Here is a 128,579-nt window from a genome sequence, read left to right as displayed (position 1 = left end):
CCCTGCTGCTTCATCCCAAGGCAGACTAGGCACCTGCTTAGGGCACCAATAAGGGGGGGGGGACACCCCCCAAAAAAGTGGGAGAAGCTCAGCATTAGTGAAGGAATCCTGAATTTTGCAATGAAAAGATCTGGGGCGGGGAAGCTATTTTAATTTCAGCATACATAAGAGTATTGGGTTTGTCGAAAATTTTTATTTTGAATTAAGGACATGTGGGGGTGGGGTTGCCCCCCCCTCTCCTCCGTTCATCTGGCCTGAGTTCCACATCCTCCCCTGATGAGCACTGCCTCCCTGGCACCTCCACCTGCACCTCCTTTCCCAACCAGTCCACCCTCAGCCCTGCACCAGCGGTCTTCCTGAAAAACATCTGCGGGTGGCCATTTGCAGCTGGAAGATCCCGGGACCTCCCTTTTTCCCCGGGGTGCAGCTCAAATGGGTTATTAGAGGCTGCTTGACCCCCCACCCTGCTCCAAGCACGCTCCTGCTCAGCAGCTCCCTTCCCACTCTCCAGGCACAGCAGGGGTGTTCCCAATTCTGGACCATCATCCAATCAATGCACATTTTATTGAGGGCCTACCGTGCGCCTGGAAGTGGGCCAGGAGCTACGATAAGCAGAGATGAGGAAGGCACAGCCCTGTCTTCCTGGCCCCCGTGGCCGCTGTCTCGGCCTCTCTCTGTGCCTGGAAAGCCTTCTCTCTCCTCCGCCTGGAAAATGCTCAGCCTTCATCATCCAGCTCCAAAGTCACCTCATCCTCCAGCCTGGCCAGCTGTCACAGGCAGAGCCCGTCCCGCCCCACTTGAGCTCCTCTGACACCTGGCTCTAATGACCTCTTGCTGGATCTGTGAACTCACGAACTGCGAGCACCTGGAGGCAGGGGTGCATCACCCCGTAAGTCCCTGACCCAGTACCAGCACGTAATAGGTGCTCATTAAATTTTTACTGAATAAACATATATATTGAACACCTACTTTGTGCAAGATGCTGTTTCATGTGTGTTGATTTACACGTAAATGAGATTTCAAACTCTTCAAAGGCAAGGGATGCTCTTATATCACCCATGGAACCCCAAGGTGTCTAAGCCTCCTGCTGAGAGCATAATTGGCTGTAGGACACATTTTGGTGAGTTGACTTGATAGATATGAACTCACCGGAGTGACTCACCCTACCCTCAGACACTCGCATTTCAAGTATGACTTCTTCAGATGATGATTTCAGTTCATCATATTTTGAGAAACAGAATAAATATTCAAAAAGCCCTACTCAGTTTACTCAGTCAATAGCAGAGTGTTTGTTTGTGGTTAAAGCAGATTATGGAACAATTGCAAATTTGGCAGAGGGGACAGTATCCCAGAGGGCACGAGGATCTGGAATTTGTCAAGTAATAATCATCTGGGACTTCAGAAGCATGAATTTTCTAGTAAGGTCAACCCTAGAAGGGTCCATATAATTAGCCTGACTTTAGTAAAGCAGGGGTGCCTCTTTGTAATGAGGGAGGTGAGGCTAAAGAAAAATGAGCACGTGGAAAGCTGTCTAAGGTTTGGGGGCAGTATAGCTTAATAATAGCATTGAGGTATGTCAGACCTGTGTGTGAATCAAGTGCCTATGAGCAATTTTCTTAACTTTTCTGATCATTGGTTTCCTCACTTGTAAAATTGAATAGTAATACCTACCTCAGGGTTATTACAAGGACAAAATAAGATAATGGGTATTTTTAAAAGTGCTTACTACAGTACCTGGCATGTACTGTGTGCTCAGTAAATAGTAACTGCTAAATATAACCTGGTCACACATTGGTTTTTTTGACCATATGTATTTAAAATAAGCAAGCTATAATATAAACTATGGAATATAGATAAAAATATAACTATAATAATATTGTTTCATCAATTGTAACAAAGGTACCACATTGATGCAAAATGTTAATACAGGGGAACCTGTGTGTGTATGTGGGAGGGTTATATGAGAACTCTACTTTCTGCATGATTTTTCTGTACACCTGCAACTGCCCTAATAAAAAAAAAAATATTTTGATCGGTAAGTCAACCTGAGAGACAAAACTTTCCCCTGGGCTCTAGACATTTCTAATACCTCAGGGTTCTGTGTGACCTGTTAGCTTCACGGGTAAGACAGGAAGAAGAAAAGTAACATTTATTGAATGCCTACTGTGTGGGAGCCTTGAGGTGCACTACTGTTCTTTAATCCTCAATTCTGTCTTGTAAGAGGTTTAAGAACCCATCCAGAAAAGAGGTCATGGCTCAACCGATAGAGTGTTCGCCTACTGTATGGAGGGTCCAGGGTTCGATACCCAGGGCCTCCTGACCCGTGTGGAGCTGGCCCACATGCAGTGCTGATGCACGCAAGGAGTGCCATACCACGCAGGGGTGTCCCCCACATAGGGGAGATCCACACACAAGGAGTGCGCCCTGCAAGGAGAGCTGCCCCGCGTGAAAAAAGCGCAGCCCACCCAGGAGTGGTGCCATACACACGGAGAGCTGACGCAACAAGATGATGCAACGAAAAGAGACGTGGTTTCCCAGTGCCACCGATAGTACAAGCCGGCACAGAAAAACACACAGTGAGTTGACACAGAGCAGACAGCAGGGGGGAAGGGGAGAGAAATAAATAAAATAAATCTTAAAAAAAAAAAAAAGAATAGCCAAAAGATGGAAACAACCCAAAGTATCCATCAATAGATGAATGGATAAACAAAATGTGGTATATACATATAATGGGTTATTACATAGCTGTCAAAAGGAATGAAGTGATAGATGCTAGATGAAAGAAAGAGGAAAGATACAGCTAATATGGCAAAAAGTTGGTAGATCTGGGTATCTGTTGGGGGAGTGTATTGGATTTCTTTGTATGGGTTTTGTATTATTTTTGCAATGTCCAGTAAGTTTGAGATTATTCTGAAATAAAATGTTTAAAGAAAAAAAATAAATTTTAATTTTTTATGAAAAGGAATGAAGTTCTGATATATGCTACAACATGGATGAACTTTAAAGTCATGTCAAGTGAAATATGCTAGACCCCAAAGGACAAGTATTCTGTGATTACACTTATTTGAAATATCTAGAATAAGCAAATTCATATAGACAGGGAGTAAGTTAGAGGTTACCAGGGGCCAGAAGGGGGAAAGGGGAGTTATTGCTTAATACGTAGAGTTTCTGTTTGCAGTGATGAAAATGTTTTGGTAATGGATGGTGGCGATGGTAGCACAACATTGTGAGTGTAATTAATATCACTGGACTGTACACTCAAAAATTATTAAAGTGGGCAATTTTGTGTAATACACGTTACCACATACACACACACACTGACAGTGGCAAATGCTGTTGAGGATGTAGAGAAAATGGATCCCTCATTCATTGCTGGCAGAAATGTAAAATGATACAGTCACTCTGGAAATTAAGTTTGGCAGTTTCTTAAAAAGTTAAAACATACTCACCATGCAACGAGCAAGCATACTTCTGAGCATTTATCTTAGAGAAATGAAAACACACACAAACTTGTACATGATTGTTCATAGAAGCTTTATTTGTAATAGCCCTGTATTAGTCAGGGTTCTCTAGGGAAACAGAACTGGCAGGAGATATCTGTAAACAGTACAAGATTTTATAAAATTCTCTGATGCAACCATGGGGATGCACAAGTCCAAATTCCACAGGCAAGATGCCAACCAGGGGCTCCAATGAAAGTCTAGATGAGTTCCCAGGAGACGCTGGCTGTCCATAGTAGAGATGGAAATTCTCTCAATGCTGAAATCACTTCCCCTTTTCAATTGATTGAAGATGTAATCAGCTCACTTGTGATTAAAGTCCATGGATAGTGCTTTCATTACAATTAGCCCAGTGCTTGCTTGACCAAACAACTGGGCACAATTACCTGGCTGAGTTGACACAAGCCCCAATCTGAAAACAACCCAAATGTCCATCAATGGGTGAATGGGTAAACAAAATGTGCTACATTCACACTCAACAACAAAAAAGGAACTATTGCTACACACAACAACTTGGATGGATCTTAAGGGCGCTAGGCTGAATGAAAAAGGCCAACCAGCCAGCCTCAAAAGAGTTTTATATATATGATTCCATTTTTATCAAATCTTCAAATGTCAAAATCTTAGAAATGGAGGACAGATCAGTGGTTGCCAGAAGCTAGGGAAATCAGGGGAGGATGTGGCTACAAAGGAGTAGGATGAGGGAGTTCCTTTGTGGTGAAGGCACAGTTCTATATCTCCACTGCGTGGTTTATACAAATCTATACATGTGCTAAAATGCCATAAAGCTATATACAAAGATTCACCCCCAAATGACTGCATGCAAAAACAGTGAAATCCAAATAAAGTCTATAGTCTAATTAGTTGGGGGTTCTTAATGTTGGAGTTTTGATGTTGGAGTTTGATGCTGAAGTCTTAAGCTGGCACCCTGGGAAGTAATCACACAGAAGAAAGAGAAGCAAGCCCCAGGAGGAGAGGAATGCTGAACCCAGAGAGAAGCAAGACCCCGGAAGGGAGCAACCCAGGAAGCCTGAACCCTCGCAGATGTTGGCAGCCATTTTACCCCAACACGTGAAAATAGACTTTGGTGAGGGAAGTAATTTTTATGCTTTATGACCTAGTATCTGTAAGCTTCTACCCCAAATAAATACCCTTTATAAAAACCAAGCAATTTCTGGTAGTTGCATCAGCACCCCTTTGACTGACTAATACGGTTCTCAAAAAACATTATTAAACAAATAAAAGACTTAGAAGAATGAGAAGAAGAGGAAAAGGAGAGGTTTACCTTACCAAAACTTAAGACCTACAATAATTTTAAAGAATAATATCAGCACAGGGGTAGATAAACAGACTAGTAAAACAGAGGAGAAAGTTTAGAAATACACCCGCATACAAATGGAAGCTTGTTACATATTTGAAGAAACCTTATCAATCAGTGAGGAAAGGAGAGACAATTATTCAAATAACTGTGCTTAAAGAATGAGTTGTTGGGAACCAGATGTGGCTCAAGCGGTTGGGCCCCCATCTACCAAATGGAGGGTCCTGGGTTCCATTCCTGGGGCCTCCTGGTGAAAAGCAAGCTGGCCCACGCAGTGTGGAGAGCTGGCACAACAAGATGATGCAACAAAAAGAGACACAGAAAAGAGACAGTGAGAGACACAACAAACCAGGGAGCTGAGTTGGCTTGGGCAATTGAATGCCTCTCTTCCATATCAGAAAGTTCCAGGATCAGTTCCTGGTGCCTCCTAAAGAGAAGACAAAACTAGAAGAGAAGACAAGCAGACACAGAAGAAAGTGCAGCGAATGGACACAGAGAGCAGACAGTGAGTGCAGGGGGTGGGGAGTGGGGAGTGGGGAGTTGAGAGTTGGGGGAGGCGATAAATAAATCTTTTAAAAAAAAGAAGAATGAGCTGTTTACATAAGAAAAAAAATTAGATCCTGTATCAGTTGGGTTTGCATTCAGCTACAAGCCACAAAAAGTGGCCTACCAAAATGGCTTTTTTTTTTTTCCAGTTAAAAGTTTAATAGTGAGAGTTTATTAGATTACCGGGTTCAGACATGGTCTGATAAAATAGTATTGCATGCATATATACCTGAAAATGGAAAAAACTCATTAGTCATTTTTTTTAAAAATTCAGAGTTCTATTATTCTCCTGAAATGTCTATAAATCAATATTTACTAAAACTTTGGTTTGGCTTTTGTTCTTTTGAAATATATACTTAAATATATATTGAAAGCAAGCATTTTGCTATTTTTACGTATATCATTCACTAACTATTTAAGTGCCTACTGCTATATTAGCTACTTTAGGGAAAGCATAAAAATTTAGGTCTGCATTCCTGAAGGAATTATTTAATAATAAATAATACATACACAAAAGCCCAAAGAATAAAAAAAGGCAGTGTAAGCAAGCAGGAAAATGCTTCACATAATTCACAAAGTAAAACATGTATATACATATGTGTATATGCACACACACAAAAAAAACAAAGTTAAGGAAGATAGTAAAATTCATTTAATAAGCATGGCTTATATAAACAATTTGTCATAAATGTTTCATTTTAAGGGGCTACATGAAAAATCACAGTATACACAGACTGGAAGCAAAATTTTGAGACAAAAACAGCCCAGAGATGTTCATGTGTCAGAACACCAACCTTTCCAAATCTTAAGGTTTGGGGAAAAAATCTGGTTCATTTTTTATTAAAAACACATACTCTATCCATGTGATTTTTGACTATTCTTTCTTCTCACCAAAATACCTAATTTCCTACAAATTCCAATAAATTTCTAAATTAATTGTGCTTGGTTTAAACTTTCCAAGAAATGGTTTACCTATTGCCATAAAAATGGAATAAAAAATACGTCTAGGTAATATTTAATCCTAAAGAGAACAATGGATTTCGTTGGGATTCTAGACAATGATATGTATTGAAGCGATCACACATTCTCTACCATTTTCTTGGGTGCAATTTGGAAGTAACCTGCCTTTTAGTAGCCTATAATGTACATAATGGTTGTAATTCAAGTGAGCGACATCACTACAAAATTATCTAACACAAACACGTTGCTGCAACGTTACCATAGTTACTACCAGGTCAAACGTCTCAGGAAAATAGAACCACTAAACTGTTCGACTTGCACAAATTCTGCGCTCGATTGGTTATGAGCCTTTGTTTTCTTCCTTTTCAGGGTCTTCAGATTGATCTGAAATTTTCAGATTGGCTAGATAAAAATAATTTTAAAAATGGACAAAATGAAAACGAGTACACAAATTAAAAGAAACAAGAAAGAAGTCGCAAGGTAGGCTGGTACAGTTGGGCCAATAAAATCATTACCATTTCAGCGTCTTTCAGACTGGCCTCCACAATCCTTCACTTGCAGCTTCTGTCTTCACGCTTGTCACGTCAGGGTGGCATGTCAGCCTCATGTTCAGTTTTCAGAAAAGAGGAAATAGAAGGAAATAAGGAAGGTGGACGAGAAGACACCTCTTTCAGGAAGGCCAGTATTCTCCCCCGAAATCCCTGGTAGTCTTCTGCTCACCTCTCATTGGGCAAAACGAGGTCACATGACCACCTCTGGCTGCCAGGGTCTCCAGGAAAGTAAGTATAGTGCTGAGCTGAGTTGAAACAACTTGGTGTGCTGTTAGCAAGAAGGGTAGTCTGCCGTGCTACGGCACATACATTGAAAATGAGATTTTCTTTATGATATCAGAGTAGGGAAGATTTCTTAAAGATGCAAAAAATGCATGTCCTGGTTTGTCCTTTGTGGACCCCAGAAAATTATGGTCTTAAGCTAATCCATTCCTGTGCCTGTAAACAAAGTGCAGATGGGGCCTTTTGATTAGATTCAGTTAAAGCACTTTTAATTAGATTGATTTTGATGGATCACTTTAGGGCCTTTGATTGGACTACGTCAGTGAGGCGTGCCCCAGGCTGGGTCTCCGCCCACTTGCTGGGGTCTTATACGAACCGAGAACTGGAAGCAGAAGCACACAGGCACAGAGGAGGGGCCACAGTTTTGACCCTGCCACGTCAGAGAGAGGACGCCAGACATCAGTCACCATCTTGTCTTGCCACATGGCAGGACTCCAGGATCTGCTAGCGGCTGACCTGTGCTGAAACAGGATCTGTGATGATACCTTGATGTGGACATTTTCACAGCCTTGGAACTGTAAGTTTTTACCCTAATAATCCCCATTATAAAGCCAACACATTTCTAGTATTTTTGCATCAGCAGCCTTAGAAACTAAAACAGTACACAAGTAACAGGTAGATAAATTTGACATTAAAATTTTAAACTTCTATATGTCAAAAATACTATAAACAGGGGTAATAATTGTTTCAGGCAAGAGCCATCAATAGTTGCTGAAACTAGTGGATGAAAGTTTGATGAATAACAGATCTACAGAGTCACAAAGTATCTGGCTTTAGTATAATATTTGGATGTTATACTAAATGAAAGAATTGGAAATATTTAGCCAAGGAAGAGACAAGAAGGGCCATAATAGTTTTTAAATATTGTATATGCTGTCATATGGTGATCTCAAGAAAAGATAGAAATTGCAAAAATTCTTATTTTGGCCCAATAAGAGGAAGAATTTTTTTTAGACTACAGCAACAATAAAACAAAAGGTTAAAGAAATTTTTCAGTTATCCCCAGATTCTAGGAATTTTAACATTTATTTATTCTAGGATTCTAAGATTATCATTCTATTATTCTGAGGTCCTAGGACTCCAAATAAATTCTACCATTCTAAGATTTTACCATTCTTTTATTCTTTGATTCCAAAACTCAAAGATTTCATGTTTTTGCTTTGCTATAAAACCTGTTTCTGTGTATCCTGGTTTGAGTCTTCTGTGGACCCCTAGAAAATTATGTTCTTAAACTAACCCATTCCTATGCATGTGAACCTATTCTATGTAGGACCTTTTGGTTAGATTCAAAGGATTAGATGGCGTTTGATTAGATTTCTTTAGGTAAAGGCCTTCGATTAGATTGTGGGGCCCAGGGTGGGATCTAATTCTTTTCCTAGAGTCTCATATAAATGGAACACAGAGAAAGAGAGCTGCCATTTTTACCCCACCATGTGAGAGAGGACTCCAGGATCACCTACAACCACAGAGAGACAGAAAGCCCAAGAGACTGAGGGAGAGGCCAGAGGCTGGAACCAGTGGAGCAGCCGAAGCTGAAGCAAAGAGACCCCAAGAGACACGTGGCAGAGCACGATGGCGGCCCTCTCGTCTCTCCCGCTCCTCTGGGCCCACTTCTTCCCACTTCAAGCTCCTCGGTAGACCCAGCTTCTAGCATTTTGCCCCATCAACTGTAATATTTCTGGTAGGTTTTTGAGAAATACCTTCTGATATATTAGGGAAGTTCTGATTTTGTAAGAGATTTCTTGTTTTTTTAATTAATGGATGTTAGCTTTTATCATGTTTTTCGAATTGCATCTCTTTAGATGATCATGTGATGCTTCTCTTTAATCTGTGTATAGAATTACAACTATAGATTTTCTGTTATTAAACCATTATTCTGCCACACTAATGAAAGAAGTCGTTGATGTGCGAGGAGTGGGGGGTATGGGGAGTGGGGTATATGGGAACCCATTATATTTTTAAACATAACATTTTGTGTGATCTATGTATCCCTAAAAAATTAATTAATTAATTAATTAATTAAATGGTTAAAAAATATTCATTCCTGGGATACATACTACTTAGTATTTATATTAATTAATATTTATAATAATTATAATTATACTAATAGTTTTGTTATTTTAATGTACATTTCTGGGTTCTATTAGGTAACATTTTGTTTAGGATTTTTGTTTTAAAGATTTATTCTATTTATTTCTCTCCCTTTCCCCCCAATTGTCTGCTCTCTGTGTCCATTCGCTGTGTGTTCTTCTGCGTCTGCTTGCATTGTCAGGTGGCACTGGGAAACTGTCTCTTTTTGTTGTGTCATATTGCTGCATCAGCTCTCCATGTGTGCGGCACCACTCCTGAGTGGGCTGCGCTTTTTTCACATGGGGTGGCTCTCCTTGTGGGGCGCACTACTTGTGTGTGGCACTCCCCTACAGGGGGGCATCCCTGCGTGGCACAGCTCTCCTTATGTGCAGCAGCACTGTGCTTAGGCCAGCTCATCACATGGGCCAGGAGGCCCTGGGTTTCGAATCCTGGACCTTCCATACGGTAAGCAGATGCTCTATCAGTTGAGCTACATCTGCTTCCCTGTTTAGGATTTTTATATCTATGATTGACCTGTAGTTTTTTCTTCCTCATATCCTTGTCTTTTTTGGATACAACTGTTATATTAGCTTAATAAATTGAGAAAGGATGTTTTCTCTTTTTTCCATTCTATGGAATAATTTATATAATATAGAGATTATCTGTTTCTTGAAAGTTTTGTGGGACTCACATGTAAAGTCAAATGAACCAGGTGTTTTATTTTGTCTTGTTCTGTTTTCCTTTGTAGGCACCTTTTTAATTACTGGCTCAACTTATTGCACTAGTCAGATTTTCTGTTCCTTCTTAAATTAGTTTTTTTTTAATTGTCTTTTTTTAAAAGTTAATAGATCACATAAAAAATTACATTAAAAAACATGAGAGGTTCCCATATACCCCACTCCCTCCCCCTTAAATCAGTTTTAAGATTTCCACTGCCCTGCCCGCTAGCAGGAATATTGTGTTTCTCCTAGGTGTTTTAGGTACCTACCGTTGCATAAAAATTTACCCCATAAACTTGGCAACTTTAAACAGCAATAAACATTTATTATCTCACATGGTTTCTGTGGGTCAGGAATTCAGGCATGGCTTAGCCAGGACTATCTGGTTTGACGTATTGCATTAAGTTGCAATTAAGATATCAGCCGGGCCTGCAGTCCCCTGAAAGTTTGACTGGGGCCATAGGATCCACTTCTAATCTGATTCACTCACGTGGCTGATGGAAGGAGGCCTCAGTTCCTAACAATGTGGACCTCTCCCATCTTATACGATATTATTTTCCATTATTTTAATTCCACCATTTTAATACTGCTCACATTAGTTTAGGCATGGCAAGAATCACATATTCAAGCAACTAACATACTGAAACAGAGACCGCCCAGAGCAATGGCTCAAACAAGAGAGAAATATATTTCTATCTCACAAAGCAGTTGAGAAGTAGTCAGGTGGTCCAAGGCTGATAGAAAGCTCTGCCCCATAGGGTCATCCAAGATAGGTTTCTTCTTTCTCGTTTGGCTACTCTCCCCTTCCCAAGTTAAATCCTAGCACCAGAACAATCTTTACAACCATATCACACTCTTAAGAACCATCTTAACCACCCAGATGATAGCTCAACTCTACCAGGTCCACATTCTCCCCTGTGGGAAGGGAGAAAGATGAAGTTGAAACCAAGCACCTTCTTTTAAGGAAGTGACCTGTAAGTGGATATGGTCGCTTTTTGCTGCAAGGGAGGTGGAGAAATCTCTGGCTGAATGACCAAGAACTCAGCTAAAACATGAGGGCTTCTGTTACTAAAGGGAAGAAGGAGAGAATGGATTTTGGGTTACAAATTGCCATCTTCCATGGACACCATCAGGGTTCTGCGTCCTCTTTTGCTTTTCTCTGTGTTTGTTTTATCCTCAGGCAGACCTTTCCCATTGATGGCAAAAATGTTCACTGACATCTTATGGTCTCCCAGTTTAGCAATTTCAGTAAAAAAAGAAAGTGGCTCTTTCCAGCAAAGGATGAAGATTCCCTCTAATTGAGCCAACATGGACCACATGCCCATCCCTAAACTAGTCACTTGGGCTGGGGGATGCAGTGCTCTGGCCATCCAGGTGTGGGTAATACAGTTGCCCCTTACAGATGGGTGGGGTGGGATCAACCTCCCCCAAAGCCATGTGATCTAAAAGTAGGAGAGTAGTGGTCCCCAAAAGTAAAACTGTGAGGTGCTGTTATCACCAGAATGGATGCTGAGCAAGCCAAACACCGGATAACCATTAGACTTCTCTCTCCCATCAGGCCATAGGATGGTTCAAGGAGAATATACAATTGAATGTGCTTTAAAACCCCAAACGAACAAATGTGAAAGGTAATGTTGACAATGAAGTCTCTCCCTTTTACCCTCTCTCGCCAGGAGAACTTCTACTCATCTCTCAAGGCCACATTTAATGTCACTTCTTCCTTGAAGCCCTTCCTGACTTCTCCATGAAATGAATCATCCATTCGCTGTTAAATTGCTATGCTGATCGTATTGTCTGGAAATTATGTTTCTGTGTCTGTCTCTCAGTCCTCCCATATCACCCCCTCCAACTGAGGGCTCCTCCAGAGCTGGGATCCCCCTGTGTCGCACAGTGCCCAAGGCACAGGAAGCTAAACGTGCCTTGAGAAAGAGGACTATAGTCTCACTGACTTTCAGTGCAGACATCCCCCCTCCAAGTTCTAGTCTGTTTTTTTATCTTTGGAAATGATTATTGAAAAGACATTAGCCAAACCCCAGGGAGTTCTGCAAGACTCGGGGGAGGAAAGATCAGACCAGATTAGGATGTTTATAGAAATGTATCTCCTAACGACGGAAAAACAATGCCAAGCATTATTTTATTTGTGGAACTTAAATCAAATCACCAAGATACAAAGTCCCAAATAGAAGGAAGTACAGCAGATAATTGGATAATCAGAGCTGTCTTCTGATCCTATTTGGTGCTGGGGTTAAAAAAAAAAAAAAGCTATGTGTTGTTTTTATTGTTTTAGAAGGTACGGGGGATTTAACCAGGACCTTGTACATGGGAAGAAGGCGCTCAACCACTGAGCTACATCTGCTCCCTGAAAAGCTACATTTTGTAATCAGTTTCCAATCTAAACACATAAATGACATTTTCCTCCAGAAACACCAACACCCCTGGCTTAAATGATGCTGAAAACTCTGCCTTTACAGGAGAGGAACAGAGCTAAAGGCCAGTGAATGTAGCTGGGGGTAAAAGGTGGAGAATGGTGCAGGGGACATAAAGGGAGGGATGTCAAGGAGAGACTGAGAGGTGCTTAGAGGAACAGAAGGGCTTCCTGGAGGAGGTGTCTATGTGGCCTGCTTGGGACGCTCCATCTATGGGTCTCTTCGGTGGGTCCTAGGAATAATAGCTACCATTTATTGAGCCATTATTAGATGCCAAATATTGTGGTAAGCACTTGTATTAATCTGCCAAAGGGGTGCTGGTGCAAAGTACCAGAACTCCGCTGGCTTTTGTAAAGGGTCTTTATTTGGGGTAAAAGCTTAGTTACAAGGCCTCAAAGAGTCCAACTCAGGTGGTTTTTTACCAAAGTCATTTGCCACGTGTTGAAGCAAGATGGCCGCTGATCTCTGCCTGGTGTCTCCTTCCTGGGCTTCCTCTTCCTCTTGAGGCTCCAGGGTCCAGCTTCTTTCCCATCTCCGCTGTAGGCTGGCAGAGGGCTTTCCCTCGGGACTTCCTCTTTCTCAGCTGCAAACTATCAGGTGAATGGCTCATCTTTCCCCAGGGCTCTAGAATCAAAAGTGACAGAGGGAAACGAACTTGGCCCAGTGGTTAGGGCGTCCGTCTACCACATGGGAGGTCTGAGGTTCAAACCCCAGGCCTCCTTGACCCGTGTGGAGCTGGCCCACGCGCAGTGCTGATGAGTGCAAGGAGTGCCCTGCCAAGCAGGGGTGCCCCCGCATAGGGGAGCCCCACGTGCAAGGAGTGCACCCGTAAGGAGAGCCCCCCAGCGTGAAAGAAAGTGCAGCCTGCCCAGGAATGGCGCCGCCCACACTGCCCATGCCGCTGACGACAACAGAAGCGGACAAAGAAACAAGACACAGCAAATAGACACAGAGAACAGACAACCGGGGAGGGGGGAATAAAATAAAATAATAAAATAAAATAAATCTTAAAAAAAAAAAAAAAGTGGCAGAGCTCTCTCTCTTCCCGTGTGCCTTCCTGAGTGAATGTCCATTTACATCAGCCCTTCAAGGGGGTAGGGACTCAACCTGAGTTACCCCTTACTGAATCAGAAACCCTAAATTGGTTTTATCAAGTAAACTTAATCAGAAGCCCCCCACTGATTTTAATACAATCAAAGGATATCACACCCAGAGGAACAGATTAGCTTACAATCTTTCTCTTTTGGGGATTCATAAAATAATCCCAAACTATCACAGCACTGTTCATGCATTATCTCATTTTAATTTTAAGAACAATCTGCCAAGTTGAGAACTGGTACCCCCATTTACAGATGAGGAAACTAAAGATCAGAAAGCCATAGTGATGGCCATACAGCTAAAGGAGTGAGTACGAAAGCCAGAATTTGAATCACTGTGGATTTGCTTCGACGCAAAGCTTCTGATTTGGGTCTTTTTTTTAATTGCTGTTGTTTAAAAATTTATTTTTTATTTACTTCTTCCCCTTCCCCACCCCACCCCAGTTGTCTGTTCTCTGTGTCCATTTGCTGTGTGTTCTTCTGTGTCTGCTTGTATTCTTGTCAGTGGCACCGGGAATCTGTGTCTCCTTTTGTTGCATCATCTTGCTGTGTCAGGTCTCCATGTGTGTGGCACCACTCCTGGGCAGGCTGCACTTTCTTTTGTGCTGAGCGTCTCTCCTTACGGGGCGAACTCCTTGCGCGTGGGCTCCCCTACACGGGGGACACCCCTGCGTGGCATGGCACTCCTTGCATGCATCAGCACTGCACACGGGCCAGCTCGCCACACAGGTTAGGAGGCCCGGGGTTTGAACCTTCCATGTGGTAGGTGGATGCTCTAACCATTAAGCCAAGTCTGCTTCCCTGATTTGAGTCTAACTTTTCTCATAAAACCACTTTGTGGTAGCTATTATTTCCTTCATTCTACAGATGAGGAGACCCAGCGATGACCGAGCTTGCCCAAATGACACAGACAGTGCCACAGCCACAGGAAACATCAGATCTGTCTGACTCCGAAATCTATTCAGTCTCTCAGGCAGAGGAAGAGTAGAGCCAAGGGTGGGAATGCCAGGAAGTTCCCGCAGGACAGCCTGAACCTGTCCTAGGGCATGTGTCCCTGTCTCCCACCCACAACCAACTGCCCTGCCTGGGTTCCTCTCAAGAATCTTCTGTCTTTTTTATTGAACCTATAGTTGGCACTGGAGTTGGTAGGTTTATGTCCAAAAGACTTGAATCTCTGGGCTGTCCATGTGCCAGCTGGGCCCCGAGCCTCAGCAGAGTTGCAACACCTACTCTCCAGTTCACTGAACTCACCCAGGACAACTAACAAGGAGGTGAGGATGCACAGCCACCACACCAAGGACCCGAGAGAGTCTACAACTGAAGGCAAGAGAGCCCATCCATCAGCCATATGGGATTGAAACCCCCTCTCAATTAGAGGGGGAGTGGGCATCACCATCCCAGAATCCTCAGGATTGGGGAATAAAATATGGACTAGAGTGGACTTACTGGTATTTTACTATAGACATATTGTGATTCTAGCAATAGAAGAAATTCTATCACTGATGTGGAGACAGTGGCCACTGGAGTTGCTGAAGTCAGGGAAAGGGAAAAAGAGATGTAATATGCGGGCATTTCGGGGGCTTAAAATTATCCTGAATGACATTGCAAAGACAGATACAGGCCATTATATATCCTGCCATAACCTGCAGAATGGACTGGGAGAGAACTATAATCCATGCTATAGGGCAATGCTCCGAAATGTGTTCATCAATTGCAATGAATGTACCACACTAATGAAAGAAGTTGTTACTGTGGGAAAAGTGGGAGGTGTGGGGAGTGGGGCACATGGGAATCCCCTATATTTTTTTACATAACATTTTATGTAATCTAAGTATCTTTTAAAAATAAATTTAAAACATATTTTTTTAAAAAGACTCTTCTTTTCATCACCTCTCCTCCAGTGTGGCCCCTGGGCTGAACAGGGACTGGGGCTTGGCAAGATGGCCTAAGAGACCCCTTCCCCCTGGAAAAGATGCACCCAGGGCACTACAACTTTCACGCAACAACTGGCAAGCGCTTGTATCAGGAACCAGCCAAACTGGGTTCAAATCCAGGCCTATGACGGGCCAATTATAGCAGTTCCCTTTTTAAAAACTCTATTCTGGGACAGGCATTTCACTAGAGGTTTCCTCCATAGTCTGGCATTTAATCCCAATGATTGGCCCTATTTTACAAGAGAGGCGCCTGAGGCTCCCGGAGGCGAAGTGATGAACACAAGAACAGCAAATCAGAACGAATCTGGGATTTGAACGCCCCAAGGCCTCAGATCCTGCTGTTGCCTAGGAGCTGAGGAAGGAGGAGTGTTGGGGAGGAGTAAGGAGGGGAAAGAAAGAGGAGGAGCTCCCAGCAGCGAGAGCCGACGACAGCAGGTGATTTTTTTCTGCAGCGCGCATTCTCCCAGCATCTTCCCTGGATTTTGTTTCCCCCTGCTGAGCGGCAGGAAAGGGTGGGGCCGCTTCCCTGCAGCAGAGGCAGCGGCGGCCGCGGCTTGCAGCATCACCGAGGGCAGCGGCGGCAGCAGCAATGCTGGGTCTCCGCTGGAGGTGACCGCCTCCGAGCCCTGCTGGGTGGCTGGCTACTCCCGGCCGCCAGCGGGAAGGAGAACCGAGTCCAGTTCGGATCCTGCGGCCACACCGTCCGACCCCTCCTCTGCGCCATGGCTTAGGCCCGCAGCCACCTCGCCTCGCATCGCCTCTCTCCGCCCGGGTCTGCGCCGCGCCGCAGCCGCAGGGAGGGGCGCGTCCCAGACGCCCTAGCCGGGTTCCCTCCGGGACGCGGTGCCTCCAGCCCCAGCGCTACCCCCGGCAGACTGCGCTCCCGAGACCTCTGCAGGGGGCTCCCAGAGGCGCTTGTAGCCGGCAATCGAGGGACTTTACAGACTATCGCAGCGACAGCTTTGCCGGCCGGACCTTGGAGGTTAAGCCCTCTCCCCGGGTGCTCGCTGAGGGAGGAGAGCAAAGCAGCTCCGGCTGACCAGGGGCGGGGAAACGGTGTAGACCAGATTAGATGGTCGGGAGCTAGGGGGCTGAAGGAAGAGTAGAGACTTGCTTTAGAACCTCGGAAAGAAAGAGCGAAAGAGCGAGCTCCAGCTCTGCAGCCAGCATCATGGCGTGGCCGTGCATCACTCGGGCCTGCTGCATCGCCCGCTTCTGGAATCAGCTGGACAAGGCGGACATCGCCGTGCCGCTGGTTTTCACCAAGTACTCGGAGGCCACCGAGCACCCCGGCGCCCCGCCGCAGCCGCCACCCCCGCAGCCGCAGCAGCAGGCGCAGCCGGCGCACGCGCCCCCCTCGGCGCGCGCGGGCGCCATAGAGACGCAGCCGGCGCACGGTGAGTTGGATGCAGTTGCCCGGGCAACAGGGCCGGCTCCCGGGCCCAGCAGCGAGCGCCGGGCCGCGGCGGCCCCGGGCCGGAGCGGCCCCAGCTCTGGCCCTGGCTCCGGCGCGGGCCCCGCGGACTCGGTGATGCGCCAGGACTACCGCGCCTGGAAGGTGCAGCGGCCCGAGCCGAGCTGCCGGCCGCGCAGCGAGTACCAGCCGTCGGACGCGCCCTTCGAGCGCGAGACCCAGTACCAGAAGGACTTCCGCGCCTGGCCCCTGCCGCGCCGCGGGGACCACCCGTGGATCCCCAAGCCGGTGCAGATCCCCTCGTCCTCCCAGACTCCGGCACCCATTCTCGGGGCGCCCAAGCGCCGTCCGCACAGCCATGAGGGCTGGCCGGTGCAGGCCGCCGCTGAGGCCTCGGAGCAGGAGGCGACCCCTAGGGGAGCAGGTGTCCTTGCAGCTGGAAAGGAGTCCGGGGCGGACGAGCGCGACACACGCAAGAAAGCCGGACCCACCTGGATGGTGCGTCGCGGCGAGGGCCAGGGGGCACCCATCCTCGGGGCGCCCAAGAGCCTCCCACAGAGCCAAGAGAGTTGGCCGGTGCAGGCCGCTACTGAGGCCACGGAGCAGGAGGCGGCCCCTAGGGGAGCAGGTGTCCTTGCAGCTGGAAAGGAGTCCGGGGCGGATGAGCGCGACACACGCAAGAAAGCGGGGCCCGCTTGGATGGCGCGTCGCGCCGAGGGCCAGGGGGCACCCATCCTCGGGGCGCCCCAGAGCCGCCCGCAAGGCCAAGAGAGTTGGACGGTGCAGGCCGCCACTGAGGCCTCGGAGCAGGAGGCGGCCCCTGGCGGGGCGGGTGTCCCTGCGGCCGGAAAGGCTTCCGGTGCCGAAGAGCGAGACATACGCAAGAAGGCCGGGGCGGCCTGGATGTTGCGTCGCGCGGAGGGGCAGGGGCTGGAGCAGACGCCACTGCCCGCCGCCCAGGTCCCGGCCCAGGCCGCGGGTCCTGAAGGTGGCAAGGGGCGGGCGGCGGCGGATGCCCTCAACAGGCAAATCCGCGAGGAGGTGGCGAGTGCGGCTGGCAGCTCCTACAGGTGAGACGCGGGCCGCACCCACAGCGTGGCTGGGCACTCTTACTCTCTCCCCACGACGGCCCAGGGCTCGTTCACCCCATCGCAGGCCTGCGTTCAGCCTCCGCGCCCATCTCAGACCGCACCCCCTCCCCACCCCCACCGAAGGCATCCTCCCATTGCTTCTCTTCTGCCCTTGCTCTGGGACAGCTTCTAATATTATCCTTCCCGGCGCGCCCAGGTCCTTCGCTTCACCACTTGAGCCACCTTTTGCCACCCCTGCCTCACCTTAGATCCCTGCTTGCCCAACCTTTCCCAATTTCTTCACAGGCTGCACTTCTCTCCCGCCCCACCCAGCTCACCTGCTGCATTAGCCTGGATGCTGCTGCACCTTGCTGGCTTGGCTGCTGCCCCCCCCCCCACCTTGGCACCTTCCCACAGGGTCCCCATCCTCCCAGAAGAATTCTTTCCCAGTGGCTTCTCCCCTCTTCCCTAGCCCAGCTCACGGGGCCCTTCATCCTTCCCTCCCATCTCTCAGCACCACACCCTTTACTAGAATTCCCGCAGGGCCCTGGCAGATCACCCTCCTCCTTCTACCACTAGGGCTTTGAAGTGATTCTTTCTGCCTCTTAAAAGAGCTATAACACATCGGACCTTTCTGGGCCTCAGGGTTTCACCTGTAAAATGAAGTTGGTAATTGGTATCTGTTAGGATTACTCACTTTACTGATTTAACATTAAATATTCAACATATTTTTTAGCACTGTATGCCAAGCACTGTGCTAATGTTGTGAAGATTAAATAAATTGATTTAGGAGGAAAGTTGTGCCTCCTAGGTGCTTAGTATGTTTTGGTTCCGCTTGATCTTCTACATGATGCCTTATTCTAATTTTCACTTCCTAGATACCTCCAGCCTTCTCCCCTATTGATGCACTTCCTTTCTCTTCTTGTGCTCCAGATGCATTCTCATTGTCCTTCCATCAAAAAGCCTTTCTTTAGTACATTCACATTCCTTGTAAATGGATGCCTTCAAGCATGGAACGCCTCTTCTCTTTCTCTCCCCCTCCCTCCCTCCCCCCCCCCCCCCAACTTTCTAGAATTCTCCTGCTGCAACCTCAGCCCTTCTAGCCGGCTTTCTCACCTTTCTTCCAACCAATGTGGATTTCTGAATATGTAGTATTCTATCTTGCCCTTACGTTTCAGCCCAAATCAGTTACTAACAGATGACAGTTGAACATGTGAAACACTGAGCTTGGGGTTTCTGAAGAGGCAGATAAACATGGTGTGTTATTGAGAGGGAGGCGTTCAAGATGAGGCTTATGGAGTCCCTTGTCATTGCCACAGCCAGTTGCCTCCTTCCTGCAGGAGGGTGTGGCAGGAAGCACTGCAGAGAACAAGCCCTTTGCCAAGATCCTATATGTAGTCTTGTGGCATGCTGATGCCATTTCCAGCGAACATGATAAACATCCCCTCATAAGCTGAAGAAAGACTAGCATATACAGAATCCTCATTTGTTAAGACAAAATCTACCCACCCGCTCCCTAGTTTTGACCTGGAAAGCATTTCCAAGTGAGAAGAGGCAGCTAATCAATTGGCCCCTATTCCGTCTTCCTGAATTCCACCTCCCACTTGGCATCTCTCTTGGTTTATTCTATCACAACCACACTGGTCCCCCAGGAGTATACCACTTCCTTATAAAGCTCTGGGTCGAGCAAGAATATATATTCCTTTCCTTGGCTCATAGCCATGAGGAAGTGGTGGAGTTCTTTGGTTTTGGTTTTTGTTTTTTTCTACAATATATATTATCAATGAAGTATCAAAAAGATAAGAAAGGGGGGGCATAGAAAAATAAAGACAAGATGTAGTTTTCTGATTCTGTCACGGCTTTCTTATCTACAGGGCCCTACTTCACTCCCCTGAGAATCCTAAAGCTGGCCCAACATTACAGATTCCTGGCCTGGCCTCTTCCTTTCCATTTCCCTGTGGCAGGTTGTAGCCTACCACCTGAGGTCAGGAGCTACCTCTCCTCACCTCCATATGGTCAGTGCCAAATAAGGGAGACCACTGATTCTCCAGCCTCCTTGTTTAGTCCCACTTGGGTTATGTTTCCAAGCTGGCAGCACTAGCTTTGTCTATGGATGATGGTCCATGCAATCAGGGAACGACCGCAGCCTTCTGATGCTACCCACTCCAAATATTTGGGGTTGTACCTTTGTTCTGTGTAGTCTCTCCCCCCCCCCAAAAAAAAAAACAGCACCTTAACTATGCAGTAAGCATGCCAGAGCTTCATGCAAGAATTACACATATCCTGGGAGTAACTGGATGGGGGAGTGGGGGAGTGAAGGATACTATACTCCCTTGGCTGACGAGAATGATTATTTTTAGTGGCCATTAGAATTCCATCAACCTGTCAAGAAAAATCTCTAAGGCCTCAAAAAAATGATTTTTTTAAAATTTGGAGTCTTCTGTAAAATTTAATTATGCATGATTTTGGGGCCAGGGATGCCATTTTGCTGTATAATCAGGAAGGTTTTGAAACATTAAAAGAATGAGTGTTGTCAAGAGATGTCAATTTCTGTAATGGACAAAGTGCATGATAAATTTTATGTGAAATTTAACATTATTTTTTGTTACAGAAGAAAAATTAACTGATAGTTGGAAAATGCACTTTGGGTAAAATTAGGTATGAAGAAATCAGATATTTTATGACTTAAATATACCACAAAAGAAAAAATGCCTGGAAATTATGGGCTTATTTGGAACATTGATTTCCCTTCCCTATTGTAACATCATTCCCCTTGCTACAATTCTAGGTAATTCCTTAATTTGAGTATGATTCATGTCTTCTATAGGTGAGCCTTACATGCCAAGTAGGGCTCATTTCAATGATAATTTGATTTCCAAGCCCTTCCCTTATTTCACTCTATATAAATGATGGTACATTTACACCACAGTGATGGGTATATCTCATGGGCTTTACAAATGACATCTGTCACATGACATTAATCTGAGCTGTTTGCTTAAAATAGAGGAAGGACAAACATATTGGTATATAATGTAAAATATACATTCAGTATCCAGAGTCACATATATGCTAATTTGTTTTCCCCTACAATGTACAGTTGGTAGACAATATTAAATGTCCTTTGATGCTTTGGTTTTGAGAAACCTTCCCTATTCAACAGTTCATCTAATTTATAACCCATCCATGTTAGTCTGAGATTTTTGCATTCAAGTGGCATCTGGGATATACTTTGGAATTATTCACACTCATAAAGCTGATTAATTTTTAATACATTCATTTTACATAGATGATTTAAAATTGAAAGTCATGTCTTTGATCCTTTTTTTTTTTTAATGTTAAGGATGGGTTTCACTGGGTAGCCATTTGCAACTTTAGACCTGGCGTTTTCAATTAGAAAACAGATGAGTTACAAGGATGGTATTAAAATCCCCCTCCCAGTCAACCCCATTGCCCTGGCCATCAGTTAATAGGGATAGATAGGGTAGCAGGTGCTCCCCATAGAAATGCTAATGATAAACTTTTCCTGGAAGAAATCAGCTGAGGCACCAGGAGGTAGAATTAATAAACCAGAGGCAAAATACTTGAAAAATGATCACGGTGACAAGGAAAACAAAGAAAAGGAGCTTTCATGTCCGCCCCACGGCCTTTCACAAAGGATAGAGAAAGGCTCATCTGACATTGCTCGTGCTGTGCAGAGCCAGCCCCCTGAATTTCCCTGCATTTCTTCTCGGGTAAGTGCCAGCAGTACCTCAAGACCTCTGGTGGCGACTGAATCTTCAGTGATTCCTTCAGAGGTTCTGCCACTCAAAATTTATTTTCCTCCTAGTCCCCCTTTACATTGGTGCTCTCATCATTGACTGCTTGATTATAAAATACTCTTGTACATATTTTAATTTCCTAGGCTGCTGTAACAAATGACCACAAACTGCCTCTCTTAAACAACTGAAATGTATTCTCTCACAGCTTTAGAGCTAGAAGTCTGGAATCATGGTGTGGGCTGGGTTGGCTCCTTCTAGGGGCTCCACGCCTCTCTCCTGGCCTCTGGTGTTTCTTGGCTTGTAGCTGCAGCGCCCCAGTTTCTGCCTCCATCTTCACAGCCTTCTTTCCCTGAGTGTCTGTGACTCCAATTCTCCCTCCTCCTTGTAAGGACACCAGTCATTGGATTTATAACCCAGTGTGACCTCAATATATCTGCAAAGACCCTATTTCCAAATAACATTGACAGGTTAGAATTGGAACACATCTTTTTGGGAGGACACAGTTCAACTCAAATAGAGCAGAGGCTCCATTGTGTTCGTTTCTGTACCTCTCACAGCCAGCAGTGTACATAGGTGCCACATAGATTTGTTGAATGCAGTGGAATTTTTAGGATTTGGTGAATGTTTAGGCAATTACCAATTATTAATATCATTCCATTTCATTTAGTTGAATTTATTTCAGAAAATGACTACAGAGCCCTTCTAATACATCAGACAGGATTCTAGTGATACCAAATGAGTAAGTTATAATCCTTATGTAAGGAAATTGTGTCTCCCTTAATCAAAATAAAGCCCAAAACCTCGAGGATAGCACTAGAAGTAAATGTTCAAATGCGGAAGGGTAGCATAAACTTGCAGCCCTGACTCTAGCTGCACCTTCACCTAGAGCAGTGGTCCTCAGCCTTGGCTGCACATTGGAATCACTGGAGAGCTTTAAAAATGCAAAGCCTAGATTACTAGCCCAGAAAATCCTACTTAATTGGTCTGGGCAACTGGATATTTTAAAACTGTCCCAGGTGATTCTTATGTGCAACTCTGGTTAAGACCTACTTCCCTAACCTACAGGTTCTTAAATTTTAGGGCACAAAAAGAATCACCTGGAAAGCATCCAAAATGCAGATTCTTGGACCACCTCCTCAGACATATACTGATTCTCTGCATTTACAATGGAACCTAAGAACCCACATTTTTTTTTTAGGAGGTACTAGGGATTGAACCCTGGACCTTGTACATGGGAGCAGACGCTCAACCACTTGAGCTACATCCGCTCCTCAAGAATCTACATTTTAACAAGTGCTCCGCGTAGTTTTGATGCCGGTAAACTTCAGGCTATACTTGGAGCAACACCTGTCAGAGAGCTTTATCATTTTAAGGTGTTGAATTTTCCCATATACAAACATGGTACAGCTTGTCACTTATTTCAATTTTTTATGTCCTTCTCTTATGTTTTGTTTCTCCATGAAAGTCTTTTATATCTCTTATAGTTTTCCAGTTTTGTTTTCTATATTTAAATCTTTAATAATCTAATGATATTATCTTTATGGTGCGGAATGAGGTAGGGATCTAATTTTCTTTTTCCTCTTAAGGAAAGCCATTTATCTCAATAACCCTTCAGAAAAGTTCAGTTTTTGTCCCTACTAATTTATAACATCTCCTCTGCATATAAAGTTCTCTTCTATGCTTGGGTATGTGTCTGGGCTTTCTCTTCTATTCCACTGGACTGAGATAAATGCCACACTATTTACTTTTCCTATTTCTATGGTATCTTATAACTATGGTTCTATTGTGAAGAGTATATTTTACCACATTTTATAATTTGTCATTGCTGATATACTTAAAATTTTTTTAAACTTTCATTTTAAAATATATAAGCTTATAGGAAAGTTGCAAAAATAATCCAAAAATAAATACAGATAACTTCAATATACCTCCTACCCAGATACTCAGATTTATCAACTTTTAACGTATTCCCAGATTTGTTATGTTATTCTATTAATCTCTTTTTCTGTTTGTCTATCAATTTTCTAAACATTTCAGAGTGGGTTGCATATGTCATGCTCCTTTACCACTTAATATTTCCATGTATATAACTAGTAACAAGGACATTCCCTTATATAACTACATTAAGTACAATTATCAAGTTCAAGAAATTTAACATTGGTATAAAGCATACAGTCTGTGTTATGGTTTTTTCAGTTGTCCCAATAATGTCTTTTGGGGTGTTTTCTCCATTACTAGGTCCAGTCTAGGATCATGCATTACATTTAATTGTCATTATCTCTTTAGTCTCTCTCTATTTTTTAAATGATCGTAACATATATACAACATAAAATTTCCCATCTCAGCCATTCCCAAACATGAAATTCAGTGGCATTAATCACATTCACTATCCATTACCAAAACTTTTCCATCACCCCAGAGACCCTGTACTCTTTATGTATTAACTCCCCATTCTCCCTCTCCCACACCCCTGGTAACCTCTATTCTGCTCTCTGTCTTTATGAAGTTGCATGTTCTAGTTATTTCTTACTAGTGGAATCATACAATAGCTGTCCTTTTGTGTCTGGCTTATTTCACTCAACAGGATGTCTTCAAGGTTCATCCATGTTTTTTATTTTTTTTTAATCAATTTATTTATTTCTCTCCCCTACCCCCTCCCCAACCGTTGTCTGCTCTGTGTCCATTCACTGTGTGTTCTTCTGTGTCCCCTTGCATTCTTGTCACATGGTACTGGGAAATTGTGTCGCTTTTTTTGTTGTGTCATCTTGCTGCATCAGCTCTCTGTACGGTGCTACTCCTAGGCAGGCTGCGCTTTTTTCACGCGGGGCGACTTTCCATGTGGGGTGCACTCCTTGCGTGTCCCCCTATGTGGGGGACATCCCTGCATGGCATGGCACTCCTTGCACGTGGCAGTATTGCGTGTGGGCCAGCTCACCACACGGGTCAGGAGGCCCTGGGCACCAAACCCTGGACCTCCTATATGGTAGGCGGATGCTCTTATCAATTGAGCCACAACTGCTTCCCCATCAGTGTTGTTGTATGTATCATAATGTCATTCCTTTTTACAACTGAATAATATTTTATTGTATGCATATACCACAGTTTGTTTATCCATTCATCTGTTGGTGGGCACTTGGGGTCATTTCCATCTTTTGGCTAGTGTGAATAATGCTACCCTGAACATTTGTGAACAAATATTTGTTTGCGTCCCTGTTTTCAGTTTCTTTGGCTGTATTTATGAGTGGAATTTCCAGATCATATGATAGTTCTTTAACTTTCCACAGTGGATACTCCATCTAATACTCCCTCCAGCATGAAGGTTCCAGTTTCTCCTTATCCTCTTCAACACTTGTTACTTTTGTTTTTTGTTTTGTTTTTTTAAATAATAGCTATTTTTGTGGGTATCAAATAGTATCTCATTGTGGTTTTGATTTGCACTTCCTTAATGGTTAATGATGTTGAGCATCTTTGCATGTGTTTATCAGATATTTGTATATCTTCTTTGGAAAATTGTTCAAGTCCTTTGCCCATATTTTAATTAGGTTGTTGGTCTTTTTATTGTTGGGTTGTTGGTGTTCTTTATATATTCTGGACATTAAACCCCTATCAGATACATGACTTGTAACTATCTTCTCCCATTCTGTGGGTGCTTTTTCATTTTCTTGATAATTTCCTTTGATGTACAAAAGTTTTAAATTGTGATGAAGTCAGATTTATCTATGGTTTCTATTTTTTGCTTGTGCTGTTGGTGTCATACCTAGATTCCATTCCCAAATACAAGATCATAAAGATTTGCCCCTATGTCACCTTCTAAGAGTTTTATGGTTTTGGCTTTATATTTAGGTCTTAGATCCATTTTGAGTTAATTTTGGTCTATGGTATGACCTAAGGGTTCAAAACCTTTGCACGTGGCTATCCACTTCTCCCAATACTGTTAGTTGGGAAAACTGGATATTTCCCAATACCCAGTTGCATAGGCTCGAAACCCTTGTCAAAAATCAGTTGGCCATTGTTTTAGTTTGCGAAAAGCTGCTGGGAGCAATATACCCGAAATGGGCTGACTTTTACAGTGAGGATTTATTCAGTTAAAAACTTGAAATTCTGAAGCAGAGAAAGTATCCAAATCAAGGCATCATCAGGAGATCCTTTCTTCCCCAGCTGCTGCTGTGGGCAGTGAGCACGTTGCAGCATCTGCTCATCTCTCCCCTCTCCTCGAGGCCGGGGTGCTTTCAGCTGGCTAAAGGGGCTTCCTGTCAGCTTCTGTGTTCTGTTGATTTCAGCTTCTGACTCCAAGGGCCTCTTCTCTCAGGCTCACGGCTCCTCTCTATCTCTTTAGGTTTTTCTATGCCTGTGGCTTTTTATATCTCCTTTTATAAAGGATTCCAGTAAGAGGATTAAGACCCACCCTGAGGCATACAATCTAATCAGAGGCCCTTAAATGGGGTAATTTAATCAAAAGTTCCTACCTACAATAGATTTTCATGCACAGGAATGAATTAGCCCTAAGGACATGATTTGCTGGGGTCCACAAATGCTTCAAACTGCCATAACCATAGATGTGTGGGTCCATTTTTGGACTTTCAGTTCTACTCCATTAGTCTATATGTCTATCCTTATGCCAGTACCACACTGTTTTGATTACTGTAGCTTTGTAGTAAGTTTTAAAATCAGGACCGATGAGTCCTCCATTTTGTTCTTTTTCAAAATTGTTTTGGCTATTCAGGGCCCCATGCCCTTCCATATGAATTTGATGGTTCATTTTTTCCACTTCTGCCAAAAAGACTTCTGGAATTTTGAAAGGTATTGCACTGAATCCACGTATTGTATTGGGTAATACTGACATCGTAACAATATTAACTCTTCCAATCCATGAACATGGTGTGTCTTTCCATTCATTTAGGTCTTCTTTAATTCCTTGGAGAATATTTTGTAGTTTTCAGTGTACAAGTCTTTTACCTCATTTGTTAAATTTATTTCCAGATATTTTATTTTTAAATGCTATTAAAACTGTAACCATTTTAATTTACACTTCAGATTGTTCTTTACTAGTGTATAGGAGCACAACTGATTTTTGTGTGTTGAACTTGTATCCTGCCACTTTGCTGTACTAGCTTATTAGTTCTAAATAGTTTTATTGTGGGTTCCTTTGGATTTTCTGTATTTAAGACCTTAATCATCTGAAAACAGAGATCATTTTGTTTCTTCCTTTCCAATTTGGATACCTTTTATATCTTTTTCTTGACAATTTCTCTGGTTAGAAATTCTAGTATAATATTGAAAAGCATTTGTGAAAACAGACATCCTTGTTTTGTTCCTGATATTAGAGGTAAAGTTTTCAGTCTTTCACTATTAGGTATGGTGTTAGCTGTGGGTTTTCATAAATGGCTGTATTTTGATGAAGTAGTTCCTTTCTATTACTATTTTCTAAGTGTTTTAATCATGGTGGGGTGTTGAATTTTGTCAAATGTCTTTTCTGTGTTAGTCTTTTCAAACAATCCAATTTTTATTTTATTAATCATCTTTTTTTTTTTCAGTAAATTTTGCTCTTATTTTTACTCTTCCTTTTCTTTTTCTGATCTGAGAGGTAGATATAGGGCAGGTTATAAGAACAGCATTGTATTCCTGGGTAAGGAGTTTGAATTTTCTTCTAGAGACAATTATGAGTCACTGACCAAAGATAAGCAGGGGAGAAATAATTAAATTTTGTAAAGCTCCCACTGGCTAACTGCCCTGGGGAGGCTGGAAAAAGTAGGGTTAATTAGTAGGCTATGGAAATAATCCAGAAAGAATGATGAAGACTGGACTATAGCAGTAACTGTAGGATTGGAGCCTCATGACTCATTATAGATACAAAATAACAGATTTTTAAAAAATAACATACTTCTTTTATTTATTTTTTTTTTAAAGATTTATTTTTTATTTGTTTCTCTCCCCTCCCCGCCCCTACCCCAGTTGTCTGTTCTCTGTGTCCATTTGCTTTGTGTTCTTTTGTCCGCTTCTGTTGTTGTCAGCGGCATGGGAATCTGTGTCTCTTTTTTTGTTGTGTCATCTTGCTGCGTCAGCTCTCCGTGTGTGTGGCGCCATTCTTAGGCAGGTTGCACTTTCTTTCGCGCTGGGCAGCTCTCCTTACGGGGCACACTCCTTGCGCGTGGGGCTCCCCTACACGGGGACACCCCTGCATGGCACAGCACTCCCTGCGCGCATCAGCACTGCACGTGGGCCAGCTCCACACAGGTCAAGGAGGCCCGGGGTTTGAACTGCGGACCTCCCATGTGGTAGACGGACACCCTAACCCCTGGGCCAAGTCCGCTGCCCAAAACAACAGATCTTAATGACCAGTTGTATTAGTCAGCTGAAGGGGGTGATGATGCAGTGTGCCAGAAATCTGTTGGCCTTTTTAAAGGGTATTTATTTGGGGTAAAAGCTTACAGTTACAAGGCCTTAAAGAGTCCAACTCAAGGTTGCTTTCTCACCAAAGTCAGTTGCCATGTGTTGAAGCAAGATGGCCGCTGATCTCTGCCTGGTGTCTCCTTCCTGGGCTTCCTCTTCCTCTTGAGGCTCCAGGGCCCAGCTTCTTCCCCATCTCATCTGTAGGCTGGCAGAGGGCTTGTCCCTCAGGACTTCCTCCCTCTCAGCTACAACCTGTCAGGCAAATGGCTCATCTCTCCCCAAGATCAAAAAGTGACAGAGCGCTCTCTCTTCCCGTGTGTCTTCTTGAGTGAGCGTCCATTTACATCAGCCCACCAAGGGGGTGGGGACTCAACCTGAGTTACCCCTTACTGACATAACCCAATCAGAAGCCCTAAATTGACTTTATCAAGTAAACTTAATCAGAGGGCCCACTGAATTTAATACAATCAAAGGGTATCACACCCAGAGGAATAGATTCATTTAAATCTCTTCTCTTGGGGATATATAAAATAATCTCAAACTGTCATACTGATTGAGATGCAAGAAAGAGGATATAATCCATGATGACTGGTATTTCTGGTTTGGTTAACTTAATGGTGCAGTCATTGGAACAGGGAATGTAGAGGAGAAAGAAAGTCAGGGGTAGGGAAGCAGATTTGGCTCAACTGATAGAGCATCTGCCTATCACACACAAGGTCCAGGGTTCAAACCCAGGGCCTCCTAACCCATGCGGTGAGCTGGCCCACGCATAGTGCTGGTGTGTGCAAGGAGTGCTGTGCCACGCAGGGGTGTCCCCCATATAGGGAAGCCCCATATGCAAGGAGTGCACCTCATAAGGAGAGCCATTGCACATGAGAAAAGCACAGCCTGCCCAGGAGTGGCGTTGCACACACGGAGAGCTGACGCAGCAAGGTGATGCAACAAAAAGCGACACAGATTCCCAGTGCTGCTAACAAGAATCCAAGTGTACACAGAAGAACACACACAGCGTTGGGGGGGAGAGAGAAACAAATTAAAACTAAATAAATAAATAAATCTTTTCAGAAAAACACACGTCAGGGGTACAAACTGGGCTTCTTTTTTAATATCTAGAATTTGAATTGCCTGTGAGATATCCAACTAGAGTCTTCAAGGGTCAGTTGAGTAAATGCATCTGAAGTTGAAAAGAGAAGTCTGGGTTGGAAATATGGATTTGAAACCATTAGCTTATGGGTATGGAAGGGGAGGAAGGAGATGTGGTTCAAGTGATAGGGCTTCCGCCTACCATATGGGAGGACCCGGGTTGGATCCCTGGGTCTCCTGGTGAAAAAGAAGAGAAAGCATGTCTGCATGGCGAGCCAGTGCCTGTGTGGTGAGCTGAGTGCCCACACGACGAGAGTGACTGCACAGTGAGCTAGTACCTGGGCAAGTGAATCACACAGCAAGATGATGACACAACAAAAGAGAGACAAAGGGGAGAGGTCCCCAGGATTGAATCCCACTGAATCCTAGAGGAGAAAAAAAATGAGAAGAGAAGACCAAAAAGAGAAATAGATACAGAAGATCACACGGTGAATGGATACAGGCAGCAAAAACAGCAGGGTGGGTAGAAGGGGAGGGGAAGGGGGGGGGGGAATAAAATTAATAAATAAATAAAAATAATAATTAAAAAAAAAAAAAGACCATGGGAGGAAGTGAATTCATCCCTGACAAGGGAGTAGAAAAAATTAGCCACCAGAGCATGGATACCTGGCAGATACAAGTATTTGGTACTGGCGGCAAAAGGATATCCATGAAAAAGATGAAGAATCGGCCAGAGAGAAGAAAAGAAAATCAGGAGAACAATTTGCCATGAAAACCACATTGCATGCCTTACTCAGCAATGCTTTATTTATTCCTATTTGGAAATTTCTACTGAGGGCCTACTTGTACAAGGCATTTTGCTAGATCATGGGTCGACCCTGTGGGTTAACTCTCAGAGATATAAAGGTGTCTGAGACTAACCCCCAAAGAGGAGATAAGAGTTGATATACACTATTAACTTTTGGTTGCTCTTCCAGGCGTCTAATGCATATATGAACTTAAAAATAAAAGCAAGCAGCAATAGTTCTAAATCTATTATCACTAAGAATCACTCGATATCCCAGACACAAAACATACCATAATCCAACAAATGTCATTAGGATTAGGGGGCCATCTCTCTATCAAGGCAGCTGTGGCTTTAGAAATTGTATCAGTTCTATGAATGTAAACAGGGGCTTCTAAAGCTGAATTGTCAACTGCAAGATGGACCTGAATCAGCAAACTAAACACTCTCTTGATGGTTACTGAAGATACCCCGTTTTCCCATTAGAAATAATAATAGTGGTCAATTGAGTGCCTCCCTTGTGCCAGACAGTCTGCTAGAAACCTTAGATGCATTTTCTCCTGTAGTTGTCACAATAGCCCTACAAGAACAATGAAACTGCTTCCCTGTTAGAGCTTAGGACCCACAAGGCCTCTGGTTTACCTTTAGGTTTTAAGACTAAAATGTAGACTTTGTTTAATGCCAGTCTCTCTTCACTGGGCACTTCCTCCATCTCTCCTCTACTCATTAACTTGTACCATCTCAACTCAGTTTCAACACAGCAAACATTTATAAATGCCTCTTATATGTCGGGCCTTGAACTAAGTCCTAGGATTTCAAAGTGGTCTTTGCTCTTGAGAGGTGGGTAAATTAACTGAGAAGGAGCACAAAGGAATCTTCTGAGCTTATGTTTATTGGGCGGAGATAACGAGTAAACAAACAAATGTGCTGAAAAGTTATAGGTGCCTTGATTAAAAAAAAAAAAGTCTGTGCGTATATGGTAGGGCACAGAGGAAAGAAAAGGTTTATCAGCAAAGGTTCGGTGGAGAAGCTAACCAGTAGACTGAGTCTTGAAAGATGAGGTGGCAGCAAATGGAGAAGGAATCAACATGAGTAAAAGCACAGGAATAGGGAGCAGACACAGCTCAGTGGTTGAGCACCTGTTTCCCATATATGAGGTCCCAGGTTCAATACCCAGTACTCCCCAAAAAAAAAAAAAAAGTACAGGAAGAGAAATATTCTGTGTGGCAGAATTTCAGAAGGCTCATTGAAAGTGGGTAGAATGGTGAAAGGTAGATTGAGTAGGTAACTGAGGTCAGCTTCTTTATTCTATAGACAAAGAAAGGAAAGAAGCAGGATTAGGTTTTGAACTTTAGAAAGAAGTTTTGGCTTTTGCACTTTGGCAGTGGTGGGAAGGACAGATTGGAGGGGATTAGGCTGGGAGCATGGAGCCTAGAGAGGGAGCTGTAGTCTAGGTTAGATAGTATGAAAAACTCTGGCAGGGAAAAATGGAAACAAATGATGACGCCGTAGAATAAAATAATGTAGTGGCTGACTGGAAGTAGGCAGAAAGGGAGCGGGAAGGCTCTAGGATGTTTCCCAGATTTCTGCTTTGGGTGGCTGGGAGAACAATGGTGTCATTCATTGAACTAGAAACCACAGTTTTGGACAAGTTGAGTTTGAGGTGTCTTTGGAAGATCTACATGGACAGGTTTAGTGGAGAATGAAAATGGAAACTCACACTGTTGGTAAGGTTGTAAATTGGTATTATCACTTTATAACACACCTAGCATTATAAACAAGTTAAATATATGTTTACCCTATGACCCAGCAATTTCACCCTTGAGTATATACCCAGAAGAAGTGAGTACAGAAAACTTGTACAGGAATGTTTTAGCAGCTTTATTTATAATAACTAAAAACAGCCCAAATGTCCAACAATAGGATAGATAAATTATGGTATATTTCTACAGCAGGATATTATATAGGAGGGTATGGTGAGCAGAATAGAACTTCAAAGATATCCATGTCCTAGTTTGTTGAACTTACATGGCAAAGGGGGCTTTGCAGGTGTGATCAAGTTACAGATCCTGAGATGGGGAGATTATCCTGGATTATCCAGGTGAGCCCAGTGTAATCAGAAGTGTTCTTATAAGTGAAAGAAGAAGGCAGAAGGGGCAATGTCAGAGTGATGTAGCATGAAAAAGACTCAACTGGTCATTGCTGACTTTGAAGATGGAAGGTGGCCATGAGCCAAGGAATGCAGGTAGCTTCTAAGAAGCCAGAAAAGGCAGATGCTCCTCTAGAACCTTCAGAAGGAACAAAGCCCTGATGACATGTTGGTTTTAGCCAGTAAATCCATTTCAGACTTCTGATCTACAGAAATGTCAGATAATAAATTTGTGTTTTAAACCATTAAGCTTGTGGTAACTTGTTATAGCAGCAATAGGAAACTTTTTCTTTTTAAAGATTTATTTATTTATTTCTCTCCCCTTCCCCACCCCCTGCCCCTGTTGTCTGCTCTCTGTGTCCATTTGCTGTGTGTTCTTCTGTGTCCGCTTGTATTCTCACCAGGCGGCACTGGGGATCTATGTCTCTTTTTTGTTGTGCCATCTTGTTGCATCAGCTCTCTGTGTGTGTGGCACCACTCCTGGGCGGGCTGTGGTTTCACTCAGGGCAGCTATCTGTGCGCAGGGGCCACTTCTTGTGCAGGGAGCACCCTTACGCAGAGGCATGCTTGCATGGGCTGGCACTCCTTGCACACTGCGCACTGCGTGTGGGCCAGCTCACCACATGAGCCAGGAGGCCCTGGGTTTGAACCCTTGGACCTCCTATATGGTAGGCAGACACTCTATCTGTTGAGCCACATCTGCTTCCCAGCAATAGGAAACAAATACACAGCTTTTCTCAATTTTAGCACTATTGACATTTTGGACTGCATAATTCTCTGTTGTAAGGGGCTGTCCTGTGCCTTGTAGGATGTTTAGCAGCATCCCTGGCCTCTGCTCACCCCATGCCAGTATCATCCCCTTTCCCTAATCATGAGAATTAAAAGTGCTTTCAGACATTGCCAAACACTCCCTGGGAGGGGGTGGGGGGGGACAAAATTACCACTGATTAAGAGTCACTGATCTATAGCAATGAAAAAGAGTAAAATACTGCTATACCCAACAACATAGGTGGATCTCATAGACATGAAGATGAGTGAAAGAAACCAGACACTTACAGAATTATTCCATTTATATGAAGTTCAAGAATTGGCAAAAGTAACTGATGGTGAAGAAAGCCAGATGCTCTCCGGGCATGGGGTGGGTAAATGAACCAAGAAGGAGCACAGAGGAACCTACTGAGGTGTTGGAAATGTCCTGTCTGTGTGGTGTTACATGGGTGTATGTGCAGGAACAAGTGAGATCTATGTGCTTTATTCTAAGTATGTTCTACCTCCACAAAATGCAGACACAACACAAACTAACTAAATGGAGATGTAGGTTTGATGCTCAGAAAAAAGGCAGAACAATAAAGAGAGAAACAGGCAGCATCAGCCTGTCCGTGGAAGTCAAACGGCAGCGTTGGGGAGTAAAGAGGTGAGAAGGAAAGCGTCTGAGGCCAGCGCGCAGGTGGCACTGACACTTAATGGTGGGCGGCGGACGGCCTGTGGAGTCCCTGCCTCCTCCCCGCCCGCTCCCCGCCCGCCGGCCAGCGCTGGGCCCTTCTGTGGGACCAACCTCCACCTCTGCTGCCTCCGCTGTGTGTTACACACAGCTCTCCTCGGGTAGGTTCCTAGGTAATGCTCCTCGCCTTCCCTCCCTTGTCCTACCCTAGGCCATCGCACTGTGTGTTTTTCAGCCGGAACGAGGAGGCCTCTGCAGGACCGAGCCTGCTCTAACCTCTCTCCACGTGCTCCAGCTAAATCACAAGCTGGGCCCTGACAAGCCCCCCAGTTAAGTAACCATTGCTGCGGGAGCGGGTGTGGCTCGAGCGACTGAGAGGTCCCGGGTTGGGTTCCTTTTTGTGGGAATACTGTGCCCAGCCTCAAGCCACAGGCCCCACCACACATCCCTCCCTGAAAGACTGCCTCCTCCCCTGCGCTGCTCCCTGTGGCCACTGTCCTTTTCACGCAGGGACTTCAAAAAGTTGGCCCACATTGTGGCATGTCCTAAAGTGCATTTTGGCAATCCTCTTAGCCCCTAAGGATTGTTCAGTATTAAACCATAGTAATTAGGCAAATGGTAGACAATGGCTGAACGCAAAAGAGCAGATTAGAGAGGACAGAGACATGACCGAGTTTCAGCCTCGTGTGTGTAAGAGGGCTTACTCTGTGCCAACTGCATTCACATGTCTTTTAATTTAGACTTCATAATGACCTTTGAGGTAAACATCTCTGTGCTTCAAGATGAAAATGGAGTCAGGAAGGACTGGGGACTGAGGTCACGCAACCAGTACGTAGCCAAACCTGTTCTCCTCATTCCAGCTCACAGCCTTGTCTTGCTTGTATAGCTCTAGTAGACCCCTTGACCTGCCAGTCCCTGGGAGCGCTGCTGTGCCCACTTTGTGCCCATGCCACTCTCCTTCATCAGCCTTGTTTCTGCAGTGGAGGAGGCTGTGGGGGGTCTCCCTACTTCTTGCCCTGAATTCTCCAGGGATCCCCTTTCCGCCCTAGGGCAGGAGTTCTTAACAAGGGGTCCATGAGCTTGAATTGAAATTCAGATAAACATTATTCTTGTGGGACGTGTTGGTGCAGGTGTGGTCTATTTATTAAATAACACAGTGTAGTGTGGACTTGGTAAGGGGTCCATGGTTTTCACCTGACTGGCACAGGGGTCCTTGGAACAAAGAAGGTTAAGAACTCCTGCTCTAGGGCAAGGCCCAAACAAGTGGGCCTGCAGTGCAGGCTTTCCAGGCCTGACCCGTCCGTGTGCTTCCTGCACACACCTGATGCTTTCTCCCGAGGTTCTCAGTCCTGGCTGCACATTAAAATCACAGGGAGCCTCAGCAGGGGCCCAGCCAAAGGAATATTTCAAAGACTCTCGACCTTTTATGTTTTTTAATGTAACGTTTTATGTCATCTATTTATCTCTTTTTAAAAAGACAATAATTAATTAATTAAAAGGCTCTCCACGTGCTCCAGCTAAATTATAAGTTGGGCCCCAACAAGCTCCACAGTTAGATAACCATTACTGCAGGGAGCAGATGTGGCTCGAGCGATGGAGAGGTCCCAGGTTCAGTTCCTGGTATCTCCTGAAAAAACAAAAACAAGCAACAAGCAAAACAAATGGAAAAAGCAACTCAGGGAAGCCAGTGTAGCTCATGGGCCGAGTGCCGGCTTCCCACATGCAAGGTCCCAGATTCAATCCCCAGCCCTCGTACCTCAAAAAAAAATTAAATTAAATTAAAAAATAAAATAACCATTGCTGGACTTTGCTCACAGTTTTCTCTCCTGCCTCCTTTCATCTTTCTAACTCCTTCCTATCCTTCATGGTGTTTAGTCAATTGTTAAAGAGGCTTATCCTATAAAAGCAGGGAATTAGGTTGGATTTATTTGATCATAATACTAAAATAATAGTGCATTGGGTTTAATATTTTTATTCCAACTTCAATGCAGCATCTTAAGAGCATGCAAAGGCTGGGAATCTGGGCCATGGGCTATGTATTAGTTAGCCAAAGGGGTGCTGATGCAAAATACTGGAAATCAGTTGGTTTTTATAAAGGGTATTTATTTGGGGTAGGAGCTCACAGTCACAAGGCCCTGAAGAGTCCAACTCAAGGTACCATAAGAGGTACTTTCTCACCCAGAGTCTATTGCCACATGTTGACACAAGGTGGCGGGTGACGTCTGCAAGGGGTCAGCCTTCCTCCTCCTCCCAAGGCTCCATGGGCCCAGCTTCTTCCAATCTCAGCCACAGGCTGGGACAAGTCTTGTCTCTCTCTCGGGGCTCGTTTCTGTCTGGGCTCAGCTGTTCTCTCTCCACAAGGCCCGCTATGGACTATCAGGCTAAATCTTGTCTCTCTTCCCGGGGCCTCTGCCATGTCTAACGGAGCCTTCTCTCCTTCCTCACGTATCTGCTTCGCTGTGTGTTCTCTTCCTGGGGCTCCAATATCAAAACTCCACTAACTCCTCTGCTGTGTTGTGTTCTCTGTGAGTCCCCACCCACCAAGGGATGTTGACTAGGACTCAGCATCCTACTGACATGGCCCAATCAAAGCCTTAATCATAATTTAATCAAGTAAAAGTGAAACCTTTGAATCCAATCCAATATAATGTGCCCAGAGGAACAGACCAGTTTACAAACATAATCCAGTATCTATTTTTGAAGTTCATAAACAATATCAAACTGCCACAGGCTACAAGAGTGCGAGATGAAGAGCACATGTCCCTGCTCACAGGAGGTTACTCTTTTGTGAGGGAGATGACATGGATGTGTCTATAGTACCAGATAGCCCTCGGGGGTTTAAAATCAGGGGTCAGAGCTTTCTAGGGACATAACAGGGGCTGGTCAATCCTGTTGGAAGATTCACAAAAGGGAGGTTGTCTGGCTCCTGGGAGGTGTCCTGGTGTCCTGCAAAGAGCAAGGCCTTGGTGACCATTAATACCAGGTTTGAGGGAGCAGATGTGGCTCAAGCAGTTGAGCACCGGCTTCCCACATGGGCTGTCCCAGGTTCAATCCCTGGTGTCTCCTAAAAACAACAACAACAAAAAACAAACAACAAGCAAACAAATGAAAGAACCAACTCAGGGGAGGTGATGTGGCTCAGTGGTTGAATACCAGCTTCCCATATATGAAGTCCGAGTCCCGGTTCCTCAAAAACAAAACCAAAATAAAGCAAACCCTGGGTTTGAATCATGTCCCAAATTTGAAAGCTCGGTGACCTTGAGAAAGCCTTAAATTTTTTTCATCAATAAAATGGGATAATTACACAATAACTGCACAGAGTCATGATGAACATGGAAGGAGATAGTGCTTGTGTACAGTACAGTGCCTGCCATGGCAAGTGCTAGCTCCTTGTGTTATCATTTACATAATAGAACATGAACAGGTTACCAATCAAAGTCTTTCATTTATTCATTCTGGAAATAAATATAAATAATATATCACATCTTGTATCAGACACTATGATAGGACCTGGGAATATAGAAATGAATTAGACATAGTATCTGCCATAAAGGAGCTCCTTGTCTAGTGAGAGAGGCATATTTTTTTAAAAATTACATTGAGAGCTTTAGTTTGCCAAAGGACTGCCAATGCAAAGTACCAGAAATCTGTTGACTTCTATAAAGAGAATTTATTTGGGGTAAAAGCTTACAGTTACAAGGCCTTGAAAAGTCCAAACAGAAGCACCATCGGAGATGCTTTCTCACAAAAGCCAGCTACTGTTGATCCTGGTGTATTGCCGGGAGGTGAAGCAAGATGGCCACTGATGTCTGCCCAGGTTTCAGGCTTCCCCTCTGGGCTCACCCTTTCCTCTTGAGTTGCTCCCTGCATCCAGACTCTTGGGGCTTAGTGCTTAGGCAATACTCTCTCTCACATGGGAGGATCAAACATGGTGACTTCCTTTCCCTGGCTGTCCCTGTGAGTCTTTATCAGACCTGGCAAGGGGGCAGGAACTCAACCTGAGTCATGCCTCACTGACCTAGTCCAATCAAAAGCCCTAAAGCAATCTTATCAAGTAGTCTAATCAAAGGTCCCCAACCAAATTTAATGCAATCAAAGGGTATCACACACAGAGGAAGAGATTAGTTTACAAGCATAATGTTTCTCTTTTTCAGATTCATAAAGTAATCTCAAACTACCACACAGAGTAAATGCAATAACAGAAATATGCACAAAGTATTGAGGGGATGCAGAGAAAAGGGAAATCTATCTCGGCCTTTGTGGGGTTGATTAGAGGAGTTGTACCCACGCAATGTGTCCAAAGCACAGGAGTCAGTTCCATTGGGAATGGAAAAGATTAGAAACTGTATTATTTCTTCCCAGAGGTTTTTAGCAATGAAATAAGAATGCAGTAGCTCTTTCAAGAGTATAGTACTTATAACTTCAACTCTCAGATGTCTAGCTCTATTTGGTGCTTTGGGTTCAAATCCTGCTCACCATTTATTAATTATATGACTTTGGGTAAGTGGCTTAACTTTTTTCTCTGGTAAAATAAAACCAATCATACCTACCTTGCAAGGTTGTTGGAAGAGTTAACATTTCATGAAGCGAGAAACCCTTTTACCTGCCTTATTTGCCATTTTTTTAAAAAAAAGGTTTATTTATTTTTCCCTATCTCCTCGTTGTTTGCACTTGCTGTACCTGTTCGTCTTCCTTATTTTCTTTAGGAAACACTAGGAACTGAACCTGGGACCTCCAATGTGGGAGGAAGGCACCTAATCATTTGAGCCACCTCCATTCCCTGCTTTGTCGAGTCTCTCATTGTTTTTCTTCTTGTGTCTTGTGTTATGTCACCTTGTTGTGTCAGCTTGCCACACCGGCCCACCGCGCCAGCTCACTGTCTTCTTCAGGAAGCACCAGGAATCAAACCAGGGACCTCCCATGTGGTAGGGAAGACCCCAACTGCTTGAGCCACATCCACTTCCCTGCCTTATTTACCTTTGTACCCCCAGCACCTAGCCTAGTGCCTGGTATCTAGTAGACTTTTAATAGATATTAACTGAACAATGAATGAATGATATATGTACAGTACTCAGCATAGTGCCTAACCCACAGTAAGTGCATAATAAATAGCAGCTGTTCTCATCATTATCTCCAGTGACCATTTAGTACTACTTGGCTATTAGAAAGAGGCACTTTTGGCCTTCTGTGTATACACATTCTGAATTTCTAGGGAAAAAAAAGCATGAAATGCTCAGCAAGCCTCTCTGAGTCACTGCATTATTATCTGTCCATGCAAATATGAATTAAGTGGAGAGGTCAGTTCCTGCCACTTCGTATTCACAAAAACATTGCATGCATAAAATGAAAAACATAAAATTCAAATCTTAATGAAAATAGAAAAGAATGATTATTAACAAGTTTAAATTTGCTCTGAAAATGAATTTGGGGGTGTTTCTGTAGAAAGTGACGTTACCTAAACCTTACCATCTCGACTTTTAATTATCTAGGTGCTACCAGTCAAGAATGGATTGATTGCATACAAACTCTGGGTAGAATATTCCCCTTGGACTGCAATGACTTTGTAGCCAAGTATGTATGCCTCTCTGTTGGTATTATGCCAACATCTCCAGAAGCACCCAGGGACCTCAATAACTCCTCCCGAATATTTGCTACATTTTATATGACTTTGCAGGGCTATTTGTGAACAGGAAAGTCTGGCTTGAGCTCCCTGAGGTCAGAGCCTGAACCTTGTACTTTTACCCCCTTCTCTGGGCCTGTCCCTCAGGGGAGCTTAATCAATGTTTGTAGAATGACTCTCTCAGCAAGTGAACAGATTTGTTACCATTCTTCTCAGAGCATCCCGGTAACCAGTTTCTCCTAGTGTCTTAGTGAAATTGGACAAAATATGTAATCCAGATTCTGCGATTCCCCTTAGAAGCCATAGGAAGAAGGAAAATGAAGAGTTATGGATGTAATACCAGTGGGAGAGAAATGTAAAAGTGGGGGTTAAGGATTAGGAATGGAAATAAGCGTATTTAAAAGTATTTCTGTCCATATCCAACAGGACATCAAATAGCCTGATGTCTCAAGAAAATAATATCATCAAAGTTTCTAAGGATGAATTTGCAGTGCAATTCCTAAATACTACTGAAGAAGGTGCTTCAATACATAATTCTCCATCTCTTTAACCTACCATAATCTTGGTTTGAAAAGGATGCTCCTTTCTGTGGGCAAATGCTTAAATCACTGGTAGGATTAAAAGCCAGACAATCAATTGAGAGTTTAGGCCACCCCCAACAGGAGTCAAGGTAGTTTTTCATTATTCATTCTTGCATTTCCTCTCTGCACATCATTGAATTACTCATCCATTAAATGTGGGACACTTGTAGTCTGGGAGGGCAGACAGCCATGGATGTGATCTAACTACAACAGAGCGAGTTCAGTGCTAAAGGACGCCGTGTGCTTTTTGAACAGAGCAACACTGTCAGTCCTGGCCTGAAGGATCAGGGAAGACTTCCGAGGGGAGAGTAGCATATGAGGTAGACCTTGAAAGGTGAGTCTGATTTCAGTAGGCAGAGCAGTCAGGCCGTGAGGAGGTGGCACCTTCCAGGCAGAAGGAGAGCTAGACGTGAATTTGGAGAAGCACGCTGAGAGGTGACGGGTGTTCCAGGTCTGAGGCGTGATACGGCGGGAGACAGGTCAGGAAAGGTAGCTTCAGTCTTGACCAGGGCCTGGCAAACTGTTTTTTGTAATGGGACAGACAGTAGGTATTTTAGGCTTTAATGGCCAAGAGGAAAAACTGAGAATATGATATAGGTACTTAAATATAACAAGAAAGAAAACAAATGTCAAGAAAAATTTTATTACCAAAATTTGAAACATTATAATAATTCAATACAGTCTTTTGTAATACAAGTTTACTAATGAGAAGAATGGAATTTTTAAAGAGAAGAGCATTTTGCTGAACTGGGAGTCAAAGTTAGGGTTCACTTTCATGGAATCAGTTGCAAATATCCATCTATAAAAATCATTCTTACGATGCCACTGCCCGCGCCACACAGGTCGGTGGCAGGGCATAGGACAGCAGGGCAGAGGCATGCCATCAGGCGGGGAGGCCCAGCCGCCAACTGCGGCAGCTCCCCGCGCGGGTGGCCATCAGCGGCGCTCCCACCGCAGCTGTGTCAGCTTGTTAGGCTACCATCTCCACCAACCTGGCTACTGGAATCCCCAGGAGTAAAGTGAAATGCTCAAGGCTCTCCAGCCCAGACGATGGCTACATTGACCTTCAGTTTAAGAAAAGCCCTCCTCGGCTCCCCTCTAAGGCCCTTGCGCTTGCCGCCGTGCTGTTTTCAGTTGGCGCCTTGCTCGCCATGATAGGCTCCTCCTGCGGCGGGCGCCATCACAGAGAGGAGGCAGACCTGGCCGTTCCTGTCCTGATCGCTGGCATCCAGGCATTCCTGCCCAGTTTTGGCCACCTGCACATCGCCTACTGTCCAAAGGCTACCAGGGATGCTCCCACAGTGACATTCCAGACTTTGATGATCAGCACCCACCTCAGCCCAGAGAAGAGCCACAGACGGGCCTGAGCCAGCTTTACGACCTTGGGCAGGAACTCTGGCTAAGGTCTAAGGAATCCTGCAGCGTGCAGGCGTTTCACAAAACTGTGGCCACATTTCATGGGTCCATCCCAAAGACGTTCACCGAGCTTACAGTCAGCCAACGAGGGCATGCTTAATTTTTCATCTCCTGGCCCTGGCAAAAGCTCCTGACAAGTTTTTCCACTTGAATTGTATCATGAAAGAATAGCAATATTAATTGTATAAGGGAGCAGGAAGTGATTCTATAGTGGAAAATGTTGTCCCACCACTTTTTGGAGTTGAGTATTTAATTTAAATAGTCCTCATTGTCAACTTGCTCTTGTGACAAATGGAAAAATGCAGTATATATCATTTCTTATTACCAAGTCATTTATTTTGAAAATGTCTAAGTACCTTATCTCCTACACTTATCTCTAACTTTGGATTCTAAGGAGGACCTTGGTAAAATTGAATATTAATGCTGGTGTATCTGTAAAATATTTATTTGCTTTCTTATTGACAACAACTAGGAAATTTTAAAACCTCAGAGCAGGTTTTCAAAATGTAAACACTTTTTTCCTCCATCAATCCTTGGCCAGCTCTGATCAGTTCACCATATCATTTGGGTCAGCATATGATTTAGGTCATTCTGTCCTTTTGTAGATCAAGTTGTTCTTTATATCATGCCTCTGAGGATTGGATTTTTTTGGTTGTTTCATAATGAAAAATGTAGATAAGTAATTTTAGTTTTACAACCCCATTGTTAGCAACTTGTATTATTATGGCATTCTGCTGAAGATCAAAAGACTGGGCCTGGATCACTAGAGGACTAGACTGGCTTAGCGTGATTCTGTCTCCTTGCTTGAAAAAGTGGTTTATATTCAAAAGGAATTAAAACGGCTAAATAAGGAGCAGACGTGACTCAAGCAGTTGAGCACTACCTCACACATGGGAAGTTCCTGGTACCTCCTAAAGAAGATAAACAAATGAGCAGACAGTGAGCAAAAAACAAATGAGCAGGGAGCGGATGTGGCTCAAGCAGTTGAGCGCCCTTCTCCCATATGGGAAGTCCTGGGTTTGGTTCCTGATGCCTCCTAAATAAAAAAAAAAGCAGACAACAAGTGCAAATGAGCAAAAATAATGAGCAAACAGACAAGGGAATCATCTTGGGGTGGGGGAATGGCAAAATAAAATCATTCTTAGTTCATGGGTGAACAAAAGTAGGTAGAGGGTCATGTTTGGCTCATAGGCTATAGTTTGCCCATCCTTGATGTATATTCTCAAGGATAGAACACTGTGTTACCAAGTTTCAGACTCTGTATTCAAGTAGTGACTGCCTGAGCACGCCTTATTAAGCGTATCACTTATTCTTCCCAAGTGACAGTCAAGCTCTTGTTTCCTTACAACTGAAAAGCAACAGGAAGCTGATGTATGTGTGAGAGTCTCTTTGTCTTCATATGTAATGGATAACCAATCCATCTCCCATAGTAACCCAGAATATAAGATACAAGAGTCACCATTGTGAAATAATATTAGTCTCTGGTTGCTATGACCGTTTTGTGTGGGGTTCCTCTTGGAGCCAAAGCAAGGCTTTTATAAAAGATATGTATGTACTTGGGCAATTGCATTCCAGTGTTTCCCAAAGTATAGCTCAAATACTGTTAGAGGTATAGGAGATGTTTTTAAGTAAAGACAAACAGAACATTAAATAACATGAAAATATGAATATGTCATGGGAAAGCGATTCCCTTTTCTAATTTCTTTTACTCTTCTGATGACAGCAGAAGAAAGTCTCAGTTTGTTGTAAGCATGCCCTTAAAGACCCACAAACAAAAAAAGAAAAAGACAAGGAAAGTGTAGACTCATAGAGACAGAAAGTAGAGTTCAGGTTACAGGGGCATGGTGAAGGGGGAACAGAGAGTTAATGCAAAATTGGTATAGAGTTTCTGTTTGTGGGGAAGGGAGAGTTCTGGTAATGAATGGTGATGAGGATAGAGTAATATTGTAGATGTGTTAATTCCACTGATTGTTATGCTTGGGAGTGGTTGAGATGGGAAAGTTTATGTTGTACATATGTTTCCACAATTTTTTAAAAAAGAGCAACTAAAGAAAGAGACATGACAATTAAATGCAATACATGATCCTGGACTGGAACTAAATAATGGAAGTGAAAATGCTCGAAAGGATATTATCAGAGGAGTGGAGGTAGTTCAGTGATTGAGTGCCTCCTTCCCATGTACAAGGTCCCTGATTCAACACCTAGTACCTCCTAAAAATAAAAAATAAAGGATATTATTGGGACATATGAAAACTTGGAGTTATAGAATATAACCTTTATACCTGTGTTAAATTTCTTGAACTTGATACCTGTACTTGAGATAGTTACATAAGTGAACATCCTTTTTCTTAGGAAATGTACATTGAAGTATCAAAGATTCAAGGAGCATGTTGTATATAATTTACTCTCAAATGTTTAGAAAATAGGTAAGTAGGTAGGTAGATGGATATGGCAAATGTGGCAGAATGTTAAAATTGGTGGGTCTGGATATCTGGGAGGGGAGGGACTATGTTTTATGAGTTTTGGATTATTTTTGCAACTGTTCTGTAAGTTTGAAATTATTGCAAAATAAAAAGTTTAAGGAAAAATAGATAAGGAGCAAATGGTATTAAAAGATACACAGGGAAATGATCAACTTACCTAGGATCCAGCACCTGAGAATAGCACAGAGGAGAGCTCTACCATAAGGGGATTGTTACGACTCCTCAAAGAAGCCTGATCCAGAATTTCTCCAGAGTCTGCCAAAGGCAGGCTGTGAATTGGACAGAGGCTTGGTGACTCTAGCTGCTGGGAATCTAATCTAACACTACCATTCTCTGGAGAACATTTTAGCACATCATGATAGTCCTAATAAAAACTGCATTTGTGAGAAGGTGACACTTTAAAAGTGTCATAATCTCTATTTAAATGGAAGACTTTTGGTAGGGAATACTACGTTATTCATTCATTGAATTCATGCCACATTGGTTGAACACTTCCTATGAACAAGAAAACACTGAGCTAGACTCTGGGGATATGACTGCGAGGGCAGGGTTTGGGGCATTCTGGTTACACTGTGTCAGCTACTCTTCAATAGTAGGGAGAAATGTGGTGGTGGCGGTGCTTGAGAAGGAGAAGCAGACGGAACCGCAGAGGCATGAATGCTCTAAAATAAGAAGGGTGTAGAGGTCTTGGAGTTGGTGATGAAGGAAGGAAGAATACTAGAGGAAAAGTGACCAACACAAGGGAAATTAGTAATCCTAACTGGTGATCTGGTAGCCATGGTGCAGCAGATCATCTAAATGTCTTGGCGTCAGAAAACCTCAGTTCAAATCCCAGCTTTGCCATTTGCTAGTTGTTGTGACCCTGGTGAAGTTACTTCAAGTTTCTTCCTCCAGAAAATGGGGCAGTATTATACATGTCGTCGGTTGCATATGGGATAATGAATGTGAACATGTTTTGTAAATTGTTGGGTTCTTGCAGTGGGGGTTACTAAACACTAATATTCAGAAATGGATGTGGAGTCAGAACGCACACCAGGCTAGAAGCCAGGAGAGCAGTCGCTCAGAGAACAGGCTCCAAATCTGAATTCAGGGATTATCGCTGTGAACAAGACAATGGAGTTCATCATGGCATGAGCAGTATAATGGTAGATATCGCCTCAAGCATGCAGTCCAGCAATATTAAATACAGCTGTGATAGGGGAGCCGCTGTGGCTCGGTGGTTCAATCCCCGGCCAGGTACCTAAAAAAAAATACAGCTGTGTTAAGTTTTAGGCTAGGAGAAGTACAGGGTGCTAACAGAGCATTTAATGGGTACAACAGGCCCAACCTAGACCAGGAGTTGGAGTGGTCATCCAGGGAAGTGGCATTGGAGCAGAGCCCTGCAGGCTGAAGAGGAGCCGTGCCGCCGTCCCCTGCAAGGCGCTGCGTGACCCTGGACAAGCTTCCCTCTTCTGCTTCAGTTTCCTCCTCTCCCACCAGGGTAGTGGTGCAGTGCCCTCTAAAGCCTTTCACTGTAGTGCTAAGGTATTACTCACAGAGATTGCCCTCAGACACGCCAGGATGTGAGGCCAGACACACACCCGCATCTCCTGTGGCTTTGTGGAGGGAACACAGAGAGGTGGTGGGAGTGTGGCTGTGATCTGAAGATCCAACGGCCCTGACTGGGGCGCACATGGCCAAGGGTTCTGTTTCATCCATTTGACACTGTTCTCATTCCTTTCTAGATATCTAATGTCACTTTGCCCAAGAAATCTTCAAAGCATTTTTTTTTAGGTCTTTAAAAAATACACTATAAAGAATAGGATAACAAACGTATATTCCCACCATCCAGAATTTTTAAAACTAGCATTTTATGTTTGTTTCCAATCTTGTTCATATTGAAAAAAAAATTTTTTTTTCAGATAAAGTTCTCTTTGTGTACCAGGCGTAGACCCATTCTGCTTCTTACCCCTGGGAGGCCACCACTGTCCTGACCTTGGTGTGTATACCTCTTTACCCATGAACTATGTAAGGCATTGCTGGATATGTGTATGTGTTTACTTACATGGCATCCTACCAGATATTAATCTGTGACTTTATTTTTTTCATTCAGCATTATATATCTTGAAAAAATACACTCACACACAAATACCCATTTATATGCAGTTCATTTTTAATGACTGTATAATCTTCCTTCATATGAATATATTACCTCATTTATCTATTCTATTTCTCTATTTTTATTTAGTTTTTTTTTTTTTTTTTTAGCTGTCCTGGGTAAGTCCGATGAGGTATTGCAACTCTGCTGAAATTCAAGGCTCATATGGCACGTGGACGGACCAAAGATTCAAGCCTTTGGGATAGATATTTATAAAGTATAATGTTAATTATTAGTTAAAAGGGGCAGAAGAGTCATGTGTAGAGAACCTGTACATGAGTCTAACTCCATTACACTAGGAGCATAAATTCCAAAGTAAGACCCATTGACAGGTGCCGAATTCCTGAGCTGTCTGCCCTACTTATAGTTTCTGGATCTCTCTAGAGCCCTTAGGAGCCCTGTTATTTGAGACACTATTTACTGCGGTAGTCAATGAGATCCTACTGAGACTTGCATAAGCTTAACCTCTGAAATGACCTTCCAACTCACTTTGAAATCTCTTAGCCATAAAAACACATTTGTATTTATCATTTCCTCCCTTTTGGTCAAGGTCTTTTTCCAAATGCATTGCTACTTGTTGCTTGGTAATAATCTCTTGGTGCCAGGGAGGCTCATCCCCAGGAGTCATGTCCCACACAGGGTGGAGGTAGGGAGGTAATGCATTTATATGCTGAGTTTGGCTTAGAAACAGGACACATTTGAGCAACAAGGAGCCTTTCAGGAGGTATATATTTAGGTTTTCTGTTTTTTTACTGTATTAGCCAAAGGGTTGCTAATGTAAAATACCAGAAATTGGTTGGTTTTTATAAAGGGTATTTATTTGAGGTAGGAACTTACAGATACCAAGCCATAAAGCATGTTACTTCCCTCACCAATGTCTATTTTCACGTGTTGGAGCAAGATGGCTGCTGACGGCTGCAAGGGTTCAGGCTTCCTGGGTTCCTCTGGGCTAGGCTCCTGTTTCCTCCACAAGGTCAGCTGTAGACCATCAGGTGAACAGTTCTGTCTCTTTCCCTGGGGCTCCAGCTTAAGACTTCAGCATCAAACTCCAACATCAAAAACTCCAACATTAAGAAACCCTCAACTCTGTTCTTTGCCATAATGATGTGGCCCAATCAAAGCCCTAATCATATCTTAATCAGGGCCAGGTACAGACCAGATTACAAACATAATCCACTATCTATTTTTGGAATTCATAACCATATCAAACTGCTACACTCCACCCTCTGAATTCCAAAAAGACATTACAATATTGGAGAAAAAACCTTATATCAGTAACAATGCAAGTACTAAATCATATCACAATCATTTTAAAGAAATATAGTTTGTCTTGGGGCAAAATCCTGTCTGCTATAGACCTCTGAAATTTACAAAACAATTTATCTGTTTCCAATACACAAATGGACAAAGGATAAACATTTTCATTACAATAAGGAGAAATTGGGAGGGAAACATGAGTCAAGGGTCCTCTACAGTTCAGTAAACCTGCAGGGCATCTTTCATTCAATTGCAGTCTGAGAGTCATTCTTAAGATGATGGTTTCTTCTCTTTGGTGACTTATGGGAACCCACTCTTTCGACTGGCTTGCCCAATGGCGGTATTCTTGGTTCCACCCTCATCAAGCATCTGGGTGTCCACTAAGTTCCAGACTTCTCCCTCCAAGAGAGTTAGGGTGGTTGCCACACCTTACCCAATCTTTGGGTTAGAATCTTAACCCTCCTAGTACAGTTATGGGAAGACAACATTCCCCCTAACCTTTGGCATACAGGCTCAACCCTCTCAGAGCAATGAGTTGACCACTGGCCTTCCCTAATCTGTGGGGGACAGGTCCACCCCTCTCAGACCTGTGGGGTGCTGACCTTAACTGCCCTAATCCTTAGGGAATGTGCTCCACCCTCTCTCTACCCTGGGGTGGCAAAACTCTCCCAGAACATTGGATAGGAACATCTACCTCCTTCAACTGCTGGGACAAACTTACCCTCTCTGTACACATGGGTGGGGTTCCTCTCTTGGTCCAAGGTGATGTCCTAATTCCAGATCTCAATTTCCATGGTTTTCCTCTTGAAGTCATTTCTCCTTCAATCTCTTCTTTCCATGTCCCTTTTAGTCCAAGCTGGCAGTGGTTTTGTTCATACAGCTCTCTCAAAAACCTTGTTGGTTTAGCATGCAAGAAGCAGGGGTCCAAGCCATCAGACAGTAAGACTTTCCACAAGTCTTTCTGAGATAACTACATCTTCAATCCTGATTTACAAGTTTAGTTAAGTCCTCCAATGGGGCACTTTCTTCTGGGAGCTTGATTTCTAGAGGCTTGGAATTTCCAGAATTAGTTTCTGTTTTCTTTGTGCCTGACAGTTCAATCTTCAGTATATCTCTCTCATCTAGCATTTTGCTCTAAGCTGCAAGCAGAAGCCAGCCGCATTCTCCAGGTTTACTTTGGAAATTTCTTCAGCTAAATGCCCAGGCTCACCATTTTCAAATTCTGCCCTCCATAAAACACCAGGAGTTAATCTTGCTAAGTTCTCTGTAACTTTAAAACACGGATCGCCTTTTCTCCAGTTTCCAATAATATTTTCATTTACTTCTAAGGCATCATAAAAAGTCTCTTTAGCATCCATATTGCTATCAACAGTCTCTCAAAGCACTGTAGGTCTTTTCTTCCAAGCATCTCACAATTTCTCCAAAAAATACCCCTTACCCATTTATAAAACTATTCCAGTATTTTGGTAATTACAAAACCATTTCCCCACTCCTTGGTACCAAATTCCGTATTAGTCAGCCAAAGAGGTGTTGATGCAAAATACCAGAAATTGGTTGATTTTTACAAAGGATATTTATTTGGGGTAGGAGCTTACAGGTACCAGACCATACAGCATAAGTTACTTCCCTCACCAAAGTCTATTTTCACATATTGGAGCAAGATGACTATATTTATTTTTGGAATTCATAACCCTATCAAACTGCTACATTTACTATCACAAATAATGCTGCAGTGGATACCCTTGTACATGAATCTTCCTGTGAATATACTTGAGAGTTTTTTAAGGGAAATTGTTGGGTCTTGAGTTAGGTACATTTTAAATTTTACTAATTATTTGAAAATTGCTCCTTTTGCTGACTATATCCATTTATAATTCAGATAACAATGTAGAAAAGTATTCCTTTTTTCTTATATTGCCAGTCTTTAAAATTTTTTTGCCACTTTCATAGGGTAAAAGTGGTGTCATATTTCCCTGCTTTTCAGTGAAGTGAGAAATCTTTTAATGTGTTTATTGACAATTTACAATTCCTCTTCTGTGAATTGCATATTCATATCCTATGCCCATTATTCTGTTAGGGTGTTATCTTTATCTTATTAATCTACTGATTTATACTAATCTTTTTTTTCCTGTGGCTTGTCATTTATCTTTTGTTCACAGTGTCTTTGGTCATGCAGAAATTTTTCATTTTAAGGTATTGTTTGCTTTTATGGTTTATATTCTAATGCCTAATTTAAGAAATATTTTATTATCCCAAAATGGTTACATTCTTTTTCTATATTTTTTCTGATTATTTTGAGGTAAATTTTTCACGTTTAGGTAAATTTTATTTGTTTAGCTTTTCATTTTGAAATAATTTCAGATTTACAAAAAAGTTGCAAAAACAGTACAAAGAATTCCCATGTACCTTCCATCCACATTCCCCAAATGTTAACATCTTATATAACCACAGCACAATTATCAAGAACAGTGAATTAACATTGATACAATGCTATTATCTAATGCAGGGGTTCTTAACCAGGGGTCCATGGAAAGATTTCAGGGGTCTGTAAGCTTGAATTAATAATTCAGAGAAACATTAGCTTGTGGGGATGTGTTGGTGCAGTTGTGATATAGTTATTAAATAATAAACAGTATAGTGTGGACTTAGTAAAGGGTCCTTGGTTTTCACCTAACTGGCAAAGGGATCCAAGAAACAAAAAAGATTAAGAACTGCGATCTAATCTATCAGCCTTATTCAAATGTTAACTATTATCCCACCAATGTCCTTTTTTTTTTCTCGTCCAGGGATACATCTAAAATGACACGTTGCATTTAGTAGTTATGTCTTCTTAGTCCCTTTAATCTGGAATAGTTCCTCAGTCTTTTTTTTCCCCCAGTCTTTTTTTTTTTAAGAGAAATTGTAGGTTTATAGAAAAGTCATACAAAAGTCATACAAAAGTCCCATATACACCCCTTTACACACCTTGTTTATCCACCTTTATTACAATTGATGAAATATTATTATATTATACTCATAGTTATTATTCATAATTTTCATTAGGATTCACTGCACATGTTGCATAGGCCTATGTTGCTTTTTAAATTTTCATTCTAGTAACATATATACAACCTAAAATTTTTCCTTTCAACCACTGTGGCAGTTTGAAATTCTTTCATGAATCCCAAAAAGAGAGCTACTCCATTCCTGTGGGTGTGAGGCCTTTTGACCAGATCACATCAGTGAAGCATGACTCAAGCTGAGTCTCTGCCCCCTTGCTGGGTCTGACATAAACCCAGAGGCACAGAGACATAGACAGACACAGGAAAAGGGAGCCGCCATATTTGATCCTGCCATGTGAGAGAAAAAAATCCCAGTCTTTCCCACATCTGTGCTGCAAAGAGAAAGCCCCCAAGAGGCTCAAAGAGGCTGAGCCCACAGAGCAGCTCAAGAGGAGATGAGCCCTGCTATGTGCCTGGTTGCCCTCAGCTGAGCTCAAACCTTGGCAGACATCAGTGGCCATCTTGCTTCAACACATGGTAGCTGACTTTGGTGAGAAAGCACCTCTTATGGTACCACGATCTGGACTTTTCACGGCCTTGGAACTGTAAGCTTTTACTCCAAACAAATCCCCTTTACAAAAGTCAACCGGTTTCTTGTACTTTGCATCAATAGCCCTTTGGCAAACTAAAACAACGACATTCAAATATATACTTCAGGGAAGCGGGTGTGGCTCAACAGATAGAGCAGCCACCTACCATATAGGAGGTCCAAGGGTCCAATACCCAGGGCCTCCTGGCTCGTGTGATGAGCTGGCCCACACGTAGTGCTGCTGTGCACAAGGAGTGCTGAACCACACAGGGATGCCCCTGCATAAGGGCGCCCCCTGTGCAAGGAGTGGCCCCTGTTCAAGGAGAGCCACCCTGTGCAAAACCACAGCCCTCCCAGGAGTGGTGCCACACACACAGAGAGCTGACGCAGCAAGATGACGCAACAAAGAGACACAGATCCCCAGTGCTGCCTGATGAGAATATAAGTGGACACAGAAAAACACACAGCAAACAGACACAGAGAGCAGACAATGGGGCGGGGGGGGAGAGAAATAAATAAATAAATCTTAAAAAAAAACAAAAACAAACATATACTTCAGTTGTGTAAATTACCTTCACAATGTTGTGCTACCATCACTACCATCCATTACCCTAAATAGGAACTCTTCCCATCACCACAAACAGAAACTCTGAACCAATTAAGCATTACCTCCTCATTCCCTAATCCCACCTTGGCCCCTGGTAATCCTTACTCTAGTTTATGAATCTATGAATCTGCTCATTCTAATTATTTCATATCATGTCCTTTTGTGTCTGGCTTATTTCACTCAACATGATATCTTCAAGGTTTATCCAGGTTGTTGCATGTATCAGAACTTCATTCCTTTTTATGGCTAAATAATTTTTCATTGTGTATATATATATATTTTAAAAGATTTATTTATTTATTTATTTCTCTTCCCTTCCCCCCCCCCCCCCCGCCCCAGTTGTCTGTTCTCTGCATCTATTCGCTGTGAGTTTTTCTTTGTCCACTTCTGTTGTTGTCAGCGGCACAGGAATCTGTGTTTCTTTTCATTGCCTCATCTTGTTGTGTCAGCTCTCCGTGTGGGCAGCACCATTCCTAGGCAGGCTGAACTTTCTTTCGCGCTGGGCAGCTCTCCTTTTGGGGCGCATTCCTTGCGCGTGGGGCTCCCCTACGCGGGGGCACCCCTGTGTGGCAGGGCACTCCTTGCGCACATCAGCACTGCGCATGGGCCAGCTCCACACAGGTCAAGGAGGTCTGGGGTTTGAACCGCGGACCTCCCATGTGGTAGACGGATGCCCTAACCACTGGGCCAAGTCCGCTTCCCCATTGTGTATATTTTTATCCATTCATCTGTTGATGGACACTTGGGTTGCTTCCACCTTTTTGCTATTGTGAATAATGCTGCTATGAGCATCAGTTTTAGATTATTTTTCACATTTAAATTCTTAAGATATCTAGAATTTATTTTTGCCATGTAGTGTGAAGTACAGTTACAATTTCATGTCTTCTATGTAGAAGGTCAATCGTCTCAAATCCATTTGTTCGACAGGTAATTCTTTTCCCCTTGATTTAAAAAGTTCCTTCTAATTCCCTGGGGGTTTTTTTGGTATGTTCCCTCGTTTGTTCTCTCAATCTCTTCTGGCCTCCATTTTTGTTGTTTTTGCATTGACCTGCTTGTATATTACTAAACAAATACCACATTCTAATTATTATAACCTTATGATATGTATTTAATTTTAACAGGGAAAGTCTCTCTCTTGGTGTTCTTTTTCAGAATTGTCTTAGTCTTTCCTAGGCATTTGTCCTTCAATATTTATTTTGCTATCAGTTTTCAAGTACCATGAAAATACTATTGAGATTTTTATTGGATTTGGGTTAAATTGATAGATTAATTTGAGAATTGACTAAAATATTGTCTTTCTATACATGAACAAGATAGGTCCTTTTTTATAGGGTTTTTTTTTTGTAGGTTTTATTTTATGTCCTTAAAAAAGGTTTATTTTTTTGTTTTTTCATAAATGGTTTCTAGATTTTGTTGCTTTTGTGAGTGGGATTTTTCCTATGTTTTCTAATTAGGTTATGGTAGTATATAGGAATGGTGTTGATTGCTGTATATGGATCTATATACTTGCTGAATTCTCATCTCATATTAATTCTAACATTTTTCTTCTCTGATTCTCTTCGATTTTTTATGTATCATGATTTTCTTTTCTTCCTTTCCTGATCTTGTCTTTTATTAAATTGATTAAATTATTCTGTCTTCCATTTTTCTTTTTGGCTGGGTGGTTAGTTTTTTCGTGACTATCCCCCCCCCCCCCCACCATCATCTTTTTTTTTTTCCTTTTTAAATTTTTTATTTTAAATTCTTTCAACTTACAGGTCAATAATATAATACAATAACACAAACCTCGTTCAGAGAGCTCCAACACACTCTGTACTCCTCAAATACCCAGCTCCACCGTTTCTAACACTTTCTGTATCATTCTATCTATCCATCAGTTTATCAGTCTACCTATCCATCCGTTTATCAATCTATTTTCTGAACAATTGAAGGTACATTGTTCCTTAAACACTTAATACTGCCATGTGCATTTCCTAAGAACAAGGATATTCACTTATGTAACTATATTAAGGGCAATTATCAAGTTCAAGAAATTTAACATTGATGTGCATTTTGAAGTCCATATTCCAGTTTTTTCCTATGTCCCAATAATCCATTTGAGTCTTTTCTCCTCCCTTGGTAGATCCCATGAGTATCACATATTGCATTTAACTGTCTTTGTCTCTTTAGAAAACATGTTTTTTTGGAATACATAGTCCAAGGCACCACAGTCTGCCCTCTGGACCCCCAAAAGAGAGAGGTTCTTTCCATCTGTGAAATACATTCATTCCATCAAACATCCCAAAAGCCTTTATTCATTTTGGTAACAATGCTAAGAACTAAGTTTCATCAAAATTGTTTATGGGTATGGTCTGTCCTGGGGCACAATTCCCTGTGTCTGTGGACCTGTTAAACCCAGAGCAGAGGTAATCTGCTTCCAATATACAGTGGCATAGGATAGACGTTCCCATTCCAGAAGGGAGAAATTGGAAGGCAAACAAGAGTCATGAATCCCAAACAATCTCGTAACCCCACAGGGCAAACTCTATTAGATTTCAGAGTCTGAGAGTCATCTATGGATTGATGTTTTGTCTTCTGGGCCTGATGGAGCGGCAGCCCCACCCTTTCCAAGGGCTTGCACAGTGGCCACGCTTTCTGTGAACACTGCAGTAAAGGCCCCACCCTCTCCAAGCCTTGGGATGGTTGCCAGGCTCTCTGCAAACACTGGGATCCAGGCTCCACCTCTCCAAGCATTGGGACAGCAGCCAGGCTCTCTGCAAACCCCAGGACATAAGCCCCACACTCTCTGAGCATCAGGATGGAGGCCAGACTCTCACAGGCTCCACCATCTCCAAGCATAGAGGGGGCAGCACTCTCCCTGAAGAGTGGGCGCAAGGCCCACCCCCTCCAAGCACTGGGGCAGATGGCCTAGCCCCTCCAAGCGCAGGGGTGCACCTGCCCTTTCCACACAAATGGGTGGGTCTGCTCTCTTGGTCTGAAGCACTCTCTTCGGTCCAAACCAGAGCTTCCATGGTTCTGCCCTTGGCATCATTCTTCCTTAAATTCATCCCTTCTGGGTGAGCATCTCTGCCTGGTGGCGAGGGGCTTGGGCCACTCCCAGGGGTGGCGGCGTGGGGGCCGGAGACCCAGCAGCACCACCGAGGGGCAGGGTGCTCGGGGACCCCGTGGCCCAAGCAACCTGGTGCGTGCCCGCCTCTGGGCAGCCTCTGGGCCTGGGGCGCAGGTTGGGGTCCCCCAGTTTGGGAGAGCAGATGGTGATTCCGTCTGCCGAGCCCGACATGGACGACTACACAGTCTGAGTGTGATCGGGGACGGCTCCTTTGGCAGAGCACTTTCAGTCCAGCAGCAAAGCAGTAATCGGATGTGTGCCATGAAGGAAATAAGGCTTCCCAAGTCTGATATGCAGAATTCTAGAAAGAAGGATATTCTGCTAGCTAAAATGAAGCAGTATTGTTGCCTTTAAAGAATCATTCAAAGCTGAAGGACATCTGTATATTGTGACAGAATATTGTGGTGCAGGGGACATAATGCAAAAGATCAAACATCAGAAAGGAAAGTCATTTCCTGAAGATAGACCACTTCATAGATTTACACAAATGTGCCTTGGAGTAAACCACATTCACAAGAAATGTGCGTTACACAGAGATATCAAGTCTAAGAATATCTTCCTCACCCAAAATGGAAAGGTAAAATTAAGAGATTTTGGATCTGCACATCTTCTCTCCAACCCCATGGCATTTGCTTGTACATACATGGGAACACCTTATTAGGTACCTCCAGAAATTTGGGAAGACATGCCCTATAACAATGAAAGAGCTAACACTGAGGGTGGAGAGAGTTTCCAGAAAGGTGCATTTTGGCTTCAGAAAAGGAAGAATGTTATCCCTTAGCGTTTCTGTGCCCTGTGGTGGATACCCATCAGGAGGATGTGAGCAGAGGATGGTCTGGGTAGAAGCTGCTTGGGATGCCTTTTCTCTTTTAATATACTTCTTAATTTTTTTAAAAGGTACTTAGATTGCATGGAATGTGTTGGGGTTCCCATGTGCCCCGCTCCCTAGCCCTCCCACATTTTTCCACATTGGCAGCATCTTTCACTGGTGTGGTGCATTTGTTGCAGTTGGTGGATGCATTTTGGAGCATTGCCACTAAGCATGGATTGTGGTTTGCATTGTGGTTTACACCCTTTCCTGCACATTTTTGTGAGTTATTGTAAGATCTGTAGTGGCCTGTATCTGTCATTTTGGTGTCATTCAGGACAATTCCAGGGTCCCAAAGGTGCCCCCAGATTACACCTTTTTTTCCCTCTCCCTCCCAACCTCAGGTGGCCACTGCCTCCACATTTACGAAAAACGTTCTTCCATTCCTAGAGTCAAAATGAGTCTATAGTAGAGTGACAGTGAGCCTACTCTAGTCCATCATTCATTTCCCAATGCAGGGGATTCTGGGATGGTGATGCCCAGTCCGCCTGTAATTGAGAAGAGGCTTGGATCCCATGGGGTAGATGGATGGGACTATCTTGCTTGCAGTTGCAGACTCTCTCTGTCCCTTGGGATGGTCATTGTCCATCATCATCTCCTTGTTAGTTGTCCCGTGTGGGTACAGTGAATTGGAGAGTAGGTGTTGCAAATCTGTTGAGATTCAGGACCCAACTAGTACATGGACAGGCCAGGGATTTAAGTGTCTTGGACATAAACCTATCAACTCTAATACTAACTATGGGATCAAATGGAAGGGATGGAAGAGCCACGTGTAGAGAGACCATGGCTGGGTCCACCTCTGTCACGCTGGGGAGCATGGATTCCAAGGTAGGGCTCACTGACGGGGCACTGAGCTCCTGAGCTGTCTGCCCTGCCTATAGTGTCTGAATATCTCCTGAGCCTTCGGGAGCCCTTCTATTTGGGCAATATTTACTTTGGCACTCCATGAGGTCCTGCTGAGACATTCATAAGCATAACCTCTGGAATGGCCTCCCAACTCACTTTGAGGTCTCTTGGCCATGTGAATTCATTTGTCTTTACCCTTTCCCCCTTTTGGTCAGGGTCTTTTTCCAGTTGCATTGCTGATTGGTGTTTGGCAGTAATTACTTACTAGTACTTACTGAGGGATAACTTGGTGGTAGTCCCTTGGTGCCAGGGGGGTTCAACCCCCCAGGAGTCGTGTCCCATGCTGGGGGAAGGTAATGCATTTGTATGCTGGGTTTGGCTTGAAGAGGGTCCACATTTGAACAACAAATGAGCTCTTAGGAGGTGACTCTTGGGAACCCAATAATACTAGACTAAGTTTCAATTTCAAAAGTGAAGGTTCGTAGGTATGATCATCAGTGTCAAGGGCCGGTCAGTGGTCCATCCTCTTTCACTGGTCACTGCCCCTGTAGTTGGGGGACTCTTGCTGTCCCATTGGAGAATGTGGCAGAGGTCCCCAGGATGGGAATTTGATATTCTTAGGGTTATTGTGTGACTCTCCACCCACTGTGGCAATGCTCCATGAGTACTTGAACACATTCATATGACTTAACAGTATGCCCCAGGTGGGCCACTGCCCAAGCTTTATGATGCCCCCATGCCGGTGATCTTCCCCTGCCACAGTTGTAGTCCTTCTGTGGACCACAGCTTCTTCAAAATTGAAGCCAACAAAAGAACTGAGTGCTATTGGTAGGAAAACGTTATAGTAGTGATAATTATAAAAATAACAAATAAAATACAAAATTTTTTAAAAGTTTGAAATAATAAAAAATATAAAATTTAAAAAAAAATTTTGTCCCTTCTCTGTCCCTTTCAGTTCAGGTTGGAGCAGTCCTGCTTGTACAAATTTCACAAAAACCTTGTCAGTTTGGCATGTAGTTCACAAGGGTCCCAGCCATTAGACAATAGATCTTCCCAAAGATCCTTCCTGCATAACTGCATTTCCAATCCTGACTTCCACTGAAATGGCTGGTTCTGTGTTTGGTTAAACCCTCACATGGAGCCCTCTTCTCTGGGGACTTGCTTTCCAGAAGCTCAGGGAGTCCCTGACAGAGCTACTTCTGGCCCTAGTCTCAGAACACACTGTCTGGATAGGCTCAGAATTTTCCAGTCAATCTGTGGTTTCTTTATGTTAAGAGTTTGATTCTCAGCTTATCTCTTTCCTCTCTCATTTCACTAAAATCTGCAAGGAGGAACCAGGCTGCACCTTTCAATCTTAGATTGGAAATCTCCTCAGCTACATATCCAAGTTCATTGCTTTTGAGTTCTGCCTTCCATTCAACATCAGAACTCCATTTCACCAAGTTCTCTGCCACTTTAAAATAAGGGCTGCCTTTCCTCCAATTTCAGATAAAACATTCATTTCCTTCTATGGTCTCATTAAAAGTACCTTTAGTGTATATATATATATATATACACTATATATATATACAGTCTCTTCAAAGCAATCTAGGCTTTTTCTAACAAGCAACTCACAATTCTTGTAGCCTCTGCCCATTACCCAATTCCAAAGCCCTTTCCACATTTTTGGATATTGGCAATAGCAGCACCCCAGTTTATGGTACCAAAAACTGTTTTAGTTTCCTGGCTCTAAATCAAATACCAGGCAATGGGTTGGCTTAAACAATAGGACTTTTTCTGGTTCATGGTTATGAGGCTAGGAGAATTTCAAAATCAAGGCATCATCAAGGTGATGATTTCTCCCAGAACTGTGGTGCTCTGGTGCCGGCTGCTGGCGATCCTTGGTCCTTGGCTTCTCTGTCACATCGCAGCCTCTCTGGATGTCACTGGGTTCCATTACTTCTGTTTCTTCCCCTGGTCTTTTCTCTATTTCTGTGGCCTTCCCTATATGGCCCTTAGCAATAGGATTAAGACCCATCCTGATTCATTTGGGCCACCCCTTAACGGAATTAAATACACGCCATCAAAAGATTGTCTTTACAGTGGCTTCACACCCACAGGAACATGCATGTTTAAGAACATGCTTCTCTGGGGCACATAGTTCAAGCTTCCAAAATGCCCTTCAGTTTTTGTCAATTGGCCTATACTAGTGCTTTCATTCAGAACTTACTCATATGATGAGTTTAGAGAATAGCTCCAGGCCGGAGTGTAGGGGCCTCCCTGATTCTTTCTGCACATGTAGTTTGTCTTGGGCATGTTCATGTACATGTGGCCCGAGGAATTCCCTTTTTTTTTAGGAGGTACTGGGAATTGAACCTGGGACCTCCTACATGACAGGCAGGCTCTCAACCACTAAGCTACATCTGCTCCCAAGAAATTCCATTTTTATATGGATAAGAATGCCCCTTCTCCCTAGGAAACCATCTCTGCATAGCCCGGGCACTGCCCTGTGCTCTATTTCCTACAGCCAGCAGTCCTTTGTTGCAGGCAACCACTGGCTGCTCTCCCACCACATGGAGAACAGCTCTGTGAGCCGGCCTCTATGTGCGGGGCACCTCCGGGGACAGGGAGTCCCTCAGGCCGTCACCAGCCAGACTGGGCCAGGCGAGCATGCCCCCAGTACGTGCGTGAGGTTACAGGGCCTGGGTACTGGGCTGAGAGCAGGGCTCCGTGCTGGGCCAGTGAGGAGTGGGGGAGCCCAAAGCCTTTAAGAAGCCTTTTTCTTGATTCAGCACCTGTTACTGAGGTCCTTTAACTCTTTTCTGGAGCTTTGAGAAAGACGTTTCTGCCAGTTCTCACTGAATGTTCAAAGGGTGTGGTGGGATGGAGCCCTGACACGTCTCCCTCTGCCCTCTTGATTGGGGCAGGACCGATCCTGATTTTTCAGTCTGTGTATAGGTATATTTTTTATCTGTCCAGTTAATCAAGCCCTACCTCTGCTCTCCACTCCCAACTTCCATGCTTTTGTCTTATATTTTAGCTCAGCTTTGCTTTCTAAATCCTCCAAATTAGAACTAATTAGTAATTAAAATTTTATACCAAATGCTTCCTTAGATTTGTCCCCATATTTAATGTGTTGTTATTGTTTTCTCACCACTGCTTCTTGAATTCCTCTTTCCTTTTGGAAGTATGTCCCTTGTCTGAAAATATCTTTATCTTACCGCCCCCCGCCCCACCCCAACTCTTCAGTAATAGTTTAGCTGAGTAAAGAATTCTAGGTGGACGATTGTTTTCTCTTAGAAATTTGAAGATATCATTCTGTTGTGTTCTGGCCTCTGTTGCCCACGAAAAGTCTACTAGCCAAATAAGCTTTTCTACATAGTATTTCCTCTTTGTTTCATTTTAAGATTTCTAGCTTTGTCTTTGGCATTCACAGTTCAATATAATGCATCTAGGCATGGATTTATTTTTATTTATTATGCTTGGGACTCATTGTTTTCCTGAATTTGAATATTTATTACTTTTTCAATTTCAAGAATTTCTCATCCAGTATCGGAATAATTCCTCTCTCGATTTTCTCTATTCTCACCCCTGGAACTTATTTTAGACATATTCTCTTTCTTCTCATTATATTCTCCGTGTCTTTTAGCCTCTCTTTCTTATTTTTCATATCTCTTTGTGCCTCATTAAGTAATTTTCTCAATATCACTAATTTTTGCAAGTATGCAATTTATCTCACCCACTGACTTTTTACTCCTTTTTTCATAGTGTCCCATTCTTTATGATTTCATTTCCTTTGTGTCTTTAAAGACTTAAAACAAATTTATGTCTCTTTCAGGTGATTATAGTACCCCGAGTTCTTAGGATGCTAATCCTCATGGCAGATCATTTCCTTGTGTGGTGGTAATTTTTTATTGGAGATTGTTAGTGTCCCTCTAGATCTGTTGTGCTTTAGTTCCCGAGAGCTGCCTCAGCATTTCACTGGTCTGGGTCGAATTTTACCTTAATTCTCCAGCTTGCAAACTCTGCACAAAGTGGGTATGCAAATAGGGGCTGCTCATCTCATGCTTCAGGTATTGACTGATACTGCTGATTTCCCCCCCTCTGCCCCAACCCCCACCCGCAGCCCTAAACACAGACCAGCTTCCTGTCGCCTCTTTGAACCAGAAGACAGACTTCCTGTCTTCCTTATACAGTAGGGGGGCCCTGTTTCATACAGAAGTCTCAGTTCCCATTCCCCAGCCCACAGAGGCCTGGCCCTTCCCCACGCCTGGCCTGGCACCAGCACGGGGTGGGGAGGCCTGACGTTCCCTCTGGGCCACAGGAAGTCATAGCCGAGGTTCCCTTCTCTCACCCAGGGGTGCTTGGTTTTGGCTTCTGAAGGTTGGTTCCCTTTTCTCTCTTTTAGCTCACCTCAATGTAATATTTTTAAAAATCATATTTTACTAAATTTTATCCAGCATTTCTATGCGTTTTGGGGGGAGAAAGGGATTTTCTATGCAAATAATCGTATTATCGACAAATAATGACGGTGTTGTCTCTGCCTCTACAGTCTTTTCTCGTATTCCTGAATGTTCTCTTACGTCACTATAGAGGGACACCAGGGCAAAGTAGAGAAGCTCTTCCTGTAGACTCCCTCAGCGAAGCAAACTAGCGTAGTAGGAGGAACTACACAGCGGTTAGCTTTCACGCAGCCAGCCTGCACTGAATCCAGGTTCTGTGACTTAGCACCTTTGATTTTGTGCAGGTCGTTAACTTTTTTAAACCTAGTTTCCTCATTTGTAAAGTACAGATAGTAGTAGTTACCTTGAAGAATTCTTTTTAGCATTATATGCGTTACTACATATAAACTGCTTAGATTAGTACCTGACGTATAATAAAATTGCCGCAAATGTTACCATTAGCAGTGGTAGTTACTGCGATAGTGGTAATAACGATAACGCCGTGTGCATTGTAGCTGGTCGGCACAGTGCTGCCGGAGAGGTATTGCTATCTAAGCTCAGAGAGGTTCAAAAGCATGCCCAGCATCGCATCGCTAGTAACTAAAGGCATGGTTTACACCCTGCTCCATGTGCTCTGAAGCCTGCATCTTCCCCTCCCTGCACTATAGTAGTAGTTTGTACACTGTTGCAAATGCAGGTCCTGGGAGGGGTTTTTGCTAAGGCCACCTGGGAAACTGGAGGACAGAGGTTCGGGTAGAGTTGCAGCACTTCCAGAGCAGGAGGAAAGCTCCGGACAAGGTGGAATTTTGTCATGTCTTCAACCTTGAGAAAGCCCTCTAAGAAAGAGAAAATAATTTCACAGTGTGTGCCTCAAAGAACAAGAAGGCATTGTTTTCCATTGTGTTGAAATATAAACTGGTAGATGTAGCAACAGGAGCCACCTAGGAGAAGGACTGCATTTCAAATCATTCATTCATTCATTCATGCCTATAGCCAGACTACCTGGATTCAAATCCTGCCTCTGTTCCTTAACCTTGGGCAAACCCTTTAACATCTCACACTCCTCATGTGTAAAATGAGAATAATCACAATAGCATGTACCTCATAGGGTTGTTGAGGGGATTCAACAAGTCCATGTGTTTAAAGCACTTAGAAAAGTGCCTAACACAAAATGTGCTCATAAATGTTGCATTTGTTATCAATTATTTGTTTTATATATAGTCAAGGGCTTCCTCTGAGCCCCATTTCTGGGACTGCCAGAATGGATTTAGAGGTAAGTGGAAATTGCTGTGGGTGCGCAGACATGGCTGGCTCTGTCAATTGTGGGCATCAGGAAAGACTTCACAGAGGAAGGAAGGTTTGCCTTCCCCACTTGCCCAGGTCTTCACTGTGCCAAGCACCATACTAACCACTGGGGATGTGTAGGAGACAGGAAGCCCGGGGCCTGTGCTTCAAGGAGCCTTCCATTCTGCATGAAGAGACAAATAGGTAAATCAAGGATTTATAGTACAGGTTCATAATTGCATGAAAGAAAGAAGAATTGGGGTTCTGTAAGAAGACAGAGGAGGGGCACTTGCAGTGTTGTGATTGTAAATGTTTAACAACTGTCTCTCTAGGGACAAACATATGTAGATAGATATAGATATACATAAAGGTATAGATATGAAATATACCCACACCATCACTTTCTTCAAATTTAGGCAATCGACAGAATGATAAGCCTAGTGCTGATCTGTATCGTTTGCTGATTTCCACGGGGTCCACACTCCCACCATGGCAGTTCAAGCTGCCAACATGACATTACCAACCACGGAGTTGGGAGTAGCAGACCATTATGAAGCATTTCCACCCTCCAGGTTCAAGAGGCATAAATCACCCTGAGAGCATAGATAAGAGCAAAATGTAGTAAAATAATTAGGAAGGGATGAGTTTTGAGCATTCATTAGCTTTATTTTTAATTTAGTTTAATTGTAAGTTTATGTAATTTCAGCTGGCTTACAAAATTCCAGAAAATGTAGCTAATTGGCTTTCTCAAGATAGTGTGAACTGGCTCCAGCACAACCACTGACATCTAAAACAGACATGGAGAACAGAGAAAGCTTCCTGCAGGACTGATGGATTGAGCAGAAGTATGCTGGATAAATGGAGGGAGGTCTCTCAGAATGAGGGAAGGTGCATCCCGGGTCCTCCGAGGAACACGGCTGGGAGGTAGAAGAAGAGGTGAGAGAAGTAGGCCAGGGCTAGACTACGAAGAGCCTTGTGGACCCCTGTATCCTGAAAGCTAGGCAACCACTGCAGGATGGTAGTGAAGAGAACGAGGGATTGGGTTTGCAATCTAGCTCGAGCTGTCCAGGAGCCGTGCAGAGAGAGGTTTGGGGAGGCCAGGGCTGGCAGCAGAGCATGCAGTGAAGCCGGGGCCCAGTCCTCTAGGTGCCAGGTCATGGGGTGGGACGGAGAGGGGAATGCATTCCAGACACCGAAACAGCATGTGCAAAGGCTTGGAGGTGGGAGAAACCAAGCACAGGAGATGGGATAGTGTGGGATGACTGGGTGTACACCTGCCAGGGCATGGCAGGGCTGCGACGGGCAAACTGAGCCCTGTCGTTGCAGTGTCAAGGACTTCCATGTTGGAGACCATCCTCCTTGTGGGATGCACCGGCAGGAAGCGGGCCAGGGTCCTGCACTCTCCCTGCACCAAATTATTGAGTGGTTGCCCTTTCCTTTGGCCTTACCCAACTGGGCTTTTGGCAGGTAGGTGCCATATGAACCAGCCTCTGGGAGACCAGCCGCCTGGGTTCTTGCTTCTCAAAGTGTGGTCCGTGGACCAGCAGCATCAGCCCCACTTAGGGGCTTATCAGAAATGCAGAATCTGAGGTCCTGTCCCAGCCATGTTAAATCAAAATCTTCCTTTTAACAAGATCCCCCAGGTGATTCCTGGGCACACTAAAGTCTGAGAATCCCTGACTTTGGAGCAGGTTTTCTCTCAAGTGGTCCAGACCTCCTGCATGGGAATCACATGGAGTGCTTGATTACAATGCAGATTCCCGGGCCCCACCCCAAACCTTCTATTTCTAAGATGGGGTCTGGGAGCCTGACATTTGAATTGCTCCTGAGATTATGTTCGTGAACACCAGTGGTCCATACTAATTCCAGACTTGGCCCTAACAGTCATATTTGAACTGAATCAGTAAGGAAAAAATTGAATTCCTTAAACTGTACTGGTAAATTATTTCTTTCTCTTTGTATGCAAAGCATGTAGGTAATTGTCTGGCAGATAATTGGTGTTCCAAACATGTTCGCAGTTGTTGTTACGCTATTGGTTATATTTGAAACATCATGAATTCTGTGTCAAGGTCAGAACAAGTGTGTTTGTGTGTGTGTGTGTGTGGAGTAGGGGAGCCAACAGAGGATGCGGAGTGCCTCGTATCTCCCAGGAGCCCTCAGCCCGTTCCCCACCCAGCGCCGGCAGCCATCTGCTCCAAGCCGCCGCCTGTCTGGGAGTTCGGGGGTCTCCATGGCAACCATTGTGGAGGGTGCCAAGAAGACTGCGTGGCCGCCAGCCAGAGGGGAGAGTGGAAATCAGGCGGAACTGCAAGTGGCCGTGTTCAAAGGAGTGGGAGGTGGTCGGCGTGAGAGAAGGGGTGGTGTGGGCACGGGCCAGCCTGGCACCCAGAGGAAACTGCCAGACAGGCACGAGTGCCTCTGGGGGCTCTGGGCAAGCACTGGGCTCTCCCCTGCCATTCAGGCCATCTTAGGCAAGGGCCGCTTGAGGCGATTTAAACAGATATTTCTCTTGCTTGTTCTCTCTCTTGCTCGCTCACTCTCATTCCCTCTTTCCCTCCTTTCTTCCTTCCTCCTTTAATAGGAAATTTAGTAAATACAGAAAAGTGAAAAAAGAAATGTTTAATCACACCAAATCCTACCACACAGAAGCAGGCACTTAATTTTGGTGTTGGTTCATCTTTTCATCTAAGCATATTTTTAAAAGGTAGGAGCCATGCAACATTTCTAGTTCTATATCATGCTTTGTAAAAAATTCTTCTGAGTCAGGCACTTAGCTTTGAGGACAAAGCCATGGGCTCTGGAGTGGAGGGCCCTGCATTAGCATTCCACATTTGCCTGGTCAAAAATTAATGGCTGAGAACCAAATGATTAATGGCTGAGAACCGAATGACAAATTGGTCCCAAATGGATTCCTGAATGCTACTGTAACGTCTTAGCCAGCAGTGTCCCTTTCAGTCGTGTGCCACTAGTTTTTAAACTGTGTATTTCTTGAATCTTTAAGCAGCTTTTGTAAAGCCTTGTGCATAAAGGGAGAGGGCGGCTCCCAACAGGGCGAAAAGAATGGAGGTTGTTTTGCTTCGATATTTCTGCAAAGAGCATTAAGATTTAAAATGCTGTATTTCCCTGGAATGAGAGATAGCAGGGTGAGAAATGTGTACCTGGGTTATTTCTCCTAACGTAGCAGTCCAGCAACCCGAGACCTCTCGTTCCTGTTACCCCGAGGCACCTACTGCCCAGGTGGGGTGCCCCCTCCCAGCGCCAATGTGGTAGGACCATGAGCCTCACCCGCTGAAGCGTGCAAAGCTGCTGCTGAGCCCAAGCTGCCATTCCAGGCAGAGTGCTTCTCAGGTCATTCATGAGTTAGGCCAGTGCATCTTCTGACCAGCTCACCCAGTTCTAGATGAGCTTGAGCAGGACACTTCGTGGGGTGCCCGCCACCTCGAGAGCTGCAGCAAGGTAAGGGCTGGAGGTGATGCATGAGGAGAGCTTAGCAGTGACACGTAAACAAGGACTGGGAAGGGCATCTTAGCACTTGCAGATTATTCCAGGGCATGACGAACTCTACTCACATCCACTTAATGATTGCGTACTATACTGTCACATGGCTGGAGCACATTTTTTTTTTAGAGATTTATTTATTTATTTGTTTCTCTCCCCTTCACCGCCCCCACCCCAGTTGTCTGTTCTCTGTGTCTGTTTGCTGCATCTTCTTTGTCTGCTTCTGTTGTTGTCAGCGGCACAGGAATCTGTGTTTCTTCTTGTTGTGTCATCTTGTGTCAGCGGCGCTTGGTGTGTGCGGCACCATTCCTGGGCAGGCTGCACTTTCTGTCATGCTGGGCGGCTCTCCTTACAGGGCGCACACCTTGCACATGGGGCTCCCCTACGCGGGGGACACCCCTGCGTGGCATGGCACTCCTTGTGCGCATCAGCACTGCGCATGGGCAGCTCCACACGGGTCAAGGAGGGCCAGGGTTTGAACCGTGGACCTCCCATGTGGTAGACAGACGCCCTATCCACTGGGCCAAGTACACCACCATGGAGCACATTTTATTTAACTATTCCCCTATTACTGGACATTTCACTTGTTTTCGCTTTTTCACCACTGTCAATTCCAAACATCGTGATGAACATCACTTTCTTTCTCCTTCCTTCCCTCCCTCCCTCCCTTCTTTCCTTCCTTTCTCTCAAACCACTCCACTTCAAAGACATAATTTCGATCCACTGGCAGTTTGGTGATCAGAGGAGTTTTAGAAGTAATCTCTCCTGCCCTCCCAGTTTACAGATGTGAGAGTTGAGATTGACACCTGTGTTTATGATTGGCCCAGTGGCACTCAGCGCTGAGTTTCAGAGTAAGGAATTGAATCCAAGTCCTTTGGACTCCTGGTTCAGTGGCCCCTTCTCTCTCACCAAGCAACCTCCACCTCCATCGTTTTTCTTTCTTTTTTCTTTTTTTCCATATACTTCACATCCCATTACACAGAAATACTTACTCCAGAGATAACTCTTTCAGGAGACTATAAATAACTGGGTTTATTTTAATGGGTGTGTTTCTGCCCTTTTTATTTTTTCTGTCTTTTTAAATGTTTATATATGTCAACACTGTTTGTTTTCATGGCAAACTTTCAAGCAGGAAACTGCATGAATGAAAGGAGCCTGTGATAACTCAGCCATTCCATATGGTCCACCCTTCCTGTTTACACTTTTACTTGAGAAAAACAACACAAGTTTGGGAGCAGCCTGAAAAATTGTTTTAAAATGCAACTGCCCAAAGTGAACAAAATCACTCATAGAAGACTTCAGTCTTACACATGTGCCGTAAACAAGAACTACGTTTGGGCTGCCTGCCCCAGGTAGCATCTTCTGAGTGAGGCACCCATGGACAGCGGTAGCGATCTGGCCCCAAGCCCTGCCCCCTGCAGCTCTCGCTCTCCTGGGCCAGCTGCTGTGGAAGGCTGACGCCACGGGTGTTCTGGTAGGACTCGGGAAGGAAGGGAGCCCAGGAACCAAGGCCTCAGTCTTCGAGAAAGCTCGAATCACAGCTTGGCCTCTGATACAGCCATGTGATCTACTTCCTTATTCAGTCCCATGGGTTTTTATTTTTGTTTAAAAAAAAAAAAAGAACTGACAGACTAACTGAAAGTGATTTTGGCACTTTCAAGGGCGGGTATATGGATAGAAGTCATTGAATAATCGCTAAGTCTTACTTAGCTGGCCTTTCCTAATGGGGTTCTCAGCAGGGAGGTGCTGCGTGAGCTGGTGGTGACTGAGGGGGTAGGGAGACCACACTCAGCCAGCACCAGGTGCCATTTGTTTGACCTTGGTGTTGATGTCTTTAATCCTCACCGCAGACCGATGAGGTGCATTTTTCCCATTGACTTTGATAAAATGAGACTCAGATCCACGAAGCCGTTTGCAAAAGCCTTTATGGGTAGCCACGTGGGAGCGAGGATTTCAGGCCTGCTCTATTTGGTAACAGAGGCTCTTGGCTTTCCCAGTTGCTTTCCCAGCCTGACTGCCTCCAGGAAGAGACGAATCTACAGGGGGAGTTAAAAAGGCATGTTCCTTTACCTCTTAACTAATTACTCTTACAACACCCTGGTGTAAAGCTCCCATTTTATAGACGGATAACCTTTCTGTTTGCTGACTTTTACAGAGATAATTCTTGTCAGCTCTCTCAAAGAACAACCCAAATCCTGACTGCTTCGTTTGTTCTGCATTTTCCTTCCCACTCCCCTAGTAATTATACAGTAATTATTATGTTGGTAATTACCTCATTAGTAATCTGGTGTGAGAAAGCGCAATGAAAGAAAAATAAAAAGGCATCTCTTTAACAGCTATAAGATTACAAATGACAAATACGATTTTAATAGGTCTTAAACTCATAAAAAAAGGGAAATTTCTCTGCACAATATTTTGAAACGTGTCAGCATCTCTCTTTTTTTGAGCCTATCTTTTAGAGAAATTGTAGGCTTATAGAAAAATTATGCAGGAAGTACAGAGTTCCCATTTTAAAACCTCCCCCTCCAAAACACACACACAGTTTTCCCTATTATTAACATTTTGCATTAGTGTGCTACCTTTGTTACAATTAACAAACCAAGGTTATTATAATTATACTATTAACTAAAGTCCCCAGTTTACATTAGGATTCACTCTCCGAGCATATCTCTTAATCAATACATGTCTCTCTAAAGATTGAGTTTTTCTTATGGTCTGTAGAGTCCATTTCTAAGTAAGGGTGTTCTGAAAGTTCTAGTAAAGAAGAGCAGCAGTAACAATCCTGAACAGCCACATGCCCCCACCCCTTCCCTGGTCCTGGCGGAGAGGGGAGATGTGGAGAGGGCTTCATAAAACCTGGAAAAGGCATGCCCTGACAAAGAAGCTGGGGTCCCGAGGGTCGGCCCCAGCACCAGCTTCATACAGCTCTTTATTAAACCTGGGTCCGCAGCGCCTGGGCGCAGAGCCTTGTCCAGCTCTGGCCCTACGGCACGCTGCGGCACCTGGCCTGAGGGACGCTAGTGCAGGCTCCCCAGTGCAGCAGAAGTGGCTGCTCACAGCCTGGCGTCCTTGGCTGTACCCCCAAGCCCTGCCCCTCCAGTGCCCCGAGCACAGCACACACCTTGGGGTCTTTGTTGGGTTTGCTTTCACCATTCCCTGGGCCATGAAAAGCCCCATGTCTCCCATCTTTGCTAGATTCATAATCAAGGTTCAACTTGTATCCTTTTTGACATTTTTGCCACTGCCCCCCCTTCCATAAGGTAGAGTAAATCTTATCACAGATGTGCCATAGCACTTTTCGCATGCTTCCTGTGCAGCATCGTTCCTCCAGCAAGGACCTTTACTTGGAGCCTTTCTGCCAGGCCTGGTGATGGAGCGCAGCGCTCCTGCCCCCCCCCCCCCCCCCAAACACACACACTGTCAGCTCCACCCGGGCTGTTGAAGGCCTCCAGCTGGTCTCGTGGCTTCCTCCCGGCCCTGGCCATGTCTGTTCTTCATGCAGCAGCTAGAGCAAACCGAAAAGGAAAGTCAAATCATGCCCCTCAGAGTTAGATCAGGTCTGCTCGGAATCTTCCAGGGGTTCCCAGGGCACAGAACAAAACCACACCCCTCACTGTGATGTACAAGGCTCTCCCCCCATGGCTGCCCTCCCTCCTCTGATCTCGTCTCCCACTCTCCCCAGTTAGCTCCAATCCAGCTACGCCCACCTCCTGCCTCAGGGTCTTTGTGCTCTGCCTGGGGCGCTCCTCACCAGAAGTCACTTTATTCAGGTCTCTTCTCAAACTGTCACTCTATCTGAGAGGTTGTCCTTGGCCCTCAGTAGCATAGCACACATATCACACACACAAGCACTTGTGGCTCTCTGTCACCTTTACCATTCTTGTTAGAACTTGCCACCTCCTGACACTACATAACACTTATTTGTCTACTGCCCATTTCCTCTCACTGGAGGAGGGAGTAGGGACTTTATCTATTTTGTTCTCCATTGTATCCCAATCTCCTATCTACATACCAAGTTAACGTAAGTTGAATAAATGAATGAGTGAATTAATGAGCATCACTTTCTCATTTAGCAATCCCTCAATAATACTTCATGATGGAAAATCATGATTTGCTCAAGGTGTGTGCCAAAGGAGGGAGATTTAATTTCAAGTTATCTGAGGTTTTGCCTAAAGAATAAAAGGCAGATGGACCTGTTGGAAGGCTTATTGGCCTTCAGAAATTCCATGGGATGGGAATTTATGAACCAATACCAGGAAACTTGGAGAACACACCTACCGAAATAATTTCTAATGCCTTGTAAATGGTAATTCAAATGAAATACTTATGTAAGTTTACATTATAAACTATTAGGTTTTTGTAGATACCTATTGTTTTTAATAACAATATGATACTGGCAACTTTAAAATAATCGTTCTATACTGGTGCAAAAGAAAAAATGGGGCCAACGGATGTGGCTCAAGTGATTGGGTGTCTCTCTACCATATAGGAGGTCCAGGGTTCAATGTCCAGGGCCTCCTGGTGAAGGCAAAGCTGGCCCACGTGGTGAGCCTGCCTGAGTGGGGAACTGGCCCATGCAAGTGCTGGCCCATGCAGAGTGCTGGCCTGTGCAGGAGAGCTGGACCGCATGGAGAGCTGGCACAGCAAGATGACACAACAAAATGAGACACAGAGGAGAGACAATAAAAGACACAGCAGATCAGAGAGCTGAAGTGACGCAAGAGATTGAGCGCCTCTCTTCCACTCCAGAAAGTCCCAGGATCAGTTCCCAGAGCCATCTAAAGAGAAGACAGGTAGACATAGAAGAGCACACAGAGAGCAGACAATGGGGCAAGGGATAAATAAATAAATCTTTAAAAAAAGAAAAAATTGGTCTCAGAAATAAGAGGCCTGACTCCTGGTTCCAGCTGTCATGAATTTGCTTTGTGACTTTACTGCCACTCTCTTTACCTCATTTTCCCCATCTGTAAAATTAACACACTGGGTTAAATTGTCTCTGAGATGTTTGCAAGCTCTAAAACTCTAGAGCTCTGGGAAGTGTCAGGTGGATGGATGGATGGATGGATGGATGGATGGATGGATGGATGGATGGATGGATGGATGGATGGATGGATGGATGGATGGATGGATGAATAGTTGACTCAGATTTCCACATTTCCCCAGACCTAATCTCCTAGTTGGTTTTAGTCTCTTCCTACCACTCTCTTCCAAATAGGACATCCAGAAGGGCCCTACTCTTTATCTGAAAAGTGTTACATACAACGCTCAGGTCTTTGTCTCTTCTTTGAGTAGTTGCCAGTAAGAAATCAGTAGCTTATAGAATCATAAAAAGCAGAAGTGGTGACAATTGAAGGATATTTATTCTGGAAGAAAGGAAGGTGAAAGAGGGATATGTTGAGCTACATCCAGGAAACAAGAGAGCATATAAAGAAGTTCACACAGCCTGCTTGCCTGCAGCTATCTGTCTTTTTTTTTAAGATATATATTTTTTTATTTCTCTCCCTTTCCCCCCAGTTGTCTGCTTTCCATGTCCATTCGCTGAGTGTTCTTCTGTGTCCGTTTGCATTCTTGTCAGGTGGCACCAGGAATCTGTGTCTCTTTTTGTTGCGTTATCTTGCTGCGTTAGCTCTCTGTGTGTGGTGCCACTCCTGGGTGGGCTGCACTTTTTTTTGCACAGGCGGCTTTCCCTGAAGGGCATACTCCTTGAGTGTGGGGCACCCCTACGTGGGGGCGCCCCTGCATGGCAGGGCACTCCTTGCACACGGCAGCTCTGTGTGTGGTCAAGCTTACCACATGGATCAGGAGGTCCTGGGGATTGAACCCTGGACCTTTCATGTTAGGTGGACATGCTATCATTTGAACCATGTCCGCTTCCCATGTGACTTATCTGTCCTTTACATACTTTTGCACAAGATTTGCAGAGGATTACTGCGACAATGAATCTTCCCTCTGACAGATTGTAATCTCAGATAGCTAGATAAGGACAGACTCAGAAGATCATCTGAAAAAGAGATCTTGTTAGGTGATGTCCTTGGGCAAGCCTCCAGGGTTGAAATGGATGAGAACACAGGAAGCCGGCCTTGGACTCAGGCTACCTCTCACTGGCTGGGTGACTTTGGGTAAGGCACTGATAGAGTTAATAGGGTTGAATCAAGGATTAAATAAGGCTCAGTGAGGTAAAGTAACTTGTCACCAAGGTCACAGATCTAATCATTTGAACCCCAAAGCTCTAGTAGGAAATGAATATAAAGGGAATCCAAAGATACTCATAATTTTAGAATCCCTGTCCACTAAACTCGTGGACTTGAAGTAAGAAATGTCTATGTGGTCGCTCATAAAAGTAATTTCACCATTGCTTGGGATTCACTTACTAACACCACACACTTGGGTATCCATTACAGCAAAATATATCAGAAATGCCTTCGCAGGTGGTATTTGCTGGATGGAATCGAATCACTCCATCCAAGTAACATAATTGGACACTCAGTGCCTATCTCCTGGGACAGCAGCAACTATCACTTTTCATTGATCTCCTTTTAGTCTTGACCTTGATATTTCCTCCTGTCCCCCCCTAAATATATCGCAGCACCCAAGGGTAGAAGTCGGTTCTCCTGCAATTGAATTTCACTGCTCTCATATTGAGGTTTGTGTTCAGAAGCAAGCCTGTGATCTTTTAATCACCAGCCTTTGAATGTACCTCTTTTGTTCCCTCTTTTTTTCCCTTTTTTTTTTATTCCCTCCACCCCCTTCCTGTCCCCACTCTCTTCCCTTTTTACATTTGAGTTTCGTTAGCTGGGACAGCTACCTGACAGCCATCCATCCCTCTCCTTGTGAAGGTGCATGTCCTGCTGGCTTTGTGTGAAATTATCCCATCTGCAGGAGGGGCATACTAGGGGTTAGGCAAAAGGCAAAGGTCAATTGAGAAAAATGCTTCTACTGTATTTCATTAAATCCTCACCATAACTTGGTAAAGTAGATGACATTATCTGTATTTGGCAGATGAGGAAGCTGAGGCTCCGAAAGGTCAGGTGACAACTGACAAATGACATAATTAGGATTCCAGACCCAAGCTCTTTCTGATAGACCATACTTTGTTATTTTTGAAAATGAATGGAGACAGTAGAAGAGTGACCAAAAATACTTATATTACCAGGAATCCTACCAACAATTAAATTTTTACCCAGCTGTAACCCTCTTCAAAGGAACTGAAATGGGTCTCAAAACATTACACTTCTTAAATTGATCTCACTGGCACGCGCTGCATGCCGCCTTGAGCTGTTTCCTTTTCTTATCACCTATTTTCCACGTGGCCATGGTAACTCTAAAGTGATGGTTCTCAAAGTGTATTTCTCTGACCCCCGGGACTAGAATCACGCGAGGAACCTGTTAAAATGCAGGGGTGGAACTGGTGGAATTTTCACTGTTAACAAATGCCCTGGTAATGTTTGACACTCAAGTTTGAGAACAGTTATTCTGTAAAAGTGATAAATCCTTGTTATTAATGAAACACTCAAAATCACTACCTTTTTTGAAGCCTTTTTAAGTTAAGGATTTTGTCATTTAAAATGCAGTTATGGATTACTTGATATATTTTGACTTCTAATGAATAATGAGTTTAGGAAGGGTACTGGTAGGAAACTGAAACTCAGTGCTGGACTGCATTAGGTGAATTTAACTGGAACTCAGAGGAATTTGGGGGGAATTATTTTTAGGACTGAAGAGTAGGTCACAACTATACAATTCAAGTCCTGATATAAATAGTGTGAAATTTTGCCTCTTGTCTACCCTGCTGTAATAGTCTATGACATATCAAGTAAGCCTCTTTTAAATATTTAAGTAGAATATTCATAATAAATTATGTCCACACTTCTCAACAAAAGAGCCAAGACATGACAATGGAGAAAGAAAAGTCTTTCCAACATGGAAAATAATGCACCTGGATTGTTACATCATGCCATATACAAAAATTAATTCAAAATTCATCAAAGACCTAAATGTAAATGCTAAAACTATAAAAATTCTTAAATGAAAACATAAGGATAAATTTTCATGACTTTGGGTTAAGCAGTGGTTTCTTAGATAAGACACCAAAGTACAAGAAACAAAAGAAGAAAAAATACATCAAAATTAAATATATTTTGAGCTATGGGCCGTACCATCAAGAAAGTGAAAAGAAAATACATGGAGTGGGAGAAAATATTTGCAAATCATGTATCTGATCATGGACTTGTATCCAGAATATATAAAGAACTCATAACTCATTAATAAAAAGACAAAGAATCCAATTTTTAAATGGGCAAAAGATTGAATAGGCATTTCTTCAAAGAAGATAGATAAGCAGCCAATAAGCATGTGAAAAGATGCTCAAAATCTTTAGCTGTCAGGAAAATGTAGATCAGAACCACAGGGAGATTCACCACTTCACACCCACTAAGATAGCTGAAGTCAGAAAGAAAGACAATATCAAGTGCTGGTGAGAATGTGGAGAAATCAGAACCCTTGTACATTGCTGGTAGGCATGTAAAATGATATAGCTGCTGTGGAAAATGGTTTGGCAGTCCCTCAAAAAAGTTAAATGTAGAATTACCAATGACCCAGCAATTCTATTCCTAGGTGTATACTTCAAAGATTTGAAAACCAGGTGTGTTAGTCAGCCAGAAGAGGTGCTGATGCAAAGTACCAGAAATCTGTTGGCTTTTATAAAGGGTGATTATTTGGGGTAGAAGCTTACAGTCATAAGGCCCTAAGGAGTCCAACTCAAAGTTACTTCCTCACCAAAGTCTGGTGCCACATGTTGAAGCAAGATGGCGGTGATGTCTGCGAGGGTTCAGCCTTCCTCTTCCTCTTAAGGCTCCATGGGCCAAGCTTCTTTTGATCTCATCTGAGGCTGGCATATGGCTCGTCTCTCGAGGCTCAGCTGCTCTGGTCTCTTCATAAGGTCAGGTATAGACTATCAGGCTCATCTCTCTTCCCAGCTGTCTCTCTTCCTCTGGGTATCTACCCCGTGTGCGAGTCTGTTTTATCAGCCCACCAAGGGGGCTGGGACTCAGTGCTGAGTCGAACTTTAAGGACATGGTTGAATCAAAGCCCTAATCTTAATATAGTTAATCAAAGACATCTCAGCTGAACCTAATCAAAGGGTATCACACCCAGAGGAACAAACCAGTTTACAAACATAATCAAATATCTTTTTTGGAATTCATAAATAATATCAAACTGCCACCCTGGCACTCAAACAGTTGCTTCTATACCAAAATTCACAGCACCATTATCACAGTAGCTGAGAGGTGGAAACCACCCAAGTGACCATCAACAGATGACTAGATAAACAAAATGTGGGGAAAAAAATTTTTTTAAATAAAAATAAATGTTAAAAAACACAAAATGTGGTATGTCTGTGCAGTGGAATATTATATATTTTATAATATTCATAAAAATATTATAAAAAGGGATGAAAGGGAGCAGATGTAGCTCAGTGGTTGAGTGCCTGCTTCCCATGTATGAGTCCCAGGTTCAATCTCTGGTACCTTCTTAAAAAAAAAAGAGTGAAGTACTGATACATGCTACAACATGGATGAATCTCAAAAATATGCTAAGTGAAAGAAGCCAGACACAAAAGGTTACATATTGTATGATCCCGTTTATATATATATATTATTTTTGTTTCTCTTTGCAGATTTTTATTAAATTTTTTTCAAGTATGAAAGCTTTCCCAGTGATATTTCCAGATTCTGTATTTCTACCACTCTTTTTTTTTTCTTATTTTCTTTTAAATGTTACATTCAAAAAATATGAGGTCCCCATATACCCCCCATCCCACCCACCCCAACCCTCCCACATCAACAACCTCTCCTATCATCACAGCACATCCACTGCACCTGCCGAATACATTCTGGAAACATGCAGAACGGGGAAATCCATAGAAAGCAGACTAGTTGCTGTCAGGGGCTGGCTGAAGGAGGGAATGGGGAGTGAATGTGTAATGGGTACGAGGTTTCCTTTTGGGGTGATGAAAATGTTCTGGAACTAGACAGAGGTAATAGTTGCACAATATTTTGAATGTACTAAATGCAGCGAACTGTACATTTTAAATGGGTGAACTGCACAGTGTGCTTGAAAATTTTTCTGAAAAAACAAACAAGCTAGAGTCCTCCACTTCCTTCTCCACAGTCTAGGGGAGGAACAGCCATGTAAAGTTATTAGATATTCCTATGAAATGCTAGGATTTCCTCTTTGGAAACATAAATGAGGAGTCAGCCAGTCTTTCTGGCAGGATGAAGGGCTGGTCAAGAAACGCGCTGACTTTGGAGCCAGGCTGTGGGGGATCGTGGCAGACAAGGTCAGGAAGGGCCCTCGGAGCCAGGCAGGGGAGGCAGAGAGGCCGGACCCTGAGAGCCGTGGCCGCCTCCACAGGGTCCCCAAGCAGAAGGGGCTTGAGGAGATGCCCGGCACGTGCCTGGCACATGAGTGGCGCCTCAGAAAATACTTGAACAAATAAACGAGGAGGAGGTTAGGGTTAACGCGCGAAGGGCCTTGTGTGCCAAGCTGCTGGTTGCTGCTTTATCCTGCAGGCGGTGGGGCCCAGAAGCAGTGCCTCAGCCCAGCAGGCACAGGCTGGTTCTGTGACACTGGCAGGTGGATTTCAGGGAGGGGTGGGGACAGATCAGCCAGCAGACCACGACGAAGACGGTGGTTATGGTGGAGGGGCGGCGATTACGGCGACAGCAGCGCGTGCCCACAGGCAGATCTGAAACCCAGCAGCATTCTCCAAGGTAGGCTCTGGGCTTTGCTCATTCTGGATGTCTCATTGCTATGGATATTAAAAATGGATTAGCTGAAGATATTAAAATTAAACGTGTAGCTCATGAATAAGAATGGAACCGTGCTCCCTGTCAAGATTCCCCCTTACGGCTCCTTCTCTTCCCTTCTCTCCCCTCTTCTCGCCGTCAGCTGACGCTCCCCTCCCGTTATTCCCTCCCTGCTCTTTAAGATCAGCTCCCTCCAAGTCACGCCACCCTCCCCGCCTGCCCTGTCTTACAAGCTTTAACTTAGCTCTGACCTAGCCTCTCGCAGTGTGTCACTCGGTTATGGCGACTGGGGTTTATATTAAGCCTTTAATAAACAGTCAAATGAAGGCAGATATGGAATAACTTGTTTTCTTTTCAATCCCTTTGGTCTCAAAATAAAAGAACAATTTTTTGTTCACTTAGTATTTAGAGCAACGGCTTTTATCCTTTGCAGCGAAACCGTTATTAAGTGCATGAGAGTAGCGTTGATTCAGAATAATTGTGCTCCTGACACAGAACGCCAAAGAAACCCCCACCCTGGGAATCAGACAGAGACGCAGTAGAAGGAGCCAGGCGTGGGGTCCTTGTGGGTTTGGGCCCCAGCGGGGCCCCTTACCAGCCCTGTGACGTCAGCAGGTCCCCATACCTAAGTCTCCACGTGCTGGTCAGTAAAACAGGAGTAACTTCTATCTCAAAGGGGAGGTTTGAGATGAAATTAGTGTGAAACAATTAGTAAAGTTTCTTGTACACAGTAAATTTTCAATAATTGTAAATGTAACTTTTACGTTGAATAAACACAACCCATAGGGATATAACTGTAAAATGACTGTATTTTTGCTCCTCACTACCCCTTTAAATTCATTCTGTGGGACAAATTCTTCCTCTACCCTCTCATGACTTGCATGGCAATTTCCAGTAAATACAAGTCCTCCGGTCGGTCATTAAGGTGTTCAGAGCCATGTAATCGTCTACCTACTGGTCCTGCTTCGCAGTCTTGCAGCTCAGGCCTGCTCCAGAGAAGAAGGGTTGAAGTGGGCTTCTCGGCAACCCCCTTGCCCTGGCTTCTACCCTTTCCAGGGCTCATGCCCTGGGAGCGAGAGGGGGCACGGAGAGGGGAGAAGGAGAGTTCTTGCTTGGATCGCTGTGGTCACTGTCGTCGGGGCTTCTGACCAGCAGGCGCGGGCTCTTTCCCTCGCGGACGCTTTGCGGGGCTCGTTGGAGGCCCCTCACCATCGCTGTGGGTCTCGCCCTGCAGGTCCCTGATAAACACGCACCCCTCTGGCTGGCCCTGTACTCCTTCCTCAGCCCTGGGCAGCCCACAGTCCACCCAGCTTCTCTCTGTTAAGTCTTGGCCGCATCTGCCACAGGAGAAGGTGCAGCGTGTGTTCTTTGCTCTATGAGAGAACACACAGTCACCCCGACTGCTTCTCCTTCTCTTGGCTCCGTTAGCCAGCCCTTACGGCCCTTGAAATCCCCCAGGTGTGAATCAGTCCAGGTAGGAACCCACAGTATACCCCGAGGCCAGGGGTCCTTGAGCCACTCTTGACTTCAGGGGAGGGAGAAGCAGCCCCTTCACAGCACACAGCTCTCCCCAACGCCCTCTCTCTCTTTCCACAACCATCTCCAACTCCTGGCTTTTCATTAGGAGCCAAGAAACTGGCTGAGACTCTCCCTCTCCACTGAATACCCTGCATCGGGATCTTGTGCCTCACCTTGGAGCACGACCTTGTCTCAGTGCCTCCTCTGAATCCTCCCTTCCCTTTCTTTTAAGGACACAACTACAGCAGGTATTGTTCTTATTTAATCTCCTTACACTGCCCCAGGCCATCCCTTTACCACGCCCAGCCCCTCTCTGCTCCTAAGTGAAATGGAAATAACAATAACAGAGCCTACATCGCTGGGTCCCTGTGAGGATAAGTGAGATAATCTGAGAATGGACTTCATACAGTTGCTGGCACCAGGCCGCTCCTCTGAAATGTAAGCTGCTTTCGCTACCCTCACCATCATCATGATTAATCTCAAAGGAAATCCATTTCAGCAAGGAAGGATTCCGCCACCCTCCCCCACAGTTTCAGGTCCTTGGGTTACCAGCCCTCCCTCCTCTTACTGTTTGCACATGTGCACACGGCACCAGGTACAAATACAGCTGTGCAGAGGGTTTGGGGGAGGGTCTCTGTTCCTGACCCCAGTTGATGCTGGCTCTCCCACACCACAGAGGTACCCCTCTCCCTCCCCACCCACCCCATAATTGGTTCATCTCTTTACACTGTCGCTCTCGGCAACCTGATGAGGCCGGGCCTGGGGGGCCCATCTGCTGCTGGCAGTAGCCAGTCTCTCTCCAAGTCCCTGGGGCCTCCCTGATGACCACAGTTTCCTGAGCAGAAGAAAGGCACGTCCCACGGTCAGTAATCACAGGCAAGGGCTTCTTTATTCAGAGCTCATAGGCAGAGACGATTGGTTAAACCCTTGCAGGGATGCGCTGCATGTTTTCTTTCTGCTGTCAGTTGTTTCTTCTTAGGTTTTGCACAGTCTTGCTCCAAAAAAAGAGAAAAGATAAATGATGGGGTGGCGGGGCTGTTGTCAACTTGTGAAGCATTTTCTCGTGGCCTTCCCGGCTCCTCCGTCTCACTGTGGGAGCACCTCTCCTCCCACATGACTGGTGATTTTTCTGCCCGGCCCTCCTTAGCCAGCGAGCTCCTTTTCTGTTATCCCAGGAGCTAACACGGCGCCTGGCTCGTATTCCCTAAGGCCTTTACTTCTCTGAGCTGTTTCCTCACCCATAAAATGGAAAGTAAATAGTACTTCTGAGGATTAAATAAAATGAGAGTAAAGCACCTGGCACCTCACAGGTCCTCAGCAAATGGTGACCGTCTTATAATTGTTGTAGGCTCTCAGTAAATGAATTCAATAATTCCATAGCAAGAGAGCTGACGCTAAATTTGCCGTTCAAGTCAACCCTAGCGAAATCCCACGTGAATCTGCAGCTCCATTCTCTCCCTATTTCCATCTTTTCTGAGCGGCCTGCGCCACCCAACCAAAGATCATCTCGGGCCACACCATCCCATCACCCCTCTGCTCTGCTGTCTTGAGTGGCCCTTCTGCCTCCAGAGTCGAGTCTGAGCCCCCAAGCTTGGCACCCAAGACCGCACCTCTTGCCTTCTACTGCCCTTCACAGAAGTCCTCAGCTGTAAAACAAGGTGGAGAGTCCTCAGGCACCAGCTCTGCTACTCTGTGGTTGTCATGCAACCGCGTCCACTTACGAGCCTGTGGACTCCGACACAGCTCCTGTCCTCACAGAGCCTCCAATCCAGAGGAGGAGAGTCTTGTCAAGGGACAGTTGCAGCAGAGCAGGAGGCACTGTGGGAGGAGGGGCGGGAGTCCTCAGCCTCTCTGGACCAGCGATGGCCTCGCAGGGGTGTCCTTTGAGAGGGGTCAAGCAGAGAGGGTGGGGGACGGGAGAGCACGGTAGAAAGAGGCAGCAGTGTAACAGAGGCCAGCAGGTGCTCGGGGGTGTGGGTTTCGGTATCTGAGACGCTCAGGGAACGAGGGAGACCACGGGCCTGGAAAGGTGGGCTGCTGCTGGCGTGGGAGCAGAGGCTGGTTGGAACCTGGCCTTGAGCCCCCAGACATGGAGTTAGCAGAGGCCCTTCAATTGGGCCTTAGCACCTCTTCAGCCGTGACCAAGACTGGGCCTCCCCTCTGGTCGTGCAGAGTACACGTGGGACTGGCCACCAAACCTTACCAGAATATTTAAGTAAGAGCGGAAAGGTGGGTTTCGGGGGATGCTGTTTTGTGCTTGAACTGATAGAGAATACTGGGAACATGTCAGGCTTGCAGTTAGGCATTCACTCCTGACTTTGATTTCTGGTCCTTCCGCCCGACGGGGGGATTAAAGACAGCTCGTTCTTGTGAAGCAGAGCCGCTGGCACGTCCCCTCCCTTCTCTCTCCCCAATTGCTGGGTTTTCAGTCACCAGGACACCGGCCTGATGGCCTGCCCGGGGTGGCAGATAAAGCGTGCACGTCTCCAGTCCGAAGGAGGCGTCCTGTGAAACATTAATTGCCTCTCCAAAGACTAGGTGTTCGGCAGGGCTCTATTGTCCTAGCTGGGAGCTCAAGATTATTGCTCCAGAGCTCACGGCCGGGCCGGCTTGTACCTGCCCTTCCAGGCTGCCAGGGGAATGCCACCAAGGCTGCCCCCAAGCACTGCGCCTGCGTTCCTCAGCTCTCGGGGTCACTCTTCTTCCTGTGGATAGCCCTGGGCTGCTCAGAGGAGGAAGGAGGGCAGGAATTCAGCGCCTCGCCTCTCTGAGTGAAAAGCCCCACTCCCCTAAAGCCCCTCGGATTCCTCCGTGACGCCTTTGAGCGCCCCCAGCCCGTGGCCTCTTCACGCCCTTGTTCACCTCTGCTTCCTGGGTGTCGGGCGTGGCTTAGTGCCCCCACCCAGCCGAAAGTGTCTCCCAGGCACGTCCATGTCTTAGAGTAATTTAAGGGTGCTTCATAGGAGTTTGTCGAGCAGCACTCAGAGGTTCGAGGGAATGAAACGACCTTTAAAGTATTGATTGAGCCCTCCTGTGTGCACGTGTTGTGTTCAAAAGTGTTTGCTGTCTGGCTGAGTGTGAACTGGAGGGGTAGACAGGGATCTGCGGTGGAGGTGACACATGCCCTTCTAAGGAACTTGGGCCTTTTCCTGATGGCCCCATAAATTATGCTGGTTTATGTCTTCAAACTCTTTCTCTCTACTGTCTTCTTTGCCTATATCTGAGTTATGTCATGAAGTAAGCAGCTTCCCCAGTGGGAACAGGAAAAGAAAGAAAAAGCTCCAAGCAGAGGACAGGCCCACGCAGAGACACAGATCAATGACGTGCTAGAAGCTTTGGCAGGGCAGGTGATGGAGCTGGAGATGGAGAGCTGGACAGACCTGCGCTCAGTCTGGCCCTGCCACTGACTGACCAAGAATTACCAAGTAAATTCTTGCACTTCACTTGGTCTCAGGGGTCCAGCCTTGCACTGAGGGCTCAAGGGAGAATGCTGGGGTTTAATGTATACCCAGGGGATCTGAATCTCTGGACTGACCATGTGATAGCCAGGCCCTGAGCCTCAACAGACTTGCAACTCCTACCCTCTGGTTTATTGGACTTACCCCACTCAGCTAACATGGAGGTGAAGAAGGTCAACCACCACACCAGGCAGCCAAGAGTGCCTACAACTGAAAGCAGGAGGATTGCATCCAGCATCTATGTGGAATCTAAGCCCCCTCTTAATATAGATGTGGAGTGGACACAACCATTCCAAGGTCCACAGGATGGAGGAATAGAGTATGGATTAGAGTGGACTTACTGATATTCTATTCATGAACTATTGTGATTAGTATTCGAAGAAAATGTGGCATTGGTGTGGAGAAAGTGGCCATGGTGGCTGCTGGGGGTAGGGAGTGGGAGGAAGAGAAGTGAGGTGGGGGCGTTTTTGGGACTTGGAGTTGTCCTGGGTGGTGCTGCGGGGACAGTTACTGGACATTGTATGTCCTCCCATGGCCCACTGGGTGGACTGTGGGTGAGTGTGGGCTATGATGTGGACCATTGACCATGAGGTGCAGTGGTACTCAGAGATGTATTCACCAAATGCAATGAATGTCTCATGATGATGGAGGAGGTTGTTGTTATGGGGGGAGGAGTGGGGTGAGGGGATGGGGGGTATATAGGGACCTCATATTTTTTTAATGTAACATTAAAAAAATAGAGACAAAAAAAAAAAAGAAACAAGTAAAAAAAAAGAGAGAGAGAGAGAGAATGTGTATAAGTGCTCCCCATTCCCCTTGAACAGGGAGGAAATAGGGAAGGCAGGATGGCCTTTCTGTTGCCCTTAGCAGTTGGCTCTAGAGATGTCAGTCACCCCAAATCACTGTCACTCTGGTTGCTGGCCCAGGCAAATAACGAACATGACCGAGTTTCATGGTGTAGCTTCCCAGAGAGCTTCTAAATCTCGTTTTTGAAGAAGCCCCTAGGGAGTTCATATGAAAACAGTCTCACGTTTTGTCAGTCTCTGACACCTCAAACCATGTCTACTGCTTCTCTTTGAGCAATCGCATTGCTGCAAGACTTGCTGGAGATAAAATTACAGTGTATAAAAGAGAAGTTAGTTGTGCATGAGCAAATGAAGCCCATAATCCCCTACCAGACTGCCCACCCCCTTACAGCCAGGCTGAATTTTCTCTGACACCCCAGAGCTCCCATCCTCAGATGAGAAAGAGCTCCAGCAGCCTAAGGTAGAAGTTAACAAGTATCACTTCCAATAAATCATTAGCAACAAGAAACAAAAGTGACATTAGATGCAGCAAACAGTGGCATCATGGGGATCACCTATTTAATATTTTTACATTCAACATTATTTAACAATTTCTGGGATTTAGTCATGCCCCAGCAATTGTCAGACTTAAAATTTATTCATAGTTCTTTTAAAAAGGAGTAATTTGCAGCTTTCAGAAATAATGATCAAAAGTTTGTAATAACATGAGAAAGTTCATTCTTGCCCAGTTATTTCTTTATGACAAGTTCCTAGAAGTAGAATTGCTAAATCAAAGAATAGCAGTCTTAAAGACTTCATTCATTAATTCTTGTATTTAACAAATATTCACTGACCATCTAGTGTGTCAGACACTCTGCTGGGCCCTGGAGTTACAGGGGTACCCCGGGTGTGGGACCACATTACACTCCCCCCTACCCCATCTCTTCCAAAAGTGGACACTATGTGCTTTTTCCACTTTGCCAGCCTATTTGAAAGTAGTAATATATTACCAGTGGCATAATGATTTAAAGGTAAACAATGAATACATAAATTTGCAAAGAAGAAAATATATTTATATGATTGCAAAATGGGGAGGGACTTTTACAGTATTACCTCTTCAAGAGCAGACACAATAAAGATTGACAGATTTTGCCACATACAAATTTTAAGTATATGTACTTTTTTATATCTATCTTCATACACAGAGATATAAAGCAAAAAAAAAAAACACGGAGAAACAGTTGCTGAGAGTTACCTTTTATTTTCATTTCCAATTCTTACAGAGAATCCTTACAAATTAATAAGAAAAAGAAATATGGACAGTCGATATCATTGTTATATGTTACTTTTATAACTGAAAAAGAAAAGAAAAAAAGATTGTTCATTTACTCAGCACCTCTGAGTGCATGCTGAAATGTGCCAGCCTCCAAACTAGACACCAGGGCCCAGAGATGGGCCAGCAGTGACTTTTACCCTCCTGGGCCTCACAGTTCAATAGGGGAGAAGGACTTGGAAACAAAAAAACTAATAGCACAATGTAAAGGAAAAGAAGCTGGTTCAAGGAAGTTCACCGATCACCTCCCTGGAAGGGAATGAGTGTTAGGGATTTTTTAACAGCTTTGTTGAGGTATCATTTATATAACATAAAGTTCATCCCTTTTAATTGTACAGTTCAATGAGCTTTCGTAGCTTTATACGGTTGTGCAACCTCAGTCCACGAGTAAACTGCTCCATCACCCTGAAAAGTTCCTTGTTTGTTTGCAGGCAATCCTCCCCTTCCCAGGCACAGGCAACCACTGGTCTGCTTTCTCTTTCTACAATTTGCCGTTTCTAGAAATTTCATATAAATGGGATCATATAGTATGTAGTAGTTTCTGCCTGGCTTCTTTCATTTAGCATGATATTCTTGAGCGTCACCCGTGTTGTTGCATACACCAGTAGTTCTTCCTTTCTATTGCTTTTTATTCCTTTTTATTCATTCACCAGGTGATGGACTTTTGTGTTGTTTCTAGCTTTTTGGCTACTATGAATAATGCTCTTATTAACATTTGGGTGCAACATGCTGTACCTACATATGTTTTCATTTCCCTTGGCTACCTAGAAGTGGAATTGATGGGTCATATTATAAGTACATGTTTAACTTTTTTAAAAAACTCATTTTCCCAAGTGACTATACCATTATACATTCTCTTCAGCAAGGCATGGAAGATCTAGTTGCTCCACATCCTCACCATTTAGTATTGTCAGGGTTTTTGTGTGTGTTGTTTTTTATTTTTTATTTTAGCCTTTCTACTGGGCATGTAGTGATTATCTCACTGTAGTTTTAATATTCATTTCCTAATAACTAATGATGTTGAACATCTTTTCATGTACTTATTTACCATTTGTATATCTTCTTAGGTGAAGTGCCTATGCAAATATTTTGCCATTTTTAAATTAGGGTTTTTGTCTTATCGAGCTTTTTTTTTTTTTAAGATTTATTTATTTAGGGAAGCAGATGTGGCTCAAGTGATAGAGCTTCCACCTACCATATGGGAGGACCCAGGTTCAATCCCTGGGACCTCCTGGTGAAAAAAGAAGAGAAAGCATGCCTGCGTGGTGAGCCAGTGCCAGCACAAGTGAGTCACATGGCAAGATAATGACACATCAAAAGAGAGACAAGGGGAGAGCCAAGGTGAAGGGCAGCAGAAACCAGGAACTGAGGTGGCCCAATTAACAGGGAACCTCTCTCCACATATCAGGGGTCTCCAGGATCAAATCCTGGTGAATCCAAGAGAAGAGAAAATGAGAAGAGAAGATAACAGACAGCAAAAACAGCAGGACAGGAGGAGGGGAAGGGGGGGAAATAAATAAATAAATAAACCTATCTACTTATTTATTTTCCCCCCTCCCTCCATTGCTTTCTCTCTGTCCATTCACTGTATGTTCTTCTCTGTCTGCTTGTATTGTCATTAGGTGCTTCCAGGAACCGATTCTCATACCTTCCAGAGTGGGAGAGAGGTGATCATTTTCTTGTGCCACCTCAGCTCCCTGGTCTGCTACATCTCTTATTGTCTCCCCTCTGTGTCTCTTTTGGTTTTGTCATCTTGCTGCACCAAGCTCTCCGCGTGGGACAGCACTCCTGTGTGGGGCAGCACCCCTGCACGGGGCAGTATTCTGTGCAGACCAGCACTCTGCGTGGGTCAGCTCGCCACATGGACCAGCTTGCCTTCACCAGGAGGCCCTGAGTATTGAACCCTGCACCTCCTGTATGGAAGATGGGAGCCCAATTGCTTGAGCCACATCCATTTCCCTTATTGAGCTTTAAGAGATCTCTGTATATTCTGGATGAAAATCAGATACATGTTTTGCAAATATTGTCTCTCAAACTGTGGCTTGGCTTTTCATTGTCTTAAGGTGTCTTTTCAAGAATGAAGATATTTAATTTTGTAACTAGAACTTACCATTTTTTCTTTTATGGTTCATGCTTTTTATGCCAATTCTAAGGACTCTTTGCCTACCTCAAGGTCACAAAGATTTTCTCTTATGTGTTCTTCTAGAAATTTTATGGTTTTAGATTTACATTGAGGTCTATGGTCCATTTCTAAATTTTGTGTACAGTATTAGGTAAATGTTGAAATTCTTTAAATATATATATATGGATATCTAGTTTTCCCAGCATCATTTGCTAAAAAGGCTTTCCTTTCCCCCATTGAAATATCTTAGCACCTTTAACAAAAGTAAATTGACCTTGTATGTGAGCAACAGTGTTATGGTAAATGTTTAACAACCAACTCTCTGGGAAAAAAAGAGGGCCTGATGGATAGTTTTTTTGCTGATTTCTGCAGTATGAATACTCTCACAGGGTCAATTTCAACTTATCAATAGTTTAACAATCAGCCCACCAAATTCCTGAAAATTTAACAATCAGCCCTTTGAGCGTATGAACTGGCTTCAGCATACCACTGTATGTGAGCATCTATTTCTAAACTCTTTCTTCTGTTCCATAGATCTTTGTGTCTATTTTCATGCCAGTAAAGACACTGTCATCATCATCATCATCATCATCATCATCATCATCATCATCATCATTATTATTTGAGGTACCAGGGATTGACTCAGGATCTTGTGTATGGGAATCAGGTGCTCATCCATTTGAGCTACATCCCCTAAACACTGTCTTGATTACTTTACCATAAGTTCTGAAATCAGATAGTGTAAATCTTCCGACTTCATTCCTCTTTCTAAAAATTGTGTTGACAATTCCAGATCTTCTGCATTTCCATATAAATTTTAGGATATGGTTGTTAATTCTACAAAAAGCCCTGCTGGGATTTTTTAAAGACTTACTTACTTATTTATTTATTTATTTATTTATTTATTTGTCTTCCTACCCCACCCCACTCCATATTTTTTTGCACCCCCTGTCTGCTCTCTGTGTCCATTCACTGTGTTCTTCTGTGTCTGCTTGTCTTCTCTTTAGGCAGCACCAGTAACCGATCCTGGAACCTTCCAGAGTGGGAGAGAGGTGTTCAATCTTCTTGTACCTCCTCAGCTCCCTGATCTGCTGGATCTCTTATTGTCTTTCCTCTGTGTCTCTTTTTTTTGTGTCATCTTGCTGCTCCAGCTTTCCACTTGGGCCAGCACTCCTGCGCTGGCCAGCTTGCGGCATGGGCCAGCTCGCCATGCAGGCCAGCTTGCCTTCACCAGGAGGCCCCAGGAATCAAACCCTGGACCTCCTATGTGGTACACGGGAGCCCAATCACTTGAGTCACATCCACTTCCCCCTGCTGGGATTTTGATAAGGATTTCTTTGACTTTATAGAGCAATTTGGATAGAACTGCCATAATAACAGTATTCAAGCATCCAATCCATGAACATGGTATATCTCTTTATCTATTTAGTTCTTCTTTCATTTCTCTTAGCAAAGTTATGTAGTTTTCAGTGCACTGGCTATACTATGCATCCTTTGTTAAATGTATTCCTAAATATTTTATTCTTTTTGAATGGATTAAAAAAAATTTTATTTTCCCATTATGTTTCTAGTATATAGAAATATAATTGAATTTTGTGTATTGATCTGGTATCCAGCAACCTTGTTAAACTCATTAATTCTAGGAGCTTTTTTGGGTAGATTCCTTAGGGTTTTCTAAGGGCAATGTCATATCACGTGCAAAATTGCTTGTACTACTTTTCTGATCTGTATGCCTTTAATTTTTTTTTCTTGCTCAATATGATAGTGGTTATGACCTCCAGCACAGTGCTGAATAGAAGTGGTGAGAGTAGTCATCCTTGCCTTGTTCTTGATCTAAGGGGAAAAGCACTAAGTCTTTCACCATTGAGTATGATGGTATTTGTAGGGTTTTTTGTAGATACCTTTCATTAGATTAAATTCCCTTCTATTTCTAGTTTGCTGAGCTTTTAGGATGAAAGGATATTGGATTTTTTTTTCAGATGCTTTTCCTGCATCTTTTGGGATGTTCATATGTTTTCTGTTCCATATTCCTGATATGGTATATTACATTAATCAGTTTTCAGATAATAAATCAAATTTGCATTCCTGGGATAAACCTCACTTGGACATAGTGTTTAAACTTTTTTGTGTGTATTGTTGGATTTGATTTGCCAATGTTTTTTTAAGGATTTTCACATCTATATTCATGAGGAATATTGGTCTGTAGTCTACTTTTCTTGTGATGTCTTTCACTGGCTTTGGTATCAGGATAATACTAGCCTCATAATATGAATTGAGTAGTGTTCCAGCCTCCTCTGTTTTCTGAAAGAAGTTGTTACAATTGATCTTTTTTCTTAATATTTGATAATGAAGCAATCTGGAGCTGGGAAGATTTTAAATTACTAATTCAATTTCTTAATATAAGTCATTCAGGTTTTCTGTTTCTTCCTGAGTCATTTTATTTTTTAACAAATCAATTTTATTGATACATATTAATAAAGCATAGAAGTCATCCAAAATGTACAATCAGTGGTATTTGGTATAATCACATAGTTGTGCATTCATCACTTCAGTCGTTGGAACATTTTCATTATTTCAATAATAAACAAAAAACAGACAAACAAGAAATTGAGTCAGTTTTTATAATTTGCATCTTTCTGAGAATTTGTCCATTTCACCTATAGTGTCGAATCTGTTGACATAATGGCATTCCTAACTATCCCTTATAATTGAACTACATTTTAAAGAGTAAATTAACATGGATCTCATGAAATCATAAAATAATGTTTTTTTCAGCACCAGCTTTGTTACAAATGTTTACTAAAGACTCTTCATGTAGAAAACAAGGAATGAGGAAACTTAGATTTATCAAGCACTTCACAAGGTTTACTATACAATGTCCCAGGCAGTTTTTACAGATCATCTCATTGTGTCCTCATCTCATTCCTGTAAGATCGGTTTCACACAGAAGGACACTGTGCCTCAGAAAGGATAAATGACTTGCCTAGGTGCACAGTGAAGTCACCCATCAGCCTAATCCCAAAGCCCCAAACACTTCTCAGTGGATGCACTGCTTTTCACAGCCCCCTGTGCCTGGAGAGCGAGGTGGCTGGGTCCCTGGCAGGCCAGAAGTCCAAATGAGCTCATGCAAGCAGGGACCATGCCGCTGGGGCTCAGTTTACAAGCTGGACCTAGAGTCGTGCCACCTCCCCCAGTGTGGGCCATCTCGGCTTAGTCCTCTGCACATGAACTGGCACCGCCACATTTAATAAAGGAAAAGAAACCCCAGAGATGAGGACGTCGGTTCCCATTGCTGTGGATTGAAGACCCTTTCCTCATTGTCCTGTGGCCCAGCTGAAACCAGATTTGATTGTTTCCAGAACCCCCTAAATAGCCATGTGAGTTTGAATAATCAGGTATCAACAGTTGGCCCCTGACTTTTGGTATGTGATCCCCTCCAGGACCAAGGGCTCTTAAGCAACAGAGATACCCTGCACACTGCCTTCACAGGAATGCTCTCCCAGAACTCTAAGCGAGGCTGCACTCCCGCCTGTCAGTGCCCACCTCAAGAGCTCCCATTTCCTGTCTAAGGAACCCTCCTTCGGCTGATAGACATGGTCCTTGGGGACGGGGCTAACCAGAGAGTGGAGCCTTCCCTCCTCAGCCTCCGCCAGACAGCTCCGTGGTCCCACGGCACCACCGCTCCAGCCTTCCCACGGCTGTCAACCCAGCAGTGATGGAGAAAGGCCAGGGGAAGGAGGTCGTGTTCTTGTTGCCTCTTATCTTTTCCCACTTAAGATATATTTATATGTGTACTCATCTTCACCACCACTTCCCCCGCTCTTATCCTCCACCTCTGCCAACTCTTTCTTATTTTGCAATCTTTGTCTTCCCCACAGCTCCTACCACAGTGCCTAGTGAATACTGCAACCTCAATTCGTGAAGACTCAAACTGCCTCCTAGTTTGAGCATTTTCATTTTCAACTCTCTGTCCCCGTCTTTCTGTACATACTGTTTGCATGGGCTTTCTTTGCAGGAGGCACCGTTTCTCAGGTGCAAAGGGGCCTGTGCGCCCGCCGCAGCCACGACTCAACTTGGGCTGAGCTTGCCTGCAGAAAGAGCCACTTAACATACCAAGTGAGGGGACCCAAGCAAGCCCTGCCACCCCTTGCTGCCAGCTGTTCCCATGGTCAGAGCTTTCCATGCAAGGAATTTTCTGTTCTCATTAGACTAGTTTCAAACTTTTCTTTATATACTGACATTTTTTTGCCCAAGGGTATGTTTTCCTCATTTTAGAAATCTATCATACACAGTATACATGTGTTTATTGGATATTAATGGATGGAAAGGGGGCAGCGGACTTGGCCCAGTGGTTAGGGCGCCCGTCTACCACATGGGAGGTCTGCGGTTCAAACCCCGGGCCTCCTTGACCCATGTGGAGCTGGCCCATGCGCAGTGCTGATGCGCGCAAGGAGTGCCGTGCCACGCAGAAGTGTCCCCCGCGTAGGGGAGTGCACCCCATAAGGAGAGCCTCCCAACACGAAACAAAGTGCAGCCTGCCCAGGAATGGCGCTGCACACACGGAGAGCTGACACAACAAGATGACGCAACAAGAAGAAACACAGATTCCTGTGCCGCTGACAACAACAGAAGCGGACAAAGAAGACACAGCAAAAAGACACAGAGAACAGACAACTGGGGTGGGGGGGGAGGGGAGAGAAATAAATAAATAAATAAATCTTTAAAAAAAAATGGATGGAAAGAGTGACCGTAAATGACTAGAAAGCTGGCATTTCCTTTTTCTGCCTTTCCTGTAAAGAAGCTCCCAGATGCAAGCACATACACATGTACAGATCAAAGAGTCCTCTCAGGGGAAGGGGTGGAGCTTTGTGGCTGAGCACCTGCCTCACATGTTCAAGGTCCCGGGTTCAATCCCTGGTACTTCCTAAAAATAAATAACTTAATAAAGTTCCTCTCTTGACCCAGTTGTTTCTAGTCATGAGGAAGCAAAACGTCCACTCTACTCTAAAGGAGAGAGACACCTCCCTAAGCCACCCGAGACCCTCTAGGCTCAGGGAGGTGCTTTTCTTCTGGCTGTAGATGACGTGTGCCCTAACCACCTCCTGACAGTAGCTGGGCAACCAGCCACCTTCACCGACTGCCTCCAGCAGAGTCCGTGAAGGAACCGGCTTCCTTTGCTCTGACAGCATTTTAATAGTCAATGGAGATGAGATTTTTGAACAGAGGCAATGTGTTTCCATGACAGCATAAATTACCTATGAAAATCTGTAGAAAGGGAAGCGGATTTGGTGCAACAGATAGGGCATCCGTCTACCACACGGGAGGTCCACGGTTCAAACCCCGGGCCTCATTGACCCATGTGGAGCTGGCCCGTGCACAGTGCTGATGCACGCAAGGAGTGCTGTGCCACGCAGGGGTGTCCCCCACGTAGGGGAGCCCCACGGGCAAGGAATGCACCCTGGAAGGAGAGCCACCCAGTGCGAAAGTAAGTGCAGCCTGCCCCAGAATGGCGCCGCACACAGGGAGAGCTGACACAACAAGATGACGCAACAACAAAGAGACACAGATTCCTGTGCCGCTGATAAGGATACAAGCAGGCCCAGAACACACAGCAAATGGATACAGAGAGCAGACAACTGGGGAGGGGGGGAGAAGGGGAGAGAAATTTTTAAAAATCTGTGGGAAGATTTTTGACTATTAAGACTTAAAAATGCTGCCTTCTTCCTCTAAAAAAGGAGTGGAGGAATGGTTCTTGAAAATTTTGTTGTGAAGAAAATGGAGAAAGAATTGTATTTCCCAGGACTTAGATACATAAGAAAGAAATCAGGGGCTTATGGGCAGAGAAATGGAATGTGTGTGTGATCGTAGCTGGCAGTCATCCGTTATTCTAAGTCTGCGATTTTATCCAGAAGTGACTTGTATCCATTAACACACGTGAATATTCTTCACAGCTGTGAAAATGGTTCTTTGTGTGGTTATATTTCATTGTTTCTTGTAAACATCAGGCTCTTTCAAATCAGAAATGAAAGAATGGCTTACCTTCTGTTCTACAACACGATCTTTCCCAGGCCAGACCCTCTCGCCCTGCTTTGCTGCCTCCCCCTTCCCTCTTCTGGAACAAGGCTCATCACTCACTCGGCTCTAGCCTGTCTTCAGCCTCTCCCTCTGCAATTGCTCTTTCAGTATCTCCTCTTGAATCACAGCAAGAAAATGTGCTTACCTAGCACGAGGTCTTAAAAAGCTAGCATCTGTTTATAGCGGCTACTCAGTCTTGGCGGTTGAGTTCATCAGACCTTCACTGATTACCACTTTGTTCAAGTCTGATGAGGAAGGCACTCAGACGCAAGCCTGGCAAGGGGAGCTGCCGGCCCGATTTTGCCCGCTCTGGCACCAGAATGTTGCCTGCAGTGGTCAGAGGGTGTCTCCCTAGTTCAGAAATACAGTAGCAGATGGACGGTATCAGTTGTCTGGTCAGAGGAGGCAAGCTTAATTCATCTGTAGGAGCAGGGAAGCACCCTCACGGGGAGAGCACTTGAGCCTGGCGTGGAAAGTCATGTAGTATTTCAGTGCCTGGAGGCTTGGGGGAAACGCACCAGCTCCGGGGACCGATGAGCAAAAACCCGGTGGTAGGAAAGTGCAGTCTGTGTTTGGGGAAGGGCAGTACAGTACAGTGATCGCATCTGCAAAATGGGTGATAGCACCTATCGCCAAGGGTTGCCGTGAGGATTATGTAAAATAAATTCGTTTAAAGGGCTTGCCCAGTGCGGGGCACATGGAAACGCTTGCTCAGTGATGATGCTGATGACTGATGAGGATACAGATGTAAGCATGGAAAGACTGTGACTTGGGGCCAAATCACATGGCCCTGCATGTCGGGCTGAGGAATCATAACATGTGGGAACTAGAAAGGGCCCTAGTTTGGGCTTCATCTGCTAGGAAACCAGACTTTGTTAGAGTGTTTGAGTAGGCGAGCAGCGCGCTCACAGCCAACCTGGAGGAAGCGTTCTCCCGCAGCTCGTGCCGAATGAATCAGAAATGGGGAGTTGGGGGCCAGGCCTCTGATGCCGTGGTCCAGGGAGTGGTATTGAGGCGCACAGAAGGCTGGGGGAAGAGGGCCTGGACAGGAGGAGGTGAAGGTAGAGGATTCATCGACTCCTTTGAAAATTTCGCCCTAATCAGCAAGACCCACAGGTCCTGCTTGAGCAGCTGCTCTGGGTGTGGTCATGCAGCTGTTCAAAGTCCTGGGGAAGCAGCCCAGGAAAACCTTGCCCACCAAGTCCATATGGCTCAGGCTGGGTCCCTGGTGGGCACTGGGGGCTTCTCTTCATAGGTTTTCCCAGCACAATGAGCCATGCAAGGAGTGATTTAAACTCTAAATATACTGGTCGAGCTCACTTTTTGTGCAGTTTACCCACCCACCGTGGACATCAGAGTCTCAGACCCCCTTCTGTCCCTGAGGGATTATGCTGGAGATAAATGATGCCTCCAGCCTCGAGTAAGGTGGCGTCCCCGTGGATCCGTGTGGAGGGGCGCTGGGCTCTGGGCGGTGCAGCCGGGGATCGTCCTGTCCTGTGACCTTCCCACGTGAAGACTCAGGCGACGCCATGGGTGCGAAGCAGCCCTGGGATGCGGGGGGCGGCAAGTGGTGGCTGTGGGCCCCTCCCGGGCCAGGACCACAGAGGCTCCCCTTGCGGCGCTCCCAGGCTGGCTCCAGGGAAGGGCCTGCCTCCTCGAGCTGATTGCGGCCGGGAGCCAGAGCTGCAGGCAGCTGGGAGGACCCCAGGGTGACCTCGGGCTCCGCACCCGCCTCCACACGTGGAGGGGGAGGGAGGAAATGAGGCCTCCTTGCTCCGCGCTGCTCCTGCGTAATGCCGGCTAAAGAGCCCCAAGGTCAGGCTCAGAAGGGCTCAGCCAGCAGGTGGGTGCTCAGCGGGCATTAGGGGAGTTTTCCTCTCCTCCCGCGTCTGAGAATCTCGGGATCTCCTTGCTGCCCCCTGGCCCCTGTCCACCGCGGGCAGCTCAGCGCAGCAGGGGCAGCGGGCTGCCTCGTCAACCCAGGGAGGAGGCCTTCTATAAAAGCTTGGAGGACTTCAGAGATTTGCTTTCGTGAGGGACACTCTTCTCCTAAAAGCAAACTGGGAGCGATTTTTAGCAGTAACAGAAGCCCCAGGAGGGGGCGGCCCTCATAGATCTGCTAAGTAGACCAGAGCACTTGGTTTTCTTTAATTCTCCGAATGTATCTTGAGAGCATTGCTCCGTACTCTGCAGGGTACGGGGGAAACACGAATAAACAGAACGCAACCCCGTAGAGGACAGCCTCCGTCCAGGGTGGGACACAAGCTGGTCAGCCCTCAATCAGTCCAACATGCTCAGCCCCGGAAAGGAAGTGCATGCAGGGCGTCCTGGCGCGCTCTCAAGGTGGAGGAGGACGCGCCCCACCGGTGCGGTGCGGGGCAAGTCAGGAAGGGCCGAGGAAGAGGAGGAGGCAACATGAGCAGCCCAGAGCTGAAGTGGAATAATGGGCCCTGCCATTAAACGCCCAGCCGGGAGCCAGCAGGTCCTGTGAAGGACTTAGGAAGGATGTGGAGTGTGGCCTGAGTGGCGACTGGGTGCAGCCGGGTAGGGACCAGGCTCCCAGCTGAGCTCAGCCCCAAACCTGAGCATCATGTTATTTTATCCCTTTGCAACCATGCAAATGATTGGATCAGAAAGTAGGGCGTGATCATGAATTTTCTATTAGGTATCTTATCCCCCAGGAGAGAATGCGGACTTGTGAGAGACTTAAGAACATGAAGCTGCCTGGGTTAACCACAAGGCTGGACAGCAAAGTAAATAGCCCAGGAGCCAAGAGATGGAAAACTTGGGCTCAGTGATACAGGAGGGGTTCCTGGAAGAGGAGAGCCCAGGGCTGGGCCTTGAAGAATAATTAAAAAGGGGGCGGCCCAAGAGGCGGGGACACTGTTGGTGGAGGAATACTGCTGCGTCGCTGAGAAACTTTGCAGTGGCTCCCTGGCCTGCCACGTACATCCAAATGGCCTTCCTGGCTTGGCACTGCCTGGCCCCAGCGCCTGTCCAGCCAGTTCTCCTCGGCCATCCCTCCAAGAACCTCCCGACACCAGTGAGGCCACCTGATCTCTGAACCTACCTCATACACTCAGACTTTGTTCCCGCTAGTCCCTCAGTTTGAATTCCCTTCCTCCGTTGCTCTCTCTACATCCTTCAACACTCCATTCCCTGGTCCTCCCACCCCATCAGAACTAAACTTCTTTTCCTTCTTTTCCTCTGAATGCCGTCCCATTTATTCATTGTGCCTTTCCTTAGGGTCGCTCATGGACAGGTCCTGACCCCCAGAATTATAGACACCTCAATGGCTTACTCATCGCTGTGGGCTATGTGGCGCCATGCCCTTGGCTAATGTTTGGCAAATGCTGAAAAAGTGGATGGATAGATGGACGGACGGACGGATGGATGGATGGATGGATGGATGGATGGATGGATGGATGGATAATCAAGCAAAAATCTGGCTGCACAGAACAAGAAGACCATGTTTCATAGAACCATGCACTCCCAGCAAGAGGCACCAGGCATGGCCAAGCTGAGAATACGGTCTATACTGGGTCGAGCATGTCAGGGCTGGGGAGCTCAGATGTCACCTAGCCTGGTCTGTGTCACGTAACAGACAGCAGACGGCAGGCCAGAGCCCCTCCCACAAGTGCAGGCCAAGCACACTGTGGCTCCAGCACGTCACTGGAGTGCACTGGAAAGGATGTGGGCTTTGGGATAGGCTGGCCTCAGATCCCAAGTCTGCTGCTGGCCAGCTGAGTGGCCTTATGCAAGCCACGTAACCTCTCTGAGCCCTGTTTTACCTCCTTTGTAAGAGGGATGCACTACTACTTCCCTTTCAGAGTTATTGTAAGGATTATAGAGACTGTATTTTTTAAAAAAAACAACAAAAACTCCACCTTATAAAAGGCAACCATTGAATAGTAACGTTTTATTTTTATAACAGATGATTAACTGTTGCATGTGATTGGGGAAGTTTTTATGGAGAGTTCAAAGAAAGTTCTCAGTATTGGAATTTGGGTTTAAATCTATCAGTCTGACATAACTACAGTGAACTAATTCACAAGATGTCATACGAAGACGACGGACCAGGGTTGTTCAAGGTCGAGGTTACCAAGCTTCCCCACAATGGCAGACCCCGTGGATAATGCTCACAGATGAGACCCTCACCGGCCCCCAGGGACCACTGCAGAGATGCCAAAGGCCACGGCGGCTGCCAGGGAGAGATGACTCAGAAAAGTGCTCAGGAACAGTGTGTGCCCATCTCAGTCCTAGTTCGGGAAGTAGGCAGGGGGAGCAGCAGGGAGCTGGGGTTCTGCCAGCACATATTTGGGAGCCAGGGTGCCAGTGCCTGGGCGGCTAGGCGGTCCTGTCCACCCCGAGGGGTGAGAGAAGGCCCGGGGCCTGGAGCCTCAGGCAGGATGCGTTGTCCGGAGCCCCACATGCGTCCTGGGTGGGCCCTTGGCTTGTGTGCAGAGCCGGAATGGTTGAACCAGAGGGAGATGGGAAGGGAGGAGGAAGGAAAGGAAAAAATTAAAATACCAGCCTTGCCGCTGGGTGGGTGCGGCTCCATTAATAGAAGCAGGGGGTCTCAGCTCTCGTCCCCAATCCCCTTCTCTTCCAGGTTTCCGCATCTGAGTGGGTGGTACTACCATGCACAAGCCAAAATTCTGGAGCCTCCCAGGACTCCTTCCTGACCCTTGCCTTCCACAGCACGTCCCTTTCCAAGTCCTGTACATTCTCTCCATCCCTCTCAGCCCAGCGGCCTCTTCTCCACCCCCACGGCCATATCCTGGTTCAGCCTCTGCTTCCGCCCGGCTCCCCACACAGCGCCCGCCCTGGCCTCCCGCCTCCTCCGTCCCCTGACCACCATTCACGCAGCTGCCAAAGTTCTCTTCCCACAGCCTAACCCGGCCACGCTCACCCTTGCTTGGAATCATTCAGCAACTCCTTCTACCGTCCAGACCAATCCCTCAGCGTGGCCCTCCAGCCTCTCATATCCCTCCCACCGAACCTTGAACCCAGCCACACCTGACTGCTGCAGGTCCCCGCCGGGCGAGCCCACCAGCCTCTGTTCACTGCCTGGAGCCCGCTCACCCCTCCTCTGAAAGGCTCCCTGTCAGCCGCTCAGCTACCACTCCCAAAACCTCTCTCTGACTTGGCGGCTTGGGTAGGAGCTCCTGCCTCCACTTCCCACTCCCCCCCTCCTTGGCTCTCTCGGGATTGTCACGAAGTAGCCTCAGCTCAGATTCCTCTGCCTCCAGCCCTTGGAGGTCAGGGCTTGATCTTACTCCGTTTGGGCTCCACCAAGTTCAGCATCCCGCCAGGCAGATAATTATCCCTCAGGAAATATTTTGTGAATGAGTGAAAAGGTGAAATTCAGCAACGAAGAAATCTAGGAGAAGACGATTCGGCAGGGGAGACAAGAATTTGGTTGGGGTACATTGAGTCTGAGCTGGTGGGCCCTCTTGGTAGAGGGTCCCGCCACACTGGGAAAGTGAGTGTGAAGCTTGGGGGAGGGTCTCCTTAGAGATTGGGGTCTGTTTCCTCACCCATGAGCCAGTCCCCCTAAAGGAATCCAGAAATCTGGAGGTCAGATAACCAGCACGTGGCTCAGTGTTACCAAACCAATGCTGTCAACTCAGAGAGCCCCAGAGCTGCAAGGAATTAGTGGTCTAGTCTACTTCTCTTATTTTACAAATGGAGAAACTAAGGCTCACAGAGGAGACAGGTCTGCTCAACAACGAATTAGAGGCAGTGCTAGGCCAGGAACTCCTGTGTCCCTGTCACAATCTCAGCTCTTCCCATTGTCCCTGTGGCCTCCAGTCTCTGGCACTCATCCCTGAGCCCCTCCACGAAGGAGGGAGTGACCAGCGGGGGTGAAGGAGGGTATCGGAAGCGCCCAACTCCAGAGACAGTCTCTTACTCCTCCCCTTGCACAGCATAGCTGCTCAGACCTGTAAGAGCATGGCGCCAGGTGAGGCCCCCAGGTGAGGCCCTCAGGTGAGGCCAGACCTGAGAAAGGCCTCGGGAGCACAGGACGCTGCAGCGCATCTCATGCGCCTGTGGCCTCCGTCAGAAGCTGTTTTGATCTTACTCTATGGCTCTCCAGCCCTATCACAGAAGAGTCACGGTTGATTAAACATCACCAGAGAGACCATTGCAGACAAGAAACCTGACACATCGACTCAAAAACAGCAGCAGATGAGGGTCTTTCAGTGTGTCAGAACCAGAAGCCAGGGTGGGGGGGTGGGGTTGAATGGGACCTCACATATATATTTTTAAGGTAATATTATTACAAAGTCAATAAAAAATAAAAAAATTAAAAAAAAAAAAAAAAAAAAGAACCAGAAGCCATTCACACCTCCTACACAAGCGTATCCCAACACAGGTCCTCATTGTGACATCTAAATTATACTCAGGATATTTATTCTTAGTTAAAATCTGCAAGTATTTAGGTATCTTATAGGCTTTTCAGCCAAAGCGATTAAGACCGTTAAAGTTCTGGCACTGTACGAAGCCAGCCCTCTGCTACCCACCAGGAGCAACCATCCTGCAGGAGACTGGTAGCAAAACGGAAACAGGGCAAAGGGAACTGGCATTTGTTGATCGGCCACAGCACACCAGGCACTGTGCAGAATTCATCATCTCATTTAGTTTTCTCAACTCTGTAGCCTGGCACAGAGCAAGCATTCAACAGTATTTTTTGAACTCACAAATGACTTACTGGGTTGGGTTTTATCTGCCTCATTTTACAGATTGGGAAATGAGGTCCAAAGCTTAGCATTACCTGTCTGTGATGACACGGCTTAGAGCTGGCAGCCTGGGCTCTTCCTCCAATGTCCTGCTGCTCCTGCCGCAGCCTCCGTTAACTGCAGAAGGAAAACCTGAACGTATCTTTGACGACAGGGTGAAGCTAACTCTTCAGGCACCTCCCAGCCGGTCCCACAAACACTGAGAGCTTGCTGTGTTGGTGGCCCAGGGTTAGAGCTGCTTCCAGGCATAGGAGGCACCATTTCACCTCTACTTTCTTTGATTCACAGAAATGAATTCAGAGCGTGGACAGACATCAAGCCTGTGAAACCCATAAAAGCCAAGCCCCAGTACAAGCCCCCGGATGATAAGATGGCTCACGAGACCAGCTACAGTGCCGAGTTCAAGGGAGAGCCCAGTAAGCCCGCGTCTGCCGAGACTAAGGTCACTGAGCGCAGGCGGATCCGCAGCCTCTACAGCGAGCCTTTCAAGGAGCCCCCAAAGGTGAGGCGGGGTGGTGGGCAGTGGAAGGGCTAACTGTGGCAGTGTATGGGGGGAGGGTCACTGCCACCCCTGGCCCAGCCCCAAGGGAGTCTGTAAAATCCCTCCTTTCCTCTGTACTACCCTGAGACAGAGGGGTGTCTTCAAAATGAAACTTTGTTAAATTCAAGGGGATTAGAAAGAAACGTTACCTAAAATATTAACAGCTTAATGATGGACAGATTTCCAGAGAAACTTAGCTTCTGGTTTCGAGAAACCCAGAAAACAAGTGGCAGAAAATCTCACCTAACCCCTAAATTCCCTTGTCTTAAAAGAACTGCATTTGCCCCCAACGAGCGTGGCCCAAGATTGCGGGCAGCCTGGCCTGGCTCCTGCCTGCCCCGGCCTGCCTCCTCGGTCAGTCCCGAGCCTGCCACAGCAGCTGCCAGCTAGGTTCCCAGGGATTTGTGACTACAGTAAACAGTGTGCCCATGATATGACATCAATAAGTAAATTATAGTGGCTTCAGGGGTTTTCCTACAGTAACACTCCTCTGCCTTATTTGCATCCCAGGATGCTTTCATGAGCAGGAAAGAACTGTTGGAGATCCAGCAGGTGAAGCAGGATTCAAACATGCAAGCCGCCTCGCTTATTCTCTCTCGTCAGGTCCCATGGAATTGTGTACAGATCAGCTCTCCTGTATATAAGAGCAGGAAAAGTCTGCAAAGTGCTGCTCTAGAACCTAATAGCCTTTTTTCCTGCTTTTGCCCTACGGTCTTGCACTCCGGGCAAGTTTCCCATATATCCAGGACCAGCTTACAGATACGGGGAGCAATCAGTTTGCCTGGACTCTTCCAGTCGTAGCACCGAAGGTCCCATGTCCCGGGGAGCCCCTCGGTCCCAGGCAAACCAAGACGATGGTTACCTTATTTACAGGTCAGGGGGACTCACAACCACCGGACCTCAGGCCTCAGCGTCAGCTCTGTCCACACATGAGGTGGGACCCAGGGCCTGGGGTTGGCCTTGGACGAAAGAAGATTCAAGGGGAGGGAAAGCAGATCTGGAGATGAAATGAGAGGGGGGTCAGACCCGGAGGGAACAGCTCCAGAGTTCTCTGAGAAAGAAAAGGCCAGGCCGGTTCCTGAGAAGGAGGAGGCAGAGCTGCAAGAGGAAGCTTGGGGAGCATGGGGTGGACTTGGAAGTGCTCTCCCCGGGGCGTGGGGGAAGCGGTCGGTGGAGAAAAGCAGCCAGAGAGGAGGACAGGCAGGCGGCGGAGCAGCGCTGAAGGCTAGGGAGCGCCCGGCCCGGAGCGTCTGGGGAGGCGAGCCCAGCGGCCGGCGCCGGCTTGTGCTGCAGCAGTCAACCCTAGAACCTCTGCGTCTAGGGTCAGCCAAGCTCTGTTTCTCATTCACACCTGCCCGTCGCAGGTCGGCTGCGCTCCTCATCCTGGCATCTCCAGTGCGGGACTCTGGGCGTGCGCGGCCTTTCTCTGTGGCAGCAGGAAAAAAGCGTAGGCTGCCTGTTGAACCCCCTGCCTGGAGGCGACCCGCCTTCCCGCTGCTCACGTTTCATGGACTAAAGCAAATCCCATGCCCGCGTCTGAGCTGGGCAGAGGGATGAGGTATAACCTGCCGCGGGGAGGGCATGCAAATGCCGCTCAGCTCTCTCTAGTCCACCACCAGCGGCAGTCCGGGGTTGAGGCTGGCAGGGCCAGGAAGCCAGGGTGGCCGGTGAGTGTCGCCAAAACGGCCGGCCAGGGAGTTCAGATGGGAGAAGCCAAACGGCCCGAGGTCCGTGAAGGCACTGTGCCCCGTGCCCCAGCAGTGTGGAATTGGATCCTTACATTATTCCTTCCTTAACAGTGTCTTCTCTGTAATTCTCTCCCCTGCTCCCCCCCTTCCTGTGCTTCTGTGTTTGTGGTCTGTCTCTCCGTGCAGGTGGAGAAACCTAGTGTTCAGAGTTCCAAACCAAAAAAGACCTCAGCGAGCCATAAGCCCCCGAGGAAGGCCAAAGACAAGCAGGGGGCGTCGGGCCGGGGCGCCAAGAAAAAGGGCGCGGAGGGCCCCAGCACCGTCAAACCTGACGAGAAGGAGCAAAGTAAAGAGATGAACAATAAACTGGCTGAGGCTAAAGAGTAAATTTCACTGCACTTTCCTTTTATTCTTCTTTTTCTCTTTTTTTTAAAAAAAAAAAAAAAAACAACAAACAAAAAAAGGCCACAAAATTAATTAGAGGCTTCTCATCTGCCTTGGTCCTGAGTGTTCCAGGGGCTCTTTGGTCTGGTTTCTTTGGATGGAGGAATCTGTTTCAGGATGGCATGACATGCCTCCCCTCCAAGCCCAGGCCAGAAGGCCTGGGCAGCGCCCTCAGGCCTGGAACCCTGGAACTCCAGGAAGCGCTGCTCACTAGCTGTGCCTGCCCTGTCAGCCAAGGCTGCATGCTGAGGAGGAGGGCTGCAGGGGCACTTCCAAGATGGCTGCAGAGGAAACCTCCTGGCCATGCTTGGAAATGTCTGTGGGGCGTCCAACTCCTGTTCTTCCTCAAGATCTGTTTCAGTGATCAATTTTACACTTGAGGCGTGTCCTTCTCCCAAATTCAGAGAATTATTGTGTGCTACAGAAGCTCAGTTTGGGCTTCAGCAATTGACCAAATCGATGGACATAGTTTAAAAAAATTTTCTAATTAAAAAAAAAAAACCTGGCCTTGATGCCAATGAAATGGAGTGAGTTGAGTGTGTTAGGTTTAAGCGATTTTTAAAAATAGAATCTTGTGTTAGAAGTGTGTGACTATTGAGTTCCCTTCAGTGGGCTTTAAAGTGAATATCGAGTCATAGATGTGCCACTGACGACTAAAACCAAGCCAGGGGTGGTAAAAAGGTTAGGTGTTTTAGGTACATCCTAGACGTGCTAAGAAGATCACCAAAAAGGAGGAGGACGTTCTCCTCCGTTACCCTCGGTAGATTACCTATCCAGTGCTGTCCGCTTTGCAGAGCAACTGGTTTAAGTTCAAGGTGTAGGGATGGTGTATTTATAACGTGACTTTCTTGCTTTTAAGGAACACAAGGTGGAAAGTAGATATAGTGGCAAGTGTGGTGATTTTTATTCTTCCCTTTCTGAAGTGTTCTTGCCCTTTTCCTCAGAGAGGGCAAAGGGTGCCTGAGCTTCAGGTCAGGGGGAAAATGCCCGTGACTTAGCTCAAGGCCAGGGGAGTTTCCTCCTAAGTGGTTAGCAAGCATTTTGACCTCGGTGATGAGTCAGAGCAGCTCTCCACGTGTTTTGTGTTGTGTGTCTGTGTGGCCAAAGCCCCCAGGGCTGGCAAGCGCCATTTTAGCCATGCTCGAGTTGTTTGTAGGAATTAGGGAGTTGTGAGAAGAACCCCAATGTTGACGAGCGACCCCAGGTATCAACCAAGAAAGTGACATTCGCGAATGCCCAGCGTCGTGACGTGTGTGTTGCTCGGCACGTTCTTTCTTTCCTACGTCCATGCCGTCCCGACTGTCCCCAGCGCTTCCAGACTGCCGGGCTGCCGTACGGCACGGAGCCTCCGCTCAGCCTAGCTCTTCTCTCGTGGTGCGAGCGGTCAAGAGTGAAGGCCTCACGGTTCCCTACCTCGGAGTCCGTCAGGTCCTCCCGCCAAGACCCCGCAAACCGTTCCTCGGACCCCTCAGCCAGCACGGTCTCCATTTATACCACTTCGCTCATCAGGCTGGAGCTGACGGAGAAGTCTTTCAAAATTAAGTCGGCAGGTGCCACGCGGGCCCTCCTCCCTAAGAGAACAGGGCCCCAGCGAGGCAGTGCTCCGTCCCCCTGCCGCCCCTTCCTCTCCACCTCAGGAGACCGACCCGTGAGGGGGTGGGCAGCGGTGGTGCGGGTCAGCGCGCAGGAGTCACACGTTCAGACATAGGGATAGAGATGACGAGCGCCCATCTCAGTGCTGCACCCAGCGATTCGCCAGCTCATCTCCACACTAACCGGAGTGAAGACGTGGTCTTCACTCCACCCAGATTTTGCAGACTTATGTTCATTCTCTCAAGATTTGGCACGAGTCAGACGCGTCGACGTTAGCCACGGTTCAGATTTCTCCGTAGCATAGCCAGGTATTTGTTGGCAGAGGAAAGACAAGTCGATCCAAGTCTCCCCAGCACGGGGGGGCTGTCCCCTCCGCAGACACTTCCTGAGGCGGCGCCTGACAGAGCCAGGCGTGGCAGGGACACGAGGAAGTCTGTCTCCACAGCAGCCCACCCGGGAGGAGGCAGAGGCCTCGAGCCCTGCGTCTGACTCAGGGTGGTGTTGCCCCAAGAGGAGAGTTAGCCACGAGGACCCCACAGGCTCTTCTCCCCGCCTCACGGAGAGGGGGACAAAGTTCTAGCCCCGGGACCAGGCTGGTTACCCCGCCCCAGCCAGGCTTTACCAACCTGCGCAGTGTCTTCTTCAACCCTTCGGTGTCCCCATCTTTTTAACGCAAATATCCACCCCCATCCCCAAGGAAACCCTTTGTAGTTCACTTTGACTCTTGAATGTGTCACTTCACTGGCAAGAAACTTCCCTTTGATTTCTACTGTTTACAGATAAACACTGATTGAAGCTGGCTTTGGTTTCATAAGCAGCGTTTGGGTTTTGCCTCTTCGAAGGTGACCAAGCTTCCAATACCTGTTCTGCCCCAATTGTTCTACATTTCCCTATGCATCCCCGGCAAGAGAGTCAGGACTGACGCTTCCCTCTCCTCTGCTTCGCCCACCTGCAAAAATCATCCGCAAAACCCTGGCCGGTTCCCCTGCAGCTTTCTGTTCTCCGTCCCGTGCTCCCCTGCAGCCCACATGCCTTTGCCTCTCTGAGGCAGACAGGAAGTGTCTAATTACAATTTTGTGGCCTGGGTTTTGTTGCATACCACAGATTGTCTATGTAACGTGTAGAGCACACCTCTCTCGATGCTATCTCCACTCCTGCTGTTAGTAAGAGAATGACCGAGATATTCATGTATAGCCAATTGATTGTGACGTGCTTGTGGCCTGTGCTTGCTCAGAAAAAAAAAAAAACCAACCAAACGAACAGTTTTTCCAATTATAAATAAACGCTAAAGACGAACACCACTTTCTTGATCTCATTTCCTTGGTGAGGCCCAGGTTGGAAGGCACCAACCCTCGCCATCTGAGCCACTCTCCACGAGAGGCGCTGTGCCCTGCGGTTGTCCGGGGCGCCTCCGTAATGCAGCTTGACTCTTTTAGATTGCCTCTCAGACACTAATGGCAAGCAGTCAGAGCTAAGTGTGGGACAGGCGAAGATGCACCGGGAGACCCACTGGCCAACAAGGTAGTGTAACGTTTTCACGCCGCGCTGCTGGGGACGAGTGGCCCCCGCGCCGCCTCGCCATGCGGGCAGGCCGGGCTCGGCCCTCTGCCCCCTTCCTGTCGGTCCTGGCTTGTCCTCTTCCCCAGGGAGGACAGAGATGCCTTTACTTACTTTGGCCGTTTGGGACGTTCCACCCTCCGGAGCTGGCTCGCTGTGCAGGGTGCGGGGGTGCCTAACACGAGTTGGGGAGGGAGCCGATATAGCCGTACGAGAGGCCCAGAGAAGGTCACAACAGGTCAGGTGGCTGGGAGCTCAGATGAGGGACAAGTGATTTCTTCCTCCTAAGGTGGGCAATCACAGAAGGCTGCATGGTGGAGAGGGCCCTGGGAATGGGCTGGGATTAGGATGCGCGGGGCAAGCAGGGGCAGGTCTATGGGCCTGGGATGAGAGGCTGTGGGGTGTGGGCGGGGGCCTCCGAGCTTGGGCCACCTTTGTCTACTTCGATATCCTTCTGCTAAAGCAGAAGACAAGATTTTCCCCTGGCCCAGCTCGTGCTGGCTGAGTACCTTTAGGTGCCCGGCGCTGCGCCGAAGCCTAGCCTCTGATCCTGGGGCGTGAAGGCAGCTCCTTCAGCCAGCTCTGTGGGTCAGGGAGGACTTGAGCAGGTGGGCAGCTGCTGGCCTTGCGGCTGGGGCCAGAGGGGGCAAAGGAGCCTCACGAGCACAGGGGTGGAGGGTCCAGACGCCGGGGAAGTTCTGGGGCAGGAGTGAGACCAGGGCTGGGCAGTGGCAGAGCTCGGTCATCGGAGGGTGGGTGGAAGGGTGCTGGCGGGCACCTCCATTCCATACCCCTGGCATGCTCCCGCCCTCACGCTTCTCACCTGCACCCTCACCTGGGACAGCCATCACAGCTCCTCTCGCTCTGGGCCAGGAGCTGCAGGTGGGACTCGTGTTCTCCTGCCTGTCCTGGATCTCTGGCTTGGGCCGGGGTGGGCAGGCAGTGGAGGCCACATCAACGGAGGCCACTCGGGGTTTATTTTCCAGATGAAGAGAACACATTCCACCCACCTGCCTGCTTTTGTGCGAGGCAATATTGGACAAAATACTGTTCAGGAAATAAGGCAAATACATAAACGTATATTTTAAAAAAGAATTAAAAAAAATTTTTTAAGTTTATTATTCAGCTCTCTTTTGATCAGTTAAGAGAGAGAGAGAAACAGGAATTGAAATGGGAAAATAAAGAACAGAGAGTAACAGAGAGTAGAAATAGACGCACGCACAGAGAGTCAAAGACACCCAGAAATCACACATTTGAAAATACTGAGAATGGCCTAAGAGACTGGCAGTGAGATCCACCCGCAGAAGCAGAGAGAGGGTGAGAGGTGGAGAGGGCGGGGGCCGGGCCTGGCCAGCCTCACTGCCCTGCCCACGTGGCCACGTGACCACGTGACCAGGCCTCACTCAGCCCCACAGGCCCGTGGCTTCTGCCAAGCCCCCCGATGCTGGCCTAAGGCCCAGAAGGCAAACAGATAGCCCCTCGCTGCCGGTGCTTCTCTAAAACAGCCAACAAAAGTAAAGCCAGCCCTCTGCTCTTAAAACAAGTCACTGCTGCTAAATTAGTTATAAATGTATTTTAATTCTGCCTTAGTGTTTGTGTGTTCGTAGTGAAATTCTTTTCTCTTTTCTTTTTCGCTAGGATTTAAAAATGTATAAGCTGCTTCTCACAGATTGGGGAAGGGTCGAGTCCCATCTCACAAAGGCTGGGGCTCCCTTAGCGTGTCACTGCGGTTTCAAGGTCCTTTTACTGCTAAAATCTCATGAAGCAGGTCCGATTTTCAGACGCACAGGTGTACAGAGCTTCCCTGGGGACGTCCCCTGTGGATGATCTGCAGGTAGGGCAAAGCCCGCCCCCACCTCCAGTGAAGGTCGAAGGGGCAGCCAAGACCACCCAGACCGGGGAGCTGTAGCGGGGCAGTAGAACCAAGCTCCCCTGAGGGGCCGCTCTGGCAGAACCAAATGTGTGCGCCACACCTCTCCCCTCCCACTGCCCTGGACGCACACATCCTCACAACACCTCGGCCCCACTAGAACACGATGGGAACAGGAGCATCCACCGTTCCTGTGCTAGTGTCCTGTGGGGACCCTGCGCAGCATTGCAGGGCACGTTAGCATTTACAGTCTTTGTGGGTAGAAATCAGTCCTGGCTGTGCAGCCCTGTGTCAGTCACATTACGTCTCTGAGCCTTGTTGTCCTCTGAAAATGGGGCAGTCATACGCTCCTCCAAGGAGCATGGCGAAGATGAAACGGCACGATGGCTTCAGGGGGCCCCACAGTGGGCACTAAATACACGACCCTCCAGGCCCTCCCCTTTCCCTTTAGAGTACTTAAAATGTATGTTTTCATTATCTTTCTGATAAATAGATATTTACCTGTTAGTGGTCTCTGGCAGTATATGAAGTTTATTGAGGCCAGCGCTCTGATTAAGATTGCTTATCGAGAATCCCAGCTATTGAATTACCTTGAGTCCACAGACCTAAAGATAATATTCTAACCCACTGTATTTATTGATTGCTGTACAAAGCATTTCTTTCTGTGCTGTCCACTGAACGCTCTGATATTATGAAGCAGCGTTTGTCCGGGTAACAGATGAGGAAAGGGAGGCTCAAGGAAGACGGGTGTCAGGCAGCTCGATCCAGCTCGGAGGGGTGGAGGAAGGAGCCCAGGTCTGCTGCCCCAGAGCCCAGGCCCTTTCTGCCCTTCACCTGAAGGGGTCTGGGCTGGCCTGAGATAAGCCAGGTTTCCAACAAGTCAGACTCGTCACTAAACCAGCCCCACACCCGACAGAGCCACACTCTGGTGGTGCCATCACAGGCTCTCCTACGAGCTCCCCTAGTATCTTCTTTAAATCTTGGGACCCAGATATAATCTAGCAGAAAACAGGAATTGGATCAGATCTTCACATACAACTCAAACGTTTCGGTTGACTTGCCCAATCAATGCAGCTAAATATATAGTTTTTCTTCTCTGGGTACCAAAATGTACGGTTGTTTAATATAGAATGGGCCAACAGATTTTTCATTCATTACTCTCCTTTGTACTGGAGATACAGGGATTAAACTGGCATCCATTACCTGGGCCATTGGTTCATATACCCCCAGTTTTTGCATTTTATTTCAAACAGTGGAACTGAGCTTAAATTTCTGTCTCTTGAGCTCAGATAAGCAGCCCTCAGTTGCTCGTTAATTTGGCATTGCATACACTTGTCTCCACCGGAGACCTCTCATCTGGAGCCAAGGGAGCCCCAGGTGCTGAGACAACTAGATTACCAGCACGTTACTGGTTTAAGCTGCCAGAGGGATCTCGAGAACATGCGACTCTGACCATGTCCCATCGCGCTTAAAGCCATCCGCGGGCTGCTCACGGCCACAGAAGCCCGCCGAGCCCTCCCGCGCCATGCCGCTTCTCACCTCCATGCCTGTGCCCGCGCCGCCCCACCTGCCCAGAATGCCCTTCTCCTGCTTCTCCACCCGGCTAACTCCTACTTCATCCTTCAAGACTCCGCTCAGGGGACAGCTCCAGGAAGGCTTTCCCGCACCTGCCAGGCTGGGTAAGACGCTCCTTGTGTGTCTTCATCGCGGAACGTCCCGCATGTGCTGTGCCGTCTGCTCGTGTGTGTGTCCCCACTAGGCTGTGCTCCCTGGGGGCAGGGGCTGAGTCCTGTTCCTCTTTAGAGGCCTAGCTCCTGGCCCATCGCCCGCCACAGATAATGTTCACTAAGGTGTTTGTGGGATGAATAAGTGAGTGAGTGAATGCATGGTGATATTCACCGGGTCCACCCAGCTCGGTCCCATGGGTGGTGCCTCCTCGAGGCTTTCTTCTACAGTTTTGCGAGAGGTCTTGGCATCGGTGGAGCACAGAGCAGTCACGGGCTGGGTCGCCAACAGCCTCTGTTCGGGTTGGCACGCCTCTGAACTTTACGTAGCCACTTTTTCTAAACAGTCCTGACTTCATAAAATCATGGACTCTTGGCTAGAGGGTGGCTAACCCCACGCCCTGCCCGGTGCAGATCTCCTTACCCCAGGGTGGGTGAGAGGTGCCGAAGTCGTCCAGAAAGGCTCAGAATCAGACCGCCAGGCCTGGGGCCAAGTCCAAGCTCCCCTCTTTACTAGCTGTGTGACCTTGACTGAGGCTCTTAATTTCTTTGAGCCTCAAAGAGATAACAATAATACAAATATCCATTACTACCCCTATCTATTTGGTCCCGAAATTCAGCAAGTAAGAGTTTGGCCATCAAGGGATGCTCTGTTTACTGAATCTGTTTGGTTCCAAAGTTTGGATGGCAGATGCTAAGATTTCCCAAAGCCAGGGAGACCTGTTTCTGATCCACAGAAATGTAGGGAGGGCCCAGTAAGGAGGCAGGCGAAAGTGCTCCATGAACGGTGGTTTCATGGCTTGGGGGCACCCTGGCCAACAGTTCATGTCCTGGTGAGTTTCACTGACCACCCTTGGTCCCACACAGGGTGGGAGCTGGAGCTAGGCGGCCCCTCCGGGGCTGGTTCCTGCCGCCCGCTTCCCTCCCCCAGGCCATCACCTGGTCCCTCCTCTCTGACAACACCCTATAAATCATCTGGTACAGACCCCGTTTCTACAATTACTTGGTCATTTTAAGTGATCCCCTCTGGACACAAGGAACCAATTTTGATTAATTGCCCAAGACGCCATCCTTTACTTTAGGTCGTGGGGGAGGAGACAAAAATTGATTTGCAAGTTGCCAGGAGCACAGAGCTGGACAAAAACCGAGCCATTATTGTAGTAGTCCAGCACTTTACATTTTAAAAGGATCGTTATCATGATTATCACATTCCTGGCAGCCGGTTGAGCCAACCATCTTTGCCCTTGGCTTGACCTTCTCGGTGTTAAAACAACCAAGGATGCTTTTTAAAATATTTATTAGACAACTGGGAATTTATTTAATTCTTCTCAGCAGAATTAAATACCTTATAGAAAAAGTATTTATGAACAACAAAGTCACAAGACAGAAAACCAGGGAGTCCAATCATTTCCCTGTGCTTAGAAGAGCATGGCACCTGGGTGGAGCCTGAGTGCTGGAGAAAGACCCCGCACCAGCAATCTGCTCAGCTCCGGTTCCACCGCTGTACACCAGGGGTGGCACAGCCTAGCGGCGAGAACAGACATTGACTTGGCCTTTACACACTCGATCCCACTTAATCCTCACAATAGGGCCATGGAGTCTAGGTACCGTCCCCGTTTTACAGATAAAGAAGTCAAAACTCAGTGATTAAGTAACGAAGTCACACAACTTGTAGGTGGTGAGTCAGGACTTGAACCAGGTGTGGGTGACTCTGAAACCCATTCCTTGTCCAGGACTTGAGACAGTTCAAAAGATCCCAGCTGTAAAGAAGATGTGTCTCTCCCTGAAACAGCAGTCTCTTCTTGCTCTGAAAGCTTCACTGACTCTAAATACTCCCATCTATGGAAAATGAGTCAAAAGAAGGTCGCAGATGGTGAGTTTGATCAGGACAGTTCACCACCCCCCACCCAGAATTCAGCCTTGTGGTGGCAGCATTGTTCCTGGCTGTGGTATTAGTTACTCTTCCTGTGGCGATGACAGTCTTTTGTGTGAGCCTGGGTGGCAGCCCGCGTTGGCAGGTGCACAGGTACAGACTGCGCGGCGGTGTGGACAGGCGCTCTTGGGCCAGGGTGCTGCTGCTTCCTGGACAGCCTTCTTTGCCAGGGCCAGCTGAATGTCAGGAGGTCAACCCGCGGGCCCACAGACACACGAGGCGCTGGGGCCAAGGAGGACTGGCCAGGCTGGCTGGGAGGGGCTGGTCCCCCAAAGGGCGCCTCTCTCAGTGGGGTGCTCTGAGCTGGACAACTGCAGAGGTCATTGGCTTCAGCCTCCTGGCTTGGCAGAACCAAGTCAAGGTCATGAAGGCAGGCCCAGTTCAGACGCTGGCAGACAAGCCTGGAGTCTGTATCTGACGTCATGCCCCTGAGCGGCATTGTAGAGTGGAAAGAGCTCAAACTACACGTCTGTCGTCCTCGGTTAAGGTCCTGGCTCACTGTGTGACCTTCGGCAATTTACTACACTTTTCTAATCTTCTGTGTCTGGTGACTGGGGTCTTAATGACAAAGTTGTGAAAATCCTATGCTACATGGAAAAGTCCTCTTGGGATACCTTGAGGAGATGTTAGAGTTTAGGAAGACAAAGAGGGTGCTAAGGAAGCCCAAAATAGGGAAGCGTTTGTCTGTCCTGTACATGTGGCTGTTGGGATTTCCGCTTATGTGGGTTGTAAAACCCTCATTCAGGATGTAGGCCTCCTACTGTGCGCCAGCCCCCTGCTAGTGCTCCCCGGCTCTCCACTGTAGTCAAGGGCATGGCACATAGTAGGCTTTTTATGAAATGTTTGTGGAAGGAAGGAGGGAAGCGAGAGGGGAGGCGAGAAAGAGAGAGGGCAGGAGGGACGGGCGGGAGGGAAGGAAGGCGGGAGGAAAGCGGCGTGAAGGCGGCGTGGGCCTCGAGGCCACAGGGCAGGGGGCTGGCTGAGGGGACTGCTCCGGGCACCGTGGTGGGGGTCAGAGGTGGTTTCAGTGAGGGAGCGACTCTGGACCTGAAGCTAATCTCTGAGGAGAGATTGACTAGGCAGGTGGGGAGGGGGGCGCTGTGGCCGCAGACGCTGACATGGCTGAGAGAAAGCTCGGGGAGCCAAGGGCTCAAGGTGGAGAGCTTGTGCAGCGCAGGGCGGTCCCCTCAGAGACACGCCTGTCATCTGGCCTTCGGTTCAGAGGGGTCGCACTTTCCAAAGACGGGAGCCGCCCGAAACACACGGTGAGGAGAGCAGGCAGGGCGGGCTCTGGAAGCCGGGCTCTAGCTACTGTGGGGAGTGTCTCGCCCAGAGAAGCCAAGACCAGGGGCACAACCGCTGCCCCCTTCCAATATCCGAGGGCCATCCTGGGGCAGACAGCACAGCGTTAGCTGAGAGGGGGGCCCCAGAGCACAGCCCAGCCTCCGCGGCAGGGAGGGAGGGGCAGAGCTGACCGGAAGGCAGGTTTCCGCTCAGGGTCTGCGCGCTGGGCCCTCCAGGAGTCGGCTGCCTGGCCGGGCAGGGGCCACCCCCGGGCTGTGTGAGTAGCTGGGGCCAGCTGGCAGGGACACTGCAGCAGAGGACCGGGAGCCCCGAGGACCCACCAGGGCTGGGCCCCTGGCCCTGCAGCTCTTCCACCTGGCCCTGTGGAGTTCTGCCCTTGGGGACAGAGAGGGAGGGCTTCTCTAGCAAAGTGCCCACTTGGCTCCTTTGCCAATGTAAGGCCAGGGCCGTGGCTGGCGGCACCCTCAGCCTGCTGGTGCTGGGGCAGGAGGGGCTGTTCTCAGGTCTGAGCCCCCAGCCAGGGCCTAAGGCAGGGCAGGAGTTCAGGCGATCCTGCCCCACAGGTGAATAGAAAAGGAAAAGCAGTGAAGAGGGAAAACCTCACACCAGACATAAACCCCGCAAATATCAGCCAGGCCCTGCTCTTACAGGCACTGTGCTGGATACCACCAGGCCAAGAGGAGCCAAATCCAGCCCCACGGTCCAGCGGAAGGCAGATAATCACCAAACAGCAGGGTGATTGCTCAGACAGGGGCTGTGGCCCAGTCCTGTGGGGGACAGAGGCAGGAGCCAGGGCTCTTGTTTTGGGAACGCCCCGTCTCCTGCACATTCCCCCTAAGAATAACGAGCCTGTCGAAGACCGTCTCTTTGGCGACCTCACTTGGGCGGCCGCATCTCCGGTCCCTGCGGTGAGGCTTCATCTGTGCCTGGGAGCTGTGGACATGTAGACAGGTCCGTGGGGGCCGTAGGAGGAGATCAATGCCGTGAAAAGCCCCTCTACTGCCCCCACCTCCTGCCAGGCCTCCGTGGGCTGTCGGCGGGCGCAGCCCGGTCCCTCCTGCCCTTCTTTGCTGTGAATGCGTTTGCTCCAGCCCATCCCCCCACCCACCGGGGAGCCGAGAGGCCTGTGTTTTCCTCCTGCACCCACTAGCCATCAGCTGTGTGGCTCTGGGAGAGTCACTTGCCCACTCTGGGCCTGGTTTGCCATCTGTTGAGTGAGACAATTGGACCAGATCACTAAGTCCCTCTTCCTAACTAATATTTACCAAACAACACGTGTCCCGGGTATGCCCTGAGTGCTCACCTACACAAATCCTCCCTGAGGGCGAGTGCCACAGCCCCCACTTTACAGATGAGGAAGCCGAGAGGACATCCCATGGCTAGGACGTGGGGGGCCAGCCGTCCCAGTGCTTCTGGCCTCGAGGCCCATCGGGCACTGTCTCCACAGCAGGAAATCCATGAGATGGCACGGGCTGAAACGCCCAGCCCTGCGCGGGGCACTCAGCTATTGCTCAGGAAACGTGGGGTCCTTCCTCGGAGCCCTCCCACGCTGTGAAGGCAGGAGCCCCAGAGCAGAGTCCACAGGTCCCGACTTCCGCAGGGGTCCCGCGCCCTGCGCACCGTCCCGGCTCCGGGCCGCCTAGAGGTTCATCTGGAGGCAGTGGGAGGGATCGTGGATTAGGACTGCGGGCAAGAGCAGAATCAGTGGTGCTTCGCCATTTCTCCAGAGGAGCGAGAGCAGGGCGCAGGCATCAGCTTCCAGACGCCGGGGCAGCACGGGTCTGGGATGACGTCGGTGATGACGGGCCCAGGAGGCACTGCCTGTCTCCACGGAAACAGGAAAAAGGGCAGAAAATCAGGTGTCTAAGGCTTCATGTGGCTCAGGTAACCTTGGAACATTAAATTTTGCAAGTAAGACAGGGCCTGGCCCAGAAAAGGCTCTCATTCATTCACTCATCAACAAATATTTATTCAGGGCCTTCGCGGGAGTCAGGCACTGTTTTGGGTTCTGGGGATACAGTGATATGCAAAACTGACGAGGGCCTTGACCGCTGACCACATAGGGCTAGTGGGGAGAACTTTAATCCTAAAGACAGCAGTAATCAGCTGGGATGCGGGCTAGAAAAGGAAGGGCCAGGGCCTGTGTGGGGGGCTGGCCTGGTCAGGGGGCCAGGGAGGGTTCCCTGGGGAAGGGCTCCAGGAAACTGAGAGCCGGAGGACCAGCAGGCTTTAACCAGGGGACGAGGAAGCTGGAGAATGTTCCAGGAGTTGGAAAGAGCTTGTGCAAAAGCCATGACGTGGGAAGGAGCAGGGTGTGCTAAAGAAACAGAGCGAACCCTGGGATCAGGGGGACAACTGGGGCGCGCAGGGCAGGGGAGGCAGCCAGAGAGGCTGGTCCGCGAGGTGGGCCTTCTCAGGGTCTGCTCCTTACCCCTGGCACAAGGAGAGCCAGTGAAGATCGCCAGCAGGGAGGGGGCCTGATCGGGTTTGCTTTAGGGGAAGAGCATTCGGACCGAGTGGCTGGAAAGGAGCAAGAAGAGATGGGCAGGGTTACCCGTTAGGAGGCTGTGACAGCGGTTCAGGGAGCTGTGGAATGGGGCAGGGGTAGGGGGAAAACTCAAGAGAGAAATGTTGGAGCCGGAAGAGATGGAACTTGATGGATGGGCTGAGAGTGCTGAAGGGCTCTGCGTTTCTGGGTGGCGCCACAATTCCACAGATCTTTCCTTTGGCCTTCTTTGTCCCGGGTACTGTGCTAGAATTGAGGCTGCGGTGAGGACGGCAGTCCCTGCCTAGCTCACGGTGTAACGGGGGAATGACATCTAACTGGGACACCTCTGAGTGAGGAGAGAGACTGCAAAATGGTGCTAAAGGGGAGATCCAGGCAAAACTCATTTGGAGAGACACATGCAGGGGCCCTGGCGAGGAGGTGGGATCCGCGCTGAGCCTTCAGGAATGGGCAGGGCTTCAAATGGGGGAGGATGCCAGTCCAGGAGGCAGACACAAAGACGTGGCATTGGAGCAGGTGGGAGAGCACGGGACGGGCGGCCAGCAGTACGGGAAGGGGGAGGCCTCGAGGGTCGGCCGGCGCTAGGGCCCAATGAGACGGGGAGCGAGAGTGGGAGCACTTTGTAAACTGTTATTGCAGTTATTATAGCAGTGGACAGACGTATGGAATGCACCCAAGACCCCTACAGATATTATGATTTCATACCTCTGCCTAACAGGGATTTCTGATCCCTGTTGTTGTAATAATCCCGGGCGTTGGTATCGTTATCCACATTTTACAGGCGAGGAAACTGAGGTCTACTCTGGTTGCATAGCCTAAGAGCTCACAGGCGGTAAGCTGCACAGAAGCCAACACAGGCCCACAGAGTGGGGACCCGGCAGCTCAGTATTCTGGTGCCTCGAGGGCATTTCCGTGCACAGAAAAACCTACCAAGACCACTTTGGCTTTAAAAATGAATGTTTAATTTATAAGAGTAGCAAATTCAAAAAATCTAGTGATATTTAACAATCCCCCTTCAAAGGGGCTTTTATAATTTAAATTATAATTTAAATGTATAATTTAATTTATAACTATGTAATTATATTTTACCAATTATAAATGTATAATATAAATTATCTAAATTAATTTTCTAGTTTAAATTACAAATAGTGTAAAATGAATTAAGCTTGAAAATATGGTGGCTACTGGGTTTGTTGTAAAAGTTTCAACATCATTTACAAAATTTGTGAAATGAGCTTATATCTTTCTACATAACATACAAATCTAAATTAGTTATTCTATTCCACATTTTGTACTGGAATCCCAAAGCTCATCTGTTAGATATTCTAATACGCCAAATTCTCTTAAACATTACCAATACTGTCAGACTAAATCCTACCCAAATTTTTTCTAAACTTAGTATCTCTAAAAACGTAATAACATAATATTTTGGTTTGATTTCATTCATCATTTCTCATCTTAATTCTAAACCTTCCTATGATTAAAGACACTGACCCACTAAGGAAACAAGTTTACCTGCCAAAGTAAGATAGAGTCCCTTACCCAGGCCAATTTGGGGCTGCCTGGCAGCTGCTGAGAATGCTCATCACACAAGTTTGGAGCGTGGCCTGGGAGCCAACAGGCAACCACCTAAGGAAATGAGTCTCGCCACCCAGGTTGAGTCTGGCCCTCTTTATCGTCTCTTGCCACCAGGGGGCTCTGAGTCTCTGTTCTGCCAACAGGGTAGATTTAACCCAAGCCAGGCCCTCATCAGCTCTTTTTGTCCCCTCTCTCAGCTCCATCACCCCTTCAGGGTGAGCCACCCAGGTCGCTTCACTACCTGACCCGATTCAGCTAATCCATTTCCTGCTTGACTCGATTCTGAAGTAGGGCCTTGTTTTTCTTTTTTTTAATTTATTTATTATTATTTATTTATTTATTTATTTCTCTCCCCTTCCCCCCCACCCACCCCCCACCCCGGTTGTCTGTTCTCTGTGTCTATTTGCTGCATCTTCTTTGTCCCCTTCTGTTGTCATCAGCGGCACAGGAATCTGTGTTTCTTTTTGTTGCGTCATCTTGCTGCGTCAGCTCTGTGTGTGTGCGGTGCCATTCTTGGGCAGGCTGCACTTTCTTCTTTTGCACTGGGCAGTTCTCCTTACGGGGCGCACTCCTTGCACATGGGGCTCCCCTACGCGGGGGACACCCCTGCATGGCAGGGCACTCCTTGCGCGCATCAGCACTGCCCATGGGCCAGCTCCACACGGGTCAAGGAGGCCCGGGGTTTGAACCACGGACCTCCCATGTGGTAGGCGGACGCCCTATCCACTGGGCCAAGTCCGCTTCCCCTTATTTTTCCTCTCTGGTCAACCACCAATGGCCAGAGGTATTTTCCCCCAACTATTGGAGGTATTTTGATGCCACCCTTGTGTTCTGCAGGCATCGCATGGGCCTGCCCTGCTCTCTCCTCCTGAGCTCATAATGACGGCACTCAGCCTTATCTGTCTGAGCAGAGCTTGTGCTGCATCGTGCTGAGCCAGGATGCTGCCCCAGCCCTTCTCCTCCACTGTCACGTACAGTGATTCCAGAGGGACTGGACAGGTGGACTGCCTGTGCCACGTGCACTCTGCTGAGAGATGCCAGTCTGCTAGTAGCTCAAGATAATAAATACAGAGGAAAAAGCTTTCTAGGTCTGGATGCCCCCTCAGAACAAAAATAGTCCAAATATGTATAATTTTACTTCCCGCCTCCCCAAGATGGCTTCCTCATCTGTCAGCTCATTGTCTGCTCACTGTGTCTGTTCATTGTGTATGCTCATTATGTCCACTTGTTGTCTGCTTGTGTTCTTTTAGGAGGCACTGGGACTGTCCATGTGGGAGTTGGGTGCCCAACCGCTTGAGCCACTTCCTTTCCCTGCTCATTATGTCTGTTGTTTTGTCTGCTCATTCGTCAGCTTGTTGTACCAGGTCATTACATCAGCTTGTTGCATCTGCTCGTCTTCTTTAAGAGGCACCAGGAACCGAACCTGGGACCTCCCATGTGGGAGGCAGGCACCCAACTGCTTGAGCCACATTTGCTCCCTAATTTTACTTTATAGTTATAACACTACCTAATAATACCTGGGTGCAGGTTGCTTTACATACATAATATCTAATCATCATAAATGTTTGAGTAAATATCCAATGAATCGACTACAATCTTGGACCCAGGGAGACTAAGCCATAACGAACTAAGAAAGGGTTACCATGTAGAGGTTTTATTGGACCAGCTTTAGTAAATGAATAAGACATCTTCCTACAAGCCAGTAAGAACTGCCAAGATGCTGACGTGGTTTTAAAGACTTGGTTGGTCACAAAGTGTAGAAGAGGAATAATACTAGCCGCCTACGCCCCGCACGGCAGGGGAGAGAGCACAGGGGAAAGACCCAGGCTCTAGTCCAGGCAGGCCCCTCCCTTGCCCTCACCGCCAGCACTTGGACCTCAGTTACTTCATCTGATGGGGAGGAATAATATTATAGCAGCCTCCCTGCATGCTTCACAGGGTTGCTGTGTCACTGAAATGAGATATGCCAAGGAGTGATCTGGAAAACAGAATGTGCTGTAGGTGAGCAAAGGCTTGTGATGGTGGCTGAGCAACGTCCGTCCCTCTTGAGTGATGCCTTTCAGCCTGACCAGTATGGAAGGAGCCTGCCACCTACACTGCAGGGCTCCAGGCCGGCTGCACCGTGGGTCTCAGTGATGCCACGTGCTCTCCACGGTGGGAGTGGGCAAGGGACGGGCCAGGTGTCCACAGTAAGGCAGGTGGAGCAGCCCATGAGGATTCTGCTGAGAAACTTGGACCCTGGGCTGCAAGGAGAACATGAGGGCATGGCCTGAGGAGAGGAGAGGAAGGCAAGGAGAGGACAAACCTGGAAGTAGGGGTGGAGTGAGGGCATCAGGGCCTCTTCACTTCCTGTAAGGGGAATTCCAGCTAGGCGCCTACCAAAGGGGGGGGTCGATGGGGGTAGTCCCCCTGAGGGGAGGGAATAAGGGGGTAAGTTGTCTATAGAGAATTTTTAAGCAATAATAAAACCAGTTAAATGTCAGTCTGCTTTTTCTTTTTCTCATCATGTGCCAGTAGTTCTAAACAATGTCAGTGATAAAATACTCATTGTAGGGGTGGGCTGGCGGGGAGGGGGCATTCCTACTGCCTGCCCTTCGGTGCACCGTGGACTCCTTGCTCCTCCCACAGTCGGGAAGACGGGGAACCTTGGAAGGCCCAGGGAACAGTAGATCACTCAAAAGGGGCTTCTCAGCTGTCCTAGTAGATAGCTAGAAAGGGGCTCCCAGGATGGGCCTGGAGGAAGAAGGAGGGTGGAGTGTGGGGCGGATGGGCTGGAGGGATGCCCACTGGGGGACTCTGAGTCCAGCTACAGTCCTGCCATGTCACCAGGGCCCCACCCTCTGTGCCACGTGCAGGTTATAATCAATTGGCAAGCACATTGAATGACTGATTCCTGAGCCTGCCCCTCACCCCACCCCACATTCTATACTAAGAACGTGGACACCAGATTCTCCTCCCAGCTCTCTGAAAGAGGTGCCCAGACCCCACTAGGTCAAGACTTCTCAGGCAATCTGTGCTCTGCCCTACCCCTGACCTGGGCTCTGTCCTTTGCAATGACCTCCTCTCTCTCCTTTGCAGGAGCCCGATCCAACCCGCCGGTGGTTCACATCAGCATCAAGGTCCTGTAGCCCCAGAACCAGACAAGGATCCAGGTCCTGTGGTCCCAGGGCCTCTGAAAGGTCAAGGTCCTGTGGTCCCAGAGCAGCCTCCAGAGGATGCAGGTGCCACAGTCCCGGGGCCACCCAAGGACCAAGGTCCCATGGTCCCAGAGCCTCCAAAGGACCAAGGTCCCGTGGTCCCAGAGCCTCCAAAGGACCAAGGTCCCATGGTCCCAGAGCCTCCGAAGGACCAAAGTCCTGGGGTCCAGGGGCCTCTGAAGGATGTAAGCCCCATGGTCCCAGCACCAGTTGAGGTCCTCGAGCCTTTAAAGAATGAAGGTCCTGTGAGCTTGGCACCAGTCAAGGACCAAAGTCCCATGGCCCCAGTGCCCCTACAGAGCCAAAGTCCTATTATCCCAGCAAGAGTTGAGAATCAAGGTTCCACAGTACCAGAGCCTCCAAAGGATCAAAGTCCTGTGGCCCCTGAGCCTGTGAAGAATCAAGGTTCCTTGTTACCAGCACCTGTCAACAATCAAGGTCCCCTGGTCCTAGAGCATCTGAAGACTCCAAGTCCCATGCTGATCGCACCTGTAAAGAATCAAGGTCCTGTGGTCTCTGAGCCTGTAAAGAATCAAGGTTTAGTGGCCCCAGAGCATCTGAAGGATCATGATTCTGTGGTTGTGGCACCTGTCCAAGAGCAAGGTCCCACGGAACCAGAGCCTCCAAAGAAGCAAAGTCCTGTGATTCCTGAACCTCTGACGAATCAAGTTCCTACAATCCCCCCGCCTCTGAAAGATCAAGAGCCTCTGATGCCAGCACCTGCAAAAGGTCAAGGTCCTGTGGGCACTGATCCTCTGAAGATTCAAGGCCCCCGGGGCCCACCACTGCCCACTGTCTCACCTCCCCCCGTAGTCATGATCCCAACTGCCCCCCACGTGGAATATATTGAAGGCTCCCCTTGATGCCCACCCCTCGACATGCCAGTGAAGGGGCCGGCAGTGAAAGCGCTCCTCTCCCAGGGGAGGTGAAGACACATATTTAATCTGCATGAGATGTGCACTGTCTAGTCTTGCTGGAATCTAATAAAAATGGTCACTCTGGCCCAGCAGTGTTTCTGGTTCTGTGTGTATGTCTGTGATGCGCAGCCAAAGTGGGCACATAGGGCTGTGCATTGGCCCATCTGGACAGAGGAGTCAGAAATTCCTGGCTCCTGTGCACCGTCCCAGCCTGAGACGGAAGTGGGCAGGAAAGGCTAGGAGATGGGAAAGGGCAGGGCAGGATCAGATCCCACGAAAGCCTGGCAAGGGGTGCCAGATCCCAGCAGGCTGAGCCGGGGGGATCGGAGCTACAGCCTGCAGAGGAGACAGGAGCAGGGACCCCGTCAGCCCAAGGTTAATCCTGGGTGACTGTTGTTCGCCCGAGGACTCAGTCTTAAAGCTCACACACAGGCCAAACTTCTGGAGAAAACCTAGGCCTCGGGTTCTAAGTCCCAGGACACTTACGAGGGTGGAACCTACCATCTGCCAATCCTCGCTCAGTGTCCAGGACAGCTCTGACAGGTGCATCAAAAAATAGGCCTGATGGCCCCGTCCGTAGTTCAGGCAGCAGCCTTTTCCTTCGCACCGCCTTTGAGCCAGGCTCAGTGCCGGGCACCCGGCTCAGCGTGGTAAAGAAGCCCCAGCCTTAGGACACAGTGAGGCACAGGGCGAGGCCCGAGACTCGTGAAGGGAAGGCCTGGCTCAAAGAGGACAGTGAGGAGAGGACACCGCTGGGGCCACCAGGAAGGCTTCCCAGAGAAAGTGGCAGCAAGTTCAGACAAGACGCCGCACAGCCCAGGAGGGGGAGATGGGGCAACACGGGTGTGGCTGGAGGGCAGGGGGAGGCCCCGGTGCTGAAGGGACAGGAGCCCGGTGTGCATGAAGGCTGGACCGAGGCACACGGCAGGTCCCTGGGGCGGAGAACTGGGCTGTCAGAAGCGATAACCAGGACTTCAGGGAGGGAGGGGGCTGGGGCCGGGCACCAGCACGGTGGGCCTGAGCGGGGAGCCGGCGCCTTGGGGGGCAGGAAGGCCGAGGAGCCCACCGCAGAGCTGAAGCTCAGCCTTGGGCCGAGCTGGGATCCCGCTGCTGTGGGCCCCGAGGCCACCGGGGGGTTTCCCCTTTAAATACACAGCTCAAGCCCCGGGGGCTGGGGAGGGGAAGGGGAGCACTTCACTTTTTGCCCCCACCACGCTGTCTCCCCATGGTCCCCATTGTGGATGCTAGTGCCTTTTAAAGGTCTCTTTCAAAGGTCCCCCTCCACCCCGCGTACAGCAGCACCAGGGTTTCCTGTCTACACCGCCACACGCGCACCCATTGTGAGGTTCCTTCCCAGCAAGGTTCTGAAGCAGCTCCAAGGAGCTGGCTGCCAGGTGAGTGCTAATAGCTCGGGGCCACAGGGACAGGAAAAGGCCCGTGGAGGCTCAAGTGTGTTGTGCACAGCCAGCTCCCTCCTCCTGTCGGTTCTCTCTGACCCACACGCCTGGCCCCACGGCACGCAGGTGCCCTCTCAGGGGCGCAGAACGAGGTGGGGGGCGGCCTCGGGGACACCCCAGGCGGCCGCTGGCTACCTGCCTGCAGCTCTGCAGGCTGAGCTGGAGGGACACGAGGCGGCCCAGCGCCTGGAGAGGGAGAGGCCTCACCTGGGGAGGCGGAGCTCCCTCGGGACCGGTGCGCAGGTGGAGAGAAGTGGGCCCATCCAGAGCCCTGGAGGCCTTGGAGAGGTGGGAAGGGACGCACACGCAGGAAGCTAGAAGGGCTGGCCCAGGCTGCGAGGAGAAAACCAGCGGCCTGTGGTGCCAGAAGAGGGCGAGCCAGTGCCAAAAGCCGAGCGTGCAGGGAGGACCGAGGAGTGGCCGCTGCGCTCGGCAGCTTCTGCTTGGAGCCAGGCAGACCCGGGCTTCCCAGCTCTCCACTGCGGAGAAGGAAGGCCCGGGGAGGGGAGGTCAGCGGGGCCGCCCACCCGGGGCTGGGGCAGAGGGACGCAGAAGATGGACAGACCCCCGGACCCCCATCTGACCTCAGGCAGCCATTCCCAGCCCCTCCCCAACCCATTATCTCCCCCTCCCAATCCCCGGGCGCCTCTGGGTGTGGGGCAGCAGCCTCTGAGATCCAGCTAAACCCGGGCAGCTCCCCGTACCCACCACGGCCAGCCTGGGGGTGGGGACAGGACCGCTCCAGTCGCTTGGGGGCAACGCCACCACCCTCCCCACCCGGCCAGGCAGGCTTGGGAGGGGATGGGCACATGAGCAGAGGACGAGGGGAGCTGGGGGGTGGAAGGTGGGGTCTCTGGAGAGGGGAGAGGCCTCCTGGTGGCACCCCATACCTCCCTGCAGGCTGGCCTGCGAGCGCATCCCACCCCAGAACCCGCTCCCCTAGGCACCCAGGCCCGGGCTGGTGGGCTCGTGGTGCGGCAGCCCACCCAGCCTCACCTGGCGCTCGACGTACTCTAAAGGTCCGGAACTCCCGCCCTGCCCCAGCCCGCAGCCTTCTGTGCTCTTGCACACCTCCACGGCCGGCGGCTCACCCTCTGCCAGAGCCCCAGGGCTGCGGCTAACGGCGGGGTTTTCCGGCCTTGCTCCGGCTCCACTGCTGGTGCTTCCCATGCTAGGACAGTGCTTGGGGCACCAGTGGATGAAAGAGGCCTTGGGACCTGGGAGGGACCCCGGGCAGCCCACGCCCAGCTCCCTCCTTGAGAGCTCGCTGGAGCCCCTGGTGGCTGATCAGGGGAAAGGCAGCGATTTTGTTCCTTCTTCCACCAGGATTCCCCCCTCATCACCTGCCGGGTGCCCTGTCCTGCCTCCAACCTTCTAGCATTTTGAGGGGAGGCAGGTCCATGGGGACGGAGGGAAAGGAACTGGAGCCTGGCTGCCCTGGAGCAACACCTTCGGGAATCTTTGTCAAGGCGGATGGGCCATCTGGAGGACGAGGGTGGAAATGCACTTTGGCAACAGTTCTCAGCCAGAAACCTGGAAATCATTTTCTGCACTAACTCCCACCCTTCCCATTCATCACTAAGACCTGTCCACGCCACCTGCTAAATAACTATTGAAACTGCCCGCTTTACCTCTATGAGCCAACCCCTCTTACTTCACACAAATCACAACTTGTAATTCTATATATGAATTACGCCATAGCACTCAGGGGATAAGAAATGCCACGTTTATTTTAATAAATCAGATTAAATCTCGTTGGCAATGCCCTCATTGCCAGAGTCGGTGAGAATGCTAATACTAGTCATTTCTGGGAGACTTGCCTGGAGCTGGTCACAGTTCCAGGAGGCTTGGGCCATCCTGAAAAGATGTGCAGAGGTTGTCGCCATAGTTGCCCCCAGCCCCAGCCTGCTGGCGCCCCGCTGCCTCTACACCATGCTTGCCCGAGTTTCCTGGTGTTGTGCCCAGTTTTCCCAGGCAGCCCCCAGAGCCGTCCACATGCGGGTGCATCCCTCAGCGGCACTGCAATCCAGCCCCCAGGTCCCCGCCCTCTCTGCATACGCCGCTCCCCAAATCTGGTCGCTCTACCCTTCATCCCTCTAAGCACCTGCGCTTTACTCCCCGCTCCACTCAGGCTCTCCAGGTAACCTCCCCCTGGGCTCTGGCTGTGGGTGGTCCAAGACTGCAGCCTTTTACAGTGAGGGTTCCAGTTTCTCTACAGCCTCACCAACATTTATTATTGGCCATTGTTTTGATTAGAGCAGTAAATTCTCTTGCTTATTCCAAAATCTTCCATTTTTCCTTACATACCTTTATTAGGCATCTAATAAATATTTGTTGAACGGATGGATGGGAATACAGGATACAGCAGGTTTGGCAGGAAGGTGAGCTCAGTTTGGTACCTGTTGAGTGGGGGACGCCTGTGGAGCAACCAGGGCGAGGTGTCCAGGAGACACTAGACACCTGAGCCTGGGAGAGAGGTCTGGGCTAAAGGCAGCGATGGGGACCTCGGTGAGACATGGCCTCAACAGCCCAGAGATGGTATGCGAGCCGCAGGAGAGCGTATTTTAGTTTCTTGGCTGCTTAAACAAATACCATAAAATGGGTTGGATTAGCAACAGGAATTTATTGGCTCATGATTTCAGAGACTAGAAGGCTTGCTTCCCGCTCTAGTCCATATCCTCTTGCCGGCTGGCGGTCCTTGGGGTGCCTTGGCTTTCCCGTCACACGGCGATGCGCACGCGGCACCTTCCTGCTCCTCGGGGTTCCACAGGCTTCTGGCCCTTCCGTGGCTTCTCCGTGTGCCGCCTTCCCTCCGAGGCCTCCGGCAACAGGATTAGGGTGCGTCCTGATGCGGCTGGGCCACGCCTTGCCCGAGCTCGCCTCAGCAGAGGTTCTACTGCAGTGGGCCCACACCACAGGAAGGGACTAAGACTAAGAGCATGTCGTTCTGGGGTACAGAGCTCCCAGCCACCGCCGTTGAGTATACCCAGCAAGAGTGTGAAAAGTGAGAGGAGGAGGGTCTGAGACAGCCCTGAGCACGCCGGCATCTAAGGGACAGGCAGAGGCAGGGGCCGAGTGCCGTCTGCGTGGGAGCGGCAGAGGGGTCAGGGGAGGACCAGAAAAGGTCGCCTTGGAGGAGCGTCAAGAAGGAGGAAATGGTCAACAGGATCAGAGACCACGGGAGCTTCCCTAAGATCAGGGCTTTGAAAGCGTCCTTGAGGAGGGGACATGGAAGTCCTGTACTTTCTGCAGGATTCTTCTGTAAACCTACAACTTCCCTAATTAAAAAAAAAAAAAGTGCCCATTTTGAACAAAATGGGCAAAATGTTGATACCTATTGAAGGTTTGTGATGGGTACGTGGAAGTTCATTATACTATTCTTTCAACCTTCATGTATATTTGAAATTTTCCATACTTCCAAAATAAGAAAATTTTCAAGGGTCCATTGCACTAGCACTAAAGAGATCCCTGGTGATCTTGGTAACTGCAGACACTGGAGTGGAGGGAGCAGAAGCTCGAGTCTCATAAACGGGGGGTGAGAAAGAGGAGAAATAGAGTCTGGTTTCATTTCAGATACGTGACTCACCGGCACTTCATTGAGTGATCCCTAAACACATACAACCTCACGGACATCCTGGGGAAAAAGAGAATGCGGTAGACGTCTTCATTAATTACTTTCACAGTCACCTGGGGCCTCTCACATTCTCAGCCAAGCCCAGCAACAAGCCAGGAGTTCACCTCAAGAGGAGGAAAATTACTTGCCAAAGAGTGCGCACCTTTACTCCTAAATCCTACTACCCCGCTGGATTCTGCCGTCAAGGTCTGCCATGCCCACGTGCTACGCACACTTGAATCGCCTTTGGCTCGCTGGGTCGTCGGGGTCGTGTGGCAGAGCTGCCTGCCCTTCAGCCTGCGCCCCACGCACCTGGCCGCCTTACAGACGAGGCAGCAAACGGATCAGAGCAGCACACCCGCAAGACATGGGCTGCCTCCAAAATACACAGGAGCCCAAGTACTGTGCCTCTTTCTTAGCACCAGAGAAGGGCGTGAACACAGCCAAGTTTCTTTCACTTTGCAAGGTCTTTCCTGGCATGATGCAGACCCCTGAACACCCAGAAACTTCCCCCACAGAGCAGACCTCCACATTCTCATGGGATTTTTCTCCCATCCTTAAGCACATTTGAATTTTACCCATGCATCTAAAGTACCTGCTATTTCCCGCTCTCCAAATCCTAGCAACATGATGCAATCTATGTAGGGGACAGGTGTGATGCCTTGTGGTATGGGAGGATGACCAAAACCCCCGGGCACTACTTTGTAACAGAGTACCTGAGACTTGATGAGCCTCCGGACAAGACAAGAACGGTGTTCTGCTGACCAAGAGAAAGAAAACTGCTTCTTGCGTTCTTTATGCAGGAAAAGAAATTAATTTTCCAGGTAAATGGCTTCACACCGAGTGACACGTAGACCTGCTCCCATCAAAAGACACCTAGAAGAGCAGCTCCAAGTGGAGCCGCCACCTGAAGGCATGCCGTTCTCCAAGAACTACACCTTCCTCACAGACCACACGGGTGAGAAACCACCCCTGCAACATCTTTGATGGTGACACGGATTTCTGTGATTCCCCCCGAGTCACGGCATTACTTTTGGCCTATTGTTTTGGTGAGGAGGGGACATTCCAGGGCCTTCCACTTGGCCCTTTCCACCACAGTCACCTTTATTCCACAGGTCTGGAGGCTCTGTGTGAATTCCGCCTGTTGCTGTGGGTGATTATTTCAATTACACACTCTCAAAATGAGAACATCGTTGCAGAATGAGTGCAGAGCCTGTAGCAATTTGATATGGGTATGAATTCCAAAAATAGGTATTGGATTATGTTTGTAATCTGGTCTATACCTGGGTGTGATTAAGTTACGATTAGGGCTTTGATTGGGCCACGTCATTAGGGTGTTGAGTACCCACCGTTTAGGTAGGGACTCACCGATAAAAGGCGTAGCAGAGGGCAGAGTTGAGGGTTTTTGATGTTGGAGTTTGATGCTGAAGCCTTCAACTGGAGACCTGGCAAGTCAGCACACAGAGGAAAGAGAAGCAAGCCCCTGGAAGAGAGGACCTGAGCCCAGGAAGAAGAAGGCTGAGGAATATAAGAACCCTCGCAGCCATCTTGCTCCAAATAGACTTTGGTGAGGGAAGTAACTTATGCTTTATGACCTGGTATCTGTAAGCTCCTACCCCAAATAAATACTCTTTATTTTTTTGTTTTGTTTTTTTAAAGATTTATTTCTCTCCCCTTCTGCCCACTCCCACCCCCCCCCCCGCCCCCACCATTATCTGCTCTCTTGTGTCCATTTGCTCTGTGTTCTTCTGCGTCCTCTTGCATTCTCTGCAGCACTGGGAATCTGTGTCTCTTTTTGTTGCGTCATCTTGCCGCATCAGCTCTCTGTGTATGGCACCACTCCTGGGCAGGCTGCACTTTCTTCACGCGGGGTGGCTGTCTTTGCAGGGCGCACTCCTTGCGCGTGGGGCTCCCCTATGCAGGGGACACTCCTGCGTGGCATGGCACTCCTTGCGCGCAGCAGCACTGCACATGGACCAGCTCACCACACGGATCAGGAGGCCCTGGGTTCAAACCCTGGACCTCCTATATGGTAAGCGGATGCTCTATCAGTTGAGCCACATCAGCTTCCCATAGATACCCTTTATAAAAACCAACCGATTTCTGGTATTTCACATCAGCACTCCTTTGGCTAACTAACACAGAGCTCCACTAGGCACACTGGGCATGGACTTGGGTGAAAATTGCAATTGTCCCTTGACTCACCTGAGCCCCTACACAGTGGCTTTAGGTGTCCTCAGGAATTAGTGTTAGGTAGACCCAGGTCCACTGATCCCTGAAAAGTCTGTGTATTTTCCTTTCCACAGAGCACAGTTCTCTGGCAAATGGCCAGGACTCTTTGTGGAAGGCTAAGAGGCAGAGTGGCAGGACGTCCTTGGGGTGTTACTGAAGGTCCTTGTTGTCGGGCACTGGCCTCTCTTTGACTCCAGAGGCTCAGGGGAGGGACTGAGGTTCTCCTTCACAGTGGCTCAAGTCAGGCTCTCCTACCTGAGCTGGAGGGTCTTGTTTGTTTTGTCTTGTTTCTGTGACACAAGTGAAGGAGGACATTAGAGGGCTGCCCACGTGGCCTCTGGCCCTTGGGCCCTTGATCGATTAGCCTTGGGGAAAGACACCGGTGGGTCAGACGGTTCCAATTACCATCGAGGTCCTATGGCCCTGGTGGCCAAGCACTACTGCTTGTCCTCTGCAGCCTTGGGCTCCCATCATCCATTAGAAATGGGATCGGAACGGTCCACAGGCCCAGCACTCAGCGTGGCCGAGTAGAGAAACACACCAAGCTAGGCCACAAAGGCAAAGTGGATTCACTGCCCGGCGGAGGACGGGAGATGCACTCAATGTCAAACGTGCCTCCCGCTAAGGGGGGTTCGTATCAGTCTGCTAAAGGGGTGCCAATGCAAAGTACCAGAAATCCATTGACTTTACAAAGGGTATTTATTTGGGGTAAAAGCTTACAGTTACAGGGCTCTAAAAAGTCCAACTCAAGGCTGCTTTTGCGCCAGTCTTCCCCTCTGGGCTTCCAGGCCTCTCTCCTGGCAGAAGGCTCGCTCCTTTCCGCGCCTTCTTTTCAGTCTCGGCCGTGCTGGTCTCTTCCCAAGGCCAGCTACAACTATCAGGTGAATGGCTCGTCTCTCCCCGGGGCCCCAGGATCAAAAATGACGGAGCTCTCTCTCTTCCCGCGTGTCTTCCTGTGTCTGTGTGTCCGTGTAAGTGACGGTTTATATCAGACCCACCAAGGGGTCGGGGACTCAGTGTGACTCACACCTTACTGACATGGTTGAATGGAAAAAGCCTTAATCCTAACAGGTAGTTTATCCAAGACACCTCTGCTGAATTTAATACAATCAAAGGGTCTCACACCCAGAGGACAACATTAGTTTACAAACCATCTTTCTCTTTTGGGGATTCACAAAATAATCTTAAACTGCACAGGTTTTCTTACAGCAGCTGTTATAAAGATTTGAAACAAAGAAAATTAATCATAGACTCGATATCCCTAGGAAGGGTTTGGGGAGCTTTTCTAGTTTTCTGCTCTGGTTAAATTTAAGATCCATATGGTGCCTGGTGCCTCTAGGTCTCATGGTTGTAAGAATAAAGAACGAGTGACGCGTTACAAGGATACTCATGCAGTTTCTTTACAAAGAAAGATAAGCAGAGGGTCTGGTTACTGTTACATTCGACGGGGCTATGTGCTTTTCTACAGAAACGTTATGCCTATCTAAGGTGCTTGCTAGGTTACAGGTACGTTGTATTCTGTTCATGCTACAAACTCCCCGATTAGACTTGAGTTTCAGGACCGTGGAGCCCATTTCCACGGCAGCGTCTTCCACCAGGATTCCTAGCCCACAGAGAACAAGCGCGGCCTCATGTCTCAAAGAAGCTCCCCTCACCAATGCACTTCTTTATGCCTCAGTGAAGGGAGTATCTCCCAGGCTTTATAAGAAGTAAGGGGAGCAGATGTGGCTCAAGTGGTTGGGTGCCTGCTTCCCACATGGGAGGTCCTAGGTTCGATTCCCAGGGCCTCCTAAAAACAAAAAAACAACTCAGGGGCACCAATGTGGCTCACTAGTTGAGTGCTGGCTTCCCACATACAAGGTCTAGGGTTCGATCCTGGCCCTGGTACCTCAAAAAAAAAAAGGAAGTAGGAGTGTGGAACTTAGGAATTCAGGGAGTTACACAAGATTCCTCCCTCCCTTGTCTTTGGGCTCTTTCCTCTATAGTAAAGTAAGGAATTTCTGGCATTTCCCATTTGATTAGCATAGGCCTCTATTGACTCCAAGATTCAATCAACCAAACAAAGAAAACCGAGCCTAGCTGCTCAGACTGGCAGCTGCATCCGGGATCCCCGGAAACACCCTCCATCAATAAATTCAGCCCAAAGACTATTAGGTCCCTCCCTCCCCGTATGCATTGTCCACATAAATCAGCAAAATCTTCCCATTCTTTGGACTTGACTCTGCACTTAGTCGCCTGAGGCAGGCGAAGCTCTACCCCCTGTTAGGCTACAGCCGGTGGGAGCCAGGCACGGGGAGAAGTGGCTTCCCCGCCCACAGTACTTGGCAGCTCCTCCCGCCCAGATGCGGAGTCCACGGCCCGCCTCCTTGAACCCTCCTTGAACGTGGGCGGCC

General features: G+C 47.1%; 1 protein-coding gene across 1 annotated transcript; it reads left to right on the top strand.

Moving 5' to 3' along the window:
- The first annotated feature begins 13,624 nt into the window (after positions 1-13,624).
- Positions 13,625-118,979, top strand: MAP6 (microtubule associated protein 6). Its single transcript, XM_058305976.2, has 4 exons — positions 13,625-17,887; positions 98,320-98,533; positions 100,447-100,643; positions 117,849-118,979. Exons 1-4 carry the CDS (start codon positions 16,575-16,577, stop codon positions 118,828-118,830), a joined length of 2,706 nt encoding a protein of 901 aa, XP_058161959.1. The 5' UTR covers positions 13,625-16,574; the 3' UTR covers positions 118,831-118,979.
- The last annotated feature ends 9,600 nt before the right edge of the window (positions 118,980-128,579 follow it).

The sequence above is a fragment of the Dasypus novemcinctus genome, chromosome 10 (assembly GCF_030445035.2).
Source record: "Dasypus novemcinctus isolate mDasNov1 chromosome 10, mDasNov1.1.hap2, whole genome shotgun sequence".
Classification (NCBI taxonomy): domain Eukaryota; kingdom Metazoa; phylum Chordata; class Mammalia; order Cingulata; family Dasypodidae; genus Dasypus; species Dasypus novemcinctus.
This window is presented reverse-complemented; position numbering and strand designations above follow the sequence as displayed.

Bases quoted from the DNA above. Each gene is read 5' to 3' on its own strand.
- MAP6 (XM_058305976.2), top strand. From the start codon at position 16,575: ATGGCGTGGCCGTGCATCACTCGGGCCTGCTGCATCGCCCGCTTCTGG. The intron at 98,534-100,446 runs GTGAGGCGGGGT...CTCTCCGTGCAG, and splicing joins CTTTCAAGGAGCCCCCAAAG to GTGGAGAAACCTAGTGTTCA. The intron at 100,644-117,848 runs GTAAATTTCACT...TCTCCTTTGCAG, and splicing joins AAACTGGCTGAGGCTAAAGA to GAGCCCGATCCAACCCGCCG.